This window comes from Xiphophorus hellerii, chromosome 1 (genome assembly GCF_003331165.1).
Source record: "Xiphophorus hellerii strain 12219 chromosome 1, Xiphophorus_hellerii-4.1, whole genome shotgun sequence".
Taxonomy (NCBI): domain Eukaryota; kingdom Metazoa; phylum Chordata; class Actinopteri; order Cyprinodontiformes; family Poeciliidae; genus Xiphophorus; species Xiphophorus hellerii.
This window is the reverse complement of record NC_045672.1, coordinates 33,041,683-33,150,236: the sequence shown is the minus strand read 5'-3', so window position 1 is coordinate 33,150,236 and position 108,554 is coordinate 33,041,683. Positions and strand designations below refer to the sequence as shown.

General features: G+C 48.4%; 8 protein-coding genes and 3 long non-coding RNA genes across 24 annotated transcripts; 6 read left to right on the top strand and 5 right to left on the bottom strand.

Moving 5' to 3' along the window:
- Window positions 1–943: 943 nt before the first annotated feature.
- On the bottom strand, window positions 944–7,067 carry LOC116723228 (uncharacterized). Its single transcript, XR_004339936.1, has 2 exons — window positions 6,530–7,067; window positions 944–1,664 (listed from the first exon to the last, which is right to left on the bottom strand). It is a non-coding gene; the product is annotated as an uncharacterized LOC116723228 (long non-coding RNA).
- Window positions 7,068–7,194: 127 nt separating this feature from the next.
- Window positions 7,195–29,175, top strand: LOC116722865 (suppressor of tumorigenicity 14 protein homolog). Its single transcript, XM_032567230.1, is given in 21 exon segments — window positions 7,195–7,464; window positions 13,718–13,874; window positions 14,192–14,322; window positions 14,387–14,457; window positions 14,536–14,584; window positions 14,586–14,715; window positions 20,952–20,987; window positions 21,140–21,368; window positions 21,582–21,718; window positions 21,901–21,998; window positions 22,138–22,238; window positions 22,312–22,445; window positions 22,741–22,793; window positions 22,795–22,846; window positions 23,052–23,159; window positions 23,279–23,395; window positions 25,064–25,186; window positions 25,252–25,423; window positions 26,498–26,769; window positions 27,930–28,066; window positions 28,251–29,175. Coding segments are annotated over 21 exon segments (2,511 nt in total). The 5' UTR covers window positions 7,195–7,422; the 3' UTR covers window positions 28,413–29,175.
- Window positions 29,176–30,646: 1,471 nt separating this feature from the next.
- elk1 (ETS transcription factor ELK1) lies at window positions 30,647–41,877 on the bottom strand. 2 transcript variants are annotated; one of them, XR_004339885.1, is made up of 12 exons: window positions 41,001–41,877; window positions 37,284–37,492; window positions 36,488–36,673; window positions 36,257–36,418; window positions 36,053–36,187; window positions 35,667–35,978; window positions 35,453–35,579; window positions 35,206–35,351; window positions 35,050–35,130; window positions 34,397–34,498; window positions 31,176–33,413; window positions 30,647–31,113 (listed from the first exon to the last, which is right to left on the bottom strand). XR_004339885.1 is itself a non-coding variant. In XM_032567427.1 (11 exons), the coding sequence occupies exons 1-11, from the start codon at window positions 41,023–41,025 to the stop codon at window positions 33,315–33,317; spliced, it is 1,584 nt and encodes a 527-aa protein (XP_032423318.1). In that variant the 5' UTR covers window positions 41,026–41,877; the 3' UTR covers window positions 30,647–33,314. The 2 variants fall into 2 exon arrangements, 1 of the variants encoding a protein (XP_032423318.1); XM_032567427.1 differs by having other exon boundaries at window positions 30,647–33,413.
- Window positions 34,748–34,987, top strand: LOC116723205 (uncharacterized). The gene is made up of 2 exons (XR_004339926.1): window positions 34,748–34,861; window positions 34,934–34,987. It is a non-coding gene; the product is annotated as an uncharacterized LOC116723205 (long non-coding RNA).
- Window positions 41,878–44,995: 3,118 nt separating the features above from the next.
- uxt (ubiquitously-expressed, prefoldin-like chaperone) lies at window positions 44,996–50,168 on the bottom strand. Of its 4 annotated transcripts, none has more exons than XM_032567806.1 (6): window positions 49,912–50,022; window positions 47,431–47,895; window positions 47,233–47,314; window positions 46,564–46,631; window positions 46,354–46,461; window positions 44,996–45,379 (listed from the first exon to the last, which is right to left on the bottom strand). In XM_032567806.1, exons 3-6 carry the CDS (start codon window positions 47,275–47,277, stop codon window positions 45,100–45,102), a joined length of 501 nt encoding a protein of 166 aa, XP_032423697.1. In that variant the 5' UTR covers window positions 47,278–47,314; window positions 47,431–47,895; window positions 49,912–50,022; the 3' UTR covers window positions 44,996–45,099. The 4 variants fall into 4 exon arrangements, with proteins under 4 accessions (XP_032423697.1, XP_032423706.1, XP_032423687.1 ...); XM_032567815.1 differs by lacking the exon at window positions 49,912–50,022 and adding an exon at window positions 49,703–49,896; XM_032567825.1 differs by lacking the exon at window positions 47,431–47,895 and adding an exon at window positions 45,519–45,582 and having other exon boundaries at window positions 45,148–45,379; window positions 49,912–50,163.
- On the bottom strand, window positions 48,004–49,709 carry LOC116723211 (uncharacterized). The gene is made up of 2 exons (XR_004339927.1): window positions 48,409–49,709; window positions 48,004–48,308 (listed from the first exon to the last, which is right to left on the bottom strand). It is a non-coding gene; the product is annotated as an uncharacterized LOC116723211 (long non-coding RNA).
- An 11,425-nt stretch (window positions 50,169–61,593) lies between the features above and the next one.
- Window positions 61,594–64,643, top strand: cdk20 (cyclin dependent kinase 20). Of its 2 annotated transcripts, none has more exons than XM_032567693.1 (8): window positions 61,594–62,166; window positions 62,256–62,365; window positions 62,456–62,644; window positions 62,762–62,883; window positions 62,987–63,049; window positions 63,142–63,265; window positions 63,722–63,877; window positions 63,959–64,643. In XM_032567693.1, exons 3-8 carry the CDS (start codon window positions 62,516–62,518, stop codon window positions 64,148–64,150), a joined length of 786 nt encoding a protein of 261 aa, XP_032423584.1. In that variant the 5' UTR covers window positions 61,594–62,166; window positions 62,256–62,365; window positions 62,456–62,515; the 3' UTR covers window positions 64,151–64,643. The 2 variants fall into 2 exon arrangements, with proteins under 2 accessions (XP_032423584.1, XP_032423575.1); XM_032567684.1 differs by having other exon boundaries at window positions 62,252–62,365.
- A 189-nt stretch (window positions 64,644–64,832) lies between these two features.
- On the top strand, window positions 64,833–68,510 carry LOC116723119 (erythroid transcription factor-like). 4 transcript variants are annotated; one of them, XM_032567750.1, is made up of 5 exons: window positions 64,833–65,115; window positions 65,582–65,810; window positions 65,879–66,012; window positions 66,225–66,347; window positions 68,315–68,510. In XM_032567750.1, the coding sequence occupies exons 1-5, from the start codon at window positions 65,029–65,031 to the stop codon at window positions 68,435–68,437; spliced, it is 696 nt and encodes a 231-aa protein (XP_032423641.1). In that variant the 5' UTR covers window positions 64,833–65,028; the 3' UTR covers window positions 68,438–68,510. The 4 variants fall into 4 exon arrangements, with proteins under 4 accessions (XP_032423641.1, XP_032423631.1, XP_032423621.1 ...); XM_032567740.1 differs by having other exon boundaries at window positions 65,879–66,093; XM_032567730.1 differs by having other exon boundaries at window positions 65,879–66,105.
- Window positions 68,511–70,336: 1,826 nt separating this feature from the next.
- On the top strand, window positions 70,337–74,173 carry LOC116723022 (histone-lysine N-methyltransferase 2B-like). The gene is made up of 11 exons (XM_032567540.1): window positions 70,337–71,154; window positions 71,235–71,757; window positions 72,493–72,554; window positions 72,648–72,682; window positions 72,794–72,868; window positions 72,981–73,028; window positions 73,138–73,275; window positions 73,345–73,500; window positions 73,615–73,797; window positions 73,872–73,959; window positions 74,028–74,173. Exons 1-10 carry the CDS (start codon window positions 71,076–71,078, stop codon window positions 73,920–73,922), a joined length of 1,350 nt encoding a protein of 449 aa, XP_032423431.1. The 5' UTR covers window positions 70,337–71,075; the 3' UTR covers window positions 73,923–73,959; window positions 74,028–74,173.
- LOC116720745 (uncharacterized) lies at window positions 73,992–75,696 on the top strand. Its single transcript, XM_032564153.1, has 4 exons — window positions 73,992–74,342; window positions 74,417–74,575; window positions 74,651–74,785; window positions 75,239–75,696. The coding sequence occupies exons 1-4, from the start codon at window positions 73,992–73,994 to the stop codon at window positions 75,449–75,451; spliced, it is 858 nt and encodes a 285-aa protein (XP_032420044.1). The 3' UTR covers window positions 75,452–75,696.
- Window positions 75,697–76,450: 754 nt separating this feature from the next.
- On the bottom strand, window positions 76,451–101,527 carry magixa (MAGI family member, X-linked a). Of its 6 annotated transcripts, none has more exons than XM_032567068.1 (22): window positions 101,275–101,524; window positions 96,589–96,672; window positions 95,278–95,332; window positions 94,961–95,204; window positions 94,663–94,779; window positions 93,871–93,990; window positions 92,892–93,065; window positions 92,657–92,822; window positions 92,022–92,092; window positions 90,858–91,025; window positions 90,477–90,643; window positions 90,191–90,281; window positions 89,853–90,024; window positions 88,712–89,315; window positions 88,186–88,252; window positions 87,913–88,095; window positions 87,577–87,828; window positions 82,701–82,889; window positions 79,284–79,354; window positions 78,732–78,878; window positions 78,505–78,643; window positions 76,451–77,680 (listed from the first exon to the last, which is right to left on the bottom strand). In XM_032567068.1, the coding sequence occupies exons 3-22, from the start codon at window positions 95,317–95,319 to the stop codon at window positions 77,079–77,081; spliced, it is 3,786 nt and encodes a 1,261-aa protein (XP_032422959.1). In that variant the 5' UTR covers window positions 95,320–95,332; window positions 96,589–96,672; window positions 101,275–101,524; the 3' UTR covers window positions 76,451–77,078. The 6 variants fall into 6 exon arrangements, with proteins under 6 accessions (XP_032422959.1, XP_032422926.1, XP_032422934.1 ...); XM_032567077.1 differs by adding an exon at window positions 77,839–77,926 and having other exon boundaries at window positions 77,532–77,680; window positions 92,657–93,065; window positions 101,275–101,527; XM_032567035.1 differs by having other exon boundaries at window positions 92,657–93,065; window positions 101,275–101,525.
- Between the last annotated feature and the right edge of the window lie 7,027 nt (window positions 101,528–108,554).

The following is a 108,554-nucleotide window of genomic DNA, read 5'->3' as shown; positions in this document are numbered from 1 at the left end:
TTCAGGTTAGCTGCTGCTGCCTGGGAAGGAGTGGAAATGTTCATAAAGAAAAAGTTTCATGCGGGTATGTGAGGGGGAAGCTAACACTAAGCTAACAGGAAGTCAGAAAAACTCTGGAGTAACACAGGAAGGATGATGATGATGATGGCCCGTGGAATTAATAATGAACAAGTTCTGAGATATTTTAGTAATAATTGTAATAAGTAAGGGAAAACAAATAAACCGAAACAGCTATTGATACAATTTAAAAATATTTTAGAAATGACTAGACACATTTTTAATAAATACCATCAGGGAGAGTTGTTGCCAAAATGTGGAAATGTTCAACATATGATTGCAAGAATGTTAGGGTTAAAGTTTGTTCAAATGAACTTATTGCACTACAACCCTGTTAAGGTGTCCATACTTTATGTTAAATTATTCTATATATGTACATCTGAATGGTAAACTTATTGTCAGTAAATGGGTTTTCAGAGTTAAGAATAAATCATATATTTTCTATAATTTGCTTGTACTTGTGGGGTTTGTAATCGAAAGGAAAAAAAACAGTGGCTGGTGAAATGTCTGAGTGGTGTGTAAAAATTTTAATTTCCACCCCTGCAGGAAACTGAAAACTCCACAGGCAGCTGTTTGGACAGCTAAGCGGCTCCTGGGGGCCTACCGCAACTTCATTCATAAATGTAAGGAGTCATAAAGGTCCAGTCCGCTCAGCTCGCCCTCTATGAAGTGTTTGGATCACTGGATGGAAAAAATATTTGGTTGAGGAACTTTGCTTGTGGTATAATCTGGACCGCTCACACTCAGTTTAACAGTAATGAACTCTGACCCCTCTGCAGTCAAATATATGGTTCAAATATAATCAGTCAGCTAATTTTCAGTTACTTCAACTGTTTGGATTTAACCTTTTGGACAAAAGTAATTCTAATAAACGGATGAGTCAGCATCTAACTAACTTTATATTTCCTGTCTGACCAAATAAAAACTCCATTTTAAATTCGTTTCCTGGTTCAAAGGTTAATAAGTGGAGAACTGCTGACCTTAAATCTCCTCAGAGTCCTAAAGCTAAAAAAGTTCATTAAAATCCTCAATAATGTTTTTCCATCCAGGGAATTTTTACCACAAAGATTCAACTTTAACACCAACAGATGGACCTTTTGGGGAAACTTTCAGGTCTGGATCTCAACTAAACTCTTCCTGCCTCACCTCTGAAAAACAGAGGATGTAACATTTGGACCAGAACCGATCTGGTACTGAACAACCTGCTGATCCTGTAAATGTGAAAATAGAAAAACTGACTTTAAAAACCTTCAGAGCCTTAAAACTGATGGAGAACAAGCAGAACAATCAGCTGATAATGAACTGGATCTTTTTGAGAACTAGTTCCTCTGTCTTTTTCTGTTTGATGTCTGACAAATTCTATTTATTTCTATTTTTATTTTACTTTTTTATTGTTATCTTGTAATTTTATGTGTGCCTTAAGCCTATCAGACTTGACTTCATCATGTACGTACCTGCCACGTGATTCTGCACAATCGTTCAAAATGTTTAATTAAAAAAATGTGTGGGCTCAGTCAAAGTCTCATCAGGGTTCAGGGACAGAACGGCTCTGGGTCGTAACATCACATCCATAATGGCGGACTGGTCACTGTTTGGGCCTCCTGCTGCTAAAAAGTACAACAAAACAGATCATTTTAAATGTTCAGTAAAGGTATTTCTGCTGGAGATATTTGTTTTGTTATGACTTGTTGAATTCAGTATAATCTCACATGTTCAGCGAAACAAAAATTATTTCAATACTTTACTTTTGAAAACTGATTTTATTCTATTTTTTGCAACAGATGAACTTTGCCATATTTCCAAGATGGCAAAAAAGACACATTAAAATGTTGTAATATTCAATTTAATAGTCTGAGATTAGAGACATGATTTTTACCCATAAAATCATCAGTTTTATGCAGATAAAAGTTAATTTGGTATAAAGTGAAGCTAATAACAGATCAAGTTCAGGACAAACATACGGCATATATAAAACATAAAATAAATGTCTGATGCTACATGTGAAAAATAAAAAGACTAATGGAACTAAAATGTCCTTTTTAAAAGAAACTATGAATGTTGTGACTTTATGACCCAAAAATGTTACAATAAATTCATCAGTTTTCTTCTCCTCTGGTCTGAGAAGAAAACTTTTGTTTAAAAATCATGATGATAATAAGAACCAAACAGCCACTGCCACAAAAAATATATTAACTTCATAATTATGTATAAAGTTTCCCTGTAATGACTTTCTGCAAAAGAAATTCAAAATAAATATAAATTCCTGTGTTTTGTGACTGAGATTTTAAGACAATAAACATTTTTAAAATTGTGAAATCATGAATGTTTTTTAAAAGATTTTCAAAAGTGGATATTGTACAATAAATCTATTCCATCTTTACTTTTAATTTAATAAAAAATGTGGTTTTCTAACAGGGATTAAGAGATAAATTATGATATTGATATAATTAATAATAAGTTTTATTCACAAATACTGCTTTCTATAAATCACCTCCATTTTTAAAGTGAAATCATTTTATTTAAGAGAGGGCAAATCCAGAGTGGACCTACTTCCACTCTGGATTTGCCCAGGGTGAGAGGCGTCGGGCAGGAGTGGGTATACTTGTTGCTCCCCATCTGGGCGCCTGTACGTTGGGGTTTACTCCGGTGAACGAGAGGGTAGCCTCCCTCCGCCTACTGGTGGGAGGACGGGTCCTGACTGTTGTTTGTGTTTACGGGCCGAACGACAGTTCAGATTACCCACCCTTCTTGGAGTCCTTAGAGGGGGTACTGGAGAGTGCTCCTCCTGGGGACTCCCTTGTTCTGCTGGGGGACTTCAACGTTCACGTAGGCAATGACAGTGAGACCTGGAGGGGCGTGGTTGGGAGGAACGGCCCCCCCGATCTGAACTCAAGCGGTGTTCTGTTGTTGGACTTCTGTGCTCGTCATGGATTGGCCATAACGAACATCATGTTCAAGCATAAGGGTGTCCATATGCGCACTTGGCACCAGGACACCCTAGGCAGCAGTTCGATGATCGACTTTGTCATCGTTTCATCGGATCTGCGGCCGAATGTCTTGGACACTCGGGTGAAGAGAGGTGCGGAGCTGTCCACTGACCACTACCTGGTGGTGAGTTGGCTCCGGTGGTGGGGGAGGAAGCCGGTCAGACCTGGCGGCCCAAACATGTTGAGGGTCTGCTGGGAACGTCTGGCGGAATCCCCTGTGAAACGGAGCTTTAATTCCCATCTCCAGCAGAACTTCGAACACGTCCCGGGGGAGGTGGAGGACATCGAGTCTGAGTGGACCGTGTTCCATGCCTCCATTGTCGAGGCGGCCGATCGGAGCTGTGGCCGCAAGGTTGTCGGTGCCTGTCGCGGCGGCAACCCTCGAACCCGTTGGTGGACACCTTCGGTGAGGGATGCTGTCAGGCTGAAGAAGGAGTCCTATCGGGCCTTTTTGGCCTGTGGGACTCCAGAAGCAGCTGATGAGTACCGGCGGGCGAAGCGGCATGCGGCTCGGGTGGTTGCTGAGGCAAAACCTCGGGCGTGGGAGGAGTTTGGAGAGGCCATGGAGAAAGACTTCCGCACGGCTTCCAGGCGATTCTGGTCCACCATCTGGCGTCTCAGGGGGGGAAGCAGTGCAGCACCAACACCGTTTATAGTGGGGATGGTGTGCTGCTGACCTGAACTCGGGATGTTGTGGGCCGGTGGGCAGAATACTTTGAAGATGTCCTCAATCCCACCAACATGCCTTCCATTGAGGAAGCTGAGCCTGGGGACTCTGGGTTGGGCTCTCCAATCTCTGGGGACGAGGTCGCCGAGGTGGTTAAAAAGCTCCTCGGTGGCAAGGCCCCGGGGGTGGATGAGATCCGCCCGGAGTTCCTTAAGGCTCTGGATGTTGTAGGGTTGTGTTGGCTGACGCGACTCTGCAATATCGCATGGACATCGGGGGCAGTTCCCCTGGATTGGCAGACTGGGGTGGTGGTCCCCCTGTTCAAAGAGGGGGACCGGAGGGTGTGCTCAAATTATAGGGGGGTCACACTCTTAAGCATCCCTGGCTAGGTCTATTCAGGGGTCCTGGAGAGGAGGGTCCGTCGGATAGTCGAACCTCGGATTCAGGAAGAGCAGGGTGGTTCTGGTTCTGGTCGTGGAACACTGGACCAGCTCTACACCCTCAGCAGGGTCCTGGAGGGTTCATGGGAGTTCGCCCAACCGGTCTAAATGTGTTTTGTGGACTTGGAGAAGGCGTTCGACCGTGTCCCTCGGGGAGCCCTGTGGGGGGTTCTCCGGGAGTATGGGGTACCGGGCCCTTTGATACGGACTGTCAGGTCCCTGTATGACCGGTGTCAGATTGTGGTCCGCATTGCCGGCAGTAAGTCGGGCTCGTTTCCGGTGAGAGTTGGACCCCGCCAGGGCTGCCCTTTGTCACCGATTCTGTTCATCACTTTCATGGACAGAATCTCTAGACCAGCCAAGGTGTCGATGGATCCGATTTGGTGGCCTTAGGATCTCATCTCTGCTTTTTGCAGACGATGTGGTCCTGTTGGCTTCATCAGGTCATGATCTGCAGCTCTTGCTGGAGCGGTTCGCAGCCGAGTGTGAAGCGGCCGGGATGAGGATCAGTCCAAATCCGAGGCCATCATGGTCTTGAGTCGGAAAAGGGTAGAGTGCCTTCTCCGGATCGGGGTGTCCTGCCCCAAGTGGAGGAGTTCAAGTATCTCAGGATCTTGTTCACGAATGAGGGAAGAGGGGAGCGGGAGATCGACAGGCGGATTGGCGCAGCGTCTGCTGTGAAGCGGCGCTGTACCGGTCCGTCGTGGTGAAGAGAGAGCTGAGTCAGAAAGCGAAGCTCTCGATTTACCGGTCGATTTACGTTCCCACCCTCATCTATGGTCATGAGCTTTGGGTCATGACTGAAAGAACGGGATCGAGGATACAAGCGGCCGAAATGGGTTTTCTCCATAGGGTGTCTGGGCTCTCCCTTAGAGAGAGAAGCTCAGTCATCCGGGAGGGACTCAGAGTAGAGCTGCTGCTCCTTCACATTGAGAGGAGCCAGTTGAGGCTCAGGCATCTGGTCAGGATGCCTCCTGGACGCCTCCCTGGTAAGGAGTTCAGGTCCCACCGGGAGGAGGGGAAAACCCAGGACACGCTGGAGGGACGATGTTCCTCTACTGGCCTGGGAACTCCTTGGGATTCCCCTGGAGGATCTGGAACAAGAGGCTGGGGAGGGAAGTCTGGGCCTCCTTTCTGAAGCTGCTACCCCGCGACCCGACCCCGGATAAGACAGACAGACGGACGGACAGACGGAAGGCTTAAATAAAATCACAAAAGCCCAATCTTTATAGCAACATGTTAATATCTTAGTTTAAGATTTGAAATTAGTTTTGTATTTGTGACATTTTGTTTTACTTTCCTCAGTCAGTTTGTGATTATTCTTTTTATTTCTTCTTTTTTCTGCTCAGTTTATCATATCAAACTTTTTATTATTAATGTTCCTTGTCATGATATTTTCTTTTAATTTTCTATAAAGATGGAAAAAACAACAAAACATTGCCATAAATCTGCCTTTTAACTCAAAATGTCAGATGCAGCAATGAATTGTGGGTAATACGCTTCGCTGAAGTCTGTAAAAATGCGGATGTTGTGTAAAGGCAGAAATTGGACCCAAAATGGGAGAAGGGCGGATGTGGGACACACTGCGACCTTTAACCCCCAACATGAACGAGGGAGAGGACTGGGACCAATGAAGTTCTTTATGTGCTGAACTGAAACTACGGATGAGGAATCTGATGACGTCATTTGACAAATCTGGAATTATTCTTCTTACTAGTTAGAATATCAATTAAAAATTTGTTAAATTACAGTTAATGAGAATCAATCTGCAGCTTTGTATCATCAAAACTCATTTTTGGACATTTGGAATAAAATCACAGGTAGTCAGAGGAAACTGATTTTATGCTAAACGGCTTGCCGTATCCCGGACTCTGCTGACGTTTATTAATCCTCCATAATTTATCCAGAGGAAGGAAAGAAACTGCATTCATGATCATAATCATTCATGTTTTCTACATTTAGTGTTATTTAAATGTTGCTGATTTTGAAAACCATTTAATAAAGTTATAAATCAGGAAATAAAGTCATGTTTCTCATATTTTATACAACATTTGAAGTTTGTTTCCATCCTGGAAGAAAAATCTTCTCAGATTCTCCTCCTGTTGCCTAGCAACACGCAGCATCCATCCCATCATGACCAGCAATAAAAAACAAGGAAACTGTAGGAGATATTTCTCTATTTTCAGTGAAATCTTAGAATTTAGATTATTTAGTTTATTGTTATTTGCTGATTTTCTGGGTGATTCATAATTACAATTTTTGTTTAACTTTAGTTATTTAGAATAAGTTTCTTGGTTAGTAATAAACTTAATTAATTTCAGTTTGGGTTTTGGGTGTTACATGTATAAATGTGCAGGGCTAGGCAGCTCAGTACGCACCTGGTGGTCACATGGATTTTCACCAGTCGGTCAACCAGTCGGTCAACCAGTCGGTCAACCAGTCGTCCGTCCAGGCAGCCAATCAACTCCCTGCTGTACCTGTAACTATGGAAGAAAGAAAAAGAACAAACGGCATTTTTGACTTTTGGTCTTAGTGGAGCTCCGTAGGCCAGAAACCTGTTTGACTTTATTCACTTCCGCTGGAAGTTTTTACATTTTTGGACAAAAATAATCTACAGAAACATTTAACACAATAAATAAATAAATATTTTGATATTTTCTGAGGTTCCCAGCATCTTTTCCTCCATAAACTCTGAAAGCTGCTGAGGACCAGAACCATCAGAACCGGAACCATCAGAACCACCAGAACCATCAGAACCAGAACCAGCTGGGTCTGATGGTTCTAGAATCAGCAGCTGAACCATGATGATGATGATGATGATGATGATGATGAAGCTCACATGTTTTCCAGATGAAGTTCGGACCGGTACCGATTCCGGTTCTCCTAAATGAGCTCTTTTTTCTGAATCCGCAGCAGCGGTTCCGGTCGTTCTCTGAACGGAACCACCGGACCGGTTCGGAACAGCAGCAAGCGGGAAAGCGGCGGGTGTCCCGCAGAGGCTGCTGGGAGCTCAGGTGTGTCCAGCAGGCTCCGCCCCCTGCTGCTCTCTGCGCTCAGGTACTTTCCGTCAGGTTCCGAACCCAGCTCCTGAACCCCACCGAACAGAACCGACTCTCTGGGTCAGAACTGTGAAGTTCTGGTGGTTCAGAGGGTCTCCCCCCTTTCAGCGCCGCCGCCGCTATTTGAGCGGAACCGTTTGAGCGGTAGAACTGACGAACCTCAGCAAAGTTTGACGAAAGAACCGGGCCGTCAGAACCGGAACCGAGGGCTGATGGACCCGCTGTATTCTGGACAGAAGTTCAGTCCAACTCGGGTGAGTCCGACACCTGTTACCTTCCATGACGTCACAGCTTCATCTGAGATGGAAGCTGCTGCTTCCTGTCGCGTTCGAACAGAACCGGGTCATTGTCTGGGTTCGAACAGAACCGGGTCAGTGTCTGGGTTCGAACAGAACCGGGTCAGTATCTGGGTTCGAACAGAACCTATCATGGTTCAGATTCCAGGCTGAAGACTCAGTAAGACCAGTTTGAGATCTCTGGTTCTGATCAGAGGTTCTGCTGGTTCTGCCGGTTCTGATGGGAAGCAGAAAGTCCAACCCCTCAGGTTCTGTTAGAACTTCCTGTGCCGATCAGAACCGGCCGAGGTTCTGATCGGCACAGCACGTGGTTCCACCTAGCAGCAGAACCAGAACTCTGAAAGTTCTGCTCAGAGGTTCTGCTGGGTCGTCACTTCCTGTTCAGGTCTGACTTCACTTCCTGTTAGAGAATCTGAGAGCAGAGGAGCACCATCAGAACCGATGCTGGTTTAGAACCAGCAAGTCCAGCTGGACCTCATATCCGACCCGAACTTCAGAGAATTTCTGGACTGATTGTGAGAAGTTCTGAAGAAGTGTGGAGGCTGTTCCTGAACAGAACCAGAACCAGAACATTTATGTGGACAGTTCTGCTCTCAGTCTCGGTGCGTCAGGAAACGTTCCGGTCCAACCGGTCGGACCGGGTGGGGCCCAGGGCGGCAGCAGCAGCTGGGTGGGTCCGGTCTGACTGGAACAGCACAACAGCAGAACGGGTCAGACCAGGAGCCTTTCCAGAACCAGAACTTAAAGGAACCTCAGAGTAAGAAACAGAAAACTTTTACGGTCCAGAAAGGAACTGGAAGTCCAGTCATGTTGGTGGTTCTGATGGTTCTGGTGGTTCTGATGGGCAGTGGCGGAGCTAGACTTTAAATCTGGGGGGCCACAAATATATCCATCTTCTAACACCTACTGGGGTCAGGAGGAGCTGCTGCTCCAGCGAGAGGTGGGGTCACCTGGACAGGTGGCCAGTCTGTCGCCGGGCAACACAGAGACAGACAGGACACACACACACACACACACACACACCTAGGGAGAATTTAGAGAGACCAATTAACCTGACCGTCATGTTTCTGGACTGTGGGAGGAACCCGAGAGAACCCACCATGCACAGGGAGAACATGGAGGAAGACCCAGGCCGGGAATCGAACCCAGAACCTTCAGTGACATGCGGTCAGGGGAGGCAATGTTCCATATTCCATCATGGAAAAATATGATAAAATAATTTATTTTGGTATTTTCACCTTGTTGTTTGTACTGTAAAGTATTTATTTTTTATTTAGCTTAACCAATTCAGATTTTTTTTTCTTCAAAATCGCTGAATTTTCGCATTTTCCCATTCAAATGTTCAAAAGCGCAGCAGGTGAGGCAGCAGGTGAGGCAGCAGCTATCTGAGCCTGAGCCTCTGGCTAACTGCACTGGCTGCTATTGTATGACAACATGCTCCTCCTGTCTGAACGTCGCCAATAAAATGGTTAAAAACATTTAATATATAAACTGATTTTCCATCATTTAGCTTACTTAAATAATGTTCAGTGTTTGTTGTCACCAACTGTGTGTGTAACGTGTTTCTGTGCTGAGCAGCATCAGAAACCAGAGAACAGATTGGAGGTGAGGCAGGCAGTTCTCTGGCCTCATGGCAGGGGGCGCTCATGATCCAGACATTGAGACTCCACAACTGCAGAGTAAGAGACAGAAACAGCGAGCTAGCCGTGGAGCTAGCCGTACAGTAAAGTGCAGCGATATATTTATAGTTTTCTCCTCATACCACATCAATCACTTATTAATAATCGCAAAATAACATTAAGCCTAAAACCAAACTACTGCAACAGACTGAATGTTCTGCTGTCTGTGTGGGAAATATCGGAGTGGTTTTTTTGTGGCGTTGTTGTCAGTTGCTATGGCAACGAGTCTGCGCGCAGCTGCACTGATACAGAGAGCGAGAACGACGTGGTTTTGAGTTTTACTTTAACGGTTTTTCACTTTGCTGTGGAGCATGAAATGAATAATATCTACATGTCCAAGTTTGATTGAATTATTGCGCGGCTATGGATCGATGTCCGCATGCGCGAAATGTCGTTATGTAAACATGGAGCTGGTCTATATTTGTAAATCTGATTATGATTAAATCAGTGCCTCACTAGCATTGCACCTGATCGCACGTCACTGATATATATATATATACTGTATATTGTATATATACAGTATATATATAGATAGCATTTATTGTCATTGAACAGAATTCAACGAAATTTCCATTGCAGCTCCCGTGCAAAAGGTCAAATATATACAGTAGAAATAAGCAAACACACAATAATAATAATAACAATATATACAACTAAATTAACTAAAGGCACTCAACCATCCAAAGAAGTAGCAGCAGGTCCAATTATGGCAAAGTACAGATAATGTGACAGTGCAAAGTGCAGAACAATATGGCTGTGTGGGGGGTGGGGGATATGTATGTGTGACTGCGAGGTTATGATATGTGTGGGAGGGGGGGGGCGGCAGGGAGTAATGGCTCTGACTGCTGTGGGGAAGAAACTGTTTCTCAGTCTGTTTGTTGTAGTCCGTATATTCCTGTACCGCTTGCCTGATGGCAGCGGCACAAACAGTCTGTGGCCCGGGTGGCTGGAATCCATGGCTATGGATCCAGCTCTCTTCTTGACCCGGTCTGTGTAAATGGAGTCCAGGTCTGGGAGGGGGCATCCCACAATGCCTTGTGCTGTTCTCACCACCCGTGTCAGTTGTTTCCTCTCCAGTGCTGTGCAGCTACCATACCACACAGTCATGTTGAGGCAGAGGATGCTCTCGATCATCGCCCTGTAAAAGTTCACGAGCAGCCGTGAGGAAAGTCCAGCCCGTCTCAGTTTCCTGAGGAAGAAGAGCCTTTGATATATATATATATATATATATATATATATATATATACACTGCTCAAAAAAATAAAGGGAACACTTAAACAACACAATATAACTCCAAGTAAATCAAACTTCTGTGAAATCAAACTGTCCACTTAGGAAGCAACACTGATTGACAATCAATTTCACCTGCTGTTGTGCAAATGGAATAGACAACAGGTGGAAATTATTGGCAATTAGCAAGACACACTCAATAAAGGAGTGGTTCTGCAGTTGGGACCACAGACCACTTCTCAGTACCTATGCTGTCTGGCTGATGTTTTGGTCAGTTTTGAATGTTGGTGGTGCTGTCACACTCGTGGTAGCATGAGACGGACTCCACAACCCACACAAGTGGCTCAGGTAGTGCAGCTCATCCAGGATGGCACATCAATGCGAGCTGTGGCAAGAAGGTTTGCTGTGTCTGTCAGCGTAGTGTCCAGAGGCTGGAGGCGCTACCAGGAGACAGGCCAGTAACACCAGGAGACGTGGAGGAGGCCGTAGGAGGGCAACAACCCAGCAGCAGGACCGCTACCTCCGCCTTTGTGCAAGAAGGAACAGGAGGAGCACTGCCAGAGCCCTGCAAAATGACCTCCAGCAGGCCACAAATGTGCATGTGTCTGCACAAACGGTTAGAAACCGACTCCATGAGGATGGTATGAGGGCCCGACGTCCACAGATGGGGGTTGTGCTCACAGCCCAACACCGTGCAGGACGCTTGGCATTTGCCAGAGAACACCAGGATTGGCAAATTCGCCACTGGCGCCTTGTGCTCTTCACAGATGAAAACAGGTTCACACTGAGCACATGTGACAGACGTGACACAGTCTGGAGACGCCGTGGAGAGCGGTCTGCTGCCTGCAACATCCTTCAGCATGACCGGTTTGGCAGTGGGTCAGTAATGGTGTGGGGTGGCATTTCTTTGGAGGGCCGCACAGCCCTCCATGTGCTCACCAGAGGCAGCCTGACTGCCATTAGGTACCGAGATGAGATCCTCAGACCCCTTGTGAGACCATATGCTGGTGCGGTTGGCCCTGGGTTCCTTCTAATGCAGGACAATGCTAGACCTCATGTGGCTGGAGTGTGTCAGCAGTTCCTGCAAGATGAAGGCATTGAAGCTATGGACTGGCCAGCCCGTTCCCCAGACCTGAATCCGATTGAGCACATCTGGGACATCATGTCTCGCTCCATCCACCAACGTCACGTTGCACCACAGACTGTCCAGGAGTTGGCGGATGCTTTAGTCCAGGTCTGGGAGGAGATCCCTCAGGAGACCATCCGCCACCTCATCAGGAGCATGCCCAGGCGTTGTAGGGAGGTCATACAGGCACGTGGAGGCCACACACAATACTGAGCCTCATTTTGACTTGTTTTAAGGACATTACATTAAAGTTGGATCAGCGTGTAGTGTTATTTCACTTTAATTTTGTGTGTGGCTCCAAATCCAGGCCTCCATTGGTTAATAAATTTGATTTCCATTGATGACTTTTGTGTGATTTTGTTGTCAGCACATTCAACTTTGTACAGAACAAAGTATTCAATGAGAATATTTCTTTCATTCAGATCTAGGATGTGTTATTTGAGTGTTCCCTTTATTTTTTTGAGCAGTGTATATATGCTGTATATAAAGTTGGTATTTCACACAAGAACTTTTGAAGACTGGGAGGAAGCCGTAGTACCCGGAGAGAACCCACGCATGCACAGGGAGAACATGCAAACTCCATGCAGAAAGACCCTGGCCGGGAATCGAACCCAGGACCTTCTTGCTGCAAGGCAACAGTGCTACCAACTGCTATCAGTTGCCCTGCGACAGACTGGCGACCTGTCCAGGGTGAACCCCGCCTCTCGCCCGGAACGTAGCTGGAGAGGCACCGGCAACCCTCCCGACCCCATTAGGGACAAAGGTGAACAGAAAATAGATGGATGGAACTTTTGAAGACAAATGTGTATGTAGAACAGGTTGACTCTTTTCTTGGTTGTTTTAACAAATCATAAGTGGAGCAATACAGATTATTTAGTCTCTAAATGGTTTATCAAATTAAAAGATGCATTTTTCGCTAGAATTTAGATCCGACCTGAAATCTGCTCCGGGATTACCAGAACTATTTACCTGATGGGTCTCGGGCTTCTGGCGCATTCAGCCTGCAGGACGCGGAGAAAGCGTGATCTAGTTGTGTCCATCTACATATTGTAGTTTAAATAGAGCAGCAGCTGATTGTTGAGGAAGGAAAGAAATTCAAGTGCAGATATCGGTTAGTAACGAGCGCAGTGCGCACGCAGCTCCACCGTCACTAATTGACGCTAATGGTGGTCTAAACCGAAAGCAGTCACATCTTAACTGCAGTGATCTGTCGGATCTCCTCACGCTCCTCTTGGTAAACTCAGATCCGGTCCGCTGGTTTCTATCCAGACTGTGATGACGTGCAGCTGATCACTTGGTGAGCAGACAGATTCAACTTTACGCACACAGAACATGGCGGAGCTCACTATCGATCAATATAAGAACAATTTCTGTCAGAGTATCATTTCTGATCTGGACCCTTAATGGACCAGAGGTTCCGGAGCGTCCAGCAGCTGATCCCTCCTGCGGGGTTTTCCTCCCGCCGAGGGGAGCGAGTCTTCTGATCACTTCAGTTGGTGAAATGTGACCTGATTTAAATCATTGTCAGAGAAAAAGTGAAATATCCAGCTGATGACTGCAGAATAGAAATAAAATGTAATGAAATGATTTAAGCGTAGCGGATCGCTGCTCTCCCGTCTTCAGTTGTTTTTCGGTGTTTTTTAGGGTTTAAATAACTTGTTGGTGTTTGAAGTGGATTTAGCCTTTGGGTTGAACCGCAGCGCAGCTCAAGAGGATTTACAGTTTTAGACATTTAGATATATTTGCATATCTAAATGCAGAAGTACAATGTACTTATACTGTATTTGTATTGTTTGTCTTCTTTGCATATTAGTGTGACTTACAGTGATTCCAAATACTGTATAGGAATAAACCTGATGTTTATGGAAGGGGGGGCCGATCCCCCCTGACATCTGATTGGCCCCCCCTCTAGCTCCGCCCCTGCTGATGGGTCTGGTGGTTCTGAAGGATCCAGGAAGTCCTGCAGGGCTCTGATTGGTGGGCTGAGATTCTGCTGAGTCGTGGTTCTGTTCAGAACTTGTTGACCTGTAGTGGATCAGTGACTCGTCAGCTGCTAACCTCAAACACTGTCAGAGGTCAGAGGTCAGCTCAGCTCCCTAGTTCCTCCCTCAGGTTGTTTCTAGTTCACCAGTGAAGGCCTGTGACCTCTGACCTAACATGTCCTCTGTCCCTGCAGGACTTGGACGTCAGAGAGCAGTTCCTGCAGGCGCCGGACTCGAGGGACGTGGAGAAGGACCCGGGCCGCAGACGACGGCTGTGGGCCGGACTCGGCCTGCTGGTCGCTGCTGGCGCCTTGGCTCTGCTGACCGGACTGCTGGTGTGGCACTTCCACCGTGAGTCACTTCCTGTGAACGGGTCGGGCCTCTGCTCTGATTGGTTCTCTGACCAATCAGAGCAGAGGCCCAGTCAGTTCCCTCTAGTCATCCTGGAGGGACTAGGGGGAACCAGGGAGGGTCCCAGGTCTCCGGAGCGTCCAGATGTCTCTCGCTCCGGCCCTTGCCGGTAGAGGTTCTGCAGGGATGCGGTCCAGAACCTGATGGTTGTGGCAGAACCTGAACCGTGCCTGGCTTCAGTCAGAGGTCGGTTCCCTGAGCAGCGGCTCAGACGGCTGCAGCAGTGGAGCGGGTGACATCTGTCCTGCCGTCCGCAGTGCGCCGAGACGTCCGAGTGACGAAGCTCTACGTCGGCTCCGTGGGAATCGGCGGCCGCTCCTTCCGGGCCGACCTGGAGGAACCCGGCAGCGACGGCTTCAGCAGCCTGGCCCAGAAGGTCAGGGCGCAGGTGAGGCGGCTGCCCCAGAGCATCATGGGAAATGTTTCCTGTCTCACGGTCCTCTGTCTTCCAGCTTCAGCAGATCTACGGCCAGAACTCGGTGCTGGCCAAGTTCTACAAAGACTCCACGGTGCAGGCCTTCAGGTCAGTCCCCGACACGTTGTGTTCTTGAAGGTTCTGTCCATGTTCCTTCATGTTGACCGTGTCCCTCCGTGTCTCCAGTGAAGGGGACGGCCAGCCGGACGGCATGGTGGCGTATTACGAGTCCGAAGTTTGAGCTCCCGGTCGTCCAGCTGTCCTCCCTGGACGAAGCCATGGCGTCTCTGGAGGCGACAGGAAGTCAGCGTGGACGGCTGCTGAGACCCGACCCGGCGTTGAGGGTCGGCGGTGTTTCGTCTGGAGGTCAGAACCGGTCCGGTTAGCCTGAAATGTTCTGATCCAGTCTGGACTTGTTTGGCAGAACCCGACTCTGGGTTCTGAAGGTCCAACATCAAAGATCAGAACTTTAAAAATTTCTCATGTTTCAGAAATTCAGAGAGTGACAAAAACCCTGAACAGAACCGGGCCAAACAGGACCGGGCTGTCAGAACTGGGCCGTCAGAACCGTGGGCTGACAAGCTGCTGGTGAACGACGTTCAAGTTATTGATTCGATGGAAAGATGTTCAGGTGGCAGATCGGGAAACATGGGAATGAGAACACTCAAACTAGCATGCTATGCTAACAGACGAGCATGCTATGCTAACAGACTAGCATGATATGCTAACAGGGCTGCAAACTGGAAGTGATTGTTGCAGAATCGCAGGCTAGCTGACCCTGACGCTCACCGTGGGATGAATCCACCTTGGAGAAGTTGCTGGCCCGGCCCGGCCCGGCCCGGCCCGGCTCGGCTCGGCCCGGCCCGGGATTGACCAACTGATTTGGATGAGTTGCGCTCTGAAAACTGCTCTCTCTCGTCCTTACTGATAACTTTGCCTGAGTTATTTTTAAAATGACAGTTTTTATAGTTATATTCACATTTTCAACATCATAACTGGATTACTACAAACCTAAGGACTGGGGGATTTTCTTACTTTTATTTTTACCTTACTTTTCTTCATCTCCAAGTTGAACCAGGGCAAAATGCCTCCGGCCGACCCCAAGGACATTAGCAGTATTATACAACGACTTCAGTCTATAGAAAGGAAGATTAAACTGCTGGAGGTGAACTTTGAGATCAACGCTGCCTGTGGAAATCAGACAACTCTTCCTGAATTCAGCGGAGAGGTTGTACGCCTCGCATCAAGCAGCTCTGGGTGCCAAGCCGAAGCAAAAGTCTCACGCTGCAGATCCCATGAGACGACTAACGGAGAACTCCAAAACCCACCTTCAACTTCAACGCCTGCTCCACCAAAGAAAATAAAACAAGCAGCTGGAACCAAAATGGCTGCCTCTCTGCTCCTCCACTCATTCACAAGATACCTATGAAGAAATGTCTTCAGTTTCTCAAATTTACAGATGGAATGAATCAACAGGTTGTACTTGGGACGTCTCTCCTTAGCGCTCACGTAGCAGACCTCACTTCATTTAAGCCACCTGACTCTAACGTCCCAGAGGATCCATCACTCTGCGTCTCTGAGGTCTGAGGGTCCAGACTTTATCTTTACACCCTTCTTGCTCCAGAATGTGTCTGGCCCCTCGGCACTGCAGAACAGGACATTACCTGTCCGGATCACTACAAGAAAATTTACAAGAAACAGAAACATAAAATATAGCTGTTTTAATTCAAACCTCAGACTGAAGAACTTTTGGCCTCCATGTCACTTAAACTTAAACACTTAAACTCTTTTAAATACCAGATCTCTCTGTGCTAAAGCTCTAATAATTAATGATTTCATCACTCAGCATAATATCCATGTTATGTTTCTGACAGAAACATGGTTGAATGATAATAATGAATCGATCGTACTAATTGAATCTGCGCCTCCTAACTACAAGTTTTTAAGTGAGAATAGAAAACACAAAAAAGGAGGAGGCGTGGCTTCAATATTTAAGTTTATTTCATAAACTGTAGTAAAATCTCTTTGGCTCATTTCACCTCTTTTGAGTTTCTGGGAATTGAGGTGACAGAGGGAGAAAAAAACCCTTTAATATATTAGAGTTTTGGTCTAACACAACAAGCAACACACACACCTGGGGCACACACCTGGGGCACACACCTGGGGCACACCGCAGCCTGGTTATCAGTAAGGCTGTGAATATTTCCAGTCTCTCTGTAACTGATGCCGCATCACTTCCTGTTATCGTTGACAGTTCTCTATCTGTTAACCCACCTGGGCAAACAGCTACTGTCACAAAAAAAACTTCTTTCACAGAAAACAGCAGAAACATTTCATCAGATCTACTCTTCCTCCTCCTTCCTCACCCTAAAGCTGTAGCGACGTAGATAAGTTGGTAAATAATTTTCAGTCTAAAGTTTCAGATTTCATTGATTCCATTAAAGTGAAGGTTGTGTGGTAGGAAGAAATCTCCATGGAGGAATGCACAAACAGTTCAATCTGCAAGACAACTGCCGTAGAGCAGAACGAAAATGGAGTAAAACTCAACTTCACATTTATTATGACATCTATAAAGAAAGTCTAGGTAACTATCACTCAGCACTAAAACATGAAAAGGAGGCTTTCTTGGCAGATGTCATGAAATCATGAACAAAACTCCAGCTTTATCTGCAACAGTCCACAGAATCACAAACCCTCCAGTGACTGAAACTCCTGAACTTCAATCTGACGCCTGCAACAAGTTTTCCAGATTCTTTTCAGAGAAAATTCAGAAAATCAGAGGATTAATGTGCAGATCCACTCTAAAGCCAGAACCAAAGCTGAACCCAAACACAACTAATGCAGGAAAAATGACCCAATTTCAGCCACTAAATTATAAAACCCTGGAAGAAATAATAAGTCAGTGAAGCTCCAGTTGCTGCTGTCTGGATGTTCTAGATCTATAACTCTAGAACGTTTCTTTAACAAAGTCCTGCCTGTTGCTGCTGATCTGATCCAAATAGTAACTCTTGGCTCTCATCAGGCTTTGAAACCAGCAGTTATCAAACCTCTGATAAAATCACTACAGGCCGACCTCTGACCTCTGACTCATCAGTAAATTTACTGAAAAAGCTTCAACAGTTAAGCAGCTTCCTAACTAAACCAGCCGCTTTGACTCCTTCCGGTCTGGTTTCCGTGGTTACCACAGCACAGAGACTGGCCTAGTCAAAGTGTTCAATGACATCCATATAAATACAGACTGTGGGAGAACCACAGAGCTGGTTCTGGTTCTGGAGCTCAGTGTCGATCATTTTACTGAACCGACTGGAGAGTCGGGTCGGACTCTCCGGTCCAGAACTCAACTGGTTTGAATTTGACATAAAGAACTGGGATTTCTCTGTTTCAACTGGAAACTTCTCATCAAAGGTCAAAGGTCACATGTGGGGTTCCCCAAGGTTCAACCCTAGGATCCTCTGATTAAATATCTATAAGCTCCCACTGGCTCAGGTTATCCATCCATCCATCCATCCATCCATCCATCCATCCATCCATCCATCCATCCATCCATCCATCCATCTTCTTCCGCTTATCCGGGGTCGGGTCGCAGGGGGTAGCAGCTTCAGAAAGGAGGCCCAGTTTTCCCTCCACAGCCTCTTCTTCCAGCTCCTCCAGGGGAATCCCAAGGCGTTCCCAGGCCAGCCGAGAGACATCGTCCCTCCAGCGTGTCCTGGGTTTTCCCCTCCTCCTGGTGGGACCTGAACTCCTCACCAGGGAGGCGTCCAGGAGGCATCCTGACCAGATGCTCCTCAACTGGCTCCTCTCGATGTGAAGGAGCAGCGGCTCTACTCTGAGTCCCTCCCGGATGACTGAGCTTCTCTCTCTAAGGGAGAGCCCAGACACCTTATGGAGAAAACCCATTTCGGCCGCTTGTATCCTCGATCTCGTTCTTTCGGTCATGACCCAAAGCTCATGACCATAGATGAGGGTGGGAACGTAAATCGACCGGTAAATCAAGAGCTTTCATTTTGGCTCAGCTCTCTCTTCACCACGACGGACCGGTACAGCGCCCGCTTGACAGCAGACGCTGCGCTAATCCGCCTGTCGATCTCCTGCTCCCTTCTTCCCCCATTTGTGAAAAAGATCCCGAGATACTTGAACTCCTCCACTTGGGGCAGGACACCCCCCCCTGACACGGAGAAGGCACTCTACCCTTTTCCGGCTCAAGACCATGATGGCCTCAGATTTGGAGGCACTGATCCTCATCCCGGCCGCTTCACACTCGGCTGCGAACTGCTCCAGCGAGAGCTGCAGATCATGACCTGATGAAGCCAACAGGACCACATCATCTGCAAAAAGCAGAGATGAGATCCTAAGGCCACCAAATCGGATCCCCTCAACACCTTGGCTGGTCTAGAGATTCTGTCCATGAAGGTAATGAACAGAATCGGTGACAAAGGGCAGCCCTGGCGGAGTCCAACTCTCACCTCTCAAAAGAGCCCAACTTACTGCCGGCAATGCGGACCAGACTCTGACACCGGTCATACAGGGACCTGACAGTCCGTATCAAAGGGCCCGGTACCCCATACTCCCGGAGAACCTCCCACAGGGCTCCCTGAGGGACACGGTCGAACACCTTTTCCAAGTCCACAAAACACATTTAGACCGGTTGGGCGAACTCTCAGAACCCTCCAGGACCCTGCTGAGGGTGTAGAGCTGGTCCAGTGTTCCACGACCAGAACCAGAACCACCCTGCTCTTCCTGAATCCGAGGTTCGACTATCCGACGGACCCTCCTCTCCAGGACCCCTGAATAGACCTTGCCAGGGAGGCTTAAGAGTGTGACCCCTCTATAATTGGAGCACACCCTCCGGTCCCCCTCTTTGAACAGGGGGACCACCACCCCAGTCTGCCAATCCAGGGGAACTGCCCCTGAGGTTCATGCATCAGCCAACACAACCCTACAACATCCAGAGCCTTAAGGAACTCCAGGCGGATCTCATCCACCCCCGGGGCCTTGCCACCGAGGAGCTTTTTAACCACCTCGGCGACCTCGTCCCCAGAGATTGGAGAGCCCAACCCAGAGTCCCCAGGCTCAGCTTCCTCAATGGAAGGCATGTTGGTGGGATTGAGGACGTCTTCAAAGTATTCTGCCCACCGGCCCACAACATCCCGAGTAGAGGTCAGCAGCACACCATCCCCACTATAAACGGTGTTGGTGCTGCACTGCTTCCCCCCCTGAGACGCCGGATGGTGGACCAGAATCGCCTGGAAGCCGTACGGAAGTCTTTCTCCATGGCCTCTCCAAACTCCTCCCACGCCCGAGGTTTTGCCTCAGCAACCACCGGAGCCGCATGTCGCTTCGCCTACCGAGACCCATCAGCTGCTTCCGGAGTCCCACAGGCCAAAAAGGCCCGGTAGGACTCTTTCTTCAGCCTGACAGCATCCCTCACCGAAGGTGTCCACCAACGGGTTCGAGGGTTGCCGCCGCAACAGGCACCGACAACCTCGACAAGCCGCCTCGACAATGGAGGCACGGAACACGGTCCACTCAGACTCCATGTCCCCCACCTCTCCCGGGACGTGTTCGAAGTTTTGCCGGAGATGGGAGTTAAAGCTCCGTCTCACAGGGGATTCCACCAGACGTTCCCAGCAGACCCTCAACATGTTTGGGCCGCCAGGTCTGACCGGCTTCCTCCTCCACCACCGGAGCCAACTCACCACCAGGTGGTGGTCAGTGGACAGCTCCGCACCTCTCTTTACCCGAGTGTCCAAGACATACGGCCGCAGATCCGATGAAACGATGACAAAGTCGATCATCGAACTGCGGCCTAGGGTGTCCTGGTGCCAAGTGCACATATGGACACCCTTATGCTTGAACATGGTGTTCGTTATGGCCAATCCATGACGAGCACAGAAGTCCAACAACAGAACACCGCTTGAGTTCAGATCGGGGGGGCCGTTCCTCCCAACCACGCCCCTCCAGGTCTCACTGTCATTGCCCATGTGAGCGTTGAAGTCCCCCAGCAGAACAAGGGAGTCCCCAGGAGGAGCACTCTCCAGTACCCCCTCTAAGGACTCCAAGAAGGGTTGGTAATCTGAGCTGTCGTTCGGCCCGTAAGCACAAACTACAGTCAGGACCCGTCCCCCCACCCGTAGGCGGAGGGAGGCTACCCTCTCGTTCACCGGAGTAAACCCCAACGTACAGGCGCCAAAATGGGGAGCAACAAGTATACCCACTCCTGCCCGACGCCTCTCACCTTGGGCAAATCCAGAGTGGAAGTAGGTCCAGCCCCTCTCAAGGAGACTCAGGTTATAACAGGAAATAAATTATGATGTCACCAAGTGACCTTTAACCCCATCCAGGCACTGAATAAATGCTGAGAACAGATAAATGTGTGGATGAGACAAAATTTTCTCCAGCTTAACAGAAACTGAAGTTATTATCTAGAACAATCTAGAGCTCTAGATCTATAGCTCTAGATCTAGAGCTACAGATCTAGAGCTATATAGAGTGAATAGATGTTTGGATGAGATGGATCCCTGATGTCACCCTTTACAGATCCGTTTTAAACTCCCTGAGAAATGTTCTTGTGGTTCTGATTAAGGTTCTGCTGTGTTTGGCAGCTCTGGACCCCCGGCTGACCAGGACCAACATGTCTGGTGAGAGACACTTCACACGTCAACAGAACTTTGGTTCTGGTTCTACTGAAGCCCTTATGCTGAGACTCAGGAACAGGAAATGGGTCCAGTTCTGGAAGAGGTCCGGTTGGATCCATGCAGAACCGTTCATGCAAACCTGGCTGATTTTTCAGAGAAGGCTCCGATCAGCGTCCACGTGAGGAAGAACGGCCACATCGATTCTCCCGGGTTCCCCGACGCCCCCTACGGCCCCAACACGGCCCAGAAGTGGCAGCTCCGGGCCGACCCGGGTCACCGGGTCCGCTTGGACTTCCACACCCTGATCCTGGAGGATGACTGTGAGCAGGACTTTGTCCAGATCTACGACTCGCTGGCTCCCATCCGGCCCCGCCTCCTCACTGAGTGAGTCCCGCCTTTTCTTTCCTCACCTGAACCGCTGTGGACAGGTGAGTGACATCACTGGTGGGCGTGGTCAGGGAAGAGAACAGAAAGGCTCTGGTTCCGGCTCAGATGCCTGAGACATTTACTCCAACAGGAAGTCGCTTCTCCTCCTTCCTGTCCGGTGGAGACGTTTTCCCTTCAGAAGGTCTGGGGTCTCTCTGTCTCCCCCTGCAGGCAGTGCGGATACCCGCATGGCTCCCTGGCCTTCGTGTCGTCTGGGAACGTCATGCTGCTGATGCTGGTCACCAGTCAGGACAAGAACTTCCCCGGATTCAGAGTCTTCTACTCCCAGGTTCCTGCAGCCGGCGGAGGTAAGACGTTCAGATGAACCGGTTCGTTTCTGGTGAACTGCTTTGTGTTCATAGTTCACCAGTGATGTTCAGACGGTTGGTGTTTTTGGGTTTCCTCTTGTTGGACCTCCTGGTTCTGTCTGGTTGTGGGGTCAGTAGCTTCTGTTGTCTGTCCAGTCTGACCTTTGACCTTCTCCTCTCAGATTGCGGCGGAACGCTGAGCGGAGAACGAGGTTCGTTCTCCTCGCCGTTTTTCCCGGCCAACTATCCTCCCAAAGCGGACTGCAGCTGGACCGTCCAGGTGAGCCCTGCCGCTCCGCCCGTTTGTTTCTTCCAGGATTAGAAGAAACGAACGATAAAAATCCACAAGATGTTTTTTATTGGACTAAAACCCAAACAGTCGCGGGTGGCGGTAACGTCGTTTCTCGTTTTACTTTCAGGTTCCTGAGGGAAGGTTTGTGAAGGTCCAGTTCCAGACGTTTTCTGTGGGGAAGGACGGATTGCCGTGTCTCCATGACTACGTGACGATTGACGAGGAAAGGTAAGGAAGCTTCTGGCCTCTGGGATGTTCTGAACGGACCGACCACAGAACCCGACTGGATCTCCTCTTCCAGGTTGTGTGGCAGCCAATCAGAATCCTCCGTGTTCATCAGCAAGAGCAACAAGATGAGGGTCAGTTTCAGGTCAGACTGGGGGCTCGTCCACCCGGGGTTCAGAGCCCGGTACGAGGCCTTCGTCCCCACCGACCGTAAGAAGAACCTAATTTATTAATACTGACAATAATGATTATAATGATCATGATGATAATAATTATAATGATTATAATGATAATAATAATAATGACGATAATAATAATAATGACAATAATAATTATCATAATAATAATAATGAGAATAATGATAACAATAATAATAATGATAATAATAATGACAATAATAATAATAATAATGATAATAACAATAATAATAATGATAATAATAATGATGACAATAATAATAATGACATAATAATGATAATAATGACGCTGGTCTCTCGTCGAGCAGCTTGTCCTGGGAAGTTCAGGTGTGGCACCAACCTGTGCATCAACACCGACGCTCCGCTGCGACGGCTTCAATGACTGTGGCGACAACCACGATGAGATCGGCTGCAGTGAGTCCAAACGGCCGGCCACATCGCCCCCTGCTGTCCAGGAGGAGCAGTCACTGCTGCCTTTCTGCTTACCCTGACATGGAGTCATGAGCTGAATTTGATGCGTTGACTGATTGATGACCTGGAATTAATGGATGAATGGAATCTGATCTGTAAAAACGTTTCTAAAGTGTCTCTGATCCCAGACGGCTGCTTTCTGTCTCAGGCTGCGCGCCGATGCAGATGAAGTGTAAGAACAACATCTGCAAGGCCAAGTTCTGGATGTGTGACGGCGTGGACGACTGCGGCGATAACTCTGACGAAGACGGCTGCGGTGAGGAATTCCTCTGGACCGACGCGAGCGGCCCGCTCAGCCTGCAGAACTGGAACTCCCGGCGTTCCGGTTCTGGTTCCGGAGCTTCCTCTGAGCTCAGCGTTTCTTCTTCTCTGCAGGGAAATGCGGTGCCGCAGAGTTCTCCTGCAGGAACGGCCGCTGCGTCTCCGACGCGCTGCGATGCGACGGCAGAGACGACTGCGGCGACGCCTCCGACGAGTCCACATGCCAGAAATGTAAGGACACCAGAACCGGGTCAGAACCAGTTCAGAATCAGGCCAGAACTGGACCAGCTTTGTCCTGGTTTCGGCCTCAGTGGGGTGAAGCTCATCAGAACCGAGGTTCTGCTGCAGGGGAGCAGCGTTGTGTTGGGCAGAACCAGAACCAGAACCCGTTCAGCGAACCGCTCCAGGCCCAGCTCCCCTGCTTTACCTGACCTGTCTCGCCTACATTTCCCACAATGCATCAGTGGCTGCCAGTGTCACTTATGAATCTGTAAACATCCTGGCCGTGATGCCGGCCACTTTATTAGGCACACCTTGCTGGTACCGGGTCGGACGGCGCTGTGAGACGGTCCAGTGAGGTTCTGAGGGATTCAGCAGCAACACTCAGGTCGGCAAAGTGCCAGGAAAACATCCCCACAGCGCCAGCGTGGACCGTCGGTACCAGGCGGGATGGATCCATGATGCCAAATTCTGACCCGACCGTCCGAATGTGGCAGCAGAAATCCAGACTCATCAGACCAGGCAACGTTTTCCAATCTTCTCTTGTCTGGTTTTGCTGATCCTGTGTGAACTGCAGCCTCAGTTTCCTGTTCTTGCTGCCGGTGTGGTCATCTGCTGCTGTAGCCCAGCCGTCTTCAGGTTCAGGTGAAGACGTTTGCTTTCAGAGACACTCATCTGCACTTGTTAGAACTCGGTTGTAACGAGTGGTTATTAGAGTTTCTGTTGCCGCTCAAACCAGTCTGACCATTCTTCTCTGACCTCTGACCTCTGGCATCAACAAGACATTTGCGCCCACAGAATTGCATATTTTCTCTTTTCGGACCGTTCTCCGTAAACAGTAGAGATGGTTGTGGGTGAAAATCCCAGTAGGTCAACAGTTTCTGAAACACTCAGCCATCAAAGTCTCTTAAATCTCCGTTCTGATGCTCAGTTTGAGCTGCAGCAGATCGCCGTGGCTACCAGAGGGAATATTTTCTGTATTTGACCGGTTATTTTTTTAAACGACGGGAAAATTTAAAGCCCGTCGGTCATTTGACAGGTTATAATTCACACTCCTGATTGGTGCACATGGGCAGACATTGTAGACTTTACCTAAAGAGTTCAAGGAACTAAAATCAATCAATAAAATTATCATTTCTGAATATCATCTCCTGGACTCTGAACTAAATGCGCCTTCCTGACCAAGAGCTGACAGCGTGTGTCCGTCCAGAGTCAGCGCTAATCATCTGTCAGCCAATCAGAGGAGACGTCTGATTCAAGCGTTGGCGCGACAAGCCCCGCCTACTCTGCTAGTCTGGGGCATTTAGGGGAAACTGTAGTCGGCCATTTTCCAGAATATTTATGGATTCAAACCTTTTAATGAGCGAAAACGCAGAGAGACGCTGGAGGAGCCAGAGAAAACAACCCATCATCCTCCGACCACTTCCTGTCGTCTTCTTCAGCGTTTCTGCCAGTAGCAACATCCGGCTGCTGATCATGTGACTCATGATGTGAATAAAATGTTTCCATGCAGTTCTGTGAAATAAATTATTTGAATTCGGCACAAAAACCTTTTTCTCAAAATACATGTATTATCGAAACTGCCGTGTTTCCATTAAGAAAATTTATTTTGTAATTTCAATTTGCGCAATTTGATGGAAAATGGCAGCTGATGCTGACGTCATCTCTGTCGCTCCACAGCGCTGCAGCTGCCCTGCTCCGACTTCACCTTCCGCTGCCGCAGCGGCCGCTGCATCAGCAAGCTGAACCCGGAGTGTGACGGCACGCCGGACTGCGAGGACGGCTCGGACGAGGACGACTGTGGTGGGTCCAGCTCTCACACACACACACACACACTCTCTCTCTCTCTGACGCGTGTGTGCCGGCAGACTGCGGCATGCCGCCGTACCGCAGCCTCCGCATCGTGGGCGGTCAGGCGTCCAGGGAGGGGGAGTGGCCCTGGCAGGTGAGCCTCCACTTCAGAGGACATGGACACACCTGTGGAGCCTCGGTGCTGAGCCACCGCTGGCTGCTGACCGCCGCCCACTGCGTCCAGGACGAGTAAGAACCGAACCGAGCCCAACAGAACCTGGCTGAGTTTAACTACAGGAGGAGGTAGATCAGCTCTCTGATTGGCCGGTGGATCAGTTTTCTCACCACTGAAGTCCAGACCTGGACGAACTGTCCTCCAGTTTCCAGCAGCAGGGGTTCTCCAGCTCACCGGGACCAGATGGATGTCTCAGAACCGCTCTTCTGACTATCTGTGCTACCTCGTCAGATTTTCCTGCCGTAGCACGGATAGATGGTTATGTCTATCTGTTGGTGCTACCCGTCTAAAACTGCTACATCATGTTTACAAACTAAAACCACAGCAGGTTGTGTTAATGTTAAATATATTGGATAACATTATTTGAGTGACTGAAGTGGAAGTGATCAGAAGCTATTAGCTATCAGTAGCCGTTAGCGATCAGTAGCCATTAGCTATCAGTAGCCGTTAGCGATCAGTAGCCGTTAGCGATCAGAAGCCGTTAGCTATCAGTAGCCGTTAGCGATCAGGAGCCGTTAGCGATCAGAAGCTATTAGCGATCAGTAGCCATTAGCTATCAGTAGCCGTTAGCGGTCAGGAGCCGTTAGCGATCAGTAGCCGTTAGCGATCAGAAGCCGTTAGCTACTGATGGATGTTTAGTTTAACACGGAGCAGAAAGCTGAGGTTGTTGTTTCTCCAGTGGTGGCACTGGTTGCTACAATTGATAGCAGCCACACAGGCTCACCCACTAGAAGGAAACAAACGCACCCAGTACAGCACTTGCATTCTATTGGCTGAGAGCTTGCCAGGTGACGGTACTTTTCTGTTCCAAGTGTGAGCAGAAAATGATTCGTAAGCCAGCAGAGAGGTTTGCTGGTGGAGATTTGATCGGAGCAGAGAGACGAGTTTTGAGCAGAGTGAATTTTAAAGTTTGGAGTTCAAGCATCACAAGTTTTGAAAAGAAAAACATGAATCCTGCTTTCAGACTGACAATGTGTGCTCTCCAGTTATGGCAGAAAAACTCCTTCATAGATTTCCAGGTTGTCTCTGTGGACACGCAGTAGGTGGCGCTGCACCGTCCTGACCTTTGACCTCCATCCATGGCGCAGGTACACAGTGGCGGACCGATGGGACGCCTGGATGGGGCTGCACGCGCAGGGCCAGAGCAACCGGTGGACGGTGCAGCGGAAGGTGAAGCGGATCGTGGTCCACCCGGACTACGACCGGGTCAGCCTGGACAGCGACATCGCCCTGATGGAGCTGGAACCGGACCTGGTTCTGAACCAGAACATCTGGCCCGTCTGCCTGCCGTCTGCCTCACACCACTTTCCGGCCGGCCAGGAGGCCTGGATCACCGGCTGGGGCGCCACTGCGGAGGGAGGTGAGGCGCTTCGGCTCCGGACCGGTTCTACTGGTTTGTTCTGCGAAGGGTCAAAGTTCACGGCGAGATCAGATCCTTCCTGTTTCTGCACATATTCTGTACCTGCTGTGGACCAAACGACGCTGCTGTTCTCACTGACTAATTTAAAAACATCTGAATGAGCTTTTCTTGTCCGTTCTTCTCTTCCAACTCGTCACAATTTTAAATCTGTAAGCAAACTATTTACAGCCTGTAGCTCTATAACCTCAAACACTCAGCTTATTCAACAGTCTGGTCTCCATGGTGAAATAACATCCTGCCAATATTTCTTACATTTTCCAGATTCTAATCTGGTGGAAAAAGTCAGCCTTTCCATCATGTAAATATATTCATTACGTCGAACCGATCTTCCCTTTTAGGAGCTTCAGCCGTTTCCTAGTGATGTTCCTTTTGCCTGCTACCATCATAATCCTGTACATTTATTTATCAGCTGCTCTTCTTAACCTTTCCGTCCCTTTTCCCGTACAGACGATCAAACGTGAATGAAATATTCACCCTCAGTACCTGATCCATACGGTTCTTTAGGTCCTGCCAATAGGGCACCATCCCAGAACACCTAGCCTCCAGTTAGCCTCCAGTTAGCCTCCAGTTAGCCTGCAGTTAGCCTCCAGTCAGCCTGCAGTTAGCTTCCAGTTAGCCTGCAGTTAGCCTCCAGTTAGCCTGCAGTTAGCCTCCAGTCAGCCTGCAGTTAGCTTCCAGTTAGCCTGCAGTTAGCTTCCAGTTAGCCTGCAGTTAGCCTCCAGTTAGCCTGCAGTTAGCCTGCAGTTAGCCTCCAGTTAGCCTGCAGTTAGCCTCCAGTCAGCCTGCAGTTAGCTTCCAGTTAGCCTCTTACTGTTATGTTGCTGTTTCTTTCCTTCACATTTTCCAATCCTGTGTACAATTTAAATTTATCTTATAAACTCTTAGTCGGATGAATACCTGTATGAAGTTTTGGTTACTGACTGCTAAAAACCTTTTAAGTCGTTCAGTCGTGCTCTTATTTTGAAGGGGTGAAGACTATTTATGCGTTTCCTGTCCAGCTACTGTTGGAGCCATAAGAACTTTAAAAATCAAGCGAAGCCGTTGTAATGACAGAAGGCGATGTTGCAGCAATGAGCCCGACCCGTTTGCGTGTTCTGCAGGTGCCGGCACCAGTGTTCTGCAGAAAGCCCGGGTCCGGATCATCAACAGCACCGTGTGTCGGTCTCTGCTGCGAGACTCGCTCAGCGACCGGATGCTGTGCGCCGGGGTGCTGGGCGGAGGCGTGGACGCCTGTCAGGTGAGGCCGAGTCCCTGGAGCCCAGCCGAGTCAGAACCGGCGGGGGGGGCGGGGCCTGCTGACAGGAGGAAGGAAAACATGTCATGGTTTCAATAGAATATGGATCAGGACTCTGCAGAACCTAAGCTAGAGGGTTTGGACTCATCAGAACCAGAGTCATGGTTTCCTCTGTCGCCCCCTGCAGGGCGACTCGGGCGGGCCGCTGGCCGTCACCGACCCCAGTGGGCGGGTCTTCGTGGCGGGCGTGGTCAGCTGGGGCGAAGGCTGCGGCCTCAGGAACAAACCCGGTGTCTACACTCGGGTCACCCGGTTCCGGCGCTGGATCAGGAACCAGACTGGAGTCTGAGCAGAATCCGTCTGTGGTCAGGCATGGTTACAGATCAGCTGCTTCACGAACCAAACTGCAAAACTCCCCGCTGCTGTTCTCTGACCCGCCAAAATAAAATCACTCTCTTGTTTCCCAAACGTTCTTCCTAATCCTGATCTTCCACTGCTGCAACATCTGCTGAGAAAAAGTCCAATCCAAGAGGAAGTGACATCATGATCAGGGAGTAAAACCCGTCACTAAATTAAAACTAAGGCATTTCTTTTCTGTCCAGTTATCAGAAACATTTGACTCCATAACTAGGAATAATTCAACTGGTTCTGGGAGCTGAGGCTCCTCAGAGCCGCGCGCTCGGCCCCTTCCTGCTTCACTGCCTCCTTATCCAGAAAAACTGATGGTTTCATCAAGTTTGTTTATTTAAGCATATCATTCCATATTTATTATGCCATCCTAGATGTCACTAGATGGTGACAAAGTGCTTCCCTGGTTGGTGTAGAATCTGCATCATCAGGGTTTGGTGGTACTGTGTGGTGCCTTCAGGGGAATTAATAGCTGATCAAATCAGATTTTAGGAGCCGGTTTTCTCTCAGGAAGTTTATTTTAAAGCATCGGGTCTTTCTGTTCTACTCTGAGGCGTTTAATGTTGTGGGGTTTTACAATTGTTGCATTTTCTTTGTGATTTTTGTATTTTTAAAAACATTTCTGTTTAGTCTCTTCTGCCCTCAATGATTACGGATAAAATGCTTCGCTGGGAGTTTCTGATTAAACTCTAAGTTGAAACGTCTGCAGGCTTCGTCTGGTCTGTTCAGAAAAATGAGGCGCCATGTTTCCCTGGTGGGACCTGAAGAGAGGTGAAACATCCCACTTTCTAAGGGCCTGTGAACGCATCATGAAGCAGATAAACGTCAGCTGCTAATACATTAATTACAATGAATTACTGTTATAATAGATTATAACATTCTTCCACTCTCATCCCGTCGGGGTCTGGCGGTCGCCATGGCAGTAGATTATAACAGTTTAATATAGATATATTAATCTCTTCATTAGTGGAAAGTGTAACAGAAACATTAAATTCTAATTGAGCAGATTTATATCCATGATTTATGACATCACAGCAGTAAAAGTTTACAGTGTTTTGTCAGAAATTCTGTCATAAACATTATGGTGTATAAAGTGTGTGGATAATAAAACAGCCTCCTGACAGCAGGGGGCGCTGCAGGTCCAACCTGAGGTGAGTTCTACCTGCTCAGCAGCCGGACCGGTTCTGTTGGACTTCATGCCAGAACTCACAGGAAACAGGAAGGGAACAGCTTCCTGGTTCCACCTGCATCAACTGTTTGGAGCATTTTGATGTTTAGAGTCCGGTCCAGTCCAGTCCAGTCCGGTCCGGACTGGATGGAGGAGAACCAGCATCCAGATTTTAATATTTGGTTGCTTTTTGCTGGTTCTTTGACAACGTCCTGTTTGAGCTGCTGAGAGGAAGTGATGGTTCATTTCAGAATAAAGTGTTAGAATTAAGTCTTTCCTCTTTCTGAAGAGTAAAAAGCTTTTTTCCCCAAGCTGACAGTTTTTAATCTTGGTTTTTATTATCATGTCATCATTACACGTTGGATGTATTTGGAAGACAAGTTTTTTCTTCATTAATGTTTTCTGATGGCACTCAGTGGTGAAGATGTATTTCCTTTTGTTGTAATTTTCTCTGCATATATAGTGTTCATGTGAACTGCTGAATCAGTTCTATCAAAACTACAGAACATTTAAACTGCTGACAGCCAGTTGGACAGTTATGATTTCTTCAAAACAACTAGAGACCTGACTTTGCAAACAGAATTGTGAAATAATTATTTTAGGACTGGATAGAAAATATGATCATTCACATTGTGATGCTGAGCAGCTTTCTGCTGAAAGTTTGGGGGGATTAAGTGCCAACATTATATTATACTTAATTTGTAGGACTTCGAAAAGTAAGGTCCCCAAAACTAACAAAATAGTTTGTGTATATGTTGCAAGTGATTGTAAACCCCCCAAAACTGTCATAAAATAGTTTATCTGTTACTGAAGACCCCAAACTGGACATTAAGCATTCAGAGTCCAACAGTAAGGTCAAAATACTGCCTGGAGAAAAATAGCCTGAAAATCTCAAGTCGCATCTCTTTTCTGTTTCTGGAGGTGAACAATTCAGCTCCTACCCATTTCTCTAAACCGTCCAGAAAGGAAGGTCTGGAATGTGGACCTGAAGAACAAGGAGAGACTCGTAGAGACTCGGATGAATCTTTATTTCCTGATGCGATTGTAGAAAACAACGTTTACATCAAATAAAAATATCTTTTGATTTAAAGTTTGTCGTCAGACCCAGAAAAATAAACGCAGGCCCCGCCCCTTTACATCAATCAACCCTCCAGCCAATGGCAGCCGAGGAGGGGCGGGGCCATGCCTTGAGGAGTGACGACAGAAACATGTCATTGGTCGGCCCAGTCACATAGTACAGGTTAAACAGTCATGTGATCAGGAGCATCATGTATGTACAGAAAACGTTCTGGAGCTTCCTGTCAGCAAAGCATCATGGGACATAACACAAATAGGGTTTTAGCCCCGCCCACCACACTGAAGTAATAAAAGAAGATCAGCAGGTCAGAAAGAAAACTCTAGAACATCAGCACCACCAGGAGGCGGAGCCAGGGACCACCTGACCTACAGGAGGCGGAGCCAGGGACCACCTGACCTAAAGGAGGCGGAGCCAGGGACCACCTGACCTACAGGAGGCGGAGCCAGGGACCACTTGACGGCGGTGTCACATCTAAAGACTTTAGTGTCGTCAGACGGGTCATGGGGCTTTGAAGCCCCATCATGGAACAGGGATAGTGACTCAGGATGTTCTGGCCCAAGGAACCGGGTAAACAGAGACTCTGAGGTTCTGCTGAAGCCTCCATCAGATCCCTTCAGGTCAAAACCAAACCTTTAGGTTCTGCTCAGCAGACACCTGCCAGGTTCTCCATCGGCTCCAGCAGAGAAGAACCTCAGACAGACGGAGCTAAACGGGTCACACCCACACACAGAAACGAGTCGGGTCTGAATGGAGCTTCGGATTCTGCAGATACCTTCAGAAGTCGGGTCCAGTTCCATCAAACAGAACCACACGGAGCAGCAGGAGGAAATGCTGAGTGATCAGTGTGGAGACATTCTTCAGGTTCTGCTGGTGAGAGAAATGTTCTGGTCCACAAACATGGCTTCTTGGTCGGACAGAATCTTCCAGAACCTCCTTCCTGCTGCTCAGGATCTTTAAGGCAACTTTGAGAACAAAATAAATTCGGACGTCTGGTAGAAAAATAGAGTCATGCTGCATTCAGGGACCCGCAGAGGCTGGGAAGCCCCATCATCAGGACACAGTCGGCACCAGAACTCGGGCCAAAGGAACCCAACCTCAGAAATCCCGGTTCCTCATCAGGACCGGGTTTCTGAACAGCAACAGGTTCTGATGGTCTGAGTCTGAAGGGTTGAAGGTCCAAACATGGCGTCTGTGAACCGGCTGTGTCCAAATCCGAGACCATGTCTGGTATGAGAGTCCGTCCAAGTCGGAGTGCAAAGGGGGAAAGGTCAGGGTGCAACGGGGGAAAGGTCAGATACGTACAAGGATACCGTCTAAGTGCGTCCGAGCATGCAGGACACTGCGTTCGGTGGACGCTGCGCGTATCATACCTGCTGACTGATTGGACCTGTGCTCAGTCTGACCTTTCCCTGAAAGGTCAAAGCACAGGTACTGTGTGAGGGAACGGATCCAGTCCAGGTGGGTCTGACCCGACCTCAGCGATTCAGAAACACTATGAAGGCAACAGCAACAGTCATGTCAGGTTACCGTAGCAACCACAGCTAGCAACAGTCAGACGGTTTCTTCTCCAAACTGGAGAATCTCACCCTCCACCTTCATCCTCCTCCTCCTCCTCCTCAGTAAAGTGCCGCTGGCCACTCGTTCATCAGAACCGCTCAACAATATTCCGTCCTGAAAAACATTCAACATTTTGACTCAAACAGTTTTTCTTTTATAAACACAGAATTTCATCTTTTCCTCTGGAATCAGATTTTCCAGCTTCCAGCTCAGAAACTTCCTGAATCCGGTCCGATCCGGTCGGTAGATCCTAAAGGTCGGAGTTCTCCGTTAGTTCGACGTTCTCCGGACAGAAATGGTCCGATATTCCTGAAACTGGAACCCTTAAAGACCGTCGGAACCGCTCTACAGCGGCTGGGTTTGAGGTTCTGATCAGATCAAGCGGAACAATCCAGACTAAGCACTCTGCTTCTGGTCCAAAAACATCAGTTTTAGCAAAGATCCATTGTGGATCAACGAGTTACCATGGCAACCAGAACCAGTTCAGGGGTTCTGATCGAACCCGCCTCAACAGAACCGATCTGTGGCAACAGAGGAATATTTACAGTTTAGATCTGAAATCCAGGAGGAGGAATGTGAGCGCCCCCTGCAGGGAGGAAGCAGACGCTGCTCTGTGATTGGTCCGTTGCAGGGAAGGCGTGGCCAATCAGAGCAGCGCTCGGTCTGTAAAATGGATCTTTAATCCGACCCAAGTCGGATCGGGAACGTCTGGAGCAAATCCAGCATAAATAAACAGAATCCCAAAGTTCCGGCTGCGCCGACCTTTCCTCCCGGTTCTCAGACCGGTGCGGTGCCAATGGGCGTTGCCATGGTTACAGAGAAATCAGTCAACCACCGTCCGGCTTCAGTTTCTGGTTCCGGTCGGTTCCGGATGCTTTGGGTTCCCGGCGTCGCCCAGCACCATTCTGACGAAGACAAGGGTTTTAAATGAGGATGAAGGCCGTCCACCTGGCATCGTCATCTTCACGGTCAGGGTCTCCAGCAGGTGGCGCTGCGGAAGCGCCTCAGCATTCGGTCCAAAGGGAGTCCTGGGGTCGGGATCAGGGCTTCTGGGGACCCGGGGACAGAACCACCGGGGTGGAGAGTCCGTCCACGCTCAGCGCCGGGATGTGGATCTGGTTGCTGCCGTTGGCCGGAAACTGCAGAGGAACAGAGACGGGTCAGAACCAGACATGCACGGCTCCTGCAGTGGAAAAACAAACAGCTCCCCCTAGAGGAAGACCTGCATGTTTAAACAGAAACTCAGACCTCGGCGCCCCCTGCTGCTCAACCTGAACTCAGCAGGAAAACATGATTCAAGTTGAAACAGAAACAATCAAGACCAGCAGGAGGCGCCACAGATCCACATCTGAGCCGACGAGTCCCAGAGAGACTTGGATCAACCTGAACAGAACCGGCAGGCTGCAGGAGGTCAGAGTGAACTGGACCTGTGAGAACGTCAGCAGCACCAGATGGACCGGCGTCCGAGTCAGAACCCTGCAGAATCTCCTCTATCCTTATGGGGAACGGGAGACAGTCCAGATCTCTGATGAACTGGGGGCTTCTGGTCTGGTCTGGGGGGTTCTGGAGAGATCCAGGTCCTGTTCTGAGTCCTCACAGAGATAGAAGGATATGTGTGTGTGTGTGTGTGTGTGTGTGTCTAGCTCGGGTTCCAAGCCACCAGAGGAACCAGAAGAACCGCCCAAGTTCTGCAGAGCGGCACGCAACCCACTGATCAGGTCCAGTTGATCAGAACCAATCAGATGATTGATCGATGTTCCAGTTATTGATCAGATCAGCTCCAACCAGCTTTCAGTCTGGATTTAAAGGAACTCAGGGTTTCAGCTGGTTTGCAGTTTTCTGGAAATTTGTTCCAGATCTATAGTGAATAGAAGCTGAATGCTGCTTCTCCATGTTTGGTTCTGGTTCTGATGCAGACCAGAACCAGAACCGGTACCAGCAGGTTGATCCAGCAGCAGATCTTTAATCCGTTCAGTGATTTATAAACTGCCAGCAGTTTAAAGTCACAGTGAAGGATTGTAGAACCAGGTGGTCTCTCCATCTTCCTGGTTCTAGTCAGAACGTCAGCAGCGTTCTGGACCGTTGGTTTGACGGTCATGTTGCTGTGGGATAGGTCTATTACCTGGAAGGACAGCTTGGCCGGTGAGCGCGGGGCGATGGGACTGAGCGTGCTCCAGAAGTGGATGGTGGAGGGAAGAGCACTGGGGGTCAGCAGCACCGGGGTCTGAAAAACATGAACACAGAACCTTCCAGAACTTTTCAGAACCTCTCAGAACCGTCTGGAGACAGCAGGCGCTTTACTGTCAGGTGGGAAAATCAGTCATCTACAGAAGCTGCTTGGTCTCCACGGTAACAAGTCCTCCAAGTCGCTTCCTGTTCACAAACATTAAACCACAGGTTGAGGCGCTGCAGGACATGTCTGTTGCCATGGCGATCTCCTCACTCAGGGATTTAATACAGACTGATGTCAGAATAAACAGGAAAACATCCGAGCTCCTGGTGGAGGTTCTGAAGAAGAACCAGGTCCAATTGACTATCGACGTCTAAACTGCTTCAAACAAACAGACAGTTAGCTAGAACTCCGAATGTAGCTAGCACATCGAGCTTAGCTAGCACATCGAGCTTAGCTAGCACGCCGAGCTTAGCTAGAACGCCAAAGTTAGCTAGCATGCTGTCTGCAGCATATTGGCTAACATTCATTTGTCTTCATGGAGAAAATAATGAGTCACTGAGGATCTGATCAGAACCATGCGACGTGGTTCTGGTCCAGCTTACCAAGGCGTGGGAGGTGATGACGGTCGGCGTCAGAGTGTTGGGGGCGCCCGGCGCCAACAGACTGTTGACAGCGGCGTTCACCTGCAGGGGGATAGGTAGTGATGTCAGAGCTGTGACAGACGGACCGGTGGGTCACGCGACCCGGATCATCAGAACCTTATCCAGGGAGAGGCCTGGCGGCAGGGAGGGTGAGGACGGCAGCTCCAGGATCCGGGGCTTCTTGGGTTTGGGCGGCCCGGCGCAGGACGGCGAGGTCGACGCCGAAGATGAGGAGGAGCACGTTACTGTGGCAACGAAGGGCTCTGACGGGAAAATGGAGATAAGCCCAGAGAAGAAGCAACAGAACCAGCAGCTGGACCGGCTCTGCCAGGTTCTGGTCTGACATGGAGAACCAGGAAGTTACCTGCTAGAGAGTCCTTGGCCCCGCCCCCTTCCACTTCCTGCTGGGCGTCCAGCCCCGGAGGAGGGGGGCTCTCCACAATGGTGATGAGTGGTTCTGGTTCTGCTGGGCCACAGACGAGCTGGGGAACCTGGACGGGTCAGAGGAGAGCTGGTCACACCCCGCTTCCATCGGAACCAGAACCGGGCCTTCTGGATCCGGCGGCACCGGCCCTCACCTGGTCCGCCGGCTTCCTCTGCAGGGTCACCATCTCCAGCAGCTCCTCCTCCGACGGCAGGTTCTCCTCTTTGATGACGACAGGTGGGGGTGGGGCCTGGGGAGGGGGCGACGGGTTGATGATGACGAAGACAGGGTGGTGCGGGGGGGCCGCGGGGTCATCCAGCAGGGGGGCCGGCGGCCCGTCAGGGGCGGAGCCTGGACCTCGGCCCCCGCCGGGAGCCAGGGGGAGCAGGGGGGCGAAAGGGGGCGAGTCGCCCACGCTGGTGAGGTAGATGTGGGGGGGTTCGCTGAGAGGAGGGCCGGGGGGGTCCTGCGGAGGACAAAGGGGAGCGTGTCGATCAGAACCAGGTCACAACTAAAGGTGCAAAGGCAGACGGTTCTGACCTGTGATTGGCTGCTGGCGGCGGCCTGCGGGCTGAGCGCCGGCGCGGGGCGGGGCGAGGCCTGGGGGGCGAGCTGCAGCGAGTCCACAGCGCCACCAGCTGGAGGGGAGGGCCGGCCTTCTGGCAGCAGGCTCACCTGGGAGGAAGACACGATGAAGACCATCGCCCCTCTGGCTGAGGAAGAGGAGTGATGAAGAGGCCTCACCTCTCTGGCCTTGAGGGCGGGGTCCGGCTGCAGCAGCAGCTCCGATTTGATTGGGCGGGGGTTGGGCGGGGCCTGCAGGGATTGGATGGTGAAGGTGGAGTAGAGGCCGGACTTCATGTAGTCGTTCCTGGAGCTCTTCTGGGCGCCGCCGGGCGCCGGGCGCTGCGGGTGACACGTCGTCATGACAACCGGCAACAACCAGGTTACATGATAACAAACAAGACGCCGTACCTGGGCTGAGCCCTTTGACTGGCAGACCGAGACCACGCCCCCCAGGCCTTTCAGCTGGCCGATTGGGTCGCAGGCGTCTTTCTTCGGGACCTCCTCAGCGCCGCGAGGCCCGTCTGCCGGCGCCGGGTCGGGCTGGCTCACAAACTTATAGACGAACTTCTGACCGCTGACCTTCTTGATGATGTTCTGCAAGAAGACCACAGCAGCATCAGTAGCCAGCTTCTGGTTCTGAGCTACTTGGACCTTGCAGGAACTGAGCAGCAGTACTCCTCTGCTCATCAGCCCGTTCACCTGGTAGCAGCGGCACAGCCAGGCTTTCCTCCAGAGCATTGTAGGCCTGGCGGGTCGCCATGCTCGACGTGGCCCCACCAGGCTAAATGTTGTGTGCTTTTTTTATTACAAAACAAAAAAAGAATTTAATAATTTGTCTTTTATTAAGCTGGACTTTCACTGGCAGGGCAGAATTATTCCTAAAAGAAAATGGGTTTATAGTTTCTATAGTTTTTAATAAGGACCGCGGCTTCAGCTCAGGCTCACCTCCTAACTAGTGCAGCACGTTGGTTTGTTTTATTTTTCGCGGCGACATAATGCACATCAAATGCTTTGTCTACTTGGAGTCAGGTCCAGTTGCTGCGTGGGGATCAGAACAACTGGTCCCATGAAGCCCGGGCAACCAGAACAATGATTGGCTCTCAAAGAGCTGATGTGGCGATCATTAAAGCTCCACAGACACTAAATGGAAGAGCTACTAAAGCCACAGAATCTCACCTTGTCGTAGCGGTAGCATAGCGCTCACCTTGTCGTAGTAGTAGCGCAGTGCGCGGCTCAACTTGTCGTAGTTCATGTTGTGCTTGTTCTTGCGCAGCCCCCAGAGACGGGCCACCTCCTCTGCGTCCAGCAGCTTGAACTCTCCGTCCTCGCCGGTCCAGGAGATCAGGTGGCGCTGGCGCTGGTCCTCCAGCAGGTGCAGCAGGAACTGCCACAGGGTGATGGACGGGTCCAAAGCTGGGGGAGCAGAGAGACCGGTCAGACATGGACGGGTCCAGAACCGGAGCTGCTAGTTTGAAAGCAAAATAGAGTCGGACTCTTCAGAAGCCAGAAATGAACCAGAACCAGAACAGCAGCAGCATGATCAGAACTCAACCAGAACCGAGTACGAGCCCGGCATCGTTCTGATCCGACTGATCCAGAACCGATCAACGGCCAGTAAACACAGGAAGCTGCATGTAAGCAATAATACCGATTGATCAGAACAATAATCAATAGTTTTATTAATTCTCACTTTATCGTCTCATCAGTTCAAATAATTAGTAAAAGTTCTTAAACTCCGACAGACGATCGTCTGGGAATATACTGATGGATCAATATGTTTTAGCAGAAGCAGAAAACAAAGCAAATCCAGCTGACGGTTCTGGTTCTGATCCGTTCGGGCCCTTATGTGTGTCCTGTCTCATTGAAAATTAAAAGTTCCCTCTTCAGTTAGAAATGATCATGTTTGACCCGGTTCTGATCCAACAGAGGCTGAGCTGCTGGCATCAGAAACACATTCAGCTATCAGTTGATTATTAGTTTCATCACTAAACACTTTTATGATATTTTATCTCATTCCTGGCTGGGTTCTGATAGAACTGGGTTTTCAGTTCTATCAGAACCAGCCGCTGGTATCCGGTGAGGAAGAGGAGTAGATGAAGATGCTCCCCTCCAGGACCATCTGGACCCAGAACCATGGCAGTCCTGCACAGACTGGGGGCGCTGCAGGGTTCTTCATCGTCCAGAACCAGAGGGAGTAATCCTCTCCACTGGTAGCAAATGGTTCTGCTGGTTCTGAACTGGCTCCATCCAGCCGGGACGGTTCTGGCATGGGCTTTCAGAGTAACCAGAACCTGGATGTCAGGGAGCCCATAAGTCACAGCGAGGTCAACGCCAGAACCAGGAAGTTCAGCTTATCACTCGGGCCGGTCCTGCACAGCAATCCGGATCGCTGGGGTTCTGGGAGCGGTTCGGATCCTGAACCAGTCCAGCTCCCGATTCGATAACAGAACCAGTTTGACCCTCTGACAGGGTTTCCCCCATCGTATTATAAGCCTGGCAGTCCACCAGGCTTTACTAGCCCCCCGCCAGGCCAAGCGCTGCTTGTTTTTGTTTTTAGGAAAAAATTAATTAAATAATAATTTAAAAAATCACTTTTTTTGTTAAAATCCGGATTGCAAGCGTTGCTCTGAGCGTTTCCCTGGCTGGGCAGATTTATTCCTAAAAGATAAGTTTATAGTTGATGCATTCAAAGCAGGGAGAGCAGCCCAATCACTCAGCTGGCGCCTCAGCGCGCGGCCACTGCTTGATCTCTTAAGTTACCTCAGCAGGGATCGCGCTCCTCCTTTCTCTCAAACTGGACGCAGGCTGACCTGTATGGATATTTACATCAACTTCCTGTGAGGAATCATGTTTCTTTGGAGAACTTTACATCAAGGTAGGAGTTTAAACACACCGTGTTAGCTCTGGTTGCACAGCTCTATGTGAACGTAGGAATAACTTGTAGTCGTTGTCAGAGGTGCGTTGAGGAGCAGTGAGAATGATTTATCTTTGTGTACGACCTTCACATCTCAACGTGCTGCCCAGCGTGTGGCGCTGTCTTCCCAGTAAATTTCACGTCTGTGTTCCGGTTGGTCGGAGCGTTAGCGGTTAACGAACCAGCGCTAACCTCATCGTGCAGGTTCAGTCGGTGAGGAGCTTCACGCTCGCCTCGTAGTCACGCTTCATGCTGGTTTTATATTATTTTATCATTATTTTTAGTTTCATTTTTCCAGGTACATAATGCAACAAACCATATCAAATGCTTTGTCCACTTAGTCAGAGTTAATGTGAGATCTGAAAATCTCATCCCTTAAAGTTGAGCAACCAAAACAGTTTCTGTGGCTCTTATTAAAACTCAACAGACAGAAATGTTAGAGCTGCTAAAGCCACATTAGCAGCATTGAATTAAATCTCAGTTTGTTGCTCATCTCTGCTCAGTGCAGCAGATTGAACTCATCCTGCAGGGCCGGTCCAAGGCTGCATGAGGCCTGGGGCAGAATCTGACCTAGGGGCCCCTCTTGCTGCTAAAACCATCAGCACCTCTAACAGCTTCTGTGTTGGATTTAATCTGGGAGAGGGAGAGTAGATTAACTGGCCAACATAAAAACAATCAGTTATAATTGCAGTTTACTAATTTGTATTTGTGAACAAACAGCTCAAAGTCACAGCATCAGATTGTTGCTATGGTAACAAAACAATCTAACTATGAGTATTGTTCTTTGAACTTTTACAAAGTAAACTTGCCAGCTCCTTAAAATCCTAAATTTAAATGTTAAACAATTTAAATCTTTTAATTTATTTATGATGAAACCATTAAATCAAATTTAGCAGCATCGATCATCTCAATAAACAAATGTTACATTTATGCATCTGTGTTAAAATATGATCATTTATGGCCCCTGAAGCCCTGATGGAGCCTCTGACTTCATTTGGTTTAAACAGAAGTGAAAATAATTGATATTCATTTTAATCGTATTTTTTATTTGTTGTTTTTCAGCCTGGTTGTGGGTTTAAATAGTTTCACTGGCCATGTTTTCCAGTAACATTTAATTACCCAGTAATATTTTGACATTTCCTGTCTAATTAACATCTTTCACCCAAAAGCACTGAGCAGGTTTACTGGGGGAAACTCTGCTGACCCGACTCGCTGCTCAGACCGTGAGGAGAACCAGAGGAGAACAGGGTCCATGTTCGGACCAGAACCGGGCCTGGCGGCCTGAAATCAGAAACATCTCATCTAACAACATGAGTGCATCAGCGTCGCCATGGTAACATGCTAATATTGCATCACAGACACGGGAGTTTAATTATCAACAACAAGATGAAGAACGACATCCTCTTCCTCCTCAAGCTAATCAGGATAATAATAATAACCTGGAGACACACACACTCAGCGACCAATCACAGCGCAGCGACCGTTTGGGATGATGAAAGCAGAAAGGAAGCTGCTGCATATGGTTGAAACACACCAACACCGTTTACTTTTTAAACAGAAAATCAACCTTTATCAACCTGAATCAACTTTGGGTTGTGAAGAAATTTGACAGGTTGATATGATCTCTAAAGAAATGGAAACTCTTAAAAACTGCATTGAATTTGAGGTGCAGCAGAACATCCATGTGGCAGTGAATGAATACATTAAGCTGAAGCAGCAGCTGGAGAAGAACACTATGATCATAAAAATGCTTGAAAATGCTATTTTAGCCTTTTCTCCTTTATTTAAACCAGGTTAAAGCATTTTCACGAGCTTCAGGCTCGTCTTTAATCCACGCAACTGAACGCAAGTTGAAGCGGTTCCTGTCCGGCCCAGCATCACCAGCAGACGGGCACAGAGCCACCTGAAGCTGCAGGCCTCAGCAGCTCACCTGTTGCTACCTGCACCCCCCCCACCACCACACACACACACACACACACACACACACACACACACAGCAGCGCTCACCGTTAATCAGCGGGTTGGACTCCATCTTCTGAGCGGGTTCAGCCTGCCAGCAGTCACACCGCCTCCATGCTGCGGCTGTCGGCGTCGTGTCGCTGCTGCTGCTGTTGCGGGTCTGTTTGCGTGCAGAAGTGTCACAGTGGAGCTGAAGAGGAGGCGGAGGAGGAGGAGACGTTCAGCCGCTTCTCTGCCGACCTGCTGCCGTTATGTAACCGCTCCGAGTTGCCGCGGTGGGGCTCCGCAGCCTCCATGCTAACTATCCTCTGGGGAGCACAGCGTCCAGAGAAAGCAGCACCGCGATCAGCGAGTCCTTCTGAGATCACCAAGCCCAGCAGGGCTCTCACATGCGGTGGTCCTGGACGAATCCGCGCTCCGGCTGAGCGGTCTTTCTGGCTGCTGACAAAGCCTGCTACCACGATAAGACAACGGCTTCCACCGCAAAATCAAAGCAAAATAAAGTATTTTATCTTCTCAGAAACTGAAAACGAATATCTTAACAATCAAGCTCCTACTGCTTTTATAAAAGTTTCTCCAAGTTCAAGGTCCAGTCACAACAGAAGCTGTTACTCTAGCCTAGCCTTCCCGCTGCTCTAGCAAGGAGCTATTAGCCTAGCCTAGCTTAGCCTAGCCATCTGCTCTAGTAATGAGCTGTTAGCTTAGCCCCCAGCCTCTCGGTCTGCGTCAGACCCGAAACATCTACAGAGTTTCCCGGGACCGTAAACCTCCACCTCCGACACGGAGGAAAAGTAACGGAGAAGGTCCAGTCTGTAATTCGACAGATGTGTTCGGGGATAACGACTGAACTCCTGAGTTTTCCCAGTTTGTTTCTGGTTACGCCTCTTCACAACTCTTCATCACAGTCAGAGTAACGGCGGTAAAGAGAGAGGTTCCGGTGGAGTCTTTCAAAATAAATGTTTCAAAAGTGATTTTTCGCCTGACCAAAAAGGTGCAGCTAAAGACTGATTTGATTTAAGCTCAGTGTATCTTTCTGTTATGCTGCATTGTTTGATTTTATATTGTTGTACTTCTTTAAAGCATCTTTGAGTATTTAGGAAATACAAAATAAAATGTATTAATTCTGTTTACAGAAGGAACAGTTTTAACCCAACTGGTCATATGATTCTGAGTAAAAACTAATAATGTTATGTTGTTTTCAGCTCTCCACTTCGAGCCTACGGATCCCCTTAGGGGACATGCATTTTCTTTTGCATTCCCTCGCAGTAATGTCCAGGGGTCTCATGTATAAAGCGCCGTATTTAACTCACAAGTCGGCATGTATAAAAATGAACTTTGCGTCAAAGTTTACATAAATATATGCGCACTTTTTCCCTGGCGTGAAAATGTGCGGCAAACTTTTTCTGTGAACAATAATAAACTACAAAGAGTCAAAACTCACCTAAATCCACTGAAATCTGACGGCATTCAGTTATTTAGACCAGGAAGCATCAAACCAGATGGGTTTCATGATTTTAATATTTTAGTGTTTAAATGATGAAACTGAACCACATTTATCCTCAGACAACCTAACACACACACACACACACACACACACACACACACACAAAATAAAGAAAATAGAAATAAAGGATGTGAAAACCTCAATGTAAATAATCATGTTGCTCAGTTTGTGTCTCATAAAGATGAAACTCATCGTCTGAATGCATCTATTTATTCTCACTAGAGAGAAACCAGGGCTGATCAAACAGTTTGATTATTGAAGGTGATCAGGTGTGGAGACAATCCCAGGTATATCAGTAGCTGCATCAAGGTGAGCCGCTACCTGAGGAGCTTTGGCTCTGATGGAGAACATGGAGCCATTGATCAGAGATCAGATTGATCTGCTGGTTTCTGAGCGTTTAGATTCATCCAGACTGATCATCCTGGAGCTCTGAGCAGAACTTAAAGCAGGTACCGGTACCGGTCCAGCTGCAGCCGTCCTCCAGTGGAGCCGCCCGCTTTGTGAATGCGCCTTATGGACAGAAATCATCTGGACCCTGTAAATGTAACTTCTGCTCATGATTCCTGGATTCAGAAGAAACGTTTAAATCCCGGCTGATCGCTCTGCTGCTCCAACAGCGTCTGCTCTGAGATCTTTAGGATTCATTTGGAGTTTGTTTCTTTAAAATGTATTAGTTTGATTTTTGTGAGGTGACCTTATGTGCCCTGAAAGCAACTTAGAAATAAAATATAGAATTATTATTATTATAAATACTTATTCTGCTTCGAACAGGACGTTGCCATGGTTACTGCTTCACTTTGCGGCAGACTTCCGGGTATTTATACTAATTTACATTAAGATGTATTTATGGAGGCGACAGGCGGAGCAGCAGCTGCTCTGTTTCCTGTAAACCAGGATGAATAAAGGAAAGGTGCGCAGGCTTCATACATCTGAATTTGTTTGTGCGCCGAACTTTTCTAAATTTGTCCTACGCCAAGTTTTAGTGTGAAAACTGCGCAGTGTTTTATACATGAGGCCCCTGGTCATTTCATGCGGTATGACTGGACGCTGTAAGCCTTTCTTACGGGTCTCCTACTTTCTGCTACTATTTGAGGTTTTCAAATGTATGTCCATATCTCGTTGTGAAACATCTGGAGTTTTATATCTTTTTCTTTAGAAAAGAAATGCACCACATTGCTTTCTTAGGTTCAGTTCAAGCCACTTCTAACACAATGAACTTTGACCCCAAGGAGCAGACGCTCACCCGACAGGACGATACGGAGCTTTACTTTGAAGGGAAGCCCGTGTGTTTTGATATAGTTTCCGGTGGGAGCGTGACATTTGATGCAGGACTGTTTCTGCGGCAACAGGATGGAGACGTCATCAGGAGCTGCTGCTGGCGAGGAGCCGCAGAGCAAGGCAGAGAAAAGCCTCGGTGTTAAATTCCCGGAGGAGAATTTAACCAGATTAATTTAATCTGGCTTTATTTCCAGTTCATATTAATCTGGAAATAAAACTTCAAGATTCATTCTGCTTTTTACTTCCGGTCAGAAGACCTACAATCCTGGAAAATATAAACAAATATCAGAAACTTAGTAATGAAAAGAACAAATAAATGAATGTAACTAATCTGAATTCAAACAAATCTTAAACAGTAAAGACCAACAGATATCTGAACACAATATGGGAAGAATTAATAAAAGTATCAGAACAAGAAAATAAATCTGCATTTTAGTTCAGAAGAGACGAGTTGGTCACAATTTCTTTCTAGAAATAAAAGAAAAACAAGAAACATAAGAATCCAGATGAAAGTGAACTTTGACCCCAAGGAGGCAGCTGAGATGCAAAAGGTCCAAACTATTTCAGTTCTGGTCCGACCCGGTTCAGTCCATTCTCATGTTAATTTAAAAGCTGCTGCTTTCTTCTTCTGCGGCTCATTCAGCAAGCCGTCCGTTACCATGGAAACAAGCTCCACGTTGCCAAGCATCTGAGAGCAGCTGAGACCCGACAGCACCGGACCGGTTCCGAACCCAGCAAAGTCAATAGAAATCCAGAACAAAGTTGTTAAATATCCTGAAACATGTTTTATATCAAAAAGAATATTTACAAAAGCATCAGATTTTAGAATAATTCAACATCTTCTCAATATTCACAACATAAAGAACAAGAATCATAAAACATATTAGAGAGCCCAACCGGACCTGAACCGGACCAGAACCGGACCTGCAGGGTTCAATAACCAGAATGGTTCTAATTAATCTGGATTACAAACTGGATCTGTTGGAAATCAGCATAAAATAAACTTCATAACATTTTAGGTGAACTTCTGTAAATATGTATTAGTGGCTAGAAATGATAAAATAAGGAGAAACATTTTCTAATCAAAAACACACCTAAATAAAATCTAAATGAAAATGTCAAATAAAATACTTTATTGATCCCTTAAAGGGGGAAATTTTGTTTGTCCTAGGATAGTACACAATAAACAATCTGACAAATAAAAGTCATAAAAATAAACATACAGTAATCAAACAACAATAAATCAACCAAAGCAACAAAATATTCTCAAATTCTTTATTAAATTTACAATAAAAAACACAACAGCAGAAAGATGAGAACTTGTTCATGTTTGTTTCTTCAGCTTCAGTTCAGCTGATTCTCTGTTCACCAGACAAAACCACTTCCTGACATTTTATTTTGAAATGTCTCAGTGATGTGGAGGACTTTCTGTTTGAGCAGCAACAGGAAGTAGATGTCATCAATGTTTCCGTTCACGTCTAAGAAGAAGTTGGTTCCACTGTGTGTCCAGTTGGAGATCATTTGCCTCCTGATGAAGAGGCTCCTCCTCTTCTTCCTCCTCATCGTCCAATCAGAGCTGAGCAGCAGCAGCAGACTTCCTGCAGACGTCTGGAAGCTCCTCCAGCCCCTGCAGCTCCCGCAGACCCTGGACAGAAGAAGAAGAAGAGAGCAGCCAATCAGATCTGCCCAGAGACAAACTGGTTCTACTGGGACTGATTTAAGACCCAACGGTCCTCTGGGTCAGACTGTGATCAGAACCGGTCCAGTTCTGCAGATGAACTGACCTCCAACACCATGCGGATATGGGCTTTTATTTTGGCGGCGTCCTTGGTGAGCTGCTCAGTGAAGCTGCAAGCAAACACAGTTAGCATGACTAGCATCTCTCATTAGCATAGCTAGCATACATCATTAGCATGACCAGCATCTCTCATTAGCATAGCTAGCATACATCATTAGCATGGCTAGCATCTCTCATCTGGTCCACAAGTGGATCCTGTTAGCATCGAGCTAACCTGACTGAACTTGTAGAAATCTGACATTTACATGTTGCTGAATATTCAGGACAAAATACAACAATTTATCATATCAATTTGCTTTAACTTGGGCTAATATTGTAAAAAATCTCCAATATTTATGTTTGATATGGAGAAAAACAGAAAAATATTCTAGATTAAACATTTTGTCTCACGCTTCAGATGATTTTTTTTCTTCAATTTTTAAAATTAATATCAAAATGTTCTACAGAAATATTACTATTTTAAACAAAACGAAAAAGATGTTTGAAAAACGCTGATAAATTGCTCAAATTTAAGTATATAAATAAAATCAAAATTGAATTTTTTACATTTTATGTTTAGACAATATTTTAGTATTTGATATGAAAAATATTTTAAAATCTGAAAATAAAAAAAAATCTTGCTAAAGCATAAAAATCACAGGGAAATTTTTCCATTTCTAAAATAAAATTTACATCTGGAGAAATTATATTTTGAACTTTTTGAACTTGAATAATTTGAGACAAAGTAAAAACAGAAATCAATAAAATGTTAAAATCAGTTTCAGGAAGTAAAATTTCCAAAATATCCTCTAATGCTGTCGCCATGGCGACAGCGAGCGTACAGCGTCAGCTGATTGGTCTTCTTGTCGATGAAGTGCAGCGCCTCCTGGTGGCTCATCTCCACGAAGAACCCGAACCCGACCAACACCAGAATCCTGGACGGATTGTCCCTGAGGAGAGGAGACGAGCCAGTCAGAACCGGAACCGGAGTCTGGATCATAAACGCCTGGCGCCGTCCGGGTCACATGGCCACAGGAAGGGGCGGGGCTTACACTCGGGCCTGAACGAAGAAGCTGCAGCCCAGATCCACGTCTGCCTTCAGCCGCTGAGGCCCCGCCTCCTGCAGGAACACACCGTGACATCACCGTGACGTCAGAGACGCCAACTACAGCCACACAATATGAAAGGGAGGAATGTCTGAGTTCATATAAACATACAGAAAACTAATTTACAAATAAAATATGGAAGAAATTCAAATCAAAATGAAAGGTGCCCGAGGTGTAAATGTGAATTAAATCTTTAAAAACTCAAAAGATGTGAGAAAAAATGTACAATTATCCTTTGAAGTAAAATAATAAAAGATTATTTTAAATCCCAAAATAAATTAAATGTAGAAATGGTAAAAATCCAGAATATTTCTTTATCCAATCTGAAAATCAGCTCCGGCTCTGTTTGATCAGCTGTCCAGACTGAAGATCAATAATCCTGAGAAACGACGATCAGGAGCTGATTGGTTGTTTTTCATGTTTATCCAAAAGAATAAAAATGAAACTAAGAGGCAGCTTCTGATTTCAGGTTATACTTTCATTTCATCTCCTGGGATTATAATCCAACTCCTGAAAGCTGCTGAGGTCACAGCGCCCCCTGCTGGAGAAATGAGGGAGAAAGGAAAGCGGTGGCAGAGTGAGACCTCTGTCCGGATGGAGAATCTGTGCAGCTACCTCCAGACTCTGGATGGCGTTCTTCAGCTGCAGGTAGTGAGACATCTTCTCATAGAGACGATCCCTCTGCTCTAACACCGCCCTGCAAACACCACAACATCAGAACCGGGTCAGAACCCATCAGAACCGGGTCAGAATCCCTGTGTCCAGCAGAACCAAGACTTCCTCCATCTTGACCTGCAGACATGGTTCTAGTACCGGGTTCTGGAGGACGGGAACAGTTTTCACTGTAGTCCAGAAATCGATTACAAATGGAGAAAGTGTTCTGATGGTCCGGGTCCACTCAGACGGTTCTGATGGTTCCGGTCCAGGTCGAGCCGATCTTCAACCAGATCCAGATCCCAAACATCAGCTGACAATCTGAGCAGAACCAGAGAGGTTCTGGACCGGTTCCGGACGGAACCTTCTGCTCTCCCTGGCAGCATGAAGCTCTGAGAGACCAGAGAACATCTGGAACCGTCATGGTGGAGCCACAGGACGCCCGGTTCAGGACTGAGGACTTGGACCGAACCGGACCTCCGGAGCTCCTCGGTCCGTCTCACACCGCAGTCAGCTGGGTGTCCAGTCGGATGTTCGCCGTGGAGTCAGCGGCGTCCAGCGCCAGCCGTTCGGTCCGCTGCCTGCCAGGAGCTCAGAGGTCCAGTTAGGGACCGTCTGCAGGTTCTGGTCCAAAATATCATCCAAATGTTGATTTAAATCAGTAATTCCATTCAAAAAGTGAAATTTGTATATTATATTCATTCATTACACACAGACTGATATATTTCAATGTTTTTTTCTTTTAGTGTTGATGATTATAACTCATAACTAATGAAAACTACAAATTCAGTGTCTCACAAAATTAGAATATTGTGGAAAGATTCAATACTGAAAACCTCTGGTGCTCCACACTAATCAGATAATTACCTGATTAGTGTGGATGTTTCTATTAAAACCTGCAGATGCTTTAAATTGTCTCTCAGTTCAGATCTGCAGGTCACATGACCGTTGACCTGACGGCCGTCCAGAAGACGACCTTTGCTTAAGAAGCCGTTCAGAGTTCAGAGTTCAGACACTGAGGTGAAGGGAAGGAAACCCTGAGGTGGAAACAAATGAACAATCAGGAAAACCGTCATGGAGAGGATCAGGAAACAAACATTCCTCACGTCAGACCTGAACCAGACACAAACGCCTCACCTGGACTGAACACAAACTGCTCTGTTCTCTGGTTGAAGTGAATTTTTATTTCCTCTCAGAGTCTGGAGGAAGAGCAGAGCAGCAGAATCCATGTTGCTTGAGGTCTAGTCAAAGTTTCCACAGTCAACCATAGTTTGGTGCCATGTCATCTGCTGATGTTGGTCCACTGTGATTTGTGAGGTCAAAGGTCAATGCACCTACCAGCACTTCCTGCTGCTGACCAACTTTATAGAGATGCAGATTAAATTTTTCAGCAGGACTTGGCTCCAGAACACAGAGTCCAGAACCCGGTTTAAGGTCCGTGGTGGAAACTGGTGATGCACCAGACCGACGTTTCATTAGAGCTGAAGGCCACAAGCAGAGGAACGCCTCGCCACAGACAGACGGACGCCGCATGGCCGACGGACGCCTCGCTGCCTGGCCGACGGACGCCTGGCCGCAGACTGACAGATGCCGCATGGCCGACGGACGCCGCGCCGCGCGGCTGCAGTAAACCAGGCAGAAGGAAGAACTCAGCACTGAGAGCTGAACATCATCACTCCTTCCTATTGGCCAAGATTTCTAAAAATCTTTTTTTGTTTTGGTCTTCAGTACTCTAACTTTCTGAGATACTGAATTTGGGGTTTTCATTAGTTGTCAGTTCTAATTATCAACATTAAAAGAAAAAACATTTTAAATATATCAGTCTATGAGTAATAAATGAAAATAATATGTAAGTTTCTCTTTGTGATTGGAATAACTGATTTAACTTGATGATATTCTAGTTGTTTGACCATCACTGTGGATTTCTGGCCTTGTGACCAACTGACACAGAAAGTGGTCATTCATGCTGTCACAGGAGACACTCTGCTCTCCATCGAATTTTTAAGTCATACTCAATCTTTAAAATAATTTTAATATTTTTTCTTCAATAGCTTCCAAGTCATGTGACCCAGTAACATAAAATCAGTGTGAAATTATTCTACTAGACTGGAGAGACGATGCTCTGCATTTTACTTTACATTTTTACATAACTTTATATTTAAAAATACACTTGGTTTTTAATAGTTTACATCACATATGACCCACTGACAAGAAATAAAAAGGGTGAAATAGAATAAAAATAGTCACAAGGCAAGAAATCTATGTACATACAGTAGATGCTCATGTTTGGTTCGGAAATTTGTAGATGGTCCCTAACTGAACCTCCGAGCGCCAGGCAGGGAGCGGGAGAGAACGGCTGGCCGAAATTAGCGTTCATAAATCGGATCAACCTGGAGCTAGACGCCGCTTGCTCCGCGGACTAGAAACTAACCTGGTTCCTCTCACCGCGTCTCTATTTCCTTCTGGTTCCGATCCACGTCTGCCAGGTAGAACCTACAGAACCTTCAGTTGACCCGATTCTGCTCAGAAACTCAGCTTCTTCTTTAAATCAGTTCACCCTAACTTCCGGTTTGGTTCGGTTCGGATTCGGAATGAACCAAACCTGTTTCTGTCTAGTTAGTAAGATCGGGTCAGGCTTACCGCAGGTCTCTCCTCAGCACGTCGTTGATGAAAGCTTCATACTGCAGAACCTTCTGGTCCAGACCGCCGGCAGAACCAGCAGGACGAGCCATCATGTTCCGGTTCCAGTTCTGGAATGCCCGAGCAGATCCAGATGAAATTCTCTGATCCCGAAGAGGACTTCTAGAACCCGAACCCTCCTGTTAGCACAGCTAGCATGCTGCTAACTTCTTCTTCTTCTTCTCTTTTTTTATGGCGGTTGGCAAACAACTTGTATTTGCATTACCGCCACCTTCCGGATTGGAGTGTGGATCAGGCGTTTAGCTGTTATAATCTCCCCATGATTCCCGTTCTGCTAGGAAACTAAAAATACTGCAGATGATCTCTGAAACAATTCCCTAATATCTCATTTATTTTTATTCCTACTGAAATCTCTAAGTAACACCTCTCTTTCCTGAACACATTTATTACATTAAAAAAAAAAATATGCTGGACTGTTTCTAATTTTCCACAATAATTACAACAACCTGTATTATGTTTATTAATTATTTTAAGAGTATTATTTAATCCTGAAAGTCCAAAACTTATTCTAGATATAACATCTTCTTTTTTGATTCTATTACATTTCCTAAATTCCCCAACATTTTTTGGATACTATAATAAAACCTAGCATTGAATCCTCTATCCCACTGTTCTTACCATTTCTTCTTGATATAAATTTTAATAATATTCTTTACCTGATTTTTAATTCTTTTAATATTTAAATCAACAATATTCTTTTTTGCAGCACTCTTAGTAAAACTATCAGCCAACTCATTTCCTACCACACCAATGTGGGCAGGAATCCAAACTAGTTTAACATGAGAAACATCATTTTTAATCCTAAATATTGAGTGACTTATATCCAATATAATATCTTGCCTTGATTCTGAATTTATCTCTAGAATACTTATTAATACTTATTGAATCTGAACAAATTAAAACCTCCCTCTGTCTTGTTTCCTCGGTCCACTCTAAAGTCATTAAAATAGCCATTAATTCACCTACACTGTCAATTTTGTATCTGTTATTCTTTTATTTCTCATAATATTTAAATCTGGAATTACAAATGATATACCTACTCTATCATTTAACATTTTAGAAGCATCTGTATATATTTGTATATACTCTGAATATTCTCTTTTTATATAACTTTCCACCTCCATTTTTTCTAACTGTAAGTTTAAATCAACTTCAGTCCAAAGATCCATGATGGAATAACAGGAATAAAAACCACAGGACTAATTAGAAAGTTATCTATTCCTACATCTTTTACTTTATTTATTAGCCCCCATAAATATGTTACGTCCACAAAGGGCACAACATATTTGAGGACACGAAGACAAAAATGAGGATTCAAAAGTAATTTTTATTTTCAATTCTCTCGACCTTTTCTTTAAGATGAGCTTCTTTTGATTTTTCTGTGAAGAAAAAGAGAGAATTAAATCCTCGGTTCCCCGTGTCCCAAAAAAAAAAGAAAACAAAACTCCCAAAGTATAAACAGAAAGTTGGACCTGATGAGCCGATCAAAAAGAACAAAACGGTACAGCAGGGGGCCAACCCTATACAGGGCCGTCGAAGCCCCTGCTAGTACCGGACTACAAGAAAAAAGAAACTACTGTTAAAGAAAAATCGAAAACAGGACAACCGGTCCCACCAGGTCAAAAATCACAACAAAAAAACATCAACCAAACAAACAGCTAACAAAAACTACCGTGCGGCAGGCTGGAGACGGGCGCACCGCGTCACAACGCATCCTGGGTGTTGGTTGGGAGGGCGTCGCCCTTTACCTGGCGCAACCCAGCCTATTTATAGGCTGTCCAACAGCGTCACAAATTAACGGACCAAATTACAAGAAAGAATTATCAAAACTCTAAAGTATATTAAACAACAACAACAAAAATCATATAACTAACTTCTATACAAAATAATCCAAGTGAAAAAAAATAGACAGAAATAAATACAATGTGCCGGAGCACATAACATCCATCCAAAACTATTCATTTGTTTCTTTTTTTTTCTTGACTAGGTTGCAGCGTAATACATGGAGGATGACCTTCATTATGTCCTTTAATATTTAGTATTTCTCTCCTGAGCTCCAGTGGCATCTCACCATCTCAACCTGTAGAGCCAAAACTAGTTTTCATGGCTCCACAACAAAGTCTTAATGCCTGATATTGTATTATATCTATTTTTTTAATAAACTACTTGAAGCTGAATTATATAAAATACAACCATAATCAAAAATTGATCTAATTAGTCCAATATAAATTGCCTTTAATGCTTCCTATCTGCTCCCCATTCTTTGCCTCTCAAACATCTCACTATATTTTTATATATATATTTTGGCTGTATTAATAATACATTTACAGATTTCTGAATTGAATTCATTTATCGGTTCATTTGTATCTACATTTTTCATATTAACCCCTCTCATCACTTTAAAACTATCCCAGTTTGGTTTTCTTCTGTTTCTATTCCTATACTGACAGAAATTGGATCATAATAAATTCATTATGTTTTCTTTAAACTGTCCAGCTGCAAATATCAGCTAAAGATTGAGAATCTAAGGTCAATAGCCGATTCCTTACCTCTTACCAAGTCCACCCGAGTGCCTACCCCGTTAATTAATACCCCGTTAATTAATACCCCGTTACTTAATACCCCGTTACTTAATACCCCATTACTTAGTACCCCGTTACTTAGTACCCCGTTAATTAATACCCCGTTAATTAATACCCCGTTACTTAATACCCCATTACTTAATACCCCATTACTTAGTTACCCCGTTACTTAAGTACCCCGTTAATTAATACCCCGTTACTTAAACACCGTTAATTAATACCCCGTTAATAGTTACCCCGTGAACTTACTACCACGTACTAGTCACCACGTTACTTCTCCCCGTTACTTAGTACCCGTTACTTAGTACCCCGTTAGTTACTACCAGTTAACTTAGTACCCCGTTACCCATTAATTAACACCCCGTACTTAGTACCCCGTTACTTAGTACCCCGTTAATTAATACCCCGTTACTTAGTACCCCCCGTTAATTAATACCCCGTTAATTAATACCCCGTTACTTAGTACCCTGTTACTTAGTACCCCATTACTTAGTACCCCCGTTAATTAATACCCCGTTAATTAATACCCCGTTAATTAAAACCCCGTTACTTAGTACCCCATTAATTAACACCCCGTTACTTAGTACCCCGTTACTTAGTACCCCGTTAATTAATACCCCGTTACTTAGTACCCCGTTAATTAATACCCCGTTACTTAGTACCCCGTTAATTAATACCCCGTTAATTAATACCCCACTACTTAGTACCCCGTTACTTAGTACCCCGTTAATTAATACCCCGTTACTTAGTACCCCGTTACTTAGTACCCTGTTAATGAATACCCCGTTACTTAGTACCCCGTTACTTAGCACCCCGTTAATTAATACCCCGTTACTTAGTACCCCGTTACTTAGTACCCCGTTATTTAGTACCCTGTTAATTAGTACCCTGTTAATTAATACCCTGTTATTTAGTACCCCGTTAATTAATACCCCGTTACTTAGTACCCCGTTAATTAATACCCCGTTAATAGTACCCCGTTACTTAGTACCCGTTATTTAGTACCCTGTAATTAATACCCGTTACTAGTACCCCGTTATTAGTACCCTGTTAATTAGTACCCTGTTAATTAATACCCCGTATTTAGTACCCCGTTACTTAGTACCCGTTAATAAGTACCCCGTTATTAGTACCTGTTAATTAATACCCCGTTACTTAGTACCCCGTTACTTAGTACCCCGTTATTTAGTACCCTGTTAATTAGTACCCCGTTACTTAGTACCCCGTTACTTAGTACCCCGTTATTTAGTACCCTGTTAATTAATACCCCGTTACTTAGTACCCCGTTACTTAGTACCCCGTTATTTAGTACCCTGTTAATTAGTACCCCGTTATTTAGTACCCTGTTAATTTTTACCCGTTACTTAGTACCCCGTTATTTAGTACCCTGTTAATTAAACCCCGTTACTTAGTACCCCGTTATTTAGTACCCTGTTAATTAGTACCCTGTTAATTAATACCCCGTTATTTAGTACCCTGTTAATTAATACCCCGTTACTTAGTACCCCGTTACTTAGTACCCCGTTATTTAGTACCCTGTTAATTAATACCCCGTTACTTAGTACCCCGTTACTTAGTACCCCGTTATTTAGTACCCTGTTAATTAATACCCCGTTACTTAGTACCCCGTTATTTAGTACCCTTAATAGTACCTGTTAATTAATACCCCGTTATTTAGTACCCTGTTAATTAATACCCCGTTACTTAGTACCCCGTTATTTAGTACCCTGTTAATTAATACCCCGTTACTTAGTACCCCATTACTTAGTACCCCCCGTTAATTAATACCCCGTTAATTAATACCCCGTTAATTAAAACCCCGTTACTTAGTACCCCATTAATTAACACCCCGTTACTTAGTACCCCGTTACTTAGTACCCCGTTAATTAATACCCCGTTACTTAGTACCCCGTTAATTAATACCCCGTTACTTAGTACCCCGTTAATTAATACCCCGTTAATTAATACCCCACTACTTAGTACCCCGTTACTTAGTACCCCGTTAATTAATACCCCGTTACTTAGTACCCCGTTACTTAGTACCCTGTTAATGAATACCCCGTTACTTAGTACCCCGTTACTTAGCACCCCGTTAATTAATACCCCGTTACTTAGTACCCCGTTACTTAGTACCCCGTTATTTAGTACCCTGTTAATTAGTACCCTGTTAATTAATACCCTGTTATTTAGTACCCCGTTAATTAATACCCCGTTACTTAGTACCCCGTTAATTAATACCCCGTTACTTAGTACCCCGTTACTTAGTACCCCGTTATTTAGTACCCTGTTAATTAATACCCCGTTACTTAGTACCCCGTTATTTAGTACCCTGTTAATTAGTACCCTGTTAATTAATACCCCGTTATTTAGTACCCCGTTACTTAGTACCCCGTTAATAAGTACCCCGTTATTTAGTACCCTGTTAATTAATACCCCGTTACTTAGTACCCCGTTACTTAGTACCCCGTTATTTAGTACCCTGTTAATTAGTACCCCGTTACTTAGTACCCCGTTACTTAGTACCCCGTTATTTAGTACCCTGTTAATTAATACCCCGTTACTTAGTACCCCGTTACTTAGTACCCCGTTATTTAGTACCCTGTTAATTAGTACCCCGTTATTTAGTACCCTGTTAATTTTTACCCCGTTACTTAGTACCCCGTTATTTAGTACCCTGTTAATTAATACCCCGTTACTTAGTACCCCGTTATTTAGTACCCTGTTAATTAGTACCCTGTTAATTAATACCCCGTTATTTAGTACCCTGTTAATTAATACCCCGTTACTTAGTACCCCGTTACTTAGTACCCCGTTATTTAGTACCCTGTTAATTAATACCCCGTTACTTAGTACCCCGTTACTTAGTACCCCGTTATTTAGTACCCTGTTAATTAATACCCCGTTACTTAGTACCCCTTTACTTAGTACCCCGTTATTTAGTACCCTGTTAATTAGTACCCTGTTAATTAATACCCCGTTATTTAGTACCCTGTTAATTAATACCCCGTTACTTAGTACCCCGTTATTTAGTACCCTGTTAATTAATACCCCGTTACTTAGTACCCTGTTATTTAGTACCCTGTTAATTAATACCCCGTTATTTAATACCCTGTTATTTAATATTACCAATTCTTTTTCTTCAATCTTCTAAAATCCCTCCATTATAATCATCTTGATTTCTCCATAAAGTGCGTTGAAGTTCCCACACCAAACTATTTTCCCTCTCCAATTCTCTAGGATTGTTTCAAGTTTTAACTTTTCTAATTGTTTGTAAGGATTGTAATAATTTATTATTTTAATATTCTCATCATTTGTCCAAATTTCTACAGCAATAATTTCTAAATCGGATATTATTTGGAGCTGAATAAATGTTATGTTTTCCTTTACAAATATGGCAGCCTCCTCCAGTCCCATTTATTCTGTCTTTATGTAAGACTGAGTAACCATGAACACTAAACTGTAGTGATGGTTTGAGCCATGATTGTTGAATGCATATTACATCTGGTTTTGTATTTAGATTATTAATGAAGCCTTTAAATTCCTGACCATTTGCTGTTAGACTGCGAGCGTTTCATAGTAATATTAGAATTATGTGATGATTTGAGAAGCTTCAGATGATCCTTCCTCATCTCTAAGCTCATCGTGGATTTTTTCCAAGATAAATCTTTGACATTAAAAAACTTTGTAGCTGCCTTTACTATGATTTTTATTTTTTCAGCTTTAGTTCTTGCTTGTTCTGAGCAGTTTATGATAGATGCAAGAAAAGGAATACATTTTTCTAATGTAATGTTACAATGATTATTGTCTGCAATTCTTTCATAATTTGTTTTTGGATCATTATCATTATTCTTTATTTCTCTCACTTCTTCAGTAATCCTCTTATCAGTTTAACTTTTTGAATTTCAGCTGCCTCTTTTCTTACCATGCACCCTGCATATCCTGCAGTATGATTTCCTCCACAGTTACAACATTTAACAGGATTATTTCCACCTGTTCACCTCCACGTCTCTGTTTCCCTTTACAAACGTTCACAGTTTGTCCAAACCTTTGACACTTATAATATAAGCTCTTACATTAAAGCTCATGTAACCAATCATCACCTTATCAGGCAGAACTTTATCTTTAAATCCAGTAGTAAATGTGCTGTCCATTTTCTCCCCACTCCTAAAAGCCTGTAATCTCTCCTCCTTTTATTATTTTCTTTAGCTCCTCCAAGTTTTCTCCTACAGGAATCCCTGATTTTACTCCTTTTACTCCTCTTTCTTCCCCAACCACCTTTCTTTCCATCAATTCTTTTTTACACACCATTTGTAATTTTAGGGCCTTATTCTTTTGCTCAGCATTTTTACAAACGATAAATAGGCTTCCATCCCTTCAGACTTTAGCTGGTTCTACATCTCCAATAACTTTCTTTAATCCATTTGACAAACTGATAGGACTTACTCCAATCATATCCTGTCCAGCCTTAAATTTTAATATAACTTTAAAATCTTCCTTCATTATTTTCTTTCTTATTTCAACTCTTTCTTCCTGATCCTCAAGGGATTTTTTTACCAGCATTTAGTCGCCTTTTAACCTTTCTTTCCCCCTCCCCTCTTCTATTAATGGTTCATTTTAGCCTCCATTTTAGCTAAAGGACTGAAAAATGGTTTAAATGATATCTAACCAACATCATTTATGGTTTAAATGATATTATACATGAATCTCCAAAGGGCTTCATGGCCTTTGGAGATTCATGTATTTATAATCGAATCAGAAATGAATGCAACATTTCTGATTTGATTATAAAGATCTTTTCCCTGGTGATCCAATCATTAGATTATCAAAAGGCTTTTGATACAGTTAGTCACAACTTTATTTTGACTTTATATTTGTCCTTATTTTAACTTTGGTAAGTTTTTCATTAAAGCCTTTAAGACACTTTATAGAGATAAAAACATTTCTATAAACTTCTATACGGCACATCTAGTCGGTTTTATATCCATGAAGGGCTTGGCCAGGCTGTCCGGCCACAACTTACATTTTTCTGCTTGTTCTAAAAGATTTAATCAGACAGAGCTCATTTCAGGGAATTAAAATATTTGATCAAGAAATAAAAATGTCACAACTTGCTGACGATACAACAGTATTTTTAAGAGATTCTGTATTTTTAATTCCCTCCTCCATGGGCTGCCACCTTATCGTGGTGGAGGGGTTTGAGTGTCCCAATGATCCTAGGAGCTATGCTGTCTGGGGCTTCATGCCCCTGGTAGGGTCACCCAAGGCAGACAGGTCCTAGGTGAGGGACCAGACAAAGAGCAGCCCAAAGACCCCAATGATGAAGGAAAACTTTGGACTTGGTGTTCCCTCGCCCGGACGCGGGTCACCGGGGCCCCACTCTGGAGCCAGGCCTGGAGGGGGGGCACGATGGCGAGCGTCTGGTGGCCGGGCTTTTACCCATGGAGCCCGGCCGGGCTCAGCCCGAAGAGGAAACATGGGCCCCCCCTCCCATGGGCCCACCACCCGTGGGAGGGGCCAAAGGGGTCGGGTGCAGTGTGGGATGGGTGGCAGCAGAGGGAGGGGACCCTGGCGGTCCGATCCTCGGTTGCAGAAACTGGCTCTTGGGACGTGGAATGTCACCTCTCTGGTGGGGAAGGAGCCGGAGCTAGTGCGTGAGGTCGAGAGGTTCCGGCTAGAAATAGTCGGTCTCACCTCGACGCACGGCTCTGGTTCTGGAACCAGTCTCCTTGAGAGGGGCTGGACATACTTCCACTCTGGAGTTGCCCAAGGTGAGAGGCGTCGGGCAGGAGTGGGCATACTTGTTGCTCCCCATCTCGGCGCCTGTACGTTGGGGTTTACCCCGGTGAACGAGAGGGTAGCATCCCTCCGCCTACGGGTGGGGGGACGGGTTCTGACTGTCGTTTGTGCTTACGGGCCGAACGACAGTTCAGATTACCCACCCTTTTTGGAGTCCTTAGAGGGGGTACTGGAGAGTGCTCCTCCTGGGGACTCCCTTGTTCTGCTGGGGGACTTCAACGCTCACGTGGGCAATGACAGTGAGACCTGGAGGGGCGTGGTTGGGAGGAACGGCCCGCCCGACCTGAACTCGAGCGGTGTTCTGTTGCTGGACTTCTGTGCTCGCCATGGATTGTCCATAACGAACACCATGTTCAAGCATAAGGGTGTCCATATGTGCACTTGGCACCAGGACACCCTAGGCCGCAGTTCGATGATCGACTTTGTCATCGTTTCATCGGATCTGCGGCCGTATGTCTTGGACACTCGGGGGAAGAGAGGTGCGGAGCTGTCCACTGACCACTACCTGGTGGTGAGTTGGCTCCGGTGGTGGGGGCGAAAGCCGGTCAGACCTGGCAGGCCCAAACGTGTTGTGAGGGTCTGCTGGGAACGTCTGGCGGAATCCCCTGTGAGACGGAGCTTTAACTCCCATCTCCGGCAAAACTTCGAACACGTCCCGGGGGAGGTGGGGGACATGGAGTCTGAGTGGACCGTGTTCCGTGCCTCCATTGTCGAGGCGGCCGATCGGAGCTGTGGCCGCAAGGTTGTCGGTGCCTGTCGCGGCGGCAACCCTCGAACCCGCTGGTGGACACCTTCGGTGAGGGATGCCGTCAGGCTGAAGAAGGAGTCCTATCGGGCCTTTTTGGCCTGTGGGACTCCGGAAGCAGCTGATGGGTACCGGCGGGCGAAGCGGCATGCGGCTCGGGCGGTTGCTGAGGCAAAAACCCGGGCGTGGGAGGAGTTTGGAGAGGCCATGGAGAAAGACTTCCGTACGGCTTCGAGGCGATTCTGGTCCACCATCCGGCGTCTCAGGGGGGGGAAGCGGTGCAGCACCAACACTGTTTATAGTGGGGATGGTGTGCTGCTGACCTCTACTCGGGACGTTGTGGGCCGGTGGGCAGAGTACTTCGAAGACCTCCTCAATCCCACCAACATGCCTTCCACTGAGGAAGCGGAGCCTGGGGACTCTGGGTTAGGCTCTCCAATCTCTGGGGACGAGGTCGCCGAGGTGGTTAAAAAGCTCCTCGGTGGCAGGGCCCCGGGGGTGGATGAGATCCGCCCGGAGTTTCTTAAGGCTCTGGATGTTGTAGGGTTGTGTTGGTTGACGCGACTCTGCAATGTCGCATGGACATCGGGGGCAGTTCCCCTGGATTGGCAGACTGGGGTGGTGGTCCCCCTGTTCAAAAAGGGGGACCGGAGGGTGTGCTCCAATTATAGAGGGGTCACACTCTTAAGCCTCCCTGGCAAGGTCTATTCAGGGGTCCTGGAGAGGAGGGTCCGTCGGATAGTCGAACCTCGGATTCAGGAAGAGCAGTGTGGTTTTCGTCCTGGTCGTGGAACGCTGGACCAGCTCTACACCCTCGGCAGGGTCCTGGAGGGTGCATGGGAGTTCGCCCAACCAGTCTACATGTGTTTTGTGGACCTGGAGAAGGCGTTCGACCGTGTCCCTCGGGGAGCCCTGTGGGGGGTTCTCCGGGAGTATGGGGTACCGGGCCCTTTGATACGGGCTGTCAGGTCCCTGTATGACCGGTGTCAGAGTCTGGTCCGCATTGCCGGCAGTAAGTCGGGCTCGTTTCCGGTGAGAGTTGGACTCCGCCAGGGCTGCCCTTTGTCACCGATTCTGTTCATCACTTTCATGGACAGAATTTCTAGGCGCAGCCAAGGTGTTGAGGGGATCCGATTTGGTGGCCTTAGGATCTCATCTCTGCTTTTTGCAGACGATGTGGTCCTTTTGGCTTCATCAGATCGTGATCTGCAGCTCTCGCTGGAGCGGTTCGCAGCCGAGTGTGACGCGGCCGGGATGAGGATCAGTGCCTCCAAATCCGAGGCCATGGTCTTGAGCCGGAAAAGGGTAGAGTGCCTTCTCCGGGTCAGGGGGGGTGTCCTGCCCCAAGTGGAGGAGTTTAAGTATCTCGGGATCTTGTTCACGAATGGGGGAAGAAGGGAGCGGGAGATCGACAGGCGGATTGGCGCAGCGTCTGCTGTCAAGCGGGCGCTGTACCGGTCCGTCGTGGTGAAGAGAGAGCTGAGCCAAAAAGCGAAGCTCTCGATTTACCGGTCGATCTACGTTCCCACCCTCATCTATGGTCATGAGCTTTGGGTCATGACCGAAAGAACGAGATCGCGGATACAAGCGGCCGAAATGGGTTTTCTCCGTAGGGTGGCTGGGCTCTCCCTTAGAGATAGGGTGAGAAGCTCAGTCATCCGGGAGGGACTCAGAGTAGAGCCGCTGCTCCTTCACATCGAGAGGAGCCAGTTGAGGTGGCTCGGGCATCTGGTCAGGATGCCTCCTAGACGCCTCCCTGGTGAGGTGTTCCGGGCACGTCCCACCGGGAGGAGGCCCCGGGGAAGACCCAGGACACGCTGGAGGGACTATGTCTCTCGGCTGGCCTGGGAACGCCTCGGGATTCCCCCGGAGGAGCTAGAAGAAGTGGCTGGGGAGAGGGAAGTCTGGGCCTCCCTTCTGAAGCTGCTACCCCCGCGACCCGACCTCGGATAAGCGGAAGAAGATGGATGGATGGATGGATGGATAATGAAATTCCTGTAGCTCTGTCTGTTACAGCTAAACTCTCAAGCATTTCAAGATTGAAAGTCAATCTAAAGAAAAGTGAAATCCTTCTTTTATATTCGACGGCTGTTACTGAAATTTGTGGTATCCCTGTAAAAAACACTGCAACTTACCTAGGAGTTAAAATCTCCACAGTAACAGGGGTAATAATTTTACCCCTGTTTGTGAATCTATTACAAATAAATGTAACACTTGGTTAACCGGGGATTTAACTATTTATGAGCAAAGCAGAAGGAATGTCCAGGGTGTCATATCTTTTCTCGTCACTAGATGTCAGTAAATCGCTCTGTTCTGAATACCTCGTGGTGCCTTTTTCAGGCTGGTTGCCTGAAATACGTTTATATTCATAAAAAACCTGCTGCTCCTTCCCTGTGTAGAATATAAGTTTTCTACATGTTTATTTTCTTTACTAACTCTGACTATAAAAGTTAAACTATTGTTGCTGATGGATTGGTTTGCCATCGTCACGTGACTGAGTTTCTGTGTTTTCTGACCAATAGCGGAAGGTCCGTGTGACGTCAGAAGGTTAGCTGCTCAGAGCTTTGAGGCTCAGCTAGCTTACCCTCGGTTACCATGGTGACGTCCTCTGCGTGTCTGGTTTAGTGGTCAGTTTGTGTGAGTCTTTGCTCAGCTCTTCCTGTCCCGTTTCTGAGGCACAGCTAGCTTAGCCGCACCGTTACCATGACGACACGTCATCTACAAAGCGGGTTTCCGTTCAGATGCGCGTTTCTTTCCGTTTGTTCTCCGCAGCCGAATGATAGTAACGGGTTTTGTTAGAGTCGTCGTGAAAAGAACGACTGATTCGGTTCGAGCTGAAACGAGAAGAACCTCTGAGCTCCTTAAAGTGATTCATTTCTGCATGAGGTTCTTCCTCCATCACTGCTCACCTGGAAGACTCCAGGTTGATTCTGATTGGTTGTTCTTCACTACAGAGCCCCGGTCCTCTCCGGTTCGGTCCGGTCCGGTCCGGCAGACATGGAGCAGTACAGCATCCTGGGTCGGATCGGAGAAGGAGCTCATGGCATCGTCTTCCAGGCCAAACACATCGAGGTATCTGGGGCTGTTTTGAGTCTGGTTCTGGTCCGGTTCTGGTTCCGGTTCTGGTCCGGCCCATCAGGTCTCTGCTGTGTGTCAGACAGGAGAGACGGTGGCCCTGAAGAAGGTGGCTCTGAGGAAGCTGGAGGACGGGATCCCGAACCAGGCAGTGAGGGAGATCAAGGCTCTGCAGGAGATCGAGGACAACCAGCATGTGAGTGCTGGTTCTGGTTCTGATGGTTCTGGTTCTGGTTCTGATGGTTCTGGTTCTGGTTCTGATGGTTCTGGTTCTGGTTCTCCTCAGGTGGTGAAGCTGAAGGATTTCTTCCCTCATGGAACCGGCTTTGTCCTGGTCTTTGACTTCATGCTCTCTGACCTCTCTGAGGTCATCAGGAACTCCCAGCGACCTCTGACCCCGGCGCAGGTGAAGGGCTACATGATGATGCTGCTGAAGGGCGTGGCCTTCCTGCACCAGAACTCCATCATGCACCGGGTCAGCGCCGATGGGTCGTCACTTTATGTCATTTATTTTCTAAACTGAAAAAAATGATCAGAAAAGTTCCCAGTGTTCCCAGTTTAAGGAATCCATCTGCTTGTGTTTCCTGTCCAGGACCTGAAGCCCGCCAACCTCCTCATCAGTTCCTCGGGTCACCTGAAGGTGGCAGACTTCGGCCTGGCCCGGCTGTTCAGTGACCAGGGGGAGCGGCTCTACAGCCACCAGGTAGCCACCAGGTAAGCAGCCAAGGCTCCGCCCCCAGAGGGCTGCTGGTTCACTTCCTGTCTGTGGGCCGTGGCGTCTTAGCGGACCCGACCCAGAAGTGTTTCCTCTCTCCAGGTGGTACCGAGCCCCAGAGCTGCTGTACGGAGCCCGGAAATACGACGAGGGAGTTGACCTGTGGTAAGAGGCTCTGCGGCGGTTCTGGTGGACCGTGCGGCGGTTCTGACCGTGCGGCGGTTCTGTTGGACCGGTCTCAGGCTCTCTGGTTTCAGGGCGGTGGGCTGTATCTTCGGAGAGCTGCTCAACTCCTCTCCTCTGTTTCCCGGGGAAAACGACATCGAACAGCTCTGCTGCGTCCTGCGGGTTCTGGGGACGCCGACCCGGGAGAGCTGGCCCGTAAGAACCGCACCTCACCGCTCAGCAGAACACACAGTGTCTAGAACCAGAACCAGGGTCAGAACCAGGCAGGCATCAGGCCCGGCTCTACCTAAACCCAGAAACAGGAAGGTTCTGGTTCTGATGGGTTCACCTCTGGTCTGCTTCCAGAACCAGATCTAGACCTGAGGAGTTCTGGATGGACTGACGGTTTCTGTCGGTCCAGTCAGAACGTTTGGAGTGTTGAAGGAATCACTGGAGCAGCTTTGGGTTCTGGTGGAGTTCTGGCTCAGGTTCTGGTGGACGGTGAGCGGTTCTGGAGATGGAATGATCGGAACCGCTCATCTGACCGGAGCAGGAACTGGAACCGAGCCCTGAGGAACTTCCTCCAGACGTGTTCAGGTTGAGGATGATCTTCTGGACGATGTCGGTTCCCGGCTGAGACCAGAACCAGAACCTCTGCCTTCTCTCCTCCAGGAAATGGTCGAGTTGCCAGATTACAATAAAATCACCTTCAAGGAGAATCCAGCGATCCCATTGGAGGAGATCGTCCCTGACACCTGTCCTCAGGCCGTGGACCTGCTCTGCCGCTTCCTGGTCTACCCGTCCAGGCGGCGCTGCTCCGCCACACAGGTGAGCCTCGGGGGTCCAGGTGGCTCGTTAACGGACCGCTCGTTAGTGGAGCTGATCTCTGATTGGTTGTTCCTCCTGTAGGCTCTCATCCATCCCTTTTTCTTCTCCTCTCCTCTTCCTGCTCACCACTCCGAGCTGCCCATCCCTCAGAGGGGGGGTCGCCCTCCCCGCCAGCGCCTGCAGGCTCCGCCCACCGACTTCTCTGTGGACCTGCCCCTGCAGAACAGCGTGGTGGACCCCGCGTTGCTGCAGCCACACGCCTCCTGCCTCTGAAAAGACTCAAAGTGTTGGAAATGAGAGGAGGGGGAGAACTACTGAACTGAACTACTGAACGGAACTACTGAACTGAACTGTACTGAACTACTGTACTGAACTGAACTACTGTACTGAACTGAACTACTGAACTGAACTGAACTACTGAACTGAACTACTGAACTACTGTACTGAACTAAACTACTGAACTGAACTACTGAACGGAACTACTGTACTGAACTGAACTGAACTACTGAACTGAACTACTGAACTGAACTGAACTACTGAACTGAACTGTACTGAACTACTGTACTGAACTGAACTACTGAACTGAACTGTACTGAACTACTGTACTGAACTGAACTACTGAACTGTACTGAGTTTGGTTTTTTCGTTTTGCATCAGCTGCTTTGTGAAGTGTGTTACTGACTTGTTTCCATGGAAACCTGTGGTTGGTCTTCATGACCTCCAGTTACTGGTGTTACTGGGAAGGCCAGTAAAGTCTTCACTCCCATTTTCCTCCCAGTATGAATGAGCTGGAACAGAACCTTCTGGTTCCCTCAGGATGATGGTTCTGGTTGGATTCACTGGGAGAATCCCAGTCCTCCCAGTGCAGGCTGTCTGGAAGCGGAGCACCAGACAGGACTGTTTGGACCCTAGAAGCTTCAGCGCTGATCTATTCTGTTGCTTCATGTCCGGTTTCATCACCAAAAACCACAGAACAAGAGCTGTGTGGGTGGAGCCAGCGGTGGGCGGAGCCAGCGGTGGGCGGAGCCAGCGGTGGGAGGAGCGCTGGCTCCTCTCAGAAGGAGCAGACCGAGGAGCAGCTCCTCAGTCCTCTGTGTTGCATCAAAGATCCTCTACGACCAGACAGAGCTCTCACTCTCAGAAGAACAGAGATGATGTCAGGTGTGACTCCATCAGCTGATTGGTCGTCAGGCTCTCCAGCCACCAGGGGTCAGAGGTCATCAGGCTTCAGGATGAAGGTCAGGACCTGCAGTCTCTGCTTTCTGTTAGGAGATCAAAGAGTTTTTAGGAAGAATAATCTGGATATCAGGTGAAATGTTTTTATTTGTGCTATTCCATGTTGTTTCTCCGTCACAGTGGAACCAGTTCAGCTCCACTGGTTCCCAGTCAGTTCATGTCAGGATTCAGCCTGCAGCTGGGATTAAATCTGCTCTCCTCTGGTTAATCCAGGAGCCGATCAGGGACAATCTGGAGCTGCTGTCAGCTCTGCGGCTCCTCAGGGCTCCATCTTTGGTCCCTGTTGCTTCCTCTGATCCGCCAGGCCCCCTGCTGGGGTTCCTCTGTGTGTCAGGAAACGTTTGTCTTCAATAAGCTCCAAGATCCCCGAACGCTTCTGACGCTGACAGCTCACCTTTGACCCTGACCTGAGCTTCCTTGCATATTTTTGTCTGTGACGATGTTGTTGCGTCTGATTGGTTGTTGCAGCTCGGCGCTGAAGCTCACTGGTCGGCCTCGGATGAATCCGGGCTCCTCAGACGGCCTCACCGATTGGACGACGCCAGCTGTCTGTCACTCGGCTCCGCCTACAGCCCGCCTCCTGACTACTCCTTATATGGGCATCCTGCTCCAGCTCCGCCCCCGGCCTTCCTGCGCCCCTCCCCACCTGGATGGGACCTGCTCAGTCCTTCCTGGTCTCCAGCCTGGAGTGAGCCAGGTGAGTGTTTACCTGTGGCTGTTCTGGCCTGTGATTGGTGGAACCCTGAGCAGCTTGTCTCTCTGCAGAGCGCCGCCAGTGTTTCGGCTGCGGGACCCACAGCGCCCTCCTGTGGAGGAGGGAGGCAGCAGGAACGCACCTGTGTTCCACCTGCAGCGTGCGACAGCAGAACCCGCCGCTGCTGCGGCCCAAGAGGAGAGCGGTGAGGTCACGCCTGCTGGTTACTGTAGAAACAGATCCACCTGGGGGCGGAGCCAGAGCCTCTTGCTGGAACTGTGACAAAGTTCTCAACCGGGTCAGAACCGACCCAGTCAGAAGCTGCTGCTTCATCCAGACTGGAGGAAATTCAGCCTCCAGCCAGCAGGGGGCGCTGTATTCAGGCGTCCTCAGCGTTCCGTCTCTTCCTGCTTCCAGGCGGCGGCCAGGAAAGGAACTCAGTGCTCCAACTGCGGGACAGGAACCACGTCTTTGTGGAGGAGAAACGCTGCAGGAGACGCCGTCTGCAACGCCTGTGGCCTCTACTACAAGCTGCACCAGGTGACGCCTCACTTCCTGGAACTTTGTACTGACAGCCATCTTGGTAGGCAGTTGGTATGGCAACAATAAACAAACCACAAGCTTAGAACTAGTGCTCTCCTCTTATACATGTTCATTACAGCCTTTACTCAGTTACAGTTTCTGAGTTCTCTGTGTGATACTAAGATAAATATCAGTGACATTTGCTGTAGTTTTTACTGCTGACCGTTAGCTTAGCTAGTGCTAGGCCTGTCACAATAGCAAATTTTGCTGAACGATTAATTGTCTCAAAAATTATTGGGATAAACGATAATATTGTTTGAAGACCTTTTTACACTGATTTAATGGAAATGATGTAATAATGCATGCGATTTCCTGCCAAAGATAGATACACTTTATTTTCAAAAGAATATTAAACACTGAAAATGATAAACAAAATAAACAAAACAACGAAAAACAAAAATAAAATGGATTCTCAGTCTCCATTAACAAAAAATGTATTTGAATAAAACCTAAACAACATAAAGCCAAAGTGGAAATAAATACTGCACTCAACCCAAAGAGTGCAGATTATGAAGTCTGTATATTATGTTGCCCTTCAGTAATAATTAGATTTAAATAGAGAAGATGGGCACATCGACTACCTGATGCAATAGTTCACACTACATGATTTTTTGCTCCTATTTTTCCCCTTACAACAATCTTAGAAAGTTGGTCTTTCTAAGATTGTCGGTTGCATTTTCATAACCGATCATCCTGTACTGTGTGGTGTGTTACGGTAGATCGTACTGGGAACTTAATGCTTCCTGTTGAATGTGACAGGGCAGCCAATCAGAAAGCGCGGATTCTCCTCAGTGTTTTCTGAGGGGAAATTACGGAGGGGAATCCCAAACATCTGACACGGCACAACAGCGGACATTGGAGATGATATGTGGAAACAACATTAATGTTTATTCAACATGCAAAGAATATAGAAATGACAAGAGGAGGAGTTGGAGCCAAATTGCTACCGCAGTTGATAAACCCGGTAACTTTTCAGCTGTTCTTCGTTAACGTGACATAAATAGGTTATAATGATTTTCATTCAGTCAGGACTTTACGCTGACACTAGCCACATGCATTGCAGGTAGATTGTAGTAAAGCATTGATTAATGCCTGGTTTTAAAATTAGTTCACTGGACTTGTAGCCATTATTTTGTGCCCATTGTTGGACACCACACGGCAGGAACGAACCCGATCAAACCGTTATAGCTAGGATTTCTGTCGGCTAATGTGTGGTCTGTCAGGTTTTGAAAATGGGCCGACAATCCATTCGTGTCGTCTGCCCTGAGCTTTACACTAAGGAAATGAGGTCAGAGGTCAGTGGAGAGCACCGGAGTTGAGCCTTTTTTCATTCAGTATCATTAACAGAAAGAGAAAAAGGCCAGAAGAGACGATAATGCCGATAATTAAAATGAGGTTGATAGTTTTAATTTATCGTACGATTAATTGATTTATCGTTTATCGCGACAGGCCTGGCTAGGGCAGCTTTTATCTGCTAGCTAAGAGGACACATAGCCTCTGTGTTTCTACTTGTTCTCCGTCTGCCAGTCAGCAGAACCTCATTGTTCACATGAAGAGTTCGTACATATTTTATAAATCTGTTTAAATGTTGATGGTAAGCGGCCATGTTGGATAATCTCTTCCTGCTCACTAGCATTGAGCTGCAGTAGCAGATCAGCAGCGGCTCGTCCACATCGTCGGACATGTTTCATTCTCCGTCTCATTTGGGTCGACCCAACAGCAGCCATTTTGTTCTCGTCTCTTTCACCTTGTCCAGAGTTCAGCTCCGCGCTGCGCTGCCTACCAAGATGGCGGTTCGATGGTGCGGATCTTTTCCGGTTCATTCTTGTGGGAACTTTGTTTTTTTTATCACACAGGAATAATTAACTCTGACCAGAGAAGTTTGGAGTGGTGTAACATGTGACCTTTGACCCCTCTGCCTGCAGGTGCATCGGCCACTGGCACTGAGGAAGGACGGGATCCAGACCAGGAAGAGACGATCGGCCAATCAGAGGCCAGGCAGGAAGGGAGCTGACCAATCAGGGCCCTGGGCTGGCCCACTGTGCTAAACCGGACCGGTTCTGTGACCCGGTTCCTCTGAGGATGATGATGATGATGTGGAATAAAGCATGTGAAGCTGGGGTCATGTGTTTGGTTCTGTTCTGGTCCGTTTGGACCCATCTGGGCAGCAGAGGCAGATTCTCCTGCCTGGAGGCAGACAGTGAAGGCATCGCCCCCCCGCCACCCACGTTGTGCAACGCAGGAGGTTCTGGTTTTCCGGAACCAGACAGAAAAAGCCAAGAAAGGAAAAGGGAGAAGAAGAAGAAAACGGTTGGTGGTCTGAGGCCGAAACGCCTGAGAGGCGCTAACGGACCCAACGGCGCCAGAGACCACAGAACTCAGAACACACAGAACACACACCTCACTGAACACACTGAACACACACCTCACTGAACACACACTTCAGCAAGTCGTGGTTCTGGTTCTGGTTCTGGTCCTCCAGGTGTTTTTTCTTCTTCTTCTAATCAGGATGAAACAACCAATCAGAGCTCAGCTCCAATGAGCGGTCTTTGATGTCTTCAATAAACTTTAATAATAATAAATCGATGCTAACATGGAATAAATGTGAAGATGTTCAGTGAAGCTCAAAGGATTCAAACAGGAAAAACTGGAAATTCAAACCTTCTGAAAAATATCAGAAATAATTTATGAATCAAACGAACGGAAGAGGAAGCAACAAACGGTGATAAAGTTCTGAGTCCAAAACACGAATCCAGACAAGAGGAATAAAAAACGTTAATCAGATTAAATCCAAGTTTCTGGTTTCTGAAGCCTGACCTCAGTTTACACTTTTTACCAAACTTTAAATCTAAAAACTGATCAATGGTTATCAATAATGTGACCGTTCAGGTGTGTCAGCTGATCAGACGCAGAGAAGAGGGTCAGAGGTCACGGCAGGTCAGCAGGTTCTGGGCCGGGTCAGCAGAAGGTTCTGATGAAGGACTCAACTCATTGCAGCAGGGAGTTTGGTAATCTGACAATCTGGATTAGAGCCTGGCTGCTTTAACATTTACTAATTTATTTAAAACGCTTCTGAATTATTAATCTGCATCTTTTAACAATTGCTGTAAAAATACTGGAATGAAAAATCTGCAGAATGGAGATCTAAAGTAATCATCAGCGGATCAATATCTGGATTGATTGATGGTAAATCTACTTAATCCATAAAACTTCCCAGGTCTTCAAAGTGAATATTAAATATTATTGACAGTCTGAGGAAGTTCTTCAGCTGAATTACTTTTTAAAATGAATTTATGGATAAACACTTTTTATTTTATTTATTGTTGATTAGGTCCTAAAGGGATGAATATGAATATTTGTTTAATTTCGCCCTGACAGATTATTTCATCTCATTAATCTGGTTTGGATGTTTTTTGTAACAAATCTCTAAAATGATTTTCCAAGAAATTTTTTTCTGTATAAATAAAGGATTATTTGATTATCGATTCGTTTTGAATGAATCCATATTTCCAGGACAGCTTGGAGTCCAGTTCTCGGTTCTTATTCCAGGACCTGGAACGTTCTGTTCGGATGGTTCTTTTGGTTCCGCAGAAGCTCCTCCTCCATCCAACAAACTTTTAACAAACCGATCAGCCTGATTGATTCGCAGACTCGCAGTGCGCATGCTCAGAGGCGGGCACGGGGTGCTGCTTTCAGGGGCGCCTCGGAAAGCAAAGAAGAAGGTTTTGATGGATTAGACTCTCCTCAGGTTCAACTGAACGTTCACCAGAACCGTGTCGGTCAACATTGAAGAAATGGTTCGTAATGTCTGCACTGATTCGTCAGCTCGCGCGTTCAGCTTCAGACCGGAAGCAGTTAAAGACTCGGCTGGAGTCTGTGGATTCCGACAGCCCTGAAGGCAGCAGCGGAGCAGAGGAGGAGCAGCTGAGGGTCTCGGAGCGGTGAGTCTCGTTAAAGCCGTTTATTCCTTCTGGTTCGGGGCTTTATCCGGTCCCGGTCCCGAGCAGGCCGGACCGGACCCATGGGGCACAGCGGGCCGGAACCGGGAGCTCCTGAGGCCGCAGCGGGAGCCCCACGCCGCCGCCGAGGGGAAAACATGTCTGCTCCGGGTCTGCGCGCGTGCTTACGCCGGTCTAAGCGCGTGCACGCCATTCAATGACAGGTAGAGCGCGTGCAGCGTGAGGTTCGCTCCGGTTCTGGGTTCTGTTTGGCTGCAGGTTCGGTCTGCAGGGTCCAATAGCTGCATGCTCCATCAGCGGACTGCAAGTCCCAGAATCCTTTGCGGGAATCCTGGGAAAGTTTTCCGGATCCAGGATGAGATTCTGAAGGAGCGAGGCATTTCCGGTTCTGATCTCTGGTCTAAACTGTCAGCTCGGCTCCTAAAGAGGTTCGGGTTACCATGACAACCAACCAGAGGCCAGCCGAGCCGACAGGCTGCGTCCAGCTGCAGAGCACGGTGAAGGCTCCGGCATGGTGTGGGGTTGAGTTAATGCAGCGCCACCTGGAGGCTCCGGGCAGCATGACGGCACTTCTTCTTCTCTGACATGTTTGTTTCTCCTCCAGGTGATTTGATCAGTCCATTGATTGATGATTGGCAGCTCATCAGCTGATTGGCTCATGGTAACAACCAATCAGCATGGACTCTGAGGCCATGCCCCCAAACCGCAGGACTCATCCCGATTGGCCATGGTAGCAGAGGGGACGCCTCATCCTAAGATGGAGCAATTGGACGAGCTGAGCTTAGGGGCGGGGCTTGAAGTGGCAGGTGAGACGGACGGCGCCAGGTGTGTGTGTGTGTGTGTGTGTGAGATGATTAGCTGATGGTTGAATTTGTTGTTTGTGCAGAGGAAGCAGGATGTGGTGAGGAGGAGGAGCTCTGTGACCAGCCTGAACCGGCCGTGGAGGACGCTCCGCCGGACGCCAAGATGGAGGACGCTCCGCCGGACGGCGTAACGATGGAACAGTGCTGGAGGCGGCAGTTCCCGGACCTCCGGCGCTGCTCAGTCGTCCTCCTCAGGCTTCCTGCGGAGACGCTGCGGCTCTGGCGGTGGGGCGGAGCGGAGAGGAGGCGGAGCCAGCGCGTCAGGTCACGTGACCTGCGGTCCGGCTGGGACTGGATGGAGCCGCTGGACCCGGAGAACGGCGGCGTCGGAACCCGAGACTTCATCAAGAAGGTGGAGGTGAACGCCCCTGAAGATGAGCCTGGGAAACCCCAGAGCCGGCTGAGGCTGACGCGACGCCTGGAGCCGCCCTCTGGCCCCGCCCACCCAGATGACGGTGCCGCCCTGGGTGAGCCAACACAGAGCGACCACACCTACTGCCTGGGCTTCAATACACCTGAGAGCAGCAGCCAATCACTGGAGGACAGGTAAGAGTGGGAGGAGCTACAGAAATGTCAATGAGTTAATCGATAATTTGAAGTTTTCTCTATTTTATCATTTATCTGCCTGTTGTAAGTGACATAAAGGGTTAAATTACATTTTTGTGTCATCTGTGTTAAATACTGACTAAAGTTTAGACATTTATAAAACATAAAGCAGGATGATGGATAGACAAAATAATAAAGAGTAATGAATGAATTCAGCCAGTGACTGTTGAAGCGTTTAGTGACTAAACTCCCCAGAACTCGTTGCTCGTTGGCGCCATGTTTGTTCTCATCATGCTGTAATGGCTCCGTGTTTCTGTCGTCATAGCGACTCGGTGAAACTTCAGTTCATGTTTCTGAACTGAAGTGCATTAAGAACGTTCTGGATCCACACCGGACAAATGGTACGGCCGCCATCTTTGTTTCTGGCTCTGCTTTAGGATGAGCGACAGCGTCCTCTGCTGGACGGCGGCCAAACTACAGCACTGAAAGAAGCGCTGTTATTAGTTAATTGATTGGAACTAATTTTAATCTAATAAATCATCAATGGAGAATTAATCATAAGTGGATTCATTGTTTGCTTCCTACCAGACAATTAAACCTTCAGGAGTGGAAAAACCCACAGAGGCAGTGAGAGGAAACACAGCGGTTCTGGTTCTGGTCGGTCCATCTGGACCAGAGAACCAGGCGCTGCCCTCCCCTCCGTTACCTGACCTTTGACCTCAGCGTCTCTTCCAGGCCGCCGTCCTGGTTGTTCAGCTGGGCACAAAGAGACGGAGACGGCCGCTGCTCACCTGCAGGTAGCTCACCTGTCCTCCTGTCTGACCGGTTACCATGGAGACCGAACAGCCGGCTGACTCTTCTTCTCTGCTTCCACTTGTTTCTGATTCCAGAGAAGAAGAACGTGCCAAGTGTGGTGCTGAGGAAGGTAAGGGCTCACCTGTGTGTGTGTGTGTGTGTGTGTGTGTGTGTGTGTGTGTGTGTGTGTGTGTGTGTGTGAGAGTGTGTGTGAGGCCTCAGTGTGTCTGCTCTGTTCCAGGTGACAGGTGATCAGTGGGTCCTCCGGACTGGATCTGTTAAAGAAGAGGAAGAGGAGGATGAAGAGAAGGTTCAGGTGAGGCTGAAGGTCATCTGGAGGTCATGTGATCATCTGTTAACCAGGTTAACCAATAGAATCTGCTCTGCCCACCATGTGACCTGCTGCTGCCCTGTGATTGGCTGATTAGACGAAGAACAGGAAGAGAGACGAGACTTCAGCATCAGGACAGAAGATGGTGAGGAGGATCAGCAGCATCATGCCGTTTTGTGCCACGGCATCATGCCGTTTTGTGCCGCGGCATCATGATGTTTTGTGCCGCGGCATCATGCCGTTTTGTGCTGCAGCGCCGCCAGGCCTGCCGGAGCTGCGCTGCGTGCCTGAGGGAGAACTGCGGCGTTTGCACGTTCTGCCGCGACATGAGGAAGTTCGGCGGTCCGTCCCGCATGAAGCAGAAGTGTGTGAGGCGGCGCTGCCTGCTGCTGGTGAGTACAGAACCAGAACCAGAATTGGGTCTCTGTCCAGAACCAAACCTCCCTCTGCTTTCTCCTCAGAGCATGCGGAAACAGCCGACCAGGCAGCAGAACCGACCCGGGGAGCAGACGGAACCGTCTGACCCGGTCCGACCTGGAGACGACACCGACTGTCCGGACGCCCAGCGGGACGGCGTCCGCCGCTGGAGACACGAGAGGACGGCAGGAAGGCGAGAGGTAGGGTCTGCCGGTTCTGGTTCTTCCCAGCAGAACCTCCAGTCGTTTCCGGACCCACTCCGGTTCCGACCCGCGGCCCGGTTCGGCCAGATCTCTGAGTTTGTTTGTGTTCAGGAGATGAGGAAGAGGATGTGGATGAAGAGGAGGCGGGGCCAGAGGGGCGGAGCCTCCGAGACCCGGAACGGCTGGATCGGTCCGCTGATGAAGAGCGAGGAAGAGGAGACGCCATTGTCCCACTGGCGCCAGGTCACTGGCGCCAGTGGGACCAGTTCAGCTCCAACTGGGACTCACCTGCAGGTACAGACTTCCTGTCCTCTGCTGTCTGCCAGACCCGGTTCTGACCCGGTCCTGACCCTGTCCGTCTGTCCCAGTGGAACCTGACCCTGGACAGCGGCCACCTGTCCTCTGCCTGTCCTCTCTGACTCCGCCCTCACCTGTCTGTCCGGCCTGCTGCCTCAGGTAGAGCTACCTGCCGACCGCTCACCGTTTCCATGGTAACGGTCACCAGAGCGTCTCTCTGTCTCCAGGACGGATCCGTCCTCCACGTCTCCACAGGCCTCACCTTCATCCCTCATCTCCCTCACCTCGCTGCCGTCCAATCGCCCGAGCCAAAGGAGGAGGAGCAGCCAATCAGCGTCGAGCATTACTGCAGGGAGGCGGAGCTTTGGACCGGGACGTCTGAGGGGGGCAAGTTCTACGAAGTGGAGGTGGAGCTGCCGGACCCCGAGTCCGACCAGAACACCATGACAACATCATCACCGGCGCGCTCTGACATCACTGCTGACATCACCGCTGACATCACCGCTGACATCACCTGCAGGCGGCCGGACTTTATTTCATTGGTCGGTGGAGCCACCGTCATCGGCTGATGAAACCGGGTCGGTCCGACCACTAAACCGTTCCCCTCTGCTTCCAGGAACCGCAGGGGTTCCGCCTGTTGGGGGGCGGAGCCAGCTGCGCAGGGGGGCGGAGCTTGTTCCATCTGCTGAAGGCGCTGAGGAGGACGGTGCTGCCGGCGCATTGGGTCGCCGTGATGGCTGCAGGACCGGAGCTGCAGCTGCTGCAGTGCTGCAGGGTAGGTAGCTGCCGCTGCCGCCGCCGCCGCAGCCATCACCTCTGCTCACGTCTCTCCTGTCTCTCATGTCTCCAGCTGTCCTCCATGAGGGACGCCATTGTCCACGTCCAATCGGATCGCAGCTTCCGGGTCAGCGTGCGGTCCCGTCCGCTGCCCGACGGCCACCGCCTCTACAGGGAGTGCGCTCACAGAGTCTCTCACCTGAGCCAGGTAACAGCACGGTGGGCGGGGCCTACAGACTGGCTCCGCCTCTTCCTGATCCCGTCCCGACTCTTTAATTTTTGATGGGGTTCTGACCCGACCCGACCAAGTTATCGATCAGAGATTCGTTTCCTCTAGCAGAGCATCAAGTCCACAGCATTACTCCTCCTGACCAGCAGGGGGCGACAGTGAAGAGGAAAAACCGCCCAGCAGAACCGGCACCTGCAGGCTGGTATCGAAGGGTTCTGGTAGTGACTGAACAGCGCCTCCTCTGGTCATTCAGGCCCGGTGCCGGTCTTCATAAAAACAAAATGTCTCCACCTGAACACTAACATGCCAATAGGGGGCAGCATAGCACAAAGCTGTTAACCAACCAGAGCAGCTGCTTTACCTGGGGCCAGGGGTCACACTGTTAGCCGCAGGATGCTAATAGCAGTGTGTGTGTGTGTGTGTGTGTCTCAGCTGGTGTCTCTGCTGCTGGATCTGGAGCGACTCGCCGTCTGCCGTGGCTGCAGGGTTCAGGCGGCGTCCCGTCGGCTGCCGCTCCGCTCCGCAGACTGCCACCTGCTGGTGGCTCCGCCCTTCCACACCTGCCTGCCGTGCCTGCTGGAGGAGGAGGAAGAGGAGGGTGAAGATGAAGATGGAGCCATGGTGGAGGAGTTCCATTCTTGTTAAAGTGCCTCACCATGTTGGGCTGGGGCTTCTGGGTAATGGAGTCCATCAGCTCCAAACGTTTCTACCTCAGGTTTTTACTACTGAACAGTTCATCAGAACCGAGTCCGGACTGGACCGGACCGCACCGCTGGGTGTTTCTGAATGTTACTGCATTTCTGAAACATTCATAAACTTTGAATGTTTCTGTTGGTCCTAAAGAGATTTTTCTACTTTTGATACGTTTATAAAGAGTTTTTCAGAAACGCCACAGTGTGCTGTCTTTGCTTCCTGAAGCAGAGTGGATCTCTGCCAGGGCCCCATCAGGGCCTCTCCTGGTGGTTCTGTGATACTGAGAAAATTAAAGCAGAAACAGATTTTTGAAGTTTCCTGTTCTCTCAGGTTAGATTAACGATTCATATAAATGAGTTTAAATTACTGTTATTTGTTCACACTATGTCCTGGGGGCCCAAGGTGGGTCCTGGGGGCCCGGCATCCTGCACTGTTTTATTCTCTCTCTGGTTTTAGTAACAACCTGTTCAGCAGGTCAAAGTTCTTCTTAGGACTCTAACGATCCATCATTGGATCCAGGTGAGTTAAACCAGGGAGAGACTAGAACATGCAGGATGCCGGGCCCCCAGAACCCACTTTGGGTTCCCCTGCACTATGTCAAACTCGAGGCCCGCATCCCAAATTTGGTCCGCCGTAATTATTTCTGTGGCCCTCTGGACTCCAAATTTTGAAAAAGATCTTCCTAATAAGAGTTGTGTGTAAAAATGTTATCAATCAAATCAGTTTCAGATTACATAAACAATCAAAAGATGCTGAATATTATCTAATTTTAATGAGATTAAAAGCTAATGTTTTAGCAGCCTGTTAGCTGGTAGCTTTACCTTTACATTCTGCTGCTGCTGGCCCTTTAAAGATGTTGTTGCCATGGTAGCAGACCGTTCAGAGTGGTCTTTAAAGCTACAGTCACTGAGCAGCAGCAGGATTTAACCGTTTAATAACAGACACATTGCAGAATGTTTCCTTGGACTTTATTTGATAGAAAAGCTGTGTGTGTGTGTGAGTGAGTGTGTGTGTGAGTGGGCGTGGCCAGTGGGCATCATGGAGGAGCATGGCGGACAGAAGACAGGAAACAAACGAGGCACTTGTTCTGATCCGGAGCTGCACGTCATCCTGTCGCTATGGTTGCTATGGTGACGCTGGAGAACAGCTGGACCTGACATCAGTGTGTGTGTGTGTGTGTGTGTGTGTGGTTATGGCTCTGTTAAATCATTAGTTTCTCTTTACAAGCAAGCAGATTCTTTTCATCTCTAATCATATCAATAATATATCAGATATCAATAATCATGTCAGGATCATTTACACGTTACAAAAATAAAAAATCATTCCGGTTGTATTCACATGCTGACATACGGCCACCAGGGGGCGCCGCCATTTGCATACAGACTGGAGGAACTTCAACCAAACATGCAGCAGGCCCAGTTGCCACGGTAACCACAGTACAAGGCGGAGACGTGTAGTCAGAGTATTGAGAATGAGGCATGATGGATAATGAGGTGTGGCTCCATCAGCAGGAGGCGGGGCTTCTCTCAGCGGCCAATCACAGAAGCCCTTATGAAGCATAAACATCACTGCTGGCCAATCAGAGAGAAAGCCCGTCTGCTAAGTCCCGCCCACTCTGACTGCAGCCAATCAGAACCTGGGTCAGCCGTCGTGAGCTCGGTTTCAGCCAGAGATCCCGCCCACTCCCCGGCTCCCTCCTCCAGTCAGATCGCTCCGTAGGAACCATGCTGGCTGCTGATTGGCTGACCTCCAAGAAGCTGGCTGGCAATTGGCTGTCAGACAGAGGCCCGTCATCGCTCATGGGCCTGAGGAAGGAGAACGCCGCCTGCGGAGCTGCAGCGGAGCTCCTATGATGCTTTGCGTGGCTGACGGTGTGGCTCCGCCCCCTCAGCACCTCCTCTGGCAGCAGGGAGTCACGGGGGAAGCTCCTGCTCCTCCTCCCCTCTCTTACCACCTGACTCTTCATCTCCTCCTCTTCTTCCCTTCTCCGCCTCATCTTCCTCCTCTCCTCCTCAGCCTCCTCCTCCACCAGGTCCAGGTCCAGGTCAGGAGCTCCTGCAACTCCAGTCCTCCTCCCCCCACCGCCTCCTCTCCTCCACCTGCCAAGGGAAGCTGTTGCCATGGTGACGGACTCCTGCTCCTGTGAGGAGGAAGAGGAGGTGGGGGCTCCTTCCTCACGGCCTGATGGAGTAAACAGAACAACGTTCAGAACCAAAACCAGCTTGAACAGAAACATGTGACCTGATCACATGACTGAGGCTGGACTCCATGATGATGATGATGATGCTGAGGAAGAGATGGAAGGATGAAGACAGGAAGGAGGAAGCCAAGCTACAAACCGCGAATTCTCGGTTCGTCCAATCACGTAGAAGCAGGGCTCGCCCTGCCTGGAGTTGGTCATACAGAGAGAGAGGCTGGAGAGCTCCACTGAGGGCGAGGGAGGGGAGGAAGAGGAGGAGAATAATACTGTTAGCTCAGGATCAGGAGCTAACAGGCTAATGACCCAGTTAAACATGAGCTAACAGGCTAATGACCCAGTTAAACATGAGCTAATAGGCTAATAACCCAGTTAAACATCAGCTAACAGGCTAATAACCCAGTTAAACATCAGCTAACAGGCTAATGTGAACTGAAGTCATAAAAACATAGAAGCCATTAGATTATCTTTTCCTGATTGGGTAAAACTCGGAGGTACTTGATTCCTGGTTCTGATTCTGTTCAACACAAGCATGTCTGCAGTATCCAGACAAGAACCAAGTGAATCAGAACCACTGGACCCAAATACAGGGGTCCCAGAAGAGGAGTTGCAATTCCTCCTCCTCTTCCTCTTCCTGACTGGATCCAACAGATTTAAACAGAACAAACATCCAGTAAACACCAGAAGAAGAAGACCGTGCCATGCCTGCGATCTCCAGAGTGGCCACTAGGTAGCAGCAGACGGCAGAACCGCATCGGCAGGCGGTCAGGTGAGCCTCACCTGTCCGCCTCAGAGTCTGGAGTCTCACCGTAATCTGGGACATATCCGTTGCCTTTCTTCAGAACCAGGTGGATCCGGTTTCCTCCTCTGCGGATCTGCTCCACCGCCTGACTGTGGGTCATTCCCGCCGTGCTGCCGCAGTTGATCTCCACCAGCTGGTCCGACACCTGCAGGACACAGGTACACACACCTGTGTGTTATAGTGTGTGTAATAGTGTGTGTTACAATGTGTTGGCGTGTGTGTGTGTGTGTTACCTGTATCTTGGAGCTCCTCTGCGCCGGCCCCCCGTCCATCAGCCCCAGCACGTACAGCCCCATGTTGTACTCGCTGCCGCCCCGCAGAGAGAAGCCGAAGCCGGTGGGCCCTCGCTCCAGATCCACGCTGTAGAACCGGGTCTCGTCCTGCAACAGAACCACCGAGGTTCAGAAGACGTTCACAGGTCGTCAGCTTCTCCTGTCCTGACCTCTGAACTAGTCTTAGCTACGCACCTGGCCACGCCCCTCTGGCTCTTGGTTCAGCCCACTTTAACAGGATGTTTCTAAATGTGTCAGAGGGGCGGAGCTTAGCTTGTTGCCAGGGACGGAGTTAAGCATTCAGACATTTTCTCTGGGTCTGTTTTTTTATTTTTTCTGGTGTTCTGCCATATTTATTGATCTGAAACAGGAAGGAAGGTGGTGACTCATTTCCTGCCAGGCGGATTGGAACCACCTGCGGGTCACATTTTAAGTTTCACTCCTAAATCCCTGCAGATCTTACTGAAACATTTCAGACTGAACTCAGCTGAAAATCAGAGAAATAACTGTGACCTTTGACCTCCCTCTGGGCCCTTTGACCAGCCGTCTGTCCGTGTCGAAGTCGGTGCCGTCGGAGGACGACTCTGTGGAGGAGAAGGAGACTGTTCCAATAACCAATTAACCAATTAATCACATGATCAATGAAAACAATCTCAACAAATCATCATTTCGGTGATTTTATGGTTTTTCTTAGGATGATAACGTTTTCAGTCGGCTGCTCTGCAGCTTTGGTTACTTTATAATTCATTTTATTTTTTGTTGTTTTGTTTATTCTGAATCTTCAAAATGTTTTCAGTGATAAATGTTCATTAGGATTTTATTAATCTTTGAGAAAGTGTTCCAGTTTTATTCATCAGCATCAAATCACCAGGAAATCATCCAAAACATCAAAATTATTGTTTATCGCCATAACTTCCCATTCAAGCCTGGCGGGCCTGCCAGGCTTTACTTGTGCCCCACCAGGCTAAACATTGCTAATAAGTCTTAAATTCTTTTGCCTTTTTTTCACTTTACCATCAGTGAGAATTCATTACTATATTACTATATTACTATATTCTTACTGATAGTGTTTGTGTTTTTCTTTATTCTTATCCAATGTTCTGTACGTTTTACTCCGTTCAACTACCTCTACTACCTTCAACTAATTCATATATCAAAACGTTCTGCTTTTTCTGGAGATTTCTGCTATATGTTTTGCTAAACTTCACTATTGTACTTTTTGAAATATTTGTGCTTTTGTGGAAATTTCAGCCCCATTGAAATACATGGAAATTCTACAAAATTCCACAAAATTCTGGTAAAATGTTCTACTTTTTCACAGCTAACTATTTCTGCCTACTTCAACCTAGAAACTCCATTCAACTTTTAAACAAGTCACCAGACTTTAAACTATATTCAAATGTCTCGGCTCTCAGATATCTCTTATGGTTTTTCCACAGTTGTGATTTAAGTTTCATGCAGATGTTTGATGTTTTCAGGTTTACAGTGGTGGATTTCTCTAACTGCTGTCAGTTGTTAGAGTCTAAACTCTAGTAACTGACCATTTTTTAACTTTTCATGTTTTTGACAAACAAAATGATGCTGTTCATACTAGGGGTTGAACGACTACATATTTTTTAAGGTCGACTACATCATGATAATAGTCGAGTCGATGTCGACTGGTCGCGGTGACGTCATAGTGACGTAAGCGCAAAAACCCTTCACAACTACTTGGAGGCTTTGCCCCCCCCCCCCCCCCCACACACACACACACACACACACACACACACACACTCTCCCCTTCTCCTGCTTTTACTAAGTCTATTATGGAGATTCTTCGTGAGCAGCGGGGAAAAGTTTGTTGCACAAAGTCGGGTCTGACTTTTTTTTTCTAAACACCGGCTGATGCTGATGATCTCTGGATAGTTACTATAGGAGTCAAATGATCACACTGACTACATGGAGCTTTTGGAACATCACAAGCCAAACTTGTTATGAACGGATCCCGTTTGGTTACAGCTGAATTCAACGAAACCACCTGCTTCTCCTCCGCCCGATGCGCGGCAGGAAGCTCTGCTGACTCAGCAGATTGAACGATTTAAGATATTTTCTAGTCAACGTCAACATGATAAAAGTCGAGTCGATGTCGAGTTGACTAGTCGTTGTGACGTCATAGCAACGCAAGACGCAAAGCTTTGGAGTAACGTACAGGCTTTATTATTTACACAGAACAGCAACAAGTGAAACAACAAAACATCGGGATAGTTTATGATAAATAATAAGTTGCTGGGAAACCAACATTCAAAAGGAAACGCACATCTTTTAGATGGCATGTAAAAACAATAAAAAGAGGTGGCGGGGGGGGCGGGGGGGTAAATAAAGTTCACTCGCTGTCAATATTCTCTTCGCTAAGAGTTGTTGGGGTTTTTTCTTGGTTGACATGTAGGAAAACAAGGGCATCAACAATGAGCCGGATGAAGGCTTGCCCGCTTTCTCGTAATGGTATTCCCAGCGAGAGAGAAAATCCTCTCGCTGGGAGTGCTGGTTGCCGGAACAGCTAAATATTTTTAATATTTAAATATTTTAAATTTTTTCGTGACAAAGACACTCGCGAGCCGGCTAAGTGACATCCTTAGCGGGAAGGGGGCGAGTTTTAGACGGCTCGTGTTTTGTAGTGGACTGCAGCTGCAACTCCATCTCCTTTTAAAAACACTGTAAAACCACAAATATGCATCCATCTACATATCATTTAAACTAATGTATTAACTTATTTTTCTTGTGTCTTGTGACGTATACTGTGCTGTCAGATCAGCACAGGCTGTCACCACCGGCAATCACATGACTGCGACTAGTCGACATGAAATGTAAAAACTCGCGAGACGTCCTAGAGTCGACTAGTCGACTAATTGGTTCAACCCCTAGTTCCTACATATTTAACTGTACAGGAATAACTTATGCATTAAAACGTAGCATGTCTACTTTAAGGAACTATTACTGTCATTGCTACAAGTCTTACTGTTTTCTGTCAAACTCCTCTGGAGTAAAGACACGTCACACCTTCTCCTAGTCCTTCAGTGTATTTCTCTGTTGTGCTCCGTTTCTATCTGTCTGTCAGCATTCTGCTTGTCTACCTTTCTCTATATGCCTTACTGGTTTTACTGGTTTTACTGTCTACAAAGGTCTTCTGCAAACTTTAATTTTAGCAATTCATATGTCAAAATGTTCTGCTTCTTTTCCCACTTTATTTCTTTTACTGTTTTATTTTCACCTTTTTGAACTATTTCAGGTTTTATACTAATTTCTGCTTCTGCTAATTTATGGTATTTCGTTTGATATGTTTGAGTTTTCAGATTTTTCTAATTTTTCAGGTTTTTATGCTTTGTTCTGCTTTTATTGTGCTTTTTCATTGTGAAAACATGCATTCTCACAGCTGCTTCACTAGGAACAGGAATTTTTCTAGATTTTTATTATTTTTATTCTTCTCCTACTTTATACTTTGTGCTATTTTCACCATTCAACTTTTATACTATTCACTTTGCTCTCCTAATGCCGGCTATATCTCTTGGTGTTCATAACCTTCGTACTTTTGATATTCAGCTTTTTATGAAGTTTTCACCCCCTAGAAATGGGGGCAACAGCTCCATCCTGTGGCAGGATTGAGGATTACAATATAAAATGTGTTTCACAGTTCATGTCTCAGGTCGGCTTCAAACGCTTCTGCCATTTTCACCAAAAACATTCAGCATTGCGCATTTTCATAGGAAATCCACACTTTAGTTATCAAGTGATATTCTCAAATTTGCTGTCAACTTTCAACTCAAAAACACGACGAGCCGCTGGACGGACGACGCCGAGCGCCCGACCACCGGGCCCAGCAAGCTTTCTGATGAAACCTTGAGTTACCATGACAACCACAGACTGTGTGTGTGTATGTGTGTGTGTGTGTCGTACTGGGGGCCACGCTCAGCCTCAGCGTGTTCCCGGCCCTCCTCAGGATCTGGGCCAGGTCCCGGTGCTGCAGCGCGGCGACCGGTCTTCCCTCCACCGCCTCCAGCCGGTCTCCGGGTCGGATCTGGCCGCTGCGCGCCGCCGGGCTGCCGCGCCGCACCGTGACGAAGCGGTGTGACATCAGGGAGGACGCTGCGGAGACAGGGGGCGGGGTCAAAGGTCAAAATGAGACAGAGCTGTGACAGAGAGCTGCAGATGAATTATTGAGGCGCGTCGAGTTCGCTTGGCTGAACACGCCACGCAGCGTCACAGGAAGTTTCACCACAACGGATCCAGGCTGACGCTCAGAACTGGACCGGGCCGCACCAGGACCAGGACCAGGATCCACTTTTATCCAGCTACATTATGTTAGGCTAAGCTAAATGAAGATAAATGCAGGGAAGCTAAAATAAACTAAAGTGATAAAAAAAACATTAAAAAACAAAGTGTTGCTAATGCTAATGCTAACTACGCTAAAAGATAAGGTAAGTTAGGATAAGACAAGGTTAACAAAATAAGCAAAGCTAAACTAAATTAATTCACTTGGATGATCTAATGAACTGAGCTAAGCTAAGGCAGGTTTAGCTAATAAACTAGAGTAACTTCAGCTACGCTAAGCTGTGCTACATTTTAAGATGTGCTAAGGCAAAGCTAAGCTAAAGCAGGATAGCCCAAATCAAATCAGGCTAGCTAACAGTTTATTCATTTTCTATTCCAGAAAGAGATGAAGATGTCAGCCGGTCGGTGCTTCTGTCACTAAAACCGTTTCAGGAAACAGTTCAGGTCGGGGTGAAAGCGACTTCCTGCCGACTCCATGAGGAGCGGGGTCAAAGGTCAGGATGAGGAGCGGTTAAAATCTGCAGGTCTATGAACCTGAGATGCAGAAATATTTCAGACCAGAAGTTTAAGAAGACAAATCCTTCGCTCTCGACTTGTCCGCCATTACCGTTTCCATAGGAACGCTCCGCTAGCAGAAAATCACAGGAAAGTTTTGTGGAAGAAAGAAATATCCAGACGGTTTAAGTTCCTCAGGCTGACATGAAAACTTCAGTCACATTAATCAGAACAGAACCAGCAATAAAACATCCATCAGAACCAGAACCATCAGGACCCAGTGGCCCTTCAGGGGTCCGCGACCCCCATTTTGAGAAACACGGACCTCGCAGGACCAAATCTGACCAGCAGATGGAGCCTGAAAGTCCATAGGACAGAACCCAGCAGAACCTCCTTCAGGTCCAGTTAGCCCGGTGTTGCCTGAGAGAGGAAACAGGAAGTATGCGTTTCCCCCGGCAACGCATACGCAACCCGACTCCATCATCATACGATCTTGGCAGGTTCCTGCAGGACATGAAACGGTTCTGGAGGATACAAACAGCTGATGGGCCCGGACCAACAGAACCAGGCGGCTGGAGTATCAGGGCCTCCTTCCTGCCTCCTGACGTACCACCTGGGGGCCAAGAACCGCCATTCCGTCCGCAGACCCCTCCTGCTCTCAGAACCGGTTCTGTTTGCTGCAGCCATGATGAAGCAAACGTAAAGTTTCTGTTCTGGTCCTGATGAACTGATGAGCAGCAGCTGAACACACACACACCCACCCACACACACCCCCACCCACCCACCCACCCACCCACACACACACACCCCCACCCACCCACACACACACACCCCCACCCACCCACCCACCCACCCACACACACACACCCCCACCCACCAACACCCACACACCCACACACACACACACACACACCCCCACCCACACACACCCCACCCACCAACACCCACACACCACACACACACACACCCACCCACACACACCCCCACCCACCAACACCCACCCACACACCCACACACCCACACACCCCCACCCACACACACACCCACCCACCCACACACACCCCCACCCACCGACACACACACACCCACCAACACACACACACACACCCACCCACCTACACACACCCACCAACACACACACACACACTCACCCACCCACACACACACACACACACACACACACACAACCCCACACACACACACTCCCTCCTGATAACTTCAGGGAGGTGAAAATATTTCAGGAATTCCAGATAAAGACCGAGGAAGAGGAGCAGCAGGAGGATGAAGGCCCAGCTGGGTTCCTCTGACCTGGTTCTGTGGTTCTGAGATGAACGGAGAAACTGGATCAGTGTTCTGCCGGGATGGCTCCAGAACTTCATCAGAACCCAGATAAGGGGTGTATGAATACTTATGAGCCGGCCTGAAAATAAATCACTGCAGCTGTCTGATGAAGAGTCATCATCATCCTCGCAGACGAGGTGAAGAACAAACAGAAAAAGAAAACTGATGACATCACAGTGAGCCGGAGTCAAAGGTCAGAGCTGTTTCAGGTGACGAGCAGAACTGAAGCGTGACGCATTAGCAGCGATTAATTCATCAAACCCTTTTCAAATTTTAATGTAACTTTCACTTTTTTACATCCAAAGGTTCCGGCTGGAACCGTTTTATTCGCGTGTTTCTGGTACGACTGTAAAACTGATGCGCAGCGATGAAGCTAGCAGCGACGGCGGCGCTAGCTGCGATGGAGCTGGGCGTCAGTTCATTTCTGCTTTCAATGATCTGATGCTGGAAAAGAAGAAGAAAGCTGTTAGCCTATCACAGTGGTTCCCAAAGTGTGGGGGGGCGCCCCCTAGTGGGGGCGCAGTGTCATTACAACGGGCGTGAGAGAAATAGTATGAATGAATGAAAAAAAACAAAGAGTTACACAAAAATGTTTGACTGTAAAGATTGTTTTCTAGTTTATTTTGTTGCAACCTGAAGTGTGAAATAAAGTTCAGTGGAGTCTGAAAACTACCGTATTTTCTGCACTATAAGTTGCACCTAAAAACCTTCAATTTTCTCCAAAGCCGACAGTGCGCCTTATAATCCGGTGCGCCTTATATATGGACCAATATTGAGCCGCAACAGGTCTCGCAACTACGGTAAGCAGCCGCCGACTTCATTTTCCCCCGTAGAAGAAGAAGCGCGCGGTGCAGGCTGGGTTTTGTGTAAAGACCCCAAAATGGCTCCTATTAAGAGACACGCTGACGACGCAGTTTAAGCTCAAGGCGATCAGTCACACGGTAGAACATGAGAACAGAGCAGCAGCCAGAGAATTTAACATGAACAATCAATGGTTATAGCGGAAGTGGATATATATTGTGATTGCACTAACGTTTGATTTACCGTAACAGCATCAGACTGTTTTTTACGTGTTTATTGAATCGAGGAAAAGTTCCCCTCCACTATATGTTATACCTTGCTGTTGTTAAAAGATAAACTGTGTCATGAAAATACCACGTCACTGACTTTACCTCGGGGAAAATAATCAAACAGCTGTTTATTCATTTTGGGAATGAAGGGAGTTTTCAGAACGCTGGTTTGTAATCTATTAATAAAGTTTGACTGACCTATCTGACTGTTTTGTTGACATTCCCTTTAGCGCAGCTCCATCTAGTGGATGCATAACGTAACCCCAGCCTCTACTGTAGCGGCTATTCTATGCGCCTTATATATGAAAAAAGTTTTAAAATAGGCCACTCATTGAAGGTGCGCCTTATAGTGCGGAAAATACGGTAAATGTGTGTTTAGGTTTATGTCTGGTTGAACGATGTGACCAGTTGATTCTTTGTCTTTTTTGGGGGGATTTTATTGTAATCCATAGGGGGCCAGAAAATCTTTGGGAACCACTGGCCTATCAGAAGCTATGCTAGCCTAAAATAGCATCTCAATGCTAACATGTGGCAGCTAATGTTAATGCTAGCACAGTCCATATTTCTAAAGAAACTCCATGAACGATCAGAGAAACTCTGGAAAGATGAGCGATAGAAAACCTGCGAGAGCTGGAGGACAGATTAATAACTAGAAACATCTTTCATGTTCATCTCATTTATTCAATAGTTTGAAATGTTTGTTGCTAAATGCGATTAATGAATTACAGACTCTCAGATTAACTCCAATAAATCTGTTAATCTGGCAGCAGTTCTGTAGAACCCGACCTGCAGGCCCAGATTGTGCAACATGGACGCCATCCTGCAGGACAAACCTGGTGGTTGTCTCACTACAGCTGAAAGTTAGAGCCCAGCAGAACCAATCAGAACCACTCTGCAGCTGATCCAAAGCCTGACCGCTGCCCAGTCCTCCCAGTCCCCCCCGTCCTGCAGCAGAACTCACGCCTGGTGTCCCTGATGGTTCTCAGTGCTGACTGGATCCGGTCCAACATGGTCCAAAGTCCAGAGTCAGAACCACAGCAGCGAGGCGTCCAGCCTGTCGCTGCGGCTCCAGCGGTGGGCGAGTCACAGCAGAGAGAGAGAGAAGCAGGCGGAGGGGGCGGGGCCTCGGAGAAGGGGGCGGAGCTCCGACTGTTCTGTCTGTGATGCGTTCAGGTGCTGTTCTCAGCATGGGACGCCTCACTGATCAGCAGTTTGGACCGGTTCTGCTGATCCTGTGGTGACGCCGCCCCCTGCTGGCTCAGGTCGGATCCTACATGGTCCTGATGACCGGCGGTACCAACCGGACCAGACCGGGCTTATCGAATCTTTCTCCAGGAACTGGTTCGAATCTGAGGCCAACTGAATTTTAAAGGACCAGAACAGAACCAGAACAGAACCAGAACAGAACCAGACGGCTTTGCTGGTTCTGTTTGATTTTAATCCCGTTTTTTTCTATTTATTTTGTTTTAGTTGTAGATTTTATTCTGTTTCTCTCCAACCTCCAGAGAAAGCAGCCATTTGTAAAAGTTTTGAACAGGACCAGAATCGGTCCAGAGCCAGAACCAGCCGATGACATCAGCAATGACATCACTCACCTCCGCTCACTTCCTGGGAGGCGATGACGAACCCGAAGCCTTCGCCCGGCCGCCTCCTCAGCTCCACTTCCACCATCTTGGCTCCGCCTCTTCCATCTTTGGCTCCTCCGCCCCGGACAGGACCGCCGCCGTCCTCCACGCCCTGCAGGTCACGGGGCTCCAAGGTCAACGTCACGGGAACCGAGTCCAGGAAGCTGGTGCTCTGGATGAGGGAGGAGACAGGCGGGCCGATGGCGGTCTGAGCAGGAGAACCTGAGGAGGAAAAGGAGTAGCAGTGAGGAATCGAGGAATCAGTCAGTCTCTCTCCCCAGCAGGAGCAGGTGGGGGAGGGGCTACCTTGGTGGGTCCCTGCAGGCGCCTCCAGGCCCAAACCGGCCTGGCTGAGAGGAGGCACTCCACCCAGGGGGGGATCAGTGGACGGCAGGTCAGCGGAGGGGGGAGAGGAGGGCGTGGTCAGGACGTGAGGGGAGCAGAGAGGCTTGTAGAGGTTAGGGGTCACGAGAGGAGAGGAGATGGGACCTGGAGGACAGAGACATCTAACTGGTTTAACTGGTGTTCCAGGATGAATCACAGTGAAATACCAGACCTTGAGTGATCTGATCATCCTACCTCCTCCTCGCTGCACAAGCAGCACCACCTCCCCCTGCTTGGTGTGTTCCTGCAGGACTCTCTGCACCTGCAGACAAAACATGGCTGCTAACATGGCCACTAATATCACCGCTAACATGGCCGCTAATATCACCGCTAACATGGCCGCTAATATCACTGCTAACATGGCTGCTAACATGGCCGCTAACATGCCCGCTAACATCACTGCTAACATGGCCGCTAACATCACCGCTAACATGGCTGCTAATATCACTGCTAACATGGCCGCTAACATGGCCGCTAACATCACGCTAACATGGCCGCTAATATCACGGCTAACATGGCCGCTAACATCACCGCTAACATGGCTGCTAACTGGATGTCTTTGTGACTTGTTGTGACCCCTCCACAGCTCTCCTCGTCTTCAGCTCCTCTTCAGAACCTGCAGCTTCAGGAATTTCAGGTTGGATCATTTTATGAATCTCAGGTTTGGTGCAGGACGTTCTGTGTGTGACCTTAGCTGCTGGTCGCTGTGTCCATGTCTCACCTGAGTGAAGCTGAGGCTCTGCACGTCGGCTCCGTTGATCTTCATCACCAAGTCTCCGGCCTGCAGTGAGGGACACTGCCTCCGGTCCCAAACCCGCCTCACCACCGCCTGCTGGCCTCCCTGACCTCCCGCCGTCACGCTGAACCCCAGGCCACCGCTCTCGCTGTGACCCAGAGCCACCGGGACCAGTTCACCTCGAAGCGGTGACCCCTCCGACCCCAGAGGCAGCACCAGACCCGCGGGCCCCCTGGAGGACGACGGGGTCAGCGCGTGGTTCGCCGGACAGCCGTTGAAGCCGCAGGGGGGAACGTCTCTGGGCGGCGGCGCAGCGAGGGAAGTCTGAGGCTTCTGTTGGCGCTGAGCGGGAGCAGAAGGAGGAGCGGAGGAGGAGGCGGGGTCGCTGCTGCTAGTGCTGAAGTCCTGGAGAAGACCCAAATCAATTTGGGTGAGGGGCAGCTTGGACAACACGTGGGAGGACGAGGAGATGTTGGGGAGAGTGGATGTGGACAGGTCGCTCTCTGAAGACTTGGAGCTCTGGTGCAGGAGGAGTGAGGAAGAGGAGAGGGCAGGGAGCGTGCTGCTGTTGTAGCGAATCAGAGAAGACCTGTGAGGAAGAGTAGGAGGAGCAAGAAGAACAGAGCGAACAAACACAACAAAGTCAACGATGCTAAAACCAATTTACTGTCAGCTGAACACCAGAGAGAAACTTATATGGAAGCTACACAAAGTTAGCAGTAATTCATTAAAACTACTAATGTCGAAGACGCTAATGCTAAATAAGACTTATGCTAACACTGTTCGTGCTTATGTTTTAGGATTGCTAACCCCGATAAAACTAAATGTTGCTTATAGTAAACAAAGCCAACACTGACGCTTAACACTAATTGTGCTGGTAATGCTAAAACTAGCATTGGCATATTGCTAACGTCTGAAACTGCTAATAAGGTTGTAAACGCAAACACCTGACATTGTGTCACATTAAATTGTTAAAGCTAACATTGCACAAACATTTACAAATATCAACATTGCTAATACTACTATCATTAAACACTGCTAATGCTAACAAAGCTAATAACAGAACCAAAAACACATGACACTGCTATTTTCTAGTACAGCTACCAATGCTAACGCTAGCTCTGACCTTCGAGTTCCACTGTTTGATTGACCGCCATCAGAGTCGCTGTGACTGGGTGGAGTCCTGTCTGCGGAGGGAGGGGGGACCTGCGACGCCTCCGAGGACGTGGGGGTCGGAGGTCCAGCCAGGCCATTTGTCATTGGCTGAGTGGCATAAGAGGGCGGGGTTCGTGCTGGACCTGGAGATGACGACAACTTTTTAGAACTGACCGTTCTGAATATGAACATACACAGATCCTTCCAACATCATCCTCATGTTTTTAGCCCAGTTGAGGTGTTTGATCAGTTCTTTGGAAGAACCAGAACTGAGCTGGTGTTGGTGACGTCTGGAGCAGCGGCTCTGACCTGCCGTGCTGCCGTTGGCGTCCAGCGTCCGGCTGAAGGTGAGCTGCGTCAGGCCTCTGCTCTGGCTGGAGGAATCGCTGGGAGTCTGAGGCTGCAAAGCAGAAAAAACATTACACTGCGGAAACCAAACAGACCCTGAACACACCATTCTACATGATGTCCACATGGTGCATTCAGGAACTGATTGTTGTTTATAAATGATAAACATAAACAATGAATGATTTTTGCTGCAGATGAATCGTTGAGGTCTCTGGTGTGCAAGCAAAGCGGGTTGCGGCAATATCACCTCCAGGTTCTGTTTGGGACAGCCGTCCGGGTTGTAGAGCATGGGGTATCCTCTCCTCAGAACCACATCCACGCTCTGACCCATCGGCACCGCCTTCAGCATCTCCACCACCTCCTTGTGGGAGCGGCCCAGCACACAGCAGTCATTGATGTAGACCAAGATGTCCGCTGCAGAACCACGACACAGAAACGGGTCGGTTCAGTGGTAGACGTTCTTATCGGTTCTGAATGGACCTTCCTAAACAAAAGCTTCATTAATCTACCCTGAACCTGCTGCAGGTTTCCTGTTAACACACCTGGATGCTGCAAGTTGCTGCTGGGCAGAATTTCTGTCTCTGAAACCAGACTGCCTTCCTGCCCTTGTACCTGGTCACACAATTACCTGTACTGAGAGTGGGCGGTCCTCCAGGTGTGACACTGTACACCTGCAGAAACTCCTGAGGGCGACTTCCTCCGACGATGTTGAAGCCGAAACCTCGAGGACCTTTGGAGAGCCGGGTGTGGATGGAGTAACCTCTCAGAAGGCTCGGCTGGTCCGTGAACTCTGGAACTGTCAGCAACAGGAAGTTTAGCTCCAGACAGAAAGCGAAGCTACAGACAGGAAGTTTAGCTCCAGACAGGAAGCTTAGCTCCAGACAGGAAGTTTAGCTCCAGACAGGAAGCTTAGCTAAACAGGAAGTTTAGCTCCAGACAGGAAGGTTAGCTCCAGACAGGAAGCTTAGCTCCAGACAGGAAGTTTAGCTCCAGACAGGAAGCTTAGCTTCAGACAGGAAGCTTAGCTAAACAGGAAGTTTAGCTCCAGACAGGAAGCTTAGCTCCAGACAGGAAGCTTAGCTAAACAGGAAGCTTAGCTACAGAGAGGAAGCTTAGCTAAACAGGAAGCTTAGCTACAGAGAGGAAGCTTAGCTCCAGACAGGAAGCTTAGCTAAACAGGAAGCTTAGCTACAGAGAGGAAGCTTAGCTCCAGACAGGAAGTTTAGCTCCAGACAGGAAGCTTAGCTCCAGAGAGGAAGTTTAGCTCCAGACAGGAAGCTTAGCTCCAGACAGGAAGTTTAGCTCCAGAGAGGAAGCTTAGCTCCAGACAGGAAGCTTAGCTCCAGACAGGAAGCTTAGCTCCAGAGAGGAAGTTTAGCTCCAGACAGGAAGCTTAGCTCCAGACAGGAAGTTTAGCTCCAGACAGGAAGCTTAGCTCCAGACAGGAAGTTTAGCTCCAGAGAGGAAGCTTAGCTCCAGAGAGGAAGTTTAGCTCCAGACAGGCAGCTTAGCTCCAGACAGGAAGCTTAGCTCCAGACAGGAAGCTTAGCTCCAGAGAGGAAGCGAAGCTACAGACAGGAAGTTTAGCTCCAGACAGGAAGCTTAGCTCCAGAGAGGAAGTTTAGCTCCAGACAGGAAGCTTAGCTCCAGACAGGAAGTTTAGCTCCAGACAGGAAGCGAAGCTACAGACAGGAAGTTTAGCTACAAGCTACTAGTTTGCATCAAGTTTATATTTATAGCAGAGCTTAATGCTCCACATGCTGAATGAAAAATAAAGAATGATGATGGCTACGTTCTGTGGCGGACGTCGACTCTTTGCTCTGCGTTCGAGGATCCACCCAACTGGTCGTCTTTGAGACGTGACTGAAAAACAGAAAAACATCTTCGTCATCTATGACATCATCATCAGCATCATCTTCATCATGTTTGATGGTAAACTTGTAATCCAGACCTGAATATGAATCACCATAAAGTCGTTTCGTTATTGGCTCGTTACTGTGAGCTACAGGACGGTGTTGTGTGATTCTGCATGTGCAGTAGACGTGGCCGTATGGGCAGTTACCCAGGGCGGCATCGATTTGTGGGGCGCACATGATCAGCTGATTAACTGTAGAAGCTAACGGTCATTAGCTTCAGCTTCAACTGCTTTAATCTGGATGTAGGTTTCTGCTTTCTCTCTTCAAACTTTTTGGGTTTTTTGGAGAAACATCTAAAACAAGATGGCGCTGCAGCAACAAAACTAGCTCAAACGTCTAACTGGTTCCTACTGGTTCCTACCGGTGAGTGGGGTTGTTGCCCCCTGCTGGCTGAGGAATGGTTGTGAGTGGGCAGGCCCGCATCCTTGTCCAGCAGCCGCCATGTTGGCTCCATTAATGAACCAGACTCGGTTCAGGTAATTGGTTTATTGATTATTGATTGGTTTCTTACTTGATGTAGTATGGCTCTCCTGAGTCGCTGTAGGCCAGCTCCCAGTTCTCAGGAAGTGGAGCTCCTCCTCTTCCTCTTCCTCCGGCTCCATTCTCCATTCCCTCCCGACTCCCGACTGTCGAGTCCCACGATTGGCTGAGCGGCAGCGCCGTGGGCGGGGCCGAGCCTGCGGAGAGCGGCCCGGTTACGACCCGACCTGGCCTACGGCGGTAGGCGGAGCTTGGCGGCGCCCTACTTGACGGCGCGCCATCATCCTCGCTGTTGTCTCCTTCCTCCACGGCTTTCTCCAGGTTGCTCAGAGACTTGCTCCGGGTCCGGAAGTTCCTCAGCAGGTTGCGATGTTCCTGGTACGTGATTGGAGGGCTCTCTGGTCCAATGTGGACGGGGCGAGGCGTTCCATAATAGTTCCCTGTGATTGGACGAAAACAAGGCGGGATCAGGCGTTTGGCTCCACTACGTTGCATCATCATCCTGTTTCTGACGCGTTTCATTGGTAGAAGAAGGAAGTCGTTCCTCTCCTCTGTCGCCTCATGCTTGTTCAGGATTCCTGCTGAGTCAGCGACTCAGTGAAAGTGGCTAGCTCCTTAGCTTCCACTTAATCCTAATCTGCTCCGCCTGGTCAGACCCTGATTACTGAGGACAGGTCAGAGGTCAGAATGTAACTGAACTGAAGTCAGGGTTGCAGTGACAGTAACTGGATCTGAATGGTTCTGAAATCTGAACCGGACCTGCCGGGTCAGAAGGTCATTCTTCTAGTCCTGAAGGTTGGGAACACTGGGATGCTCACAGCGCCCCCTAACTGCAACTGGAAGAAAAGCAGCTCAGTGGCTCCTGGTGGTTGTTTCTATTTCAGTTCTTTAATCCCTTCAGATTAATATACAGCGGTGGTGATTCTAATGTACCTTTGTGTGTGTGTGTGTGTGAGTGAGTGAGTGTGGGTGTAAGTGCGTGTGTGTGTGTGTGTGTGTGTGGGTGTGCGTGTGTGGGTGTGTGTGTGTGAGTGAGTGTGTGTGAGTGAGTGTGGGTGTAAGTGCGTGTGTGTGTGTTTGACTCTGTCAGGTTTCTGTTCTGCAGGTTTCCAGGATTAGAGACTAAATCCTCATATTGTTTTCGTTCGCAGGAAGAAAGAAATCCAGCTGCAGCAGTGCTACATGCTACCTGCCTTCTTAAAGGGCCGGTACACCGGTTTCCCTCCCCGTGGTTGGTTTCCGTACCTTTGAACTTGCCGCTCTCCAGAAGTGCTCCGGACTCCTCCAGAGAGAAGAACTCCTCGATGGACACAAAGTTGTAGTCCACACCTGAGATCTCGCCGTCCCGCGGCTGCCGGGTCGTACCTGCCGGGAGGTCATCAGTGAGATAGGTAGCTCAGCTGTTGTCATGGTGATCACAGTCACTGACAGATGTTCACTGAGTGTATAAAACTTTAATTTGAAAGAGGTCTCACTCTGTCTGATTTTCATGAAATCTTTATAATCTGAGCGGCTTCACATTCTATGACCTCAGATTAAATCTGAGTTACATCAGCACAGAATTTAACAGGTGTGTGTCCAGGCATGTTTAGTGTCTGTCCAGGTGTGTGTCCAGGTGTGTTTAGTGTGTGTCCAGGTGTGTGTCTACGTGTGTGTTTAGTGTGTGTCCAGGTGTGTTTATTGTCTGTCCAGGTGTGTGTCTACGTGTGTGTTTAGTGTGTGTCGAGGTGTGTGTCTACGTGTGTGTTTAGTGTGTGTCCAGGTGTGTTTAGTGTCTGTCCAGGTGTGTTTAGTGTGTGTCTACGTGTGTGTTTAGTGTGTGTCCAGGTGTGTTTAGTGTGTGTCGAGGTGTGTGTCTACGTGTGTGTTTAGTGTGTGTCCAGGTGTGTTTAGTGTCTGTCCAGGTGTGTTTAGTGTGTGTCTATGTGTGTGTTTAGAGTGTGTCCAGGTGTGTGTCCAGTTGTCTGTCCAGGTGTATTTCGTATGTGTCCAGCCATCTGTCCAGGTGTGTTTCGTGTGTGTCCAGGTGTGTCTTACACGGCACAGCGCGCAGGTACAAGTTCTCCCTGATGAGCTGCTGCAGCTGACTGTCCATGGAACCCGGAGTGAAACACTTGCTGAGGTACAACCTGAGGTCTTTACACAGAGAGGAACCTGACAACCAGACAGGAAGTGATGTCACAGTGATGTCACACGTGTCCTTACAGTTATTCCTGCTCAGACGGTCGAAGAGACTCAGGAACGATAGAGACAGAGTTCTTTTGTTTGGAGCTGGTAAACACCGTGCATGCTTTAACTGGTTTAACTGGGCTGGACCAGAACACCATCATCTCACCTGGGAACACAGTCTTGATTCTGATTGGATGAGGACAGGAGTTCAGGACTCCTCGGACATCGCCCAGCGTCATCCCCAACACTGGCGTCCCCCCGATCTCCAGGATGATGTCACCCACCGTGGCCCCGCCCCCAGGGGCGGCGGTGACAAAGGGAAACTCCCCATAATCAGCTCCGCCTCCGACGGCCAGACCCAGCTCTCCGGAGCCGGCGCCGGCGCCCAGCGGAACGAAGCTCTCCTGGACCTGCACACAGGAAACCGGACCTCAGGAACAGGAAGTCCGGAGGCTGAGCCCGGGGTCAAAGGTCAGGCCGTACCTTGGAGCGCCAGTGGAGCTTCTTGACCGTGGCTTTAGACATGGCCACTGAGCTGCGGACAGAGGGAACAGCTGGTTACTGAGCATGCTCAGTACAGACCTGAGAGAGACCTGGTCAGAACCCGTCATATTTAAAGCTGCTGACCTTTGACCCCTCCATCAGTTTGCGGTTTGCAGCTCATTAACAGACCGAACAAAAGGGAGCCGGTTCTCCAGGTTTCCACTGATCCAACAGAACCGACCCGGTTGGAAACCAGTCCATGTTCTTCCAGAACCACTCAGAGACCAACAGGCTGATGAACAGAACCAGAACCAAACCAGAACCAGAACATGACAGAACCTGAACCAGAACAGAACCAGAACCTTAACCAGAACCTGAACAGAACCAGAACCAGAACCTGAACCAAACCAGAACCAGAACTTGAACCAAACCAGAACCAAACCAGAAACAGAACCAGAACCTGAACAGAACCTGAACCAGGACATGAACAGAGCCAGAACCAAACCAGAACAGAACCAGAACTTGAACCAAACCAGAACCAGAACCAAACCAGAAACAGAACCAGAACCTGAACAGAACCTGAACCAGGACCTGAACAGAACCAGAACCAGAACATGAACAGAGCCAGAACCAAACCAGAACAGAAAAAAACCCAGAACCAAACCAAACCAGAAACAGAACCAGAACCTGAACAGAACCTGAACCAGGACCTGAACAGAACCAGAACCAAACCAGAACCAAACCAAACCGAACCAGAACCTGAACCAAACCAGAACCAGAACCTGAACCTGAACGGAACCAGAACCAAACCAGAACCAGAACATGAACAGAACCAAACCAAACCAGAACTAGAGCCAGAAACAGAACCAAAAAAGAACCAGAACCTGAACCAAACCAGAACCAGAACCTGCAGAACATTTGGTAAAAGGCACTGAGGCAGCACCTGTCTGCCTAGCAGGCGGTTCTGGTTCTGGAGTTTGTCCAGATCCTCAGCATGTTGCAGTAAAGCAGCTTCTCTGTTAGCGCAGTAGCTAACTGAATGTTTCACTGAAACCAGAACCCGACCGGGTCCAGATGTTCCATCCACTTCGCTCCGCTAGCAGTAAATCGTAAACATATAGTTAGCAAAAGCTAATGCTAACCTGCTAAGCCATTGGTTAGCATTAATAATAATAATTATCTGCCAGCGCCTTTCAAACCCCAGAACCTTTTAAACATTAAAAACACAAAATAAACAGTAAAAATGGCTGCAAGACACAAAACCACAAAATAACGGCACAGTGAGAAGTGAGTTAAAGTGAGAAGAAGCTGAACAGACGAGCTTTGAGTCGACGTTCCGGATGTCAGGAGGAGCAGCGTTCCTTTTCCCCTCGCTGCTGAGACGGACAACAGGCTCTGAGGATGAGGAAGAGGAAGAACGAAGGTGAACGGGTGGCGATGAGCAGCGGGTCAGACCGATAAGGAGGGGAAAGGTTATGAACTGAATGGAAACAGGATTTAAAGTGAAGTTGCTGTAAAATGCAGTGATGTGGTGAAATGAGGCCAGCAGAAACTGGAACCAGTAGAAGTTTACAGACAGATTTCTGAGGCAGAGCAACCAGGAGGGAAATACAGGAATCAATGAGAGAAACGACCAGAATATGGAGGCAGAGAGCAGAGAGGGGGAAATATTACACAGGTGGAAATGAGCAGATAAATGATATTATTATTAATGAGAGGAAAGGGAGAGCTGCTAAGAATGACACGTTTAACCTGAGGAGAGACCAGGGAACCGTCCACGATGAGGGGAAAGTTGTTGACTTCAGATAGTGTAGATTTAGTGCCATGAGTGCAATGAGTAGAAACTTGGTTATTTTGTTTAATTTGAGGAAGTTTGATGCAAACCAGGATTTTAATTCATCTAAAGAGGAAGTGGGAGAGGAAGAATCTGTGCAGCGGATTAAAAGAGCTGGGTGTCGTCGGCAAAACAGTGGAAGTGGATGTTACATTTATGGAAGATATTGCCAAGGGGAAGAAGGCCGATGATGAAGAGAAGGAGTCCCAGGACGGAAACCTGAGGAACACCTGAGACCACGGAGGATAGATGGGATTTAAATGATTAAAGTTGGATGAACTGAGTGCGACCAGAGAGGTGCGACTGAAACCGAGCGAGGGGCGTGTGTGTGTTTCATGTTCCTAAAGGAGACGAACCGGGCTGTCTTTGTTAATGAAACACACAGTGAAATATTAAAGGATAAGAAAAAGTGGTCAGAAAAGGAGAGTTCATCAGCCTGACAGTCAACAGCGTGAATCCAGAACAACAAGTCCAGTCCAAGGTATGTCCTTTAAAATGAGTGGAAAAATCAGCAAACTGTCTGAAACCAGAATTGTCCAGGCAGGACAAAAGTCATTGGTAAGTGGGAGGCTGGGGTTGTCAATATGAATATTAAAATCTCCCAATAAAATAAGATTAGGGGAAAAAGCAACAAATGGGTAAGGAAGGCAGAGAAGTCATTTAAAAAGTCCTTGTGTGGCTTTTGAGGGCGATAAACTGGAGCAAAGATGGCAGGAGTTTATAGCCGTTAACTTCAGGCACACTTTCCAGTTCTGACGATGAATTACTGCGAGACCCCCAGAGCCGCAGCGTTGAGAGATGCAAACGAAGCCAGCTGCAGTGGAGTCGTCAAGGTGTGAGAAACCCACAGGTTGTTGCCAAGTTTCAGCCAAACAGAGAGAGTCAAGCTTACGGTCAGTGAGGAGATCCTGGATGAGATGCCCTTTGTTCTCGAGAGAACAGATGTTGAGCAGACCGAAGCTGACGAAGGTGAAGTCGGAAGGGATGTTAGCTGACCTGGCTAGGCTAGCTAGCATGTTGCGATCTGCGGTCCAGGTAGCTTTCCTGGCAGGTCGACGGTTGTTGGTCCAGATGGAATGGATGGGTTTTGACCCGTTGAGCTGGAAATTCCATCCAGACCCACGGTGGATGTACCTCCGGCGGGGGACGAAAGCAACGTCCGGATGGAGGCGCAGCATCACCGCCAGATGGTTGGGCAGGTGCCAACGGAGTCAAAGAAGCTCATTGGACGAGTTTTGTAGGACACCTGACAGGTTCAATGAGGAGAGGCAGGAGAGTCCATAGGAGCAAAATCCAGATGTAAAAATGATTGACCCACATCATGGAGCGAAAGAGTCAGTGAAAGATATGAGAACAATTGGCGTTGACAGGTTAGCCAATACATACAGTCCAGCTCCCCACTGACAGGTAACCAGTATGAGACTGGGAACACAGTCACAGAGAAAACCAGAAACAGGAACGGTTGGCAATCGCAAAACAATAAAAAAACGACAAAAGTACGCCAACAAGCAGCGGCAGCAAAAACGCGCAGCGTCCAGAAGCAGCCAATGAAACAGTGTAGCAGAAGCTAATGCTAACCAATGGCTGGTCTGAGCTCTCAGTTCCTTAAAGTCATATGAACAGAAAATCATCTGAGGAGACATGAAGGCCATCCAAGTCATAAAAATGAAATGAAGACGGCCACGTCAAAAACGGCAGCCATCTTGAAAAATGTCCGTCATTCTGAAAATCAAGTGGGAAATATGGAAAACATTCAGCCTGAGGGGTTAGCATGCTAATGTTAAAGCTGAAAGAGTTTTACAGTAATTTGCTGCACTGTGTGTGTGTGTGTGTGTGTGTGTGTGTGTGTGTGTGTGTGTGTGTGTGTGTGAGTTTATGGAGGGGGGGGGTTCTCCCCATAAACGGAGGATTAGCTTCGTCTTCGTCTTCCTGAGAGGAACTGAGATGTTTTATTCTGGGATCCTGACAGCATGGACGAGCTTCCTGTTTGGGAGCAGATAGTCGATGTGCGAGCAGCAGATGGTGGCGACCAGCATGAGCCCAACACACACACACACACACACACACACACACACACACACTACATTAAATATGGATGAGCATATGTGAAGAAAGTCAGTGAGGAAACAAGCAGCGGCGGTCACATTCAGCAACGTTCCCAACAGACGGAGCCACAGAGATAGGAAGTGGAATCATCTCACTTCCTGTGGTCTGAAGATCTGAGCTGGAACCGAGACCAGAGCAGAACCGGGTTTAATGGGGTTGGAGGTTCTGTTGCTCGTTTACAGGTATGAGCCAATCAAATGGCAGAGTTCCGACCTCCAGACATGGTGAGGAAGACTTCCTGGGGGTCAGAGGTCAGACAGGAGAACAGGGAGGTTTGAGGAACTCTGACTCTCTCTCTGACCTCTGACCTGCTGGGATTTGAACTTACAACCTCAGGTCCCCAGAGAAGCTCTGAAACGGAGAGGCTCCTGAGAGCTGCCAGAGGTCAAAGGTCAGAGCAGAATTCCTGAGGATTGAGTTGGTTCTGGAGGTCAAAGGAGCCCCGACCCGGTACCAGGCGTGCCTAATAAACTGGCCGTTTCAGTTAGTGAAACGATCTGACCAGAGGAGGAAGAGGAGGAGCAATTTGTGTGTGTGTGTGTGTGTGTGTGTGTGTGTGTGCGCTGCTACCTCTGGAGAAGTCTCCCCTCGGTGTGTGTCGGTGTGTATTCGGCCGTCGTGTCGATTCCGTCTCTTCCTGTTCCACTTTCTCTCTCTGTGTCTCTCGCCCAGAGATAAGGAGGTCAAAGGTCACCACACGAACGGGACCAGCACGAACTCGCCTGCCTCTGATTGGCTCATTCATGAACGACTCATGACTTCATCAGAGGGGAGGGGGCGGGGTCAGGGGTCAGATGGACCTGAGCCGGATCCGGGAAGGATCTGGAGTTATGGATCCGCTCCTCTGGACCTGCGACCCATTTGGACCATCAGAACCGGTCCGCCTGCAGGAGGTGCTGGTGAGAGCGGGTCCAGTTGGTCCAGTTGGTCCAGCGGGTCGGCGCTGGGACCTCTTTAGCTCCGTGGTTCTGTCCAACTCAGTTCTGGTCTGGTTCTTCTGAGGTGCTTTCAGAACCAGAACCGACCCGGCATCATTAATGTTCTGGAGGAGAACCAGAGAACCATCGACTTCCCCTGGTACCGGAACCAGACCGGACCAGATCAGAACCAGCGGTAGAACCCGGTCTGCTCTCAGCACTTCCTGCTGGGAGTTGTAGTTTTTTAGATCAGAGATCTGTAGTCCTGATGACGGCTGTTCGGATCAGAACCACTGGTTCTGTCAGCGACATGTTTCCATTTCAGAACCCAAACTGACCCGGTTCTGATCAGGCAGCAGAACCTCCGTCACTGCAGATGGTTCTGATGATCCAAAATGTTTCTGCTCCATCAGAACCGATCCGGGCCAGGTCAACACACTGGTAACCATGGCAACGGCACAAAGGAAAAACCTGCCCGGTCGAACAGAACCAGAACCAGGTCCAGGTCCAGTAACCTGTTCAAGTGCCTTAAATCCTCAATCTGAACATCTAATCTGGTTTTACTAAAACAGAACAGGAAGTTCTCCTGTTGCTCAATCCCAGTTTAATCCCAGTCTAGCAGGTGAAAGTCTTGCTGACCAATCAGAGGAGGAAGTTCAGACTCAGCTGATCGACGGGGATCTGGTCAGGTGATCCTGTTGGATCTGTTGCCATGGGTTACCTGAGCAGGTGTTTGTCACGTGACCGGAGCTCAGGTGAGTTCAGCTGCTGCCTGTGAACCGGGAAGCACCGTGACACCTGAACGCACCACCTCCTCTTCCTCTCATTCATCACCGCAGACAAAGAGGTAATCCAGCTGCCGCACGGACTCCATGGAAACACGCGCACGCGCTTCTCACACTGCTGTCCCTCCACGCCGGCCCGCGCGCGCACGCGCACGGCGCTGCTGCTGGAGGAGGTGACCGACCCTCCGCTGCCCCTCAGCCCGGGCTGCGGGCTGCATGTGTCGGATGGAAATCTGCTGACGATGCCGTTTCCTCGTGCACGAGAGCCAGCAGAAAAACGGCAGCGGGCGCGCGCCCGCGCCTCGCGGTGAATAAACAAACAGTAAATAAACAAACAAACAAAGCGGCTCGTTACCTTCATAATGCTGCCGCGTGCGGTCCGGATGCGCGTGCCTCTTCCTCTGCTGCTGCCGCGCGCTGGTGCTGCGGCGTGCATGCGCATGCGCCAGCGTGCACGCCTGACTGTGCGTAATTGTCCACTGCAGGTAAAAAAAAATGCAAAGCGTTGAAAGGTGGAAGACCACACACACGCATGCGCACCTTCTGCTCTGCGTGTTGATGGCTTTTCCCCCCGAAGCGCTCGTGCGTGCGCGTGCGCGCGAGCAGCCTGCAGGTATGGCAGCAGCTTTACTACTGACAGATAGTGCGTGTGGCGCGCAGCCCCGCCTCCAGGGGGCGGGGCTGCGCGACGAGGAGGTGGAGGAGGGTCCTCAGGGTGACGTCACCGGAGACCGGATCAGCTGGAGGAACCGGATCAGCTGGAGGAACGTGTGTATGGCAAGCAGTAAGGAGCAAATATCGTCTGCAGCTGCAGAGATCAGATGTAATAATTCTGCTTAATAAGACAGAATGCTGCATTTTAAACAAATCTTTGATATGAATAAAGTCACAACTTTGAACCAACCATTTTCACACTAAATACTACTTTATTGTTTAAAGTCTACATAGTGTATGATTTTAGATATTAAGAGTTTTCATAAAGAACTGGACCTCTCCTTGGGCTGCCACCTTATCGTGGTGGAGGGGTTTGAGGGCCCCAATGACCCCAGGAGCTATGCTGTCTGGGGCTTCAAGCCCCTGGTAGGGTCACCCAAGGCAGACAGGTCCTAGGTGAGGGACCAGACAAAGAACAGCCTGAAGACCCCAATGATGAATAAAAACATTGGACTTGGCGTTCCCTCGCCCGGACGCGGGTCACCGGGGCCCCACTCTGGAGCCAGGCCTGGAGGGGGGGCACGATGGCGAGCGCCTGGTGGCCGGGCTTTTACCCATGGAGCCCGGCCGGGCTCAGCCCGAAGAGGAAACATGGGTCCCCCCTCCCATGGGCCCACCACCCGTGAGAGGGGCCAAAGGGGTCGGGTGCATTGTGTGATGGGTGGCGGCAGAGGGAGGGGACCCTGGCGGTCCGATCCTTGGTTGCAGAAGCTCTTGGGACGTGGAATGTCACCTCTCTGGTGGGGAAGGAGCCGGAGCTAGTGTGTGAGGTTGAGAGGTTCCGGCTAGAAATAGTCGGTCTCACCTCGAACCATGGCTCTGGTTCTGGAACCAGCCTCTTTGAGAGGGGCTGGACATACTTCCACTCTGGAGTTGCCCAAGGTGAGAGGCGTCGGGCAGGAGTGGGCATACTTGTTGCTCTCCGTCTTGGTGCCTGTATGTTGGGGTGAACGAGAGGGTAGCCTCCCTCCGCCTACTGGTGGGAGGACGGGTCCTGACTGTAGTTTGTGCTTACGGGCCGAACGACAGTTCAGATTACCAACCCTTTTTGGAGTCCTTAGAGGGGGTACTGGAGAGTGCTCCTCCTGGGGACTCCCTTGTTCTGCTGGGGGACTTCAACGCTCACGTAGGCAATGACAGCGAGACCTGGAGGGGCGTGGTTGGGAGGAACGGCCCCCCTGATCCGAACTCGAACGGTGTTCTGTTGTTGGACTTCTGTGCTTGTCATGGATTGGCCATAACGAACATCATGTTCAAGCATAAGGGTGTCCATATGTGCACTTGGCACCAGGACACCCTAGGCAGCAGTTCGATGATCGACTTTGTCATCGTTTCATCGGATCTGCGGCCGTATGTCTTGGACACTCGGCTGAAGAGAGGTGCGGAGCTGTCCACTGACCACTACCTGGTGGTGAGTTGGCTCCGGTGGTGGGGGAGAAAGCCGGTCAGACCTGGCAGGCCCAAACGTGTTATGAGGGTCTGCTGGGAACGTCTGGCGGAATCCCCTGTGAGACGGAGCTTTAACTCCCATCTCCAGCAGAACTTCAAACACGTCCCGGGGGAGGTGGGGGACATGGAGTCTGAGTGGACCATGTTCCGTGCCTCCATTGTCGAGGCGGCCGATCGGAGCTGTGGCCGCAAGGTTGTCGATGCCTGTTGAGGCGGCAACCCTCAAACCCGTTGGTGGACACCTTCGGTGAGGGTTGCCGTCAGGCTGAAGAAAAAGTCCTACCGGGCCTTTTTGGCCTGTGGGACTCCGGAAGCAGCTGATGGGTACCGGCAGGCGAAGCGGCATGCGGCTCCGGTGGTTGCTGAGGCAAAAACTCGGGCGTGGGAGGAGTTCAGAGAGGCCATGGAGAAAGACTTCCGTACGGCTTCGAGGTGATTCTGGTCCACCATCTGGCGTCTCAGGGGGGGAAGCAGTGCAGCACCAACACCGTTTATAGTGGGGATGGTGTGCTGCTGACCTGAACTCGGGATGTTGTGGGCCGGTGGGCAGAATACTTTGAAGATGTCCTCAATCCCACCAACATGCCTTCCATTGAGGAAGCTGAGCCTGGGGACTCTGGGTTGGGCTCTCCAATCTCTGGGGACGAGGTCGCCGAGGTGGTTAAAAAGCTCCTCGGTGGCAAGGCTCCGGGGGTGGATGAGATCCGCCCGGAGTTCCTTAAGGCTCTGGATGTTGTAGGGTTGTGTTGGCTGACGCGACTCTGCAATATTGCATGGACATCGGGGGCAGTTCCCCTGGATTGGCAGACTGGGGTGGTGGTCCCCCTGTTCAAAAAGGGGGACCGGAGGGTGTGCTCCAATTATAGAGGGGTCACACTCTTAAACCTCCCTGGCAAGGTCTATTCAGGGGTCCTGGAGAGGAGGGTCCGTCGGATAGTCGAACCTCGGATTCAGGAAGAGCAGTGTGGTTTTCGTCCTGGTCGTGGAACACTGGACCAGCTCTACACCCTCGGCAGGGTCCTGGAGGGTTCTGGGAGTTCGCCCAACCGGTCTACATGTGTTTTGTGGACTTGGAGAAGGCGTTCGACCGTGTCCCTCGGGGAGCCCTGTGGGGGGTTCTCCGGGAGTATGGGGTACCGGGCCCTTTGATATGGGCTGTCAGGTCCCTGTATGACAGGTGTCAGATTCTGGTCCGCATTGCTGGCAGTAAGTCGGGCTCGTTTCCGGTGAGAGTTGGACTCCGCCAAGGCTGCCCTTTGTCACCGATTCTGTTCATCACAGCAGCCAAGGTGTCGATGGATCCGATTTGGTGGCCTTAGGATCTCATCTCTGCTTTTTGCAGATGATGTGGTCCTGTTGGCTTCATCAGGTCATGATCTGCAGCTCTCGCTGGAGCGGTTCGCAGCCGAGTGTGAAGCGGCCGGGATGGGGATCAGTGCCTCCAAATCCGAGGCCATCATGGTCTTGAGCAGGAAAAGGGTAGAGTGCCTTCTCAGGGTCGGGGGGGTGTCCTGCCCCAGGTGGAGGAGTTCAAGTATCTCGGGATCTTGTTCACGAATGGGGGAAGAAGGGAGCGGGAGATCGACAGGCAGATTGGCGCAGCGTCTGCTGTCAAGCGGGCGCTGTACCGGTCCGTCGTGGTGAAGAGAGAGCTGAGCCATAAAGCAAAGCTCTCGATTTACAGGTCGATCTACGTTCCCACCCTCATCTATGGTCATGAGCTTTGGGTCATGACCGAAAGAACGAGATCGCGGATACAAGCGGCCGAAATGGGTTTTCTCCGTAGGGTGGCTGGGCTCTCCCTTAGAGAGAGAAGCTCAGTCATCCGGGAGGGACTCAGAGTAGAGCCGCTGCTCCTTCACATTGAGAGGAGCCAGTTGAGGCTTGGGCATCTGGTCAGGATGCCTCCTGGACGCCTCCCTGGTGAGGAGTTCCGGGCACATCCCACTGGGAGGAGGGGAAGACCCAGGAAGGACACGCTGGAGGGACTATGTCTCTTGGCTGGCCTGGGAACGCCTCGGGATTCCCCCGGAAGAGCTAGAAGAAGTGGCCGGGGAGAGGGAAGTCTGGGCCTCCCTTCTGAAGCTGCTACCCCCGCGACCTGACCCCGGATAAGCGGAAGAAGATGGATGGATGGATGGATGGATAAAGAACTGGAGTTTGAAAACTGGAGCTGAATCATAAATGTTGGTTCTGCTGCTTTAAATGAATAAATCCAATAAAAGCTGAACAGGAAATGTTATCATTACATCGTGTTAAATAACATTTCTGTTTTATTTTTTACTAAATACTCCTGAACTTTTGCTACATTTTGAAATGATCCTGCTCAGCTGTATATAATTATTTTGTTTTTTAATATATTTAATCTTTTATTCTGTGTGTGAATCTTCACACATGGACAGGAGAACAGACGGAGGTTTTTATTCTGTTTATTTCATTTCATCTTCAGCAGCTTCCTGCTGTGGACTGGTGCTAACCGTAAGAACTACGGAAGCCTAGAAGGTCCTCCAGATTCCAGATTTAAACTCCCAGCAGTAAACTGGTAGTTTACTGCTGGGAGTTAAACTTCCCAGTCTAGAAAGTTTACGTACCGTCGGCTTTCCAGACCAGGAAACTGGAAACCTTCCTGTGATGCGGCGGATAATCTGGCTGAGATAATCCTGATCTGTCTGGAGTTAAGCTGCCGTAAACACCAAGCTTCGTTCTCCTACTACTCTCCAATTAGGTGTTATCTGCAGTTAAAACTCACAATAACTTTATTTTGTCTGTTTTTTACTCTCTTGCTGTGTTTCCCCAGCAGGGGGCAGCAGAGGTCAGATTACGACCTGCTGCATGACATCATGATGGGAGGAAGAGGAGAGGTGTAACAGCTCCTTGCTCCCACCAGAGAAACAACGATGCTTTGATGCAACATAAAACTGGTGGAAAATCCTTTCAATGCCACAAATAACAGCAACAGCAAAGATTCCAATCAAAGTCAATCAAATCCGGACCAGTCAAAGTATCATTCAAAGAGGTACCACAAAATTTAGCTGCTCAGTCAAACACTACTCTTAACTAATCTGTATTTTTGGGATGAGGAGCTGCTTCAGCGTCACCACAGCCAATGATTTTAGAATAACTGCAGAACGAATCGTTTGTCTTGAACCTCCTGTTCCAACAGCAGCCAGCCTCTCCAAACAGGAAGGCAGGATGTTTCAAAGGGCTGTCGTCTTTCTGAGCAATATTTTCACCCAGGAGTTGAATAAACCGAATGTCATCATGGGAAACACAATTTCCTTCTGGACCCTTTTCACTGAAATCCAAATCTCTTAAAGCATCAGAAGTCAATAGAGCATTTCTTCCACCATCACTGTGTACAAATCTTTGGTTACCTTGCCGATCCAAATGTGGATTGGCTGCCCTGATAATACTCCAACCAAGAGCAGTCCTCAGAGCAAAAGGTTCATTTTCCCCACCAACAACTTCCGATGAGTAAACCTACATCAGTCTTTCAAAGCAGGCATTTTGCCAGCCAGATGTTTAAGGTGAGGCCACTGTAATGCTGTACTTCTACTTGGGATGCAAGATGTATCAACAGGAATGAAGTCACGCGTGTATGCTTCCCACAAACCGTATATAATTATCAGAGAAAAAACTCCGAACCTGCAAGTCAAACACATTTTGACTAGAAACAGGAGTATCAACAGAAACCAGGGTACTAAGTTTTAGCTATTCTGGTTTGGTTTCAACCGTCAAGTTTTTCACAAGATCTTCTAAGACAGAGGAGGAGTCACTCTGAGTATCGAGAGGTGCATTAGTAAGGATTTCCTTCACAGAGGACAGAAAAACTGGAATAATACTTGATGTAGCGGAAATGTTTTGGGTGAGTGCATGAGATAAAACACTGTGAGACACATTTTCATTTTGAAAGCAAGACTTCATGTATTTTGTTCTCAAAACTTAAAACGCTTCTACTCAAAACTTCTCCTCGCGCTCACACTTAGTCTCTGCTTGCTTACAAAACATGGACCTGCCTTTTTGACAGAGTCGCCTAGCAACCTCTCGGCCAATAGAATGAAAGCGTTGTGCTGGGCGCGTTTGTTTCCTTCTAGCTGGTGAGCCTGTGTGGCTACTGTCACCTCAGCACTGCTGGATATTTTTGGTCATATCAACGGACTATTGACGTGAGATCTCAGGAGATAACGTTTCCCAAGAAAGACGGACATATTACCGTTTTTATTTTGTGAATAGAATATTACTAAACTGTATTTATGTCCACTGGCAAAAAGATAGATAGATAGCATTTATTGTCATTGAACAGAATTCAACGAAATTTCCATTGCAGCTCCCGTGCAAAAGGTCAAATATATACAGTAGAAATAAGCAAACACACAATAATAATAATAACAATATATACAACTAAATTAACTAAAGGCACTCAACCATCCAAAGAAGTAGCAGCAGGTCCAATTATGGCAGAGTGCAGATGATGTGACAGTGCAAAGTGCAGAACAATATGGCTGTGTGGGGGTGGGGGATATGTATGTGTGACTGCGAGGTTATGATATGTGTGGGAGGGGGGGGGCGGCAGGGAGTAATGGCTCTGACGGCTGTGGGGAAGAAACTGTTTCTCAGTCTGTTTGTTGTAGTCCGTATATTCCTGTACCGCTTGCCTGATGGCAGCGGCACAAACAGTCTGTGGCCCGGGTGGCTGGAATCCATGGCTATGGATCCAGCTCTCTTCTTGACCCGGTCTGTGTAAATGGAGTCCAGGTCTGGGAGGGGGCATCCCACAATGCCTTGTGCTGTTCTCACCACCCGTGTCAGTTGTTTCCTCTCCAGTGCTGTGCAGCTACCATACCACACAGTCATGTTGAGGCAGAGGATGCTCTCGATCATCGCCCTGTAAAAGTTCACGAGCAGCCGTGAGGAAAGTCCAGCCCGTCTCAGTTTCCTGAGGAAGAAGAGCCTTTGTTGTGCTTTCTTCACCAGGTGGGAGGTGTTTGTGTTCCAGGAGAGGTCAGACGTGATGTGGAGGCCCAGGAACTTGATGTTGTCCACACGTTCCACCACTTCTCCATCTATGAGAAGGGGAGTGTGATCCGTCCTCCTGGACCTTCTGTAGTCCACAATGACCTCCTTGGTCTTCCCTGTGTTCAGCACCAAGTTGTTGGCTGAACACCACTGAGTGAGCTGCAGAATCTCCTCTCTGTAGTGTGTCTCGTTGTTGTCTGAAATGAGACCCACTACTGTTGTGTCGTCCGCGAACTTCACGACTGTGTTGGTGGGGTGGATGGCCACGCAGTCGTGTGTAAACAGGGTGAAGAGAGCTGGGCTGAGCACACAGCCCTGCGGCGTGCCTGTGTTGAGGACCAGTGGGGACGATGTTGAGCCACTTATTCTCACCACCTGAGGCCTGTTGGTGAGGAAGTCTCTGATCCAGTGGCACAGTGAAGCGGGCAGCCCCACCTCGAGTAGGTGGGTTAGGGT

Coding starts and splice junctions, on each gene's coding strand:
- elk1 (XM_032567427.1), bottom strand. CDS start 41,025: ATGGAGTCCAACCCGCTGATTAACG. Junction 36,188..36,256: donor CCGCCCTCAAGGCCAGAGAG/GTGAGGCCTCTT, acceptor TCTTCCTCCCAG/GTGAGCCTGCTGCCAGAAGG. Junction 33,414..34,396: donor CGGCCAAGCTGTCCTTCCAG/GTAATAGACCTA, acceptor GTTCCTCTGCAG/TTTCCGGCCAACGGCAGCAA.
- uxt (XM_032567796.1), bottom strand. CDS start 50,006: ATGATGGCTCGTCCTGCTGGTTCTGCCGGCGGTCTGGACCAGAAGGTT. Junction 47,315..49,911: donor GTGCTGAGGAGAGACCTGCG/GTAAGCCTGACC, acceptor TGGTGTTTGCAG/GGCGGTGTTAGAGCAGAGGG. Junction 46,462..46,563: donor TTCTTCGTTCAGGCCCGAGT/GTAAGCCCCGCC, acceptor TCCTCTCCTCAG/GGACAATCCGTCCAGGATTC.
- cdk20 (XM_032567684.1), top strand. CDS start 62,092: ATGGAGCAGTACAGCATCCTGGGTCGGATCGGAGAAGGAGCTCATGGC. Junction 62,366..62,455: donor AGATCGAGGACAACCAGCAT/GTGAGTGCTGGT, acceptor GGTTCTCCTCAG/GTGGTGAAGCTGAAGGATTT. Junction 63,050..63,141: donor GACGAGGGAGTTGACCTGTG/GTAAGAGGCTCT, acceptor CTCTGGTTTCAG/GGCGGTGGGCTGTATCTTCG.
- LOC116723119 (XM_032567719.1), top strand. CDS start 65,029: ATGATGTCAGGTGTGACTCCATCAGCTGATTGGTCGTCAGGCTCTCCA. Junction 65,116..65,581: donor CATCAGGCTTCAGGATGAAG/GTCAGGACCTGC, acceptor TGGTTGTTGCAG/CTCGGCGCTGAAGCTCACTG. Junction 66,348..68,314: donor TCTACTACAAGCTGCACCAG/GTGACGCCTCAC, acceptor CTCTGCCTGCAG/GTGCATCGGCCACTGGCACT.
- LOC116723022 (XM_032567540.1), top strand. CDS start 71,076: ATGGTAGCAGAGGGGACGCCTCATCCTAAGATGGAGCAATTGGACGAG. Junction 72,683..72,793: donor CAAGTGTGGTGCTGAGGAAG/GTAAGGGCTCAC, acceptor GCTCTGTTCCAG/GTGACAGGTGATCAGTGGGT. Junction 73,798..73,871: donor CAACTGGGACTCACCTGCAG/GTACAGACTTCC, acceptor CGTCTGTCCCAG/TGGAACCTGACCCTGGACAG.
- LOC116720745 (XM_032564153.1), top strand. CDS start 73,992: ATGGTAACGGTCACCAGAGCGTCTCTCTGTCTCCAGGACGGATCCGTC. Junction 74,343..74,416: donor GGCCGGACTTTATTTCATTG/GTCGGTGGAGCC, acceptor CTCTGCTTCCAG/GAACCGCAGGGGTTCCGCCT. Junction 74,786..75,238: donor GAGTCTCTCACCTGAGCCAG/GTAACAGCACGG, acceptor TGTGTGTCTCAG/CTGGTGTCTCTGCTGCTGGA.
- magixa (XM_032567035.1), bottom strand. CDS start 95,319: ATGTCTAAAGCCACGGTCAAGAAGCTCCACTGGCGCTCCAAG. Junction 88,096..88,185: donor GCTTGTGCAGCGAGGAGGAG/GTAGGATGATCA, acceptor TCTGTCCTCCAG/GTCCCATCTCCTCTCCTCTC. Junction 79,355..82,700: donor GAGGCTGAGCGTGGCCCCCA/GTACGACACACA, acceptor TCTCCTCCACAG/AGTCGTCCTCCGACGGCACC.